General features: G+C 50.0%; 3 protein-coding genes across 5 annotated transcripts; all 3 read right to left on the bottom strand.

The window, feature by feature from the left end:
- Positions 1–12,318: 12,318 nt before the first annotated feature.
- On the bottom strand, positions 12,319–15,304 carry LOC119107241 (MAM and LDL-receptor class A domain-containing protein 1-like). The gene is given in 3 exon segments (XM_037230653.1): positions 12,319–13,652; positions 13,719–13,991; positions 13,993–15,304. Coding segments are annotated over 3 exon segments (2,508 nt in total). The 5' UTR covers position 15,304; the 3' UTR covers positions 12,319–12,728.
- Positions 15,305–16,554: 1,250 nt separating this feature from the next.
- Positions 16,555–72,989, bottom strand: LOC119107710 (anoctamin-5). 3 transcript variants are annotated; one of them, XM_037231248.1, is made up of 22 exons: positions 72,957–72,989; positions 65,010–65,133; positions 59,320–59,609; positions 58,939–58,986; positions 57,519–57,683; positions 57,201–57,299; positions 56,135–56,161; positions 50,712–50,845; positions 50,051–50,276; positions 48,582–48,790; positions 46,730–46,884; positions 36,244–36,353; positions 35,843–35,950; positions 34,325–34,489; positions 29,158–29,301; positions 24,796–24,965; positions 22,473–22,612; positions 21,784–21,989; positions 21,170–21,275; positions 20,231–20,412; positions 19,639–19,766; positions 16,555–17,618 (listed from the first exon to the last, which is right to left on the bottom strand). In XM_037231248.1, exons 2-22 carry the CDS (start codon positions 65,065–65,067, stop codon positions 17,477–17,479), a joined length of 3,012 nt encoding a protein of 1,003 aa, XP_037087143.1. In that variant the 5' UTR covers positions 65,068–65,133; positions 72,957–72,989; the 3' UTR covers positions 16,555–17,476. The 3 variants fall into 3 exon arrangements, with proteins under 3 accessions (XP_037087143.1, XP_037087144.1, XP_037087145.1); XM_037231249.1 differs by lacking the exon at positions 56,135–56,161; XM_037231250.1 differs by lacking the exon at positions 58,939–58,986.
- A 207-nt stretch (positions 72,990–73,196) lies between these two features.
- Positions 73,197–102,911, bottom strand: LOC119107236 (uncharacterized). Its single transcript, XM_037230651.1, has 7 exons — positions 102,824–102,911; positions 102,044–102,189; positions 94,907–95,550; positions 91,090–91,217; positions 90,518–90,706; positions 79,020–79,936; positions 73,197–73,304 (listed from the first exon to the last, which is right to left on the bottom strand). Exons 1-7 carry the CDS (start codon positions 102,840–102,842, stop codon positions 73,197–73,199), a joined length of 2,151 nt encoding a protein of 716 aa, XP_037086546.1. The 5' UTR covers positions 102,843–102,911.
- Between the last annotated feature and the right edge of the window lie 1,669 nt (positions 102,912–104,580).

Below are 104,580 nucleotides of genomic sequence, written 5' to 3'. Positions count from 1 at the left end.
GAGCGGGGAGTCGTGCGCCAGGCCTCGCTGCAAGTGAACAGCAGTGCACCATTCTGTGTGAGCTGTTGCGTCACCCGCTGGCGGGAACTGTCAGAGGCGGTGAAGACGGAACTGTCTATCAGAGGCGGTGAAGACGGCGCCATGCTGGTAACAGTCAATGTTTCAAGCTGTACTCATGATTATGAGAGGGAAGTCTGGGCGAGGTTAAGCAAAACATGACGCTTAAAGACAAATACATGTGGATCCCGAAAATGTCCCAGACCTGTGCAGACAGTGCAACTGAAAAAAATAACCTAAAAATAAATAAAGTAAATAAAAGATGTCACCTGAGCTCCCACATTCCGATCCCCGAAGTACGGTTATGCACAAGGGATGCACAAAATGGAGATGCAGCTAAGCAGGAAGGTTACGATGACTCACACTGGATATTAGATTAAAATTTACTCCCTGGGACCTTCAGGCACCACGAAAATGGGCAGAACTTCATGCATCCCGGGAATTCAAGCTCTCACAGCCAGCGCCCCTAATACACAGTATTGCCAAGGGCTCCTCGAAACACACGTGGCTGAGCTTAAAGATTTTGATGACCCGTACCGAGCGCCAGCATGGAAAGGCCACGATCGGGCGTCGATCTTCATCACAACGAATACAGAGCAATTTCTAAACGTGCATAACCCAAACAATTCTGCTGAAACTTTGTCCCACGATGGCGTTGATGCGCATCTTCGTACCAAAATTATTACTGTGCAGCTATTCTAAGAAATTCAAGTACGTGTTGTCTTAAGGTGTTGCTAAAATTTACATTTTTAAGTTGGCTCATGTGCTCTGCTCAAATGATGCGTGCCGCTCTATCATACATTCCTCCAGTGGCGTGAACACTCCACAAACGTGCGTCTCCCTGCTACGCTCTGTTTGTCCTACATAAATATCCCTGGGCAGAGTTACAAGCCTTCTGCATGTCTTACTGCCTTCTGCATGCATTTTCCTTTCAGTCTACAAACATATGCATGACAAATCTTGCTCACGACCGCACACGTTGTGGTCTCTAGTGCTGATCGCATCAGCATGGACTTTAACTCAAACTGGGACCACTGGTCCAGGCCACCTTAAGGTCGTGCAGACCACAGGATGGTAAATAGGCATTGACCTGTTTGAACACCTCATAATCTAAAGAAGAGAGGTGCATATACGCTTTATTAGTTTGCTTTCTCTTACTACAGCTTCTTTGCAAACCTGTTCTAGCGAAGAATAGTTGAGAAGTATGACACCTTAATTGAGGAAGTGCGGCACAAGCGCCAAACCTCACTCGGGGTCTGAGTATCATACACCTAAGCATTGTGGGTATCCAGGTACAAAAGGAGCCTGCCGGATTACTTGGGGCAACCACACAGCGCGCGCACGCTGTTGGCGCCATTGAAGGCCAAGATCGACGTAGGTAATGGGCGTCCATAGCGTGAACAAGTAACAGATAGGCAAAACAATTCGAAAAGATAAGGATTTAAGTTTTGATATTTCCCGACTCCAGTGCAATACTTTTGGACGCCTACACTCCAGAGCTCCCAGACAAGGTGCCGCATTTTGGACCGAACCCCAAGGCTGCTCCCGTCATATTGCATTATGATACGCCACATTCCACGGCTACTCAACATGCGGTTATCACAAGTCCGGCGAGCGATACGTGTATCTTTTGATCCCAATCTGTGAGTGTAGCCCAACTAAAATTTGTCCTTTTTCCGTGAGAATGGATGCCGCGAACGTCGAGTGAGGTCTGTGGCTTGTGCCATGCATTCTCGATCTAACGCTGCATCATGTTTACGAAAAAGTTGCAACAAGCAAGGCAAACAAATCATGCGTATTTAAAACTATATTTTATAGACGAGCTGTTCAAGCAGGTCGATACAACCGTGTTATCGAGTGGTCTGCATGGCCTTGCCAGGGTTGTATGGACCTGTGGTTCTCGTTGAAAGTCGTCCATGGTAGTGCAAATAGCGCACTACATGTCTTGCTGGGAGGATTGGTCATACATATGTAAGTAAACAGAAAGGAAAATGCACATGAAAGCGCATAGCATATCATGTATCTTGTTAGGCTCTGTCCAATAACATTGTATGCAGGAGAAACAAAGCGTGGCATTCGCGACCGGTTTAATGAACACCTTGGAGACGAACGTTTGCGGAGAGCGTTCACTCCCCTGGAGGAGTACATAAATTAGCGCAGGCAGGGGCGGGGGGGGGGGCACCGGGGGCTCGTGCCCCCTCAGATTCCGAGGGGCCCGAAGGGCAACTCGGAACCTACAATCAAGGGCCCGATTCGAGGGCCCAAAGGGCACGAAAAGCCAGCCAGAGGTCTCATTCAGTGGCCCCGGCCCGCAAGGCCGGGCACTCCAACGCCAGCCAGGGGGCCCCACGCACTGATCAGGGACCCGCTGAGTCGATACGGGCCTATTTTTCGGTCAAACGCAACCAGTAACGCACTGCTGGCTCTGTGGCGGCATGGGCCTAAGAGCCCCTGTCCCAAGCAGGGACAAAGCTGGCGATTTACATTAATCGGGGCCCCACAGTGCCTAACAGGGGCCCTGTGCTGTCAAGGGGCCCCGAGTTGGCCGGAGACACTGTTCGGGGAGGCCCGAAGAGCCTAGAAGGGCCTCGCGGTCCGACGATCAAGGACCCGATTGGAGGGTCTAAGGGCAAAAGGGCTGGTCGGACTCTTATTCAGGAACCCCGACCTGCGAAGACTGACCCTCAAATCACGATCAGAGGGCCCTTCGCACCGATCGGGACCCCTGAGTCGACGTGTCCCAATATGTCGGTCAGGTACCACAGTACCACAAAGTCGATTCCGTGTCGGTATGGGCGTGAGGACCAATCACGTATAAAGCCGGCGCCAGTGATTTATACTGGCCGGGGGCCTTGTATCTGTTAGGGAACCACAGCATCTAGCACATGGCCCTGTACTCGCAGGGGCCCCGAGCCGACCAGGGGAAGTGCTTGATGAGGCCCGAAGGGGGGTCCGGGCGGCCCGCCGGAATTGACAAGCGAAGGCTCGGTTCAAGGGCATAGGGGCACGAAGGACTGACTGTACATCACATAAAGAATTGCGGATCGTAGGGTCGTGATCAGGACTATCAGTCAGAGATTTTCTTGCAATCTTTTAAGAACTCATGAAACAATAAATATGGAGACTAAGTTGGTCACAGACCACGAATACCGAACAGTCGGCTCCATATCCGTCTAAGCCCTTGGGACATATTTCCCAAGCAGAAACAAGGTCGGGGTCCGCGATTTGCAATGTTTCGGGTCCCTGACACAATGAGGGGATCCTGTGTCGGTTAGGAGCTACAGTGCCGAACAGGGGTCCTGTGGCGACAAGTGACCCCGAGTCGGAGCGATGTTTAAGGGGCCCGAAGAGGGGCAGAAGGGTCTCTCGAGACCGAAGATCAGGGATCCGATGTGGTGGCTGAAGGGTCCGAAGGGCTGGCTTTAGGTCACATTAAAGACCCCCGCCCGTAGGGTCGTGATCTCAAATGTCAGAAAGATTATTTGTTGCACCGATAGGGAACCCTGAGACAGAGTGTTCCTCTATTTCGGCCATAGATCACGAACAACGTGCCCAGTCAGCTCCGTGTTGGTCTGAGCTCTTGGGGGGCCTATTTCCCACGCAGGGTCAAGGCCAGACCTGCAATTTACATCGGTCGGGCTCCTGTATTTAGGGGCCCACAGTGCCTGTCAGTACATTCTGTGTCAACAAAAGGCATCGAACCGGTCCGGGAAAGATTTGTTCAACGGGGACGGAGACGGGAGCCTGAATGGCAGGTCTCTTGCGTTGGTCTTGGCTCTTGCGGTGCCTTCTGATATTGGAGGAAACAATGACTTGAGATGATTGCTCACATTCAGTTAAATTCACCAGAGTCCTGTGCCAATCAGGGCCCCATTTTTGAACGGTGCCCCCTCTCCCCCATCCCTGTTCCAGCATCGCCACGTTAAGCCCAACTGGAGTCTATGTGTCAATTATTTGACCAGCTGCGGTGAGCCAAGATGTTTTTTGCGTTAATGACGGTTCATGCGTCGATCCGAGGTCAACTGCGCGGGTCAGAGTGCCTCCCATGTCAGGGAACGGACCAACATGATATGATATATCCCTCTAAGGGCCTCCGGATCGGCCAGGGGATGCCGCCCCGTGTCGCCAGAATGACGGTCGGAAAACACCTGTGGGACATAATGGCCCTTTAGTATTTGGTCGGAAACAATAATGAGCCCCGTGGCGTTGTACTCAAGGAGGCCGGGCCCCCTTTACGGGAAATGAGGGTCTCATAAGTCCTGAACGGAATGGGTCAAAATGAGTTCAAAACGCACAAGGCTCCCTGTGATTACAATGTACAATTACAATGTGATGAGTACAAGGCATCCTGTGGTTTCGTGAGAACATTCATTATTTTGCAGAATCGACTAGTGAAACAAACGCCATCAAAGTGTTTGAGCCTGCACGCCGGGTGCCGATAGCGTAGTTGTTCACGCCCCTGCGTTCACCGCTGCGCGTCTGGGAAACCACGGATACGGGATTCGATTTCCCGGCGCTTGCCCTTCCCGCCAGGGCGGGAGGCTGGCGGCACAATATAGCCCCAGTAGCTGAGTACGTCATAAAGCCCAAATGACACGGCCGTAATCTCGGGGAGCAGGAATAGAGATTGCTTGAGTCGCAGTTTTCGTAAAAACCGAACGGCGTACGCCACTGCAAGTAACGCCGGGGGTAGGTGTCGAGCGCGCAACAATGACTTTGCTATGACAATGTTCCTGAGTGTCTCAAAATTAAGTCGTACTTTTCAATGATAACGTTGGGTCAACCTTTTTTTACAACTTTGGGGATGTCCTCTGGACAGGTTAACAGTCACAGCAGCACGGTAAATAGAAATTTTACCTCTGCTTTTCAAGGTACACAACTAGATTCCAGCACTACTTCGCGGTGCTATAAAGACCGACAGGTTACTGTTATCAACCTAAAAACCGCACAGGTGAAATACACGCCCGGAATCTCTCTGATGTATGATTTGGTGTCCAAAAGCATTCAAAGATATTTCATTCAGATGTACCACTATTTTCGTCCACCTGTTGACTATGAACTAGTGTTAAGCCGTGGGGCGACGCCGCGCAGCCTAGGGAGACTGCAACGCCCGGTGTCGAGTTTTTTGTTTCAAAGATATGCAAGCGCGCATGCTCAGTACTACGCTACATAATTCTTACCACTTATTAATTCTGACTGAATGGTGGAGTTATCCAGATAAACATGGCCTGGCCATGTCAATACAAATTGCTGACCCACTCTGATCTTCAATCCGGATTCGCGGAACCTTTGCTATTTCTGTACGACCCAAGATAAAAGTTCTAACAAAGTTTCTGAGTTATATCGGTTTTTAAACAGTCCATTCGACAGTATAGCAAAGAGTGCCGGCGATTTATTTCATGCAGTCATATAACGCGTGATTTTGTCAATGTAGTAACAATAAACTTGAGGTAAAATTGATCTCGCGGTGGCGTCCAACCTATTTAGTTACAAAATGTAGCAATGTGTAGTACTTACATAAAATACATATGCAATCATATATACATACATACACACACACACATATATATATATATATATATATATATATATATATCGTGTGTAATAAATGTGTAATGCTTACATCTATATGTTCGTATGTATAAACATGTCCATAGTGACAAATGGGTCATATCCGGCGATTTTTTTTGGAGGGGGTTCAACTATCAGGGGGCACCTATCAACCCTGTGCCCACTGCTTGTCAAGGCTGTGGCTGCGCCCCTGCGTACATGGTGGATCGACACGCAACAATGGAGCATCCTGCGACAAAGGCCAACCACATTTTCTGAAAATAAAGTTCCCACGGTACAGCGACCCAGGGGTGAAAAAGTGCCTTCTCTGTCACCGAAGAAATTTGAAACCATCCGAACTGTCACCTGGGGACGAATCTTTCAGAAACCGCTGCAACATATATCTAAATGCAATAAACCACAAAAAGCGAAGACAAATTACATGCACTACGGCATACCCATCAAACATGTTCGTTTCGGGGGTTCAATTACACTTAAGTGTCATATGCTGGCCATCGAGCACTATATGAAGGTTGAGACAAACTCAACAGAATTATCAGGTAAATACGTACTTAGCATAGTCAGCCTAAGGACATGTAATTTCCTATGCAGTTGTAGGGGGGGGGGGGGGGGTGCGGGATTGCGCCTCTTAACCCGGGGTGCAGTTACCTATTTAAGCTATCATTTTTATTCTACATTATATTTATCATAATTTGAGGGTTCAGCCCACAAAAACTGATTTTGAGGAACCACACCCCTGCTGCCATCTGCGAAAAATTGCGTCAAATCTGGGGCGAAAACTGTTTTAAGTGCATTTCGGAGGCAGGCTCAACCATTTTTCTTCCCGCACCCTCCACCCCCCTTCCCTTCTATTCCTCACCCATACACATTTTGCAAAACTGCATCCCTGTGGCCCTATATTTATCGATAACATGGTTCTACAAGCAACTGAAACATCACTTGTTTTCGTGACGTCATTGTACAGTGAGCTGAAAGCGTTGACGGCCTTCATTATCTTGGCACAATTATTGTCGGAGCTGTTCTCGCGGTTCCTCACATGGTCCAAAAAGCGACCTCGACAAAACCGGCGAACGGCCGTTTGAAACCATTATCATATCTTGGCAACCGCGTGTCGGAGCGACGCGAAATCAACACCATTCGACAGAACATTCAACAGGGAATCGCATAATGTTGCGCGTGACGCAGCACGGGTCACGTGCCACGTGCACAGCTGCGGCAAAGACGGATTTCACGTTTTCGACCGATTTTTACGCTTTACGCCACCGTTCGAAAGTCGGAGCCGGCGGAGACGTGAATCCAGTTTCAAGGCGTCGACCTGTGTACAGGGCGACGTTGCGCGTGGCGCAGCACGGGTTACGTGCCACGTGCACAGCTACGGCAAAGACGGATTTCACGTTTTCGACCGTTTTTTTACGCCTTACGCCACCGCTCGAAAGTCGGAGCCGGTGGAGACGTGAATCCAGTTTCAAGGCGTCGACCTGTGTACAGGGTACATTTCACGTGGACAACACGAGAGAGTGCGACGCAACGTTGCTCCGGAATTCGTTGTGTCGGACATGTCTGGGTTTGGAAAAACGCGGCCAAATACAACACGCTGTCGTTGAAACCGTTGCCACGATCGCAGCGAAATTTAAATCACCGCGCGCGCGAATTCATTGGCTCCAATTAGCACCCATGTTTTAATCACCACATGCACCTTTTCGCATGAATATCAACTTTACCTAAAGGGCTGCAATATCGCCCTTTTCCCGGCGCCGAAATGCCACCAATCGATCGCCTGGTCGTCGCCGAGTAATTAAAGTAAAACGCAGGTAAACGCACGTGCTAACTCGCCCGCCGTTCACTCACTTGGCGCGGGCGGAAGACTGGAAACTGTCGCGCTGCGATCGCCGACGGTCAGCGGTATTCCATCCATTTCCCATTCGTTCTTTCGCTGCGGGCAGCAGGGTCGCAAGAGGATCTGGAGTGGGGGTCGCCCCGCAGATGGAGGACGGCACAGGCAGAGGGTCAGGAGGAGGAGACACACCGCGGCTAGATGACAGATCAGAAAAAAGAGCAGCAGTGGCGAGAGACGACGTGCTATGGCGGGTTTTGTGCCGGCGGGGGCAGCGGGTGGCGCGTGCAGGGGAGAAGTCAGCCAAAGCGTGTCTCAGGTCGTTGGCCAAAGGCCGACAGGTAGGAAGAGGGACAGGAAGAGGAGCCGCTCCGCAGCTCCATGACAGATCAGGAGAAAGAGCAGCAGTGGCGAGAGACGACGTGCCATGACCGGTTTCGTGCCGGCGGGGTCAGCAGGTGGCAGGTGTAGAGGAGCAAGCTGACTAAATAGTGTCTCGAGTCGTTGGCCAAAGACTGACAGGTCCTACTTGTCTACAATACTATTTGTGCAGGGTGCGTCTATCTGTCTGTTTGTCTGTGGGTCGTCTTTTGACGTTGACTCGGGTGGAGGTCAAACGGTGGGTCGATTCAACGTGAAATTTTGACACGATGCACATGCGCAAGTGACGACCTGTTGAGGAGAGTTTCGTAGCGGTCAGGTCGACGGGTCGCGCGTGGCGCGTGTTGCAAAGGGCTTTTTTGGCCCACTTGTTACGTGGGCGGCTCGAAAAAGCGACCTCGATAAAAACCGACGATCGGCCGTTCGAAACCGCGGCGGCATCTCGGCAACCGCCGGTCGGGGCGACGGGAAATCAACACCACTCGACAGACAATTGAACAAGGAATGGCGTGATATGGCGTGTGACGCTGCGCGTGCCACGTGTCACGTGTGCAACTGCGGTAAAGACGGATTTTCCCGTTTTCGACCCTTTTTCACGTTTAACGCCACATCTCGGCAACCAGAGCGGGCGGGGGCGTAAGTCCAGTTTCAAAGCGTTGATACGCGTACCAGCTTCATTTTACGTGCCCAACACAAGAGTGTGCGACGCACTGTTTCGCCGGAATTCATCGCGCGAGCCGGACATGTCGGGATTTGGAAAAACGCGGCCAAATACGACACGCTGTCGTCGAAACCGTCGCCACGATCGCAGCGAAATTTACATCACCGCATGCGCGGGTTCACTGGCTCCAAATACCACCCTTTTTTAATCGCGTTATGCACTTTTTTGCTTGAATATGAAGTTTACCTTAAGGGCCACAATATCGCATTTTTCGCGGCGCCGAAATGCCACCGATCGATCGTCTGGTCGTTGTCGCCGAGTAATCAAGTAAAACGCAGGTAAACGCCCGTGTTAATTGACCTGCCGTTCATTCACTTGGCGCGGGTGGAAGACTGGAAATTGTCGCGCTGCGATCGCCGACGGTCAGTGGTATTCTAGTCATTTTCCGTTCGCTCTTTCGGTGCCGGCGACAGAGTCGGAAGAGGATCTGGAGTGGAGGTCGCCCCGCAGATGGAGGACGACACAGGCAGCAGGGACAGTAGAGGGAGCCGCACCGCAGCTCCATGGCAGATCAGGAGAAAGAGCAGCAGTGGCGAGAGACGACGTGCCATGACCGGTTTCGTGCCGGCGGGGTCAGCAGGTGGCGCGTGTAGAGGAGCAAGCTGGCCAAAGGGTGCCTGGGGTCGTTGGCCAAAGGCCGACAAGTCTTGTTTGTTTTATACTGCTTGGTATGTAAAGTGAATTTCGACTGAAAAATATGTGAAAAGCGCTGATCTGAGGGGCGATGGAAAAGCGCTGTCACCACTGATCCGTGACGTCAGCGCTGATATAAGATAATTTGTAGCGTGCTTCTGGCACTTGCTAAATGCTATTGTGCTTAAAGCTAAAATGTTTGACAGCATTTTATGGCTCAGTCTACTCCTACAGCCAAGCGTTAACATTTCGACATGTGCCTACGCTGCAAGCATTACCGAGTACAGACCATTACTATGCTTTGAGTTTCGTCGAGCGGGGATAATCTGTCGTAAGGTCTTGTCTGTTGAAATTTGTTTTCCTTTTTCAATAGTGTCGCCAATTAGTTTACAAAAGTGCCAGTTTTTGTCACCGACCAAATCCGGTAAATTAGAGTATTTTTCCACCCCTGCGGCGACGACACAGAAGATCGGTAGCGCTGACACGGATCGCGGATGATACTGTGCCAAGGCAAGGTTAGCCAGGACACCAGGTTTGCTCAAAACATGAACAGCCAACAAAACTTTGTTGGCTGAAACGGAACAACCTATCAAATAAAGGCGTGCACTAGGCACCGATCTAACTCAGCGCATCCTTTGGTGCCTGGAATTGGCGGAAATATGATCGGTACTCATGTTTAAAATGCTGTCGTTCTTCGTCATGGTTTTATGTTTTTGCGAGAAAGCATCTATTTAGACTTAGGCGTTAAGTTTGGCCTCCTCTTTAAAACATCTTGACGCACAAGCTCTTCAACTATATTCAGGACATGATACACATCTGCGCAAATAATTCTTTCGGTAAAGATTAAAATACGAGAAATATTATTCACATGGATTCAGGAAACACGAGGAGCATTGTTGACATGTTAATGAAGAGCATTATTCACATGGATAAGACAGTAGTATTAGTCTTATTCCTCGGAGAAGAACTGGGAGAATGGATATATATCTGGGTTGATATTTCGGCAGCATGCCTTTATCGAATAAATACCAGAAGTGAATTAAAAACTTGCCTGACGATGATCCTACTCGATTTTTCATATTTTTCTTTTGAAACAGCAGTTCGCAGTTTTTACATGACACCCACACTCAGGTTATTAAACAAAGAGCGATTGTCAGCCACGAATCGCTCTTTCTTTGATCCCCTGAGTGTTGATGTCCTGTAAAAGCTGTGCCTTGCTGCTTCAAAAAGAGTCTGAAAAATCGAGTAGAATAAACGGCAGGCAATTTCGAGTTCACTTCTGGTATTGCTCCGATAAAGGCATGATGTCGAAATATCAACCCAACTATATCTCCATTCCCTGATTTTTCTCCGAGGAATAAGGTTAATACTACCGTCTTATCTATACAAATAATCCAGCGTGGTTTGACAGCTTCCGTCGGAACATGCGCACAAAGGTCCTGCTGTTCTATTGCCCTAAGTTTGGTCAGGACGGAAGAGCGGTGCCCATGTATGCATTAAACTATGATAATTATTCAGGTCGTCAAGGTCAATGACGCTGCTTCGTGCTTTGTTGAAAATACGTCACCGCGCTGGCCACATTTTTTACTTCTCCAACCGCCAAAGGATAAAATCATTTTGTAGCGACCACTCATTAGCTGCAACGTGTTTGTCTTTACCTTTCAAAAGTGCTAAAAAAAAATGTACTGTACAATCGTGATCACTTCGGTGCTTGTCCTTATGTTTCAGACACGGATGTCGATTTGTATTCTTTTGTAAGGGCCCTGGCCTTCCCGGTGCTGAGTTGCTCCCCCCCCCCCCCCCAATGTTGGTTCGCCCCCCCCCCCCGAATGTTTTTGGCTGGAATACTCCAAAAACGTGGGTAAAAGATGATTATTACACACATGCTATCTTCTTTGATCTTTCTGCGTAGTGGCGTCCGCACCACTCTCATAACGAGAAATCATGGCTGCTCTCACGACGGGATACAAATTGTAACAGCTGAGCATACACGATGCAGAACACGCGATGCAAACGGCATAACCGTTATTACTGTATAATATTGTATAGCAAAACTTAACATAACTGCTAGCGCTATGTTAATGCACGATGCAAACAGCATAGCAGCATACACGATGCAATAGACTTCACGTGCCTAGCGCCAATAAGGCACGCAGTGGTTTGTGAGGTTAGCGTGAAAAGCTTTGGAGTGTGGGGATGACCTAAATTCTTCATGGTTAACCATGTCCCCGTCTCCCACAACAAAAATGCGTGCCGCCTCTCATGACGGTCATAGAAGAGCGCCATCAGCGCCCTAAGGTGGCCTGTAAAGGAGCGCCTTCACGTGCCGATCAGAAGAGACGCGGGCGTCCAGTGTCTGCTCCCTGGATCCAACCCTCCATGACTTCTATACCGCTTAGGCTAAATATTTATAATTCATACAAATGTTGAAAACACGTCTTGCACTTAATTAAAATTGAAGTGGGCTAGGTCCGTTAAGAACAAAAGTGTAGATAAGAACAAAAGTGTAAAAATGCAAATACTTGGGTTGTTGGGCCTTCGGCTCGTCCCCCCCCCCCCCCGCCCCCGGATAATTTAAGAAAATTGACACCCCTGGTTTCAGAAGTAAACCTAAAGTTGTGTCCGATATCGGAAAGGTGTTAAACCACTGTAACATGTATCAGCGTTTTAAGTGACATTGGCGTCGCAGATTACGCCAGTGAGGCTGGTAACATCAGTGCGCTCCTCTCGTAAATCAAATGATTAACCTACTGCGCACGTTTTGGCTACAGAAATAGGGTCTGGTACCACGTTAAGTGATTTATGAAGGCGGATCACACATCACCAGGTTGTGATCGCTGACCATCCAGCTCGTCACGCAGGTAGCAGCCACGTACCACAGCATCGTGATCGCATGGATCGTTGCTGCAAAGCAGCTGTTCTATTCCGTTCACGGATTGAAAAGACTTTCTGGTTTTTTAAAATTTCTTTTACGTCGGAAGCGGGCAGGTACAACGGAAGTGGGCGTCCAGACAACAGTAAGTGCAGCCTCGGCGTGCTATCGGCAATGCTGTGGAGCTTGTGACAATGGCCGTGCGTGACACCGATCCCAAAGCGATGAACCTGACGACAAAACGCACACTTCAAGTCTCGACGCTTTTCAAAGCCGTGCATATATTTTGTAAAACACAATGCTATGTACAAGTGTCGCAGCGTCCGAAGCTATACCTTGCAACAGGTTAATGTCAATGGCCCGTCGCGAGGAAGTTTACCGGGAAGTGATATGTAGGCTGTAAGCCAGGGCATAGTTAACACGCTTCTCAGTAAAATGCACCAAAAATGTAAACGCTGTAAGTCAGGGCATAGGTAACACGCTTCTCAAAAATGCTCAGAAAATATAAGTGTGCACTCACTTTAAGACATTTAACGGACGCCTGGAAAATATGTAAAAGTAGCGTCCTGAACCACTGCATTGCATCGCGATGCGCATGCATGCGTTTGGCAATCACATACTACAGCAGCGCCTCTTCCGACCGTTGTGGTAACCATCAGTTACGGTGGTGGCGCTGGGCGCGCCCAGTCGGGCCGCACGCTGCAGGGAGCCTCGCCGGTCACAGTTCTGACGTCGTCGATGGCGAAGCCGGCCTGCATGCCAATCGCCTGGATCTCGAGCCGCGCCGCGCGCTCCGCGGCCTGCACGGCGACCTGGCCGTAGTGCCAGGTGTAGCGGCGCCCGGTGTGGCCGCTCCGGCCCTGCGTCACCTGCCAGAGCACCTCCGCCGTGCCGTTGTCGCCGCCCTGCCGGCGCACCGAGAGCGACGCGTCGTCCTGCACGCCGCCGATGCAGGTGTACCAGAGGCTGAGACAGAGCCGCTGGCCGGCCGGCACCTCGGCCGACACCAGGCGCGCCGTCGCGCGCTGGTTGAACGGGTCGAAGTACTCGTAGCCGGTCTCGACGCGATGGGTGTGGTCGAGCAGCTGCGGCACGCCGTAGCCGGTGGCGGCGGCGCGCCAACTCTCGCCCTCAGCCGCCGCCACCGTCCAGCCGCACTCGTCGACGTCGAACCAGCAGTCGAGCGGCGAGACGGCGGCGGCAGCCGGCAGCGTGGCGCAGTCGCCGTCGTGTATCACCACGTCGTCGACGCCGAGCACGCCGCTCACGCCTGAGCCACGCACGGCCTCCAGCGCCAGCCGGACCGGCGCCGACGCCGAGAACGCCGCCTGCGCGCGCACCCAGCCGTGCCTCAGGTGGTTGTCCACCCGCCAGAGTGGCGCGCTGGCGTTGTTGGAGGCGTTGACGAGAATCACCTGCAGGCTGCCCAGGCGCGGCATGGTGGCGATGTGCGACGCCAGGTGCACCCAGAAACTGAAGCACACGCGCGGTCGGTCGCGAACCTCCGGCGAGAGCACGCGGTCGCGCGCGCCCGCCTGGTGCTCGTAGCCGGACACGGCAAAGCTGAGGAAGTGGTCGGGCGGCTGGAGGGCGGGAGAGCCCAGCGTCGTATGGCCGCCGGCGGCGCGTGTCCACAGCCGCGGCCGGGCGCCGCCCAGCGTCCACCCGCACGTGTCGTCGCGGAAGGCACAGCTGGCGTCGCCGTCGCCGCCGGCCGACGCCGGCAGCGTCGGGCACGCCCCCGCCTCCACGCGGAGCGAGTCGACGGCGATGTCGCCGGCGCCCGGCTCGCCGACGGTCGCCTCCAGCTGCACCTTGAAGCGGTCCGGCGAGGCGAGCGTGACGTGGCCCAGCTCCCAGCTGAGCTGCGAGCCCGATCCGCCGTCCACTTGCCAGAGGGTGCGCGTGCGAGGCGTGCCGCCGCCCGACACCTGCCGCACGGCCAGTCGGCCCACGCCGGCGCCGAACATATTGGTGTAAGAAGCCGAGGCAGAGCGGCTCCACCGTTTCGAACACCGCGCTCTCGAGCCGCGCCTGGTCGCCCGGCCGGCGCGGGTGCGACGAGTCAGCGAACGTGTAGCCGCCAATGCGGCTGTAGGAGCGTGAGCTGCTCTGGTCGCGGATCGGACCTGTCACCTTCTTGCGACTGCCTCGGCCCAGCAGCCAGTCGAAGTCGTCGTCGGCGGCGTTGCTCCAGCGGCAGAGGTCATCCTCGAAGCCGCAGTCGTCGTCGCAGGCACCCTCCGCCAGCGAAACGTCGTCGACGGCGACGTACCCGCGACCGGCCTGCGCCGCCAGCTGCGGCACCACCTCGAACACCAGCCGGTGCTCGTAGCCCGTGTTGTAAGTCACCTTACCCTCGCGCCACGCGCCGTCCGTCGCGTCGCGGGCCTCCCACAACGTCTCCGTCACGTTTTGCTGCCGCATAATGTAGGCGCGGCCCGTGGCGTTGGCGACGGTCGTTTCCGACGCGTTCCGCGCCTCCGCGTACAGCGGCGGCGGCGGCGCCTCGTCGTCGCGCGGCCAGCGGGTGCGGTTCAGGTAGACTGTCGGCACGTGGTCGATGCGCAGCACACGCATGCTGTGTACGCTGGCGCCGGCCGTGTTGTACATGAAGCGGAGGCAGCGGCCGGCCGGGCCGGGCGGCGGCCGCGTCGGCGATGTCAGCCACGCGCTCAGATAAAAGTCGGGAATGTTCACGTCACGGAAGACGGACGCGTCGACGAAGGCGTAGCCGGCGTCGGCGCCCTGCTCGCCGGCGGCGTCGGCGTCCGGACCACCCAAGTAGAAGGCCGTCTGGGGCGAGCCCCGTCGCCAGCTGTAGTGACGGTACGGCGCGCCGTCCGGCCGCCACCAGCACGTCGATTCGGAGAAGTCGCAGTCGGACGACTCGCCGTCCCCCGTCTCGAGCTGCTCGGCCGCCGGCGGTATGGTCCGTCCCTCTGCGGTCGGGGCAGCCGTCGGCTCCGGCGGAGTTGGATCCCCCAGCTGCTGCGCTTCGGTTGTGCTCCCAGCCGTCACCTCCGTGGTCGTCTGCTCACCTCCGGCTTGCACCTCTTCTGACGGAGCATCACCTGTGGTCGGCGCCGGCGGCGGCGGCCCCTCCGTGACCGCGGCGGTCGTCAGGTCGGTGCGGACCTGACCCCCTCCGATCTCCTCCGCCGGCGTCTCCTGTGCCGCCGCCACGCAGGCGCACACGCAGACCACGGCCGCGAGTAGCGCGAGCGCGCGCATGTTGGCGCACCTCTGGTTGGCGGGCCACTGCTGGCCCGTCAGCACGGTGTGGCGCCAGCCGCAGCAGGGGCGGTCTTCGGATACGACGCGGTGGGGTGGCACGCCCAGAGGGAGGTGTGCCCAACTTCCCCCCGCTAACCCGCCCTACCGGAACTCCATCCGCCACTCGCTGCCAATGGCCTGACTTTCCGGACGCCTCACACCCACAGACAAGTCTACGCGGCCCCGAAGCTCTGGTCCTCCGCGGTCTTTCGCCGCCCGTGCCGGCTAAAAAGCCTGCCGCACTAGCCCCGGCTGATTGGCGCGCTATTGGTATGGAAATTCTGGCCGGCACGCGCCGCCCGGCCCGGCCGGAGGGCGCGGTCGACCCGGGCGTCACCAGACCGTTGGCGCTGGGGGAAGGGAGCGGCCGCCACCCCGCCCAGCTAGCACGCGCCGCTGCTGCCGGCAAACCCCATTCACAGGACGAAAATGATCACGTTGATGATGGGTGCCGACTCTGGTTCAGCGATGGGTATTTAGAACGTCCACCGAGCGACGCATGACGTTTTTTCGCAACTGATTCAGCGCCTACAAAAAACAAAAACAGGCTGAATGCCAGCATCGCTCAAGAGCTTCAGTACGCGTGTGTGGGGTGAGAGAGTCACAGCGCCGATAGGTGAGCCGCAGTGCCGAGATAATTGCATCAAAAGCCACATCTTTGGCACGGGCATTTGTCACGTTTATACGCGCAGCGTGCACAAAGCTACCGCACTTTAAAATCTTGCGAGCTGCTGATGGCGCCAAAACGATGAAGCATTCTGCGACGCTGCAAAACAACGCATGTGCAGAGACCGACTATAGAGATAGATGACGTCATGCAAACTCAAGCAATGTTAGAGAGAGTAAGCTTGTAAAATGATCTGCTGGCAACTGTCACGTGGTGAACGCTCTCCTGAGCAGAAGCGACTTAACAGCCAACAAGAGCCGATGTCAGTACCGTCTATTTTGGAAGTAAGTTTGTGCCCACTCTTCTGTTGGAATCATGGCCGTCCATTTCTAGGGTGAGTTGCTGCCCACTCCTTTGTCGGTACCACGACGCTCTATTGCGTTTTCTCGTGTTTCTCCCCACTCCTCTGTTAGTCTATAGCATTGCTCACAGGAGCTCACAGTATCGCTATTCCCGCACCTCGACGCCACCGACTTATAGGTTAGGGGCGCTGTGCTTAGACTCCATTACCGGGCTTATCACGTTTATGAAACAGAGTGGCAGGGTGGTGCATTATGTATTATAAATGTTTGGCTTTGAAGACGTCTACACGTGTACCACGAGTATCATTGGAACAATAATGTTTGCACGCATTTGAACGTCTGTTCTCCACGAGGCATGGGGGTCATTATTCGCGCTCGACAGCAATTGGGTGTATGCTATGTAATCATACCACTCTGCTTCGGTGCAGCCGCATCCACCAACACCGCAGCAAGGCAGCACAGCGAGCCGGTGGCGCTTGCGTGAGAGTTTAGATAACAGACAATCCGCTATAATAAGATACCTGACATGGACGACATGGTTGATAAAAGTTTCGCAACAACATCGCAGGCTTAACAGTACTTACAGCTCATTGGACCGCGTGTCTGTGGAGAAGCTTAAGCGCGGTTGACTAGGTTCCCAGTGGAACTTCCCTACTACGACAGCGTGCTTTTGGCCCGATATGTAATCCATCAAAAATATATACTACTGGGACGTGCGTGATCGGTGCTGGCAGCGACGCACGGACGCTGAGGGTGTGCTGTCGGCACACAGCACCAGGCGATACCAGTAGATAATGCATAAATGCCGCTGGTTGGAAAACATGCCAGCACGACCGTCATGAAAAGTACCACACATGTAAGGCTATTGCTTCGTCCTGCGATGCTGGTTGGCGGCTACGCTTCCGCCCCGGGTTCACCCCAGATCCCCCTAATCCGTGCCCAGCCCGCTCTGGGGCTGTTCCCATACCATTCCCGCGCTGTCTTTTTGCCGTCCCAAGGCAGTCCTCAGACCTTCCAGCGCTGTCCCCAGGCGAACACCAGGCTGCCACCAGCTGGTCACTGGCCTCAACAGGCCGTCGCCGGGCTGACCACGGGCTGACCCCGGATTGTCTTGCTCGCTGACCTCCCCGGCGGATTGGCCGGGTGGCCGTGGGCGGTCACCTCAGCTGGCGAAGTCGCCGTAGGCTCGTGAGTCACGCCGGCTGCAGGGCGCCGAGATTCTCCAGGAGGCACGGGAGTCGGTCTCGCGGCTCGAGGAGCGGCGGCTGGCCGGCGGCTGCGTCAGCTCACGCTCCTTCTTCAGCCTGCGGACACATACGGCCAGCGGAGACCGATAAACAACCCGCCAAAGCCGGCCGAGAGATACGCTGACTTACTGCAGATCATGTCTCAATAGCATACATGGTGCCTACTTGGACAAGCTATCATAGCCTACGCAAACGGAGATACAGCAGACTTCAATGTTGGCAGATTTAGTCTGTTCAGTCGTCCAATAGATTATGCAAGCTGAACAACAGTGGTGCCGACACTCCTCCAGTCCTAAACCCCTCACGTCAGCCTACGACGGGGCGATGTCAACAGGCGCAGGTGGGCCTGCGACGCACCTGGACAAAACCCTTTCACCTGCGACGCACCTGGACAAAACCCTTTCACCTGCGACGCACCTGGACAAAACCCTTTCACCTGCCGAGACCGATCACAAACAACAAAGGGGTTTCTGACCTCCGGGACTTCCGGGAGAGCTGCCGAAGCATCGCTGCCGCAAATTTGGAAATGTGCTCGATGCCAAGTCAAACACCACACCTTTGCTGAATGTTAATACTTAATCAAGAATCATTGAAAGTAATATTTCGGCATGCCTTTTGCAAGGTGTTTATATTACGGTAGCGTGACTACGTTTTGTCTTCGTCATGCTCATTTCGATTAATACTTGGCAAAGTCAGATTGGAGCACCGCACTAAAACTTACCCTTGAAGGCTAGGGCAATAATATACTTTATCAAATCATTTCTAAGACGAATTTTAATGCATATTTTACGAGAGATTCAAAAGTTTGGTGTTATTTTACGACCATCCGCGGCTGCAGCACTTCTCCAGCCGCTCGCGCTGCCCAGCCATGTACCTCGTTGTTCCGTACAGCCGCTGATACTCACCAGCATCGTCCGCGCACATCTATGTACATCATCTACCCCTTCCTGGTCCACGTTAGCTTACTCATACCTTAAAAATCTCGGGTTTGCACATCCATCGCGTGAGCTGATTACTGGGCTTCCTTTACACCTGTTTCTAACACATACGTACGCCTCGATTATTGTCCTTAAATGCACATCCCGACCTCAGATGCAAACATGTCTCGCCCACACATGACCGTCTGGTATGCACATGATTGCCTCACCTGGACATTCCAGTATAACTTGCACATCTTGACTTATTTGTGCATACATCTCTAGCTCTCATCCGCACATCCGGGATATCTTGTACATCCCTGCCTCGCCTGTATATCTCGGCCTAACCTGCACATTTCGGTATAACCCGTACATCTGTGCCTAACCTGTGCATTTTAGCCTTATCTCTACAATTTTGTATAACCTGTACTCCTCTGTCTCACCTTTACACTTAGGTCTAATCCGTACATCGCGGTATAACCGTGCACCCCGGTCTGACCTGCACACCCCAGTCTGACCTGCACACCCCGGTCTGACCTGCACACCCCGGTCTGACCTGCACACCCCGGTCTGACCTGCACACCCCGGTCTGACCTGCACACCGCGGTCTGACCTGCACACCCCCGTCTGACCTGCACACCCCGTCTGACCTGCACACCCCGGTCTGACCTGCACACCCCGGTCTGACCTGCACACCCCGAGTCTGACCTGCACACCCCGGTCTGACCTGCACACCCCCGGTCTGACCTGCACACCCCGGTTGACCTGCACACCCCGTCTGTACCTGCACACCGCGGTCTGACCCTGCAACACAGCGGTCTGACCTGCACACCCCGTCTGACCTGCACACCCCGGTCTGACCTGCACACCCCGGTCTGACCTGCACACCGCGGTCTGAACCGCACACCCCGGTCTGACCTGCACACCGCGGTCTGACCTGCACACCCCGGTCTGACCTGCACACCCCGGTCTGACCTGCACACCCCTGGTCTGACCTGCACACCCCGGTCTGACCTGCACACCCCGGTCTGACCTGCACACCCCGGTCTGACCTGCACACCCGGTCTGGCCTGCACACCCCGGTCTGACCCGCACATACCGCCCTATGTCATGCACATGTGCATGCCATATGTGCATGTAAATGCATATTTCAGCCTCACCTGTACATCTCGGCCTCGAACTGCGCTTCTCGGGCGAGCATCCTCTCCCGGTTGATCTGCACCTTGACGTTCCCAGGGATGTCGGGGATGGCGTACGCCATGACGCCCGTCAGGCCGATCACCACGTGCTGCCGACCGGACAGACAACAGCGGTGAAGTCGCCACAGTCAGTGCGTGTGGCGGTGTACGGTGCGAAGGCGAACATCGCTGTTCTCTGCTGGCCGCAGCTCCTTTCCGGCCACAGCTCCTGGCAGTTGCAGCGCTTATTCCGGGAAGGCTTGATGCTGACGACGGGCTGAGCAGATTCATTAAACACTGGGTTCACCTGCAAGGTGGACTCTGAGCATCTCAGCTCAAGCATTCAGACTGCATGCACTAACTCTGAGCTTCAAGTAAAACGCCGGAACCGCTTAAATTAGCCATGCTTTGATGGCTCATGCATTGTTGTATGTGGTGGTGTTCGCTGGATGCTCAGGCTCGACGACATCGTACCAGTGACGTTCATTTCGCCACCAATCATTCGCGACCGAAGCTGTCTACTGCACAGCTGCGCAAAAGCACAGCATGACCTTGCGAGGCACCAAACACCCACCTCGAAGATGGCGACGAAGGCGAGCCGCGCGCCGAACACGTGCCAGTACATCATGTTGGTCTCGTACGGATGCTCCGAGTCAGGCGGCGTGCGGAAGCCCCGGTACCGGCACGTCTCGAACTTGCGGTCGTCAATCTGAGGGTCCGGTGCGTAGCCCGGCGGGAAGTCGGACGTGTTGAACACTGCAGAGCGAGGGACGGCCGGTCAGACATGCGCGGGGGTGGGGCGGGCTGAACACCGGCAGGGGAGGGACGGCTAATGAGGCATGCGCGGGGATGTGGCGGGCTGAACACCGGCAGGGAAGGACGGCTGGTCAGACATGCGCGGGGGTGGGGCGGGCTGAACACCGGCAGGGGAGGGACGGCTGGTGAGACATGCGTGGGGATGTGGCGGGCTGAACACCGGCAGGGGAGGGACGGCTGGTGAGACATGCGCGGGGTTGTGGCGGGCTGGACACCGGCAGGGGAGTGACGGCTGGTGAGGCATGCGCGGGGATGTGGCGGGCTAAACACCGGCAGGGGAGGGACGGCTAGTGAAGCATGCGCGGGGATGTTGCGGGCTGAACACCGGCAGGGAAGGACGGCTGGTCAGACATGCGCGGGGGTGTGGCGGGCTGAACACCGGCAGGGGAGGGACGGCTGGTGAGGCCCCATGTGCGGCGGCGGCGGTGGTGGTTCAGGGTAAGACAGCGCGGTCTGTGGTCCTTGCCGTGTGGTGATCAGCCCCGTGACGGCTGGGAGACCCATGTGCGGCGGAGGTGAGGTGCGCGCCGGTGGTGAGGCTCGTGAGAGTCTGACACAGAGCACTGACACCGAAACAGACGGAACAGACTCAAGTGGGCGACGGCGTCCTTGGATGGGTCACTCAGCCACTGAAAAGCCTGCCATGGGGACGGGCCGATCCATGTCTCCGAGCTCATGGGCTCTGGGATGCACTGACCGGACAGCGTGCCGTTGATGTAGCCGTCCAGGGTGCCCGACTCGCTGTACTTGTACCAGTACACTAGACGTGGTATGAAGTCGCTCGTGAACGCGATCACCAACGCCTGCCGACCAACGAGGTTTTCCACAACCGATTGTGACGTCACGGAAGTACGGAAACGCTGAAAACTCAGCGCAATTCACGGCAACTAATACGACGCAGTGCAATCACCGTCCATGGCATATCCATTAAGCTAAATACAATGTATGGGCGGTCCACTGAATGCTTTGTACATGTTTTAAGTAAATATTTATGCTTCATATTTTAACCGTTCTCACAAGAATAATAGAGTAATAGCATATGCAAAAATCCTACGTTTCTTGCAAAATCATGCACGACACTTTATATTTGTTGCCGTTTGCTTATATTTTAGGTAGCCTTCGCAGCCCACTTCCTGTCTCCAACCACTTAACTAATACAGAGGATCGTTTTGCTACGCTTACAAAGATACCAGTTCGTGAAGCTGTTAGTGTGAGGCTCATTGCATGCTTTTTGTTTTAATTTTCGTTTATGTTTTAGTTTTAGTCTTTGATTCAGTTCTAATTCCCCCTAAGTCTTGGCGGATGGCTTACGTTGAAGGTGACGGCCAGGTAGGTGATGCCTCGGAGGATGCCGTACCAGGCGCCGATGTCCTGCACACGCTGGGCCAACGGTCGTCGCACCTGCGTCACGTACTTGTAGGCGTCCAGCCGGATCTCCCCGATGTTGTTGATCAGCGCAAAGAACGGCGCCAGTGGGAACGCAGCCACGAACAGCGTCACGAAACCGTACTGGATGACTGAAATAGAGGCGAGTCAGCGACAGGTCACTGGAAAATGAGACACGCATACAAGTCGGTTGCCAGGAAAAACGAGGCACACATACGTAAATGACTCAAGAATCTGCAATGGATAAGTAGCAATACTGCACTAGGGACTCCCACGGAATCGCTGGTAGCATTTTGGCAAAAACAAATCAGAAAGCATTGTCAGAGTCATTAACACACCAAACAGCCCGGTTCAGAACGCACGCATCTTTGAAAACAGCGTCAGAGGCAACATTCAATGACCGCCTCTGATAGCTCGACGAATCTACAGGTTCCCCATTCTTGACTCGGCTATGCCCACGTCGAATGACCATATTCCACTGGCACTCGGACTTATGTGGAATGAGTGGATATTTCACACTAACACATTACTTTACTACACATTAATTACATTACTACACATTACATTACTACACATTAATCCCGGTGGGCCTGGTACTATCAGTGGAAGCTCACCCATCTCGAGGTATTCCTCAAACAGGGAGAGGGTGTCCAGACCCTGCAGGTCATGGTCCTGTTCCCAGCGTGTGTAGAGCTCTTTAGTATCCTCCACTTTGTTCAAGGACGCTCTCGCGCGCCACCAGTTCATTATTTTCCTGCAGTGCGAAAAACAGCACGGTCTTTAATACCACGCTGTGTGTCAGACCGTGCTAGGCAGTAGTTCAACCTAACCGTTCCGTACTCGGTGGCGTGTCCACGTTCTTCACATGGCCATTCGCCGCCTGATCATTCCCCAGGGCATTCATAATCCTGGGCATCAAATCATAATAAAAATCAATCCATAATCATCATCCCCTACATAGCCACGCTCACGGCATACCTGTTGGAAATGTATCACATGGTATATATATATATATATATATATATATATATAACAAATATTTCTGCGTATCGGTTCAAGTGGGTGCGCAATTATATTTATCAAAACACTTCATGAAGACCTGATATGCGTAATGGATGTTGTTGTTGGTTGGAGTTTTAGGGCGCGCCTATGCATAATGGATGATAAAACATTTAATGAGTACCTGCAATACCTGGGGACTACTGGAAACATTTGAGTTCGGAGCGGTTTACACCACACGTGCATTCGTAGCATATGCACTAGCTCCCGATTAGCGCAAATAATACCCACTACACACGACAATATAGTCCAGGCGGCAACGTCTTCTGTAAACCCCACAAACCGAGGAAATGGTCGGCTATTCCGCTGTTATGGAGAGGCGTATCATATAATCACCATGCCAATGGCAATGCATAACGGGGGAGCGCATCAGCCGCCGCTCTGGTGCCATTAGCAAATGGCGTGCCGGGCCATAGTGGACAGCACGGAGCGGGCGGACCGCCGGCCGGCCGACCACAGGACCCAATGAGGACGCCATCACTCACCGCGCCTGACCGGGCGAGCGCCACAATCAGACTGGTCCTAGTGGAGGACGGGGCAATGGCCTGTGCAGCCAGGTGAGCACGCGCCGAGAGGCCTCCGCCCGATCAATAGACCGCGCGTCCCCTTTGGGGGCCAGGTGATGGGACAGGGTGGGAGTGCTGAGTTCGGATGTGATGTCTGACCAGGTACACGCTATAATGGGAGAGGGTGGGAGTGCTGAGTTCGTATGGGATATCTGACCAGGTAAACGCTATGATGGGAGAGGATGGGAGTGCTGAGTTCAGATGGGATATCTAACCAGGTAAACGCTATGATAGGAGAGGATGGGAGTACTGAGTTCGGATGGGATATCTGACCAGGTACACGCTATGATGGGAGAGGATGGGAGTGCTGAGTTTGGATGGGACATCTGACCATGTACACGCTATGATGGGAGAGGGTGGGAGTGCTGAGTTTGGATGGGACATCTGACCAGATGCACGCTATGATGAGAGGGGGTGGGAGTGCTGAGTTCGTATGGAATATCTGACCAGGTACACGCTATGATGAGAGGGGGTGGGAGTGCTGAGTTCGGGTGGGATATCTGACCATGTACACGCTATGATGGAAGGGGTGGGAGTGCTGAGTTTGGATGGGACATCTGACCAGATGCACGCTATGATGAGAGGGGGTGGGAGTGCTGAGTTCGGGTGGGATATCTGACCATGTACACGCTATGATGGAAGGGGTGGGAGTGCTGAGTTCAGATGGGATATCTGACCAGGTAGACGCTATGATGGGAGAGGATGGGAGTGCTGAGTTCGGACGGAATATCTGACCATGTGCACGCTATGATGGAAGGGGTGGGAGTGCTGAGTTCAGATGGGTTATCTGACCAGGTAGACGCTATGATGGAAGAGGAGGGGATAGCTGAGTTCGGACGGGATATCTGACCATGTACACGCTATGATGGAAGGGGTGGGAGTGCTGAGTTCAGATGGGATATCTGACCAGGTACACGCTATGATGGGACAGGGTGGGAGTGCTGAGCTTGGATGGGATATCTGACCAGGCATACGACATAGAGTAGCTGCTATGATGGACAGCGGAAAACGTCGTCAGCCTGCATAGGACGAACGAGGCGCTTAGCAGGATACGAGGTACTGCACTACAATTATGCCACCTTATGCTGGAGCCAGAAGATAGATAAGTCCCACACCACACACTCTCAACACACCGTCTTCGATTCATCACCATTAACAAAAGCTTACATGACCCAATATACCCGTCACCAAACCGTGCAAGCCCTCCACAGATCGCCCTTTCAAAAGCACCCTGATGTCACAGGTATCTTCCTCGAATATTCCACCGCATGGTTCTCGCTCCGCCTGGCGGGGGTGGCGGGCCCACACTCACGGGAACAGGATCTCGATGAAGTTGCTGAGGACCTGCTTGCCAACCATGATGATGGCCAGCTGGATGCACAGCTCGAAGAGGCAGCCGGCCGGGTCGCACACGTCCGCCTGCGTCTGCACCAGCACGTTTTTGGTGTCGCCCGCCTGGCCGGGGTGCGTGTAGAACCGGTTCTGTTGGGGCGAACACGGTCGAGTGAAGCGTCAGTTGGGGCACGCACGACGTTGATACATGTAAGACGTTGCTTCTATGTGTGAGCCGACGGATCACGGCGGGCTTTCAGGAAACTGCGTCGTCGGGAAAGATATAAAAATGTCACTGGTGGAGAAAATCTGCAGCAAAGCTACCAAGTGAGGGAAGTTTCTCTCGCTCGGCTGCTAGGTCCGCGAAATACCAAACGTTAACGTCATACGTCCGTCACAGGTACGCGACGGCGTGGCAGCGAAGGACCTACAGTAACGGCGCAACAGCGCAGTAGCAGCAGAGTCGATAGATCACTTGCATACGACTCGAGGGCAGCGAAGCTGGGCCAGGTAAGCGAAGTTGCAGCATTGTCAGACTTCGAGCGTTTTCAAGCGTGTGGCTCTGGTCAGAATGCCAACGCCGAATACCCTCGAACTATGTGGTTGGATTTTAGCTCAACAGGCGCTCTTGCCTACGGCGGCTTAAAATGGGAAGGAACAGTGATGAGGGTAGAGACAAAATAGCACGGGAGTGACTCCTAAATGGCTCATCAAAAACAAGCCTGCACAGACTATGTCGGTGTAGCTGAAAAAAGTTGGTTGGTAGAGGTGAGCTGAACAGTGGGAAAACACCCAGTGATCATCAAATTACATCCAAGTAGGATTTCTCCACGGATTTAGCACCTTCGCTTCTCAAAGTTAGGTGTGGGAGAGCAAACCTCGCGCTTGAGACATCTGCACTTGTGTATGAGCGTGTCAAGTACGCACCACTAGACGTCGCAGCATTCGCGATGCTACTCGACGCAGGTAACGTGACAGGGGAGTGTCTCACAAAACAAGTTGGCTGGGGGAGATAGCAGTTAACATTTATGAAACTCACCTCAAAAGTGCGCCACCAAACGTGTCTTTCGGTGGATTTGCCCACTGTCTCCGCAAAGTTTGGAGGCTAGAGTCCAAGTGTGTGTGTGGGGCACTACTGAATAGAAAACTAGGCATCTGCAACGGAGCACTACTGAATAGAAAACTAGGCATCTGCAACGGAGCACTACTGAATAGAAAACTAGGCATCTGCAACCTGAGGCCGATGGCCGGCGACTTAAAACAGGGAACACAAGTGATTCATAGCCCTCGCCCTGATTCGCCGTTTTTCGTAAGTTGGACTGATAGCGGGTGGTCGATGCGACAACACCCGCCCGCAGCCTTTTCCAAACTAAGAAAGATAAAATCTGGAAAAAACACCAGTGGATTATTTTCAATGAGATTTCGCGATTGGCGATAGTTGTGTTGTTGTTAACTTGATATTTGATCGCATTATGTCAAGTCAAAAGTCAAATTTTCCTACGCATGGAATCTGGTCAGCTGTAAATGCTGATGTTCACGAGATCATACCCTGTAGTGGCACGAAACTAACACAGGTGTTTTTTGTGTCATTCGTAGTGTGATGTTGTGCAGTTGTGTGTGTTTTTAGCGTATAGCTATGATGTATGACTCAGTTGATGTAACACTGAAGCCCCGCCGCATGCGACCCGCGGAGTCGACTGCCGCCCACCGCCCGCGGAATCGCCGACTGCCGCCCACTGCCCGCGGAATCGTCGACCGCCGCCCACCGCCCGCGCCAGGCTATAGATCGCCTGTGAAATGTTTCACATTCTAGAGCACGAAAGCACGTCTTCGTTCTACATTGCACATTTGGAAAGCCAGAGCTCCGGATTCGCTTCACCGCGGTGCCCGCCCTTCTTGCCAGGCTGAGAGGGAGGCGACGCCATATAGCCTCAGCATCCTGCCACGGACGCTAAACTGTCCCGCCCTTCCCGCCAGGCTGAGAGGGAGACGACGCCATATAGCCTCAGCATCCTGCACCGGACGCTAGCCTGTCTAGTTCTGTCATGTTGCTGCCTATCCTCCATCACCTATCGTCTGGCTGTCGTTTCATGCGCAGTGATGGCGGAGCCTTTATGGACATTGGGGGACGGAAAATATGAGTTTTGCCCCGTTCTTTGCATATGCTTTATGTCCATTTGTCAGATCCCCCGACCATTTTGTCCACAGAATGATTGCTTTTTTAATCCTTCACCTCAAAATGTCCTTTCCAGTTCAGGTCGTCTGCATTCCAGCTTCAACCCCCCCCCCCCCTCCTCAATCCTGATCGTCCCCACGATCCAAGAGTCGTGATTACGTCCATGCCCAAGAAAACCTAAAGGTATCCCAGTCCCCACGATCCAAGAGTCGTGATTACGTCCATGCCCAAGAAAACCTAAAGGCATCCCAAAGTACGTTAACTTAAACATATGTTTCAATGCCTGTTAACTTTTTCATTCTTTCGGCTTCCTGACTCATTCTTGCCCTGTAACGTTCTGCTTACATGACGTCAGTACCCACTTCTTTATGCATGCCACTCCTGTGTTCAATGCGGTAGTTGATTAGGAGTACAGTAAGAAAACATTTCCAAGATACCAGTTATGCGGTAAATTTTTGTCACGTGTGGCGTTCTCATGTGGTCCGGAGTAAACACGCGGGCAGGAGCCATGAATAAAACAGAAGAACCATGATTTTAGAGAATCTGTGTCCTGTTGTGGCTGAAAAGCCTACATAGCTTTTGGTCAATTGGTTTATGTGTATAACTTTTGACAGTTACCTTTTGTAATAAGCGTGTTCTTGTTTGCTACAAAATCATAGACGTTTGGTTGATAGAGAAAACCCAGGCATCATGAAAATCCGTACTACCAATCCGTACAATCCGCACCATCCGTAAATCAACGAAAAAAGACGCTCAAGACCCGTTAACTGGTCCCATGATGAGCGTGCATAGTTACGCTAAATCAATTCGGTGGGATGAGCATACATATGGCAAGCCCGCTGCTCACGCTGGGTTTATTCATGGCGTGGTCCTTGCTTGTGTTATATAAAACGTTAGAAGGGCAAGCCGAAACCTGCAGAACGGGCCTAGACAAGGAGTAAGGGGACGGACTGCAGTCCACCAGCTCTGTGTAGGAAACCTGCAGAACGGGCCTAGACAAGGAGTAAGGGGACGGACTGCAGTCCACCAGCTCTGTGTAGGAAACCTGCAGAACGGGCCTAGACAAGGAGTAAGGGACGGACTGCAGTCCACCAGCTCTGTGTAGGAAACCTGCAGAACGGGCCTAGACAAGGAGTAAGGGGACGGACTGCGGTCCACCAGCTCTGTGTAGGAAACCTGCAGAACGGGCCTAGACAAGGAGTAAGGGGACGGACTGCGGTCCACCAGCTCTGTGTAGGAAACCTGCAGAACGGGCCTAGACGAGGAGTAAGGGGACGGACTGCGGTCCACCAGCTCTGTGTTACGGAATTACGAAATACGAAAAAAAACTGCTACGGAATTCGATGCCGATTATCCCTTTACAGATAAAACGGGGCATTCAAACTCAGCCAGCGCAGCATGGTTTTGCGGGCTCGGTTACACGGCCATTAAATAGCTCAGGTTTGTGTTGCAAACCTGGAGCTAAAACAAGAATGTACCTACTCAAAGGGCCAACCAGAATTTTGGTAGGATGAGGGGGGGCACAGGGTTGCCAAGGATTGTGCACACTCCTGATGGTGAAAGGTCTCAAAAACAACAAAAAACGTAATCGCCGGAGATAGGCCTCTTCATTTGATCGGCGCCATTATTTTCATTGTTTCATTTTCAGCTCCAAATGACAGTACAAAGTAATCTATAGGCTATTCCTTAAACAGGGATTCAGTGAACTCTTTCTAGGCTGATTGAATTCAAAGGTTCTGCCAGAATTTGTATGGGTACTACAAGAATGATGAGGGTCCAGAAAACGTAAATCAAAGATCTAAATCTGGTCACAAAGTTTAGTTAACAAGGCACATGGATATATATATATATATATGCGTATATAAACATGAAATTTGATATATCCAGAGCACACAAGTCAAAAAGAATTGGGTACCTAGTACAATATGTCGGTTGCCAGTGTCTACTAGTCAGTGTAAAAGGGCGAATCGAGTTAGCTTAGACCTCAACATCGCAGCAGTGGGCCTCAGTGGTTGTTTAGGGCGGTGATGTAGAGGACGGTGAAATTAGTTTATGTTTCAGGTTTTCCAATGCTTGTTATTCTGAATGCGTAGTCCGAGAGTTTTATTTAAGCGTAGGAGGTTTTACTTTGACCGCCAATTTAGCACAAATTCCGGGGTCACGTACCTTGAAGAACGCGATGTATACGAGAGAGGAGTAGTAGTTGACAAATTGGAAAAAGAACATCTTGAATGTGAAGCTGTCTTCGTACTCCGTTTGGGTGCGAGGGTTTTCCAGGTTTGTCAGCCACACTGCCACCTTCCTGTACAGCTGTGAAACGAAGCCAGACACCATGTTAATTGTCAAATGAGGCCTCGCCTGGTGTATAGCACCGAAACAATGCCGCATGTGAATTGACCGTGATAAGATCTCAATGAAAGCCGAACAGCCGGCGACAGGCACTGCCGATTCTATAATGTCTTTTCATGTGCTCGTCGCATTAAATTGTGCCTGGAATCGCATGCGACTGGCCATTTCGAGCCCGGCCTGTAGATTATTCAGGTTACGGACATTGTACCCAGGGGAATCCCAGGGAAGTAGTATTCAGCCTCTATAGCCTGGCATGAGCGGACGAGAAAACAGCTCAAAGTAAGAAGACATCTTCAGCGCGGTCCAGAGCATAATGCATGCGCGGCTCAGTACACGACACACGCACGACCACAAACACAGCTGAACCACGAGCCCTTCAGGTTACGACTCACAATTCTGCACCTATGCCACGCAGCGGCCTGTGCGTGCGGGTGCGCGGCATCATTTACGCACTCGTGCACCCTCCAGGCCCGTATCACACCCCTGCACACAACCGCCGCCCGGAACCCTGTCACGAGTCAGCGCGTCAGGCGAGCGTCCTGCCGCCGTCCCCTCCCCTCCCCCTCCCCGGTAACTGGGCGCCGTTCGACAGCGAAGGAGCGGTCACGAGACGGCACCGGTGCCGTGAGCACGCACGCGGCCTTACACCGCGTCGGCACTGGTATTGATCGCCGTACACGCCTGGGTGGTGACGCGGGCGCGGCCGATGGAGTGCACAGCCGCAGCTGATCACCACAGGCTCACCAGCACCGGGCGAGCGGAGGTGTTAGCGGCCCGGCAGCGCTGCTAGCGTTGCAGTCCTCATGGCTACGTGCCGGAAGGGAAGCTGGGATTTTATGTTTTTTTTAAATGAGACATACTTGGTGGCAACTGAGAGGCCCCAGCTGCGTTTTTTTAATTGCTGCAAAGTTGGTGCTTATCCTCATTTGCTGTGATTTCATGTGATTGCTTTGCTTTTTTCAAAGGAAAGCAAAACAATCATTTCAGCCAGTCCTAAAAACACCACGCTGCTAGGAAGCCCTGGCGATAAGTTAGGGATAATTGGGGAGCTCCAGCCGACAACAATGTGCAATTGCTTCAGTCGATAGAGTAAGAATGTCACGCAGAAAGTGAGCGGACTCAGTTCGAAAAAAATAAAGCTATCTGCAGCAGCCACAGTTTGCACATATTTTGGCAGCTTCCTATCCCGGCATGCAACAATCACCTTGTCTGATTTCCTCAGCATCTCCATGGCTCTCAAGACATTTCAACCTCAGTGTCCCTTTTTACAGGACATTTTGACTCGCTTGATGAGATTGGTCGGAGTGGGCAAAACTGTAATGCTATGCTGGATTCCAGGCCATGTAGGGATAGCGGGCAACGAATTTGCCGCCGCCGCTGCAAAGCAGGCCACTCGTGTGCTTGGCACTCGTCCTCTTTCGCTTCTAGCTAGGAATTTTTACCCAATCATCACAGCTTATTTAAAAAGAAAATGACAACCTTGCTGGAACGACGAACGGGGTCGCGGAGATCTCAAGGTCCTCGTGCACGTGACGCAAAGGAGAGGTACTTCGGTCCGGAGCGGCACCACAGTCCGGGGTCGCGGAGGCCGCAAAGTGCGCGTGTGCGTGACTTGCTGGAGAGTCATCCCGGTCCGGAGAGGCACGACAGTCCGGGGTCGCGGAGGTCACAAACTGCGCGTGCGCGAGACTCCCTGGAGAGTCATCCCGGTCCGGAGAAGACCACAGTCCGGGGTCGAGGAGGTCACAAAGTGCGCGTGCGCGAGACTCCCTGGAGAGTCATCCCGGTCCGGAGAAGACCACAGTCCGGGGTCGAGGAGGTCACAAAGTACGCATGCGCGAGACTCCCTGGAGAGTCATCCCGGTCCGGAGCGGCACCACAGTCTGGGGTCGAGGAGGTCACAAAGTGCACGTGCGCGGGACCCCCTGGAGAGGTATCGCGAGGCTTGAATTGGCCATCAGCGAGCATATCGCAGTGGATGGAGAGCAACTGGTGTACATAAACTAATTGATTACTGTCAACTTTGTAGTTATCCCTGTCAGCTCTATCAGCTTGGTTGGCCCTGTGGACGCCGCCGACGTGTCAACGTCTGGCTGCCTGTCTTTCGTGTGACAGATTACCGGGAACCCTCGAACACCATACACTGTAACGCACGTTGGACTTGAGTGATTTTAAGTGCTGTGGGCTAGGCTTATCGCCTTATCGTCAAGTCGATTTGTAGAGCCCCGCGCTCTTATCACGCTCGCTCACATCGCAAATGTATTCCAGCTGTGGCTTCGCGCTTAATGCAAAGCAGCACCTGTTACTAGGCATGGTGAACTCATGCCCCCCACGATATCGATTTCAGGGTGCTGGCGAAAAATGACCATTCTGTTTCAATGGAGCCATGCTGTAGTTAAAAGGATGGTTACCATGCTGCTGCGATGCTGCAGCCTGATGTTTTATCAATGCTGACCGATGAAAAGGCTACAAACGATTTGAGAGCAGCACGTTCGTTCCGCGGTCTTCATACTGGCTGCATCCCTATTCCGCAAATGATTAGGTATATGAACAACCGCTGCCGCTGCCGACAACCTCAGTCCAGGTCAATTCACTGATTGCTGTCGGGTGTCGTTTGACCTTGAAAAGGAAACCTTTATGTATATATCTTGCTGAACGGTATTAACCACCTCAGTTCGCCAGTCACTGCCTGGCGGTTTAAAGCGCATGTTTTTATGCATATGTCAGCGGTTACCTGCGAACATATTGCATTGCAAACGCATATAGATACAAGACACATGTCGGCCATTTGAGGGCCATGACAATTCGGTAGTTCATTCTTCTCTCCAAACCAAAATGTCGTTCTAGAGTTTCTCGTCGATGACATGCAACATGCATGGTTATCATGCAGAGCATCACCAGGCATAGCATCATCCATGCTTTGTCTATGGGGTCCCTGATGGTGGTAACATCTGGTAACTCGATCAGCAATGTTGATGATGCGACATTAAGTCACATTTGTTACTCTATTTTCCTCACTAATGTATTTATTGTGACCTACGACAACGGCATCTGCGGAAACGCCCGTTCGAAAGTAGGTCAACGTGACTTGATGGGATCATAGCCCGGAGATTCCCAGAAATGAAACGTAAAGACGCTCTCATTACCGTCATGGACCGCATGCTAAATGGTTATTGAAATCTTGAACTTAATGGGTTTCGAAATAGGTCTTTGGAGCATGCATGTATGCATACATACATGCAAATATATATATATATATATATATATATATATATATATATATATATATATATATATATATATATATATATATATATATATATATATATACTCGCACATATATAAAGTCAATGAGGGGGTCAGAAGGATGTGAAAACACGGTCAGATGGTTCGAGGCAGTCAAAAGGCACCAGGTAGACTCCATGAAGTTGACTACCAGATCGGTACACGAACACCATCGTCCACCAGCTACGGAACGGTAAATGCCAGTCGAAACGTGCAAGTCATGCCAAAAATTAAAGCGGTCGTTAGGATGGAGCCTACCCACGATATATCTGGTGACACAAACATGTCTTCAAGCAGCTCAAAAAGGCAGACAATGTTTTTTTTAATCAATGAGAAGTTGAGTTTTGAGACTGTGGAGGACTCTAGGTGTCCAGATGCCGCTTGATACTTGTAAAAATCCGGAGAAGAAGGCCGAGCAAAGTTCGGAGATAGGAGTTCAGAAAACTCGCAGTCCATCCGGGACTAACAAAGCAAACATTTACGGGGAAGTATAGAATACTGAAAGTAATAGCATCGATCTGCTGAGTAGCGTGGGATCGGAGTGGTCGGAACCTCTGGTTTTGCAGTAGCAGTTATCGGGAGGTCAGGCTTCATTATTCATTCACCCTGCTGATTTGCAGGAGCTCAAGGGACTACCGTGGCGTTCAGACCTAAGCCGTGAGCCTCGCTCTCCTGATGGCCCTGACCATGACGGGTTAGCATGACGGGCATGTAGAGTTGGCTCTCCTGATGGCCCTGACCATGACGGGTTAGCATGACGGGCATGTAGAGTTGGCTCTCCTGATGGCCCTGACCATGACGGGTTAGCATGACAGGCATGTAGAGTTGGCTCTCCTGATGGCCCTGACCATGACGGGTTAGCATGACGGGCATGTAGAGTTGGCTCTCCTGACGGTCCTGACCATGACGGGTTAGCATGACGGGCATGTAGAGTTGGCTCTCCTGATGGTCCTGACCATGACGGGTTAGCATGACGGGCATGTAGAGTTGGCTCTCCTGATGGTCCTGACCATGACGGGTTAGCATGACGGGCATGTAGAGTTGGCTCTCCTGATGGTCCTGACCATGACGGGTTAGCATGACGGGCATGTAGAGTTGGCTCTCCTGATGGTCCTGACCATGACGGGTTAGCATGATGGGCATGTAGAGTTGGCTCTCCTGATGGTCCTGACCATGACGGGTTAGCATGACGGGCATGTAGAGTTGGGCATGTATAGCATGACCCTTATGAAGTGTCACTCGAAAGGTGACGGACGCTGATACATGGAATACAGCCTTTTCATCTCGAGCTTGGGCCACAACTACTTTAAATAAGTCATATTAAGCCCCGAGAACGTGACCCGCCTAAAGCCCTTTTAAAAAGTTCTCCTGTTGGAAAGGTGCAGTTATGGATTGCACATTTTTAAACAACACAGCTTGCAGGTGATTCTTTGCTCGTAGAGACAGCAAGAAATCCAGCACCTGTACCGTACCTGGTTCATGATGACATTGCTGGTGAGGGTAAACTGTGTGTACATCGTTCATGATGATAATTCTGATAAGATTAGGCTGTGCGTACCTGCTCACGATGATAATGATGAGTTTAGAGGATGTGCGTGTACGATTCACGATGATAGTGATGAGTTTAAGCTGGGCACATCTGCTTCATTAGGACCATGTGAGCATGATGACGATGATGATGAGGCTGAGCTGTGCGTACCTGGTTCATGATGACAATGATGATGAGGTTAAGCGTAGCGGCCGTCATAGACGTGACGATTTTGGAGCGCTTCAGCCAGAACACGTCCCTGGTCTGCTGGAACATGGTGGTGACGGCCAGCCGATAGACAATGACGCCGAACACTGCCGCCACCACCAGCATCAGCTGCAACAGCGAAGGCAAACGGGGCACCGTTAGCCGTTTTTCGGGGTGTCGTTAGCCGTCTCTCGGGGCGCCGTTAGTCGTCTCTCGGGGCGCCGTTAGCCGTCTCTCGGAGCACTGTTAGCTGTCTCTCGGGGCGCCTTTAGCCGTCTCTCGGGGCGCCGTTAGCCGTCTTTCGCGGCGCCGTTAGCTGTCTCTCGGGGCGCCGTTAGCCGTCTCTCGGGTCGCCGTTAGCCGTCTCTCGGGGCGCCGTTAGCCGTCTCTCCGGGCGCCAACGATCCAGAGACGGGACAGGCCAGCGCCACCAGATACCAAGTCACATGTGAAACGAGTCATCGCCATCCACAAAGGGTAGACGGCCTGGAGATTACGCTGCAAAAATCGACGTCATCCATCGTTCAGTTTGGCTGCCTACCAGTCAGAATCAGTCAGAATATACGAGGTCTTGCCACGTCTCCTTTATGTCGCGCTTGGCTATGGTGAATGGGTCGTCGACAACCTAGCACATGTCAAAACCAATTATTTATGTTCGTTATGTGAGCTGAAAGAAAAGCTGATCATGTCCGAATCAGACGGCTTGACTTTGACCTGACGTGACCACGTCCTGAACCGACTATAGCTCTTAGCCTTTGTTAGCACTGTAATAATTGTGAGATAAACATAATAAATGCTCTTTCGTTTGGTGCTAGTTATAAAGTGGACCGAAACCAACATTCCGACCTGTATTACATCTGCAATGCTATCGCAATACTATACCGGTGCGGAATAATTCGGAATGATTCGGAACGCTAGATTCAGAATGCTACCTCCTGTAAGCTTTAATCGGAATGCTATGTTGGGAACGCTATATCCGGAATGCTATATTCGGAACGCTATACTCGGAATGCTTTATCCGGAATGTTATATTGGCAAGGCTATATTCGGAGTGCTATGTTCGGAACGCAATACTGGGGACACTTTGTTCGGAATCTAATATTGGAACGCGATATTCGGAATGCTAGAGAGTCCTCAAATCGTTCCAAGATTTTGACAATTTTCCAATCATTTTGTGCTATGTGTGATGTCATTAGTCATTTGCCGGATGACAATCCAACGATCGATAGAGAGATTGACTGAGGCTGTCGCCCGCTAACGGCGTAGTTGTTTTTGGGTCCGATATTAGAACCTAAGATACCAGCGGTGGCTTCTTTCTCTGCAGGCAGCCGCGAGTGCCGTCATTAGTACACCATGCGATAACAAGCTTTCAAATGACAGACACACCGCAGCAGCTACGCAAACCATTCGCGAAGCTTGTACATGAGACGGAGAGGTAAGTCGTCGATGCTGTTGAGCTCCGTGTGATTCTGGTGTGCGTACCATGAAGATGATTATGGTTCCGGACGCCAACGTGCGCCAAACTTTGCTGGATGCGGTCATGTAGGGCTCTTCCTCCTTCGAGACCGGGTTGATGCGGAACGAGGTGGCCTGTGGAAGCAAGAGCACAAACAGCAACAGCGTCATCGACCGGCTCAACCTACAGAACGATTCGATCATTAATAATCCGGTCATCAATAGCAGCCTGCATTGCCGTATTGGGATTGTGTGGCACACCGTCATACCTGGCCAAAGGCCTGCTAATAATGAGTGCCAGCGCGGCGACCAGTTCGATTTTGCTCAGCTCATTCAAGGCCATCAAGCATTGGCTCTATCGATTGGTATTACTGCTGCCGCGCGGGCAGGCAGGGCAGCGAGGAAGGAGGCCGGGGGCTCAGGCTCACCTTGACCTCAAACTCGGGTCGCGCGTCCTCCTCGTCCTCGTAGTTGGCCAGGTCCCACTCCCACGCTATCACCGCCTGTCTGCGCTTCCAAAACTCCAGGAACATCGTTGCTGGAAACGGCGATAGCGCTGCAGTTTGTCGCCATCCTGGCACTTCAGACGTCAAGTGAACCCCATGATGTGCCGATGGTACAAACTGGTGGTCTCCACGACGCGGAGCTGTGGTGAATGATGCGCGCAAGACCTGATGTCATTTACAAATATTTTTGACTTTATAGCGGTAAGGACCAGGAAGCAAATGCTCAGCATCTAGGAAGAAAGTTTTGATTTGCTCTATGATTATGAGTGTCTTACACTTCGCGAGTTTGGTGCGCATAACATGCGATAGTCGATCCACCACTATCGACAGACCAACTTCTAAGACTTCGACAGACTATCTAATCCAAACCGTCGTCATTAAAATTCATACTGAGGGTCTCATACCAAGGACAAAACTACACTATTTCGATTCCAGGATCAATCATGATACTTTCCCTTCTAAAACGTCGCCTTTAAAATTCACGCTGGGGTTTTCCACAGACAGTCGTCCTCTCTGAGGGCTAAACGATGTGGTTATGAATGCAGGAGGATATGATGTGCCGAACAGACCTTATGCAAATGGATTTTTTATCAGTTAAATTAGTAGAACTGAGACGGTAAAGAGGACTCTTGGTAGACGTAGAAGCAGTAAAAATAACCATAAATTCATTAGCTGCACATATGCCAAAAGAAAATGCTCCTATTAAACTTGATATACTCCTGCGTTCTGCATACTCAGCGTAAGACGCTCAGCGTCGAATTGCAGTGCCGTCCGGCTGACACGTGAACATGCTGTTGATCTAACCTTCCATAAAACTGCTGGCTTGCGTCCAGTCTGGAATGCGACTTTTCTGTTTGCTCCTGAAGTGACATTTGCCAGGCAAACAGCGCTGCGGCCCATGCTCCCGGCAGGACAGCACACGGACGCGTCAAACCAGCTCCGCAGTCAATACAGGTGCCCCAAGGTCAACAGGGACGGCCCGCCGCGCGCCCGCCTCGACAGGCTCCCATTATCCGCGACGGGCCATTGTCAACGCACATTGATTTCCCATGAGTGCGCCAGACAGCGTTGCAACGTCGTGATGACGTCGGTCCAGACAAAGGCCCCCTCGCTGGGGTGCCGGCCCCCAAAGGAGTCGGCTGGGTGGGGGAGGGGGCGGAGGTGGCGCTGCGGGATACTCCAGTGTATTGGTCGGATCGACCGCCGTCGGCCGCCGACCGCCGGCAGCGTGGGCAGACGACTCGGGCCCAGGATCCCGGCCACAGAAGGACGATGCCAGTGCTGGTGACAGACACTCCTCGCCGGCTGTAGAGACCGGCACCCATGCCTGTACACGGGCCGGCGTCAGAGCACACACCAGCGCCGCCATCCACGCCATGTATTTTGAATTCGTACATGAAGAAGTGAATACATCTGTTATACGCCCAAGGACGGTTCCACTGAATCAAACATGCAGGGTTCACGGTACTGGTCCTGCCCCCACCCCCGTCATCAGCCCTCTGCCCGGGCCCCGAGATCAGCCCTCTGCCCGGGCCGCAGGGTCAGCCCACCGCCCGGGCCCCTGGGTCAGCCCTCTGCCTGGGCCCCGGGGTCAGCCCTCTGTCCGTGCTCCGTGATCAGCCCTCCGCCCTGGCCCTGGGGTCAGCCCTCTGCCCTGGCCCCGGGGTCAGCCCTCTGCCCTGGCCCCGGGGTCAGCCCTCTGCCCTAGCACCGGGATCAGCCCTCTGCCTGGGCCCCGAGGTCAGCCCTCTGCCCCGGCCGCGGGATCAGCCCTCCACCCGGGCCCCTGGGTCGGCCCTCTGCCCGGGTCCGGGGTCAGCCCTCTGCCCGGGCCCCAGGGTCAGCCGTCCGCTCCAGCCCCGGGGTCAGCCCTCTGCCTCGAGCCCGGGATCAGCCCTGCGCCCCGTTTCCGCAGCTCTGGTGTGGGCTCCCAGCGTGAGCAGCCACCAGCTAAAGCCCGCTCCAACAAGCTCATGCGGTTGGCTGGGGGCTCACCGAACATCGCGCGGCAAGGAGCAGGCTCCGTGCGCTTGGAAACCGCCGTCATAGCAGAGCGATTTCAACCTGACGGGTAATTTTACACCGACATTTTGGTACCTGCGCGTCGTGAAATGTCACGACATGTCGAACTGCGCCATGGAATCGTTGCGACACGGACTCACTTTGCCATAATCCTACGGCACTGCCGTCGCGTGTTATGCAACACCGAGCAACGGACGCTTTGAGAAGTGTAGTGCTGCGGCAGAGAAACTGCGTGCTGTAGGACACTGCGCCGCTGCTGGTCCGCGCGGAACCGCGCCACGAGAGGGTTGCTACCTGCCGTGTGACGCTACGTCACACGGCTGTTCCGTGCCGCGCACTGGCGCGATAGGGCCGCTCTGTGACAGGATGGCCTTGCATCGTTAATTGCCAGGTAACTTGCTGAACGAGTGCATGGAATTAAAGTGAAGGCCGATGGACACGCAGCCTATCTTGTCGATAAGGCCCAGTGTTGTAGTTGCCGGCGACCTTGACCTTCCCCGAAAGGCTGAAGGCCGGCTCGACCACCGGTCCTACTTTACTGGCGCTGCGAGGTCGTGTGATGAACTGCCGGCGTCACCACGCGGTGCGTGCACAGGGGTCATCATCGCGGGTCACTTGAACGCCAGGCGGCCAGGACGGCTTCACAGTTTACGGTGGATCGCTTTGATAACCAGACACACAGTTCACAGTGCTGATACTGGCTGTTGGTGCCCGTGAAGTATGCTAGCGGTGTCGGTACACATACAGTAGGTGAAGTATGCCAGCGGTGTCAGTACACGAGCAGTGCGTGAAGTATACCAGCGGTGTCAGTACACGAGCATAATGTGAAGTATGCCAGCGGTGTCGGTACATATACAGTACGTGAAGTATGCCGGCCATGTCAGTACACGAGCAGTACGTGAAGTATGCCGGCCGTGTCGGCACATGTGCCGTGCGTGGCTCGATACTTAAAGAAAAATTGGGCCCTATTGCTGCTGTTATAGGCCTTGATAATCCCGATTTGGTCGATACTTGCTACATATGGGCAGCAATAATGCAATCATAGTCACAAAGATGTATGACTGCCTGTTGGTCATGAAATATGCATGTTAATATCACGAGTATGTGTACCGAAATGGTCAACGAATGCTGGATAAAACGCAGTGAAGCACATCCAGTAACAGCTAAACAGAGACATTCCCAAATGTTCCTCAATCCATATCATATCAATGCCGTGAAGAGTTCTGTTTTCTTTGCGGAAACCGTTCGCTTCCCGATCCAATGGAAGTAATGTGTAATGACGAGTTCAATTGCAAAAGCGGTTGGCAAAGCTCTTACGAAATCTCATGGGAATGTGTGCTTTAGAAAGGGAGCCGCTCTGACCCTGACTAAGCGTTCTTGGCGAGCTAACAGCTATGCATCCCGCATGCATCTTGGATACAGAATGGTCTCATCTTTTAATAAATGTGCCGTACCCTATACGTGGATGGTTTGTAATAGATAACTAATAATACCAAAAAACCTGCAACCGAAAGCATGTCTTGTTCATATTAAGTACAACAAGTCAGCTAACTGTACCTGCTGCGTGAATGCATTTAAAGCCAGCCCGGCAGCATATCAACTATCCTCATTTTCAGCTGGCCACATATCTGGTGACATCAGCTTACGGTGAAACCATGTCCCGCTTGGGTGCGACGCAATGGTCACAGAGCGTGGAACTGTGCCAGACGTAGGTGTCCGGTACGCCTATCTCGCCAAAATGTGTCCACCCACATAACGCCAGTCAGCATGAAACAGTGTATCAAATATGGCGGACTCGGATCAGTCCGTCATCGGCTCAGTCCACTCAGTGCGTGAGGGGATGGAACGGCTCAGTCCACTTATTGCGTGAGGGGAGGGGACATGTTTACGCGTGCCGGTACCGGCGTCAATACGGGCAGTATTCCGACGAAGCACGCATGTTATTGGTGTTCGAATCGTTTAGAGGTCCACCACACACGCACATTCACAGAGGAGGAGTACGTGTCGCGGTCACTGAGGACTGGGGTTTTACGAAGCACCCAACTGCAGAGGCTATACCGCACTGTATGCTCTCACCCTGGCGGGAAAGGCGGGCGCCGGGAGGGATCGAACCTGTATTCCTGGTATAGAGGAGCAGTTCTGAACATGAAGAGTGCGCCACAAGTCACCGGCCGCATCTAAGTTACGAGAAGGTGTAATCTCGCAAAGTCATTGTGTAACTAAGCAATTATGTTAATATGTGAGGCGCCCGGTTCGTTGGGCCAAGTCTCCCCAACGGGGTATTTTCCGTTGGATGGTAGTTGTGTAGAGTGACACATTCTCACGCACGCCGCACGAGCCGCCCAGCGCACATGTTGCGCGAATGGGTATATGCTCGGACAGCCGCTGCAAATATCAAATCACTCAGTATGTAGGAAGGTGGATTTACGCGTGCACTTCCTAACCCTGATCCCGAGAGAGCCGAAATGAGGCACGTCTGTAGGCGAGATTCAAATCCTCTAAGGCCTCAGAGTGTCAAGCGTTTTGCGCTGGACGCTGCCCCTTCACCAGCGATGATGTGGGGAACGAGCAGAGGCGTATTCAGGGGACGGGCGGGGTAAAAGTTCCTCGTTGTCAAATTTGGGCATATATAAATATGCCTGAGTAGAAATGTTGACATTCTCAAAATAGAGACAAGCACATCAAAATAAGTAGATTAAAAACACGTGATGTTACACATCATACCAAAAATTTCACGTGGCATTTCACTGTGTTTATGCCTCCGGGCCATTTTCCCCGTGACCTGGCCGAGGTCGCGTGTGCGGACCGGAGCAGCCGCAGACTAGAGGTAGGGACGGCCGGTTGAGGTCGGGGGTTAAATCTGTCCTGCGCAAGTGCTGGGTGTTGTTGCGTATTTAGTATCCGAATCGTGATTCAAATACAAGCTATTTCGGCATTATGGTGACGGGTGTTCCGGACCCGTCTGTGCAAGTCCCGTGATGACCAGCAGGGTGACGCCGACAATTAGTCTACAAACGACTACTTCTACCCCGACGCTGGCTGCCGCCGCTCACCAGCCGGCAGCCGCCGCATCGATATTCGATGCTCGTCTCATCCCGGAGTACGACGGGACCGGTAATGTCGTGAGCTGGATGATGCGTGCATAGGTGCAGTGCCAGCCGAAGGGGGTGGCCGTCGAGTCGGTCATACCTCTGCGCCTCGCCGGCGGCGCGTTCCACGTCTGGTCGCAGTTGGAGGTGACCAACCGCTTTTCCCTGGAGGCTGTGCGGGGCGCACTTAACTCCGCGTTTGCCCTCGATCAGTACGCCGCCTACGAGATGTTCGCCACTCGCCGGATGATGCCGGGTGAGACGGCTGACGTGTTTCTGGCCGACGTCCGACGGCTGGCGGTCCTGTTTGGTGGACTGCCGGGGCGCGCGGGTCTGCGCGTTGGTCGCGGGGCTGCCGGACGCCGGACACCAGACCATCCGCGCCGGCTCCAAGGCTGAACGATTGGACCTGACCACCGTCCTGGCTCGCACTCGTGCCGTTCTCAGTGATGAACGGGTATCGGCGGCGGCGGTGCTGCGACGGGCCGCGGCGCCGTCCCCCGACCAGCACCGCCGTCGCCGCACGGTCAACGGCCACGCGTCCCGCGTCACCTGCGCTGCTGGGCTTGCGGAAAGCTCGGTCACACCGCGGCGAGGTGCCAGCAGCGACCGGGAAACGGATCCGGAGGGGACGGGTTAGCACCGCCGCCCTCTCCTGCGCAGCACTGAGCGGCGGGTGCGCTGCCCGTCACGCGGTTGAGGGTGGATGGCCAGGAGTGCAACACCCTGATTGACACCGGCAGCACAGAAAACATCATCTACGCTCCCTTCTGCGCGCGGTGGACGTCACGGCAGGTGCGAGTGACTACCATCAGTGGAAGTAAGCTGAGGTGCTGCGGGGTCGGCAGTGTGATTGTGGATGTGCCGAAGGGCCGTCGCGCCTCGCTCGAGACGGTGGTGGTGGGGAAGCGGCCGCTGGGGGTGGACATAGTCCTCGGGGTGGCAGGCGTCTCGGCGCTGGGGTGTGTGCCGTACTGTCCCCATCTGAGGTTCGCTTTTGTGGGGCCGCGTGTCGTGTGCCGCTGAGCCTGGATGCCTCGGATTTCAGTGTGCTCTTCGACGCGGCGGAGCGGAGGTGGACCGTTACTTGGAAATGGTCAGACGGCGAGGAACCGGAGTGTCTGACGAACACTGTCGCCCAGTATGCTGTGCCGCCGGCCGCTCGTCGCGAGTATGACGCCGAGTTGGACGCGTGGGTCGCACAGGGTTGGCTGGTGCCGTATGATGGGGGTCGCCATGGGACGGCGCGGGGCTGGTACCGTTGATGGCCGTGCAGCAGTGCAGCGAATCCAAGGTGCGCCGGTGATGGACTACTGCGAGCTGAACGGTTTTGTGACGGCCCACACAGCCGACACTGACGTGTGTGCTGCTCAGCTCCGGAGATGGCACCGCCGAGGTGCTAACGTGGCGGTGGTAGATCTCAAGCGTGCGTACCTGCAGGTGCATGTAGAGGAGCGGCTCTGGCCGTTCCAGACTGTGGTGATTCGGGGCCAGCAGTTTTGTTTGACGCGCTTGGGTTTCGGCCTGAACATCGCCCCTCTGGTGATGAAGGCCGTTGTGCGGTCAGTGCTGGAGCAGGACCCAGACGTACAGCGTTCTGTCCTTCCATGCGTGGATGATCTCCTCGTAAATGAGGATGTGCTCAGTACAGAGCGCGTGGTGGCCCACTTCGCGGAGTTTGGGCTAGACTGTAAGCCTCCGGAGCGAGCGGCCAGCGGGGCGCGGCTGTTGGGCCTGCGCGTCCAGGCAGAGGGCAGAGAGCTGCGATGGATGCGGGACAACCCGGTGGGCGCGCCGTCGGCTCGCGTGACGTCTCGCGCCGTGTTTGCGTGGTGTGGGCGACTGGTCGCCCACCTGCCCGTGTGCGGATGGCTTAGGCCTGCAGCGGTCTGGCTCAAACGGCGTGTGAACCAACTGACGCGGACGTGGGATGACGCCACCGATGATGCAGCGCTGCGCGCTCAGATGGACTACGTCGCAGGACGTAGTCCATCCAGGCCTGAATGGTGACAACCCGGCCCGCGGCGCGCGGTGCGTGGAGGGTGAAGACATGGTCATCTGGACGGACGCGAGTTCTCTGGCCACGGGGTTCGTGGAAGAGTCGGCGGCCGGTGACGTCACCGAGGACACGTGCTGGCTGAGACGGGATGAAGCCACGCACATCAACATGGCCGAGCTGGACGCGGCCACCCGAGGCGTCGACCTGGCCGTCGCCTGGGGAGCACGGACAATCGGCCTCCGCACCGACTCGGCTACCGTTCATCGCTGGCTTGATGACGCCATCAGTGGTCGCGCGCGCCTCCGCACCAAGGCACACGGCGAGCTGCTGATCCGGCGGCGCGTCGAAATTGTCTGTCAGCTGGTCAGTGAGTTGCGGCTGCGGTTGTCGGTGGCGCTCGTGCGATCGGTGGAGAACCGAACTGACACGCTGACGCGCGTGCCCAAGGAGTGGCTCCGCGATGCGAGCGCAACTCCTGTGGGCGAGCCACCGCCACCGGGCGTCAGCACGGCGACCGTGGGCGAGCTGCCGCCGCCCGGTGATAACGCGGCGCATGCCGGCGGTGGCGCAGGGAACGTGCTTGGTGCGTCGGTCCGAGAGTCGCACGAGCGGGCGGGTCGCCCAGGAGTTCGTCTAACTCTGTACTTCGCACGCCGTGACATGTCGCGTGACGTCACGCGAGCCGTAGCACGTGCGGTGGTGGAGAACTGCGTGATGCGTGCAGCTCGATCGACTCGGCGCCGGTGCGGTGGCGGCACGGCTCGCTCGGCGTGGCTGCCACGTGGCAGCGCATCGCGATAGACGTCCCCCACCACAACGCACAGAGCTGCCTCACCATCATCGACTGCGGACCATCCTGCTTCTCCGTGTGGCACCCCCTGCCGCGCCGCGCCGGTGCAGCCGAGACGGCGGAGTCCGCGCCAGCGTCGGGAGTATATCGGTACTCTGCACGGGATTGTGTCCGGCCGGTGCCGGCGGGCGCCGCTGAGGCTGGAGAATCACGCCCACCCGTGTCTGACGGTGCGCATCTCAGAGTTGGGGACCGAGTGTGGATGTGTCGCCGAAGCACGCGCTGCACGGAAACGTCGCGTCGCGGGACAGTGACGGGCGTGGTGTCGCGGCAGGCGGTAGAGGTCAACGGTGTGCCGTGGCATGTGAGAGTCATTCGACCTCTGTGCGGAGGGGGCGAAGACGGCGACGGGACGGGGGCAGTGACAGTGCTGACGATGGGCTGCCGATGTACGTGTCAGCTGATGTCGTGATGAGCTGCCGATGTACGTGTCAGCTGATGTAGTGATGAGCTGCCGATGTACGTGTCAGCTGATGTCGTGATGAGCTGCCGATGTACGTGTCAGCTGATGTCGTGATGAGTTGCCGATGTACGTGTCAGCTGATGTCGTGATGAGCTGCCGATGTACGTGTCAGCTGATGTCGTGAGGAGCTGCCGATGTACGTGTCAGCTGATGTCGTGATGAGCTGCCGATGTACGTGTCAGCTGATGTCGTGATGAGCTGCCGATGTACGTGTCGTGTATGGACTGTGCGCCGGAAGCGGAGGACGGTGCTGGCGCGGCTGTGGACGCGCCTGAGCCGGCAGACCGTGCGGTTGGGCCGGTCAGGGACGACCGGGTGCCACTACGCCGGAGCGCCCGCCTGCGGAGGGCGCCGCAGCGCTACTGTTGTAATGATCCGTAATGCGCTGTTGTGATCCATGAGAATAAGGGGAGGGGGTTGTCATGCGGCCGCGCGGGCCGGCTGTGTTTATGCCTCCGGGCCATTATCCACGTGGCCTGGCCGAGGTCGCGTGTGCGGACCGGAGCGGCCGCAGACTAGAGGTAGGGACGGCCGGTTGAGGTCGGGGGCTAAACCTGTCCTGAGCAAGTGCTGGGCGTTGTTCCGTAATTAATATCCGAATCGTGATTTACATACAAACACCCCGGACATGAATTACCGGCGCATGCGGCATATGCGCATCGGCTCCCTGCACATGATGAAGCCTGCTTGGATATGATACCCTACCAATATGATGTCCTGCAGCAAAGAGCACATGTCCAGCGCTGCTCGGGTGCGAGACATATACCACCTAAATAATGCGGGTGTAAGATGTGCGCGAGCGCCTCTCGCGTCCGCCAAGTCTGACCAGTTCACTATTAACGAGACAGCGTTCCCCAATGGTAACCTTCCCATGCGCCAAATTTGACGTTTGCAGTTCGACGTATTGACGCAGCGGATGTGCTCATTCTGAGACGGAGCTCGGGCCTGACGGATATGTCGGACACCACGCGCCACCTTTGAAACAACGGCAATGGAGTACGGATCACGCCGGGCAGTTCAGTGTGGTGTACAGTGGAATATAGTTAAGTGTACTAGGGAAGAGTAAATTGCTTGAGTGAGCTTGTACTTGGCTTACAGGTTACTTTTACCGCTCTGCCCATTCTAGAAAGAAATTGCACATCAGTGAAATCGGCTTTTGTAAAAAGCTATTTTTCCTACCCCAGTTTTGTGAAGGGAGGCCACTTTGCAGCTCCGCGATATTTTTCGCCAGATGGGTCCACTGTCTCGTGAATAATGTCGCTAAGAAGCAAAGGGGACAGACGATTCTGACCCCCAAAGCTGTGGTAAAGGAAACCTTGCACAAAAATTAACACATCCAGCTCCAAAAGACCTTAAGATTAACACGACCATACGTACAAGCGCGTTGCAAGCTCAACAGTGCGGCCAGCACAGTTTTCACAGCTTGATGGGCCTGGCGAGCCGCTCAGCGTGCCACAGAATCTATTGCTCTCTTCGCTGCCGCTGCCCAAGAGGCACGGAGGATGCAGATACGCTATCGTGTCCGGCTCGCGATAGCCGTGTGATTGCACGCTGCGGGAGTTAGTGCAGCTGGCCACGCCTTACGAGATGGCTGACAACCCAGACGTCCCGGCAAATGTCTGGTAGCAGGTATCCGCTACAGGTGTTGTATTAGACTGGTATTCTGTTAGTGTGTAGTAGGTAGACACTGCATGCCTTCCAGGGCGTAAACATTATCCAGATGGTCCGGCGAAGAGGTGTAACCATTGAAGGGGGGGGGGGATTTAAGCGCTCCTTTGGTTCGTCATGTCCCCACCCTTGTGTTGCGGCAACGGCGATCCTATTGTTGCAACGCCTCCTCTGTCACCAGTTTGCCCCTTAGATCCCCGACCGTAATGACACTGTTATTGTGTAATCCTATGACGCCTCATGCTGACGCCACAAATGACGTCATGGTTTGAGATTAGACCTGCACACCAATTTGCGAGCATCGCCCGCCTGCTCACCCCAGAACGCCATGAAGATGGAGAAGAAGACGGTGGCCGGATTGTCGAAGAGGTAGGTGATTTGCGAGAAGAAGCAGGACGCCTTCAGGTCCCAGTACTCACACGCTTTGTTACACAGTGGGCACATAGTCACGTTGCTGTGGCAGATTTCGATGCTGAAAAATAATAGCATGTTGTTAACAGTCTTATGTGCTGCATATGCATCAAATTAGACTGCGGCATCATTCCAAATTTCATGTTCAAGATCGCTTGAGGCTAGGCATCAATTTCCACCGTCGTTTTCAATCTAAAACATTATTTTCATATCTTGCGAACGGGTAAAACACTGTGTGCCTCAAAATACTGGACAATTAGTAGTTCAACGAGTTTTTTAACCCGCGCCCGGGTGGCCGCCTAGATACCCCGCGCTCGGGCGGGGGGGGGGGTTCGATTTGACCCCCTAAAATCTCGGGAACTAAGAAAGCTAGACACCAAATATACAGGGTGTGTCGACCTGCACGTGAACTCACTCGGGTCAAAATTTTAGGTTCCTAGGTCATGACTTTCGTGTCAAAAAAATGTCAAACAAGGTCAAATTCCAGGTTGGTCACTTACGTATCCCCAGAACCTAGATAACCGTTTCTAAGCAAAAGGTCGCGTTCTCATTCAAGGTCAGTGGCCTTGTTTGACCTTTTGAAGGTCAAGGTTACCAAAATCATACAAGATTGCGTTGAGTTTTGCATTTGACTGAGCGACAAAGATAACGCTGGGCAGTATGTTCCTAAAACAAAATGTTGACCCAAATCATTTTAGGTCAATGACCTGTTCTGACCTCTAAGAAGTCCATGGAAGATGTATAATGCGATTCCTGCTATCAACAAACTCGAAATGAGCACCAGAAACTATCCCATGCAGCAAGCCCTGGAGTAACAAAATAGGTTTGTTTTGACCTTGGTGCGACCTTCATACCTGACCTTAGGTCAATGCACTTTACTCATTCAATTGTTGTGCTGCCTAAGAAAGCATCTCGGAGATGTATGGCTTCGTTTAACACTCCGATGTTGGATCAGATTGGAGGATTCCCTAGAAATTGCCTTCGCTGGAACCATGGTCCGGCTTTGACCTGCCATAGGTCAGCGACCTTACAAGGTGCATCTAATTTTTTTCAAATCAAACGATCCGATATTCAATTCCCTACAGCGATGGAAAATTTGGCGCGGCTTCGCCGCGCCGTTCGGAAGCCATTCTGGAAAACCTTCGGGGGGTCAGTTTGACCCCCACCCGAGCGCGTGTTAAAGGGGTGCAACTTTTCCAAACAAACAAGTGGGAGCAATTTGGAGTTCGTTTTTTTACCACAATGCCCATGTCGGCATCATGCCAAGGCTCAGAAACCCGGGGGAAGGAGCCTGCAGCTCTATGCCTAGCCCGGTAGTCTGACGGGCGGCATTCCTATACGTTTCGAGAGGAAGGGGCCTCCCAAATATACAGAAAATTGAAGAAAAAAATACACTATCTAGTCTCATACCTGACAACAGCTGAAAGTTTGGACTGACAAAGGATTAACTGCATTCAGCTGTGGCAGAGTTCAATAGTTGTCAGCGACTTAATCGCAATGTGCCCGTTTAGAGTCCAACGTGGTTGCGACGAGAAAGGTGCCACGGGCAAGCAAACTCTACCAAAATTGGAAATCATACACCAATAACTGGCGCGTGTCGCACCAAAACATGTCCGCCTTTGCGTATGTATGGACTTAAGGCATGCTTTCATCAGTCGTGCCAATGCGCAGGGAGCCACCAACCCATTGTTAATGCCGACACATGCAGAGAATATAGACTGCGAATCAAGGCAACTTGTTCCTTCTTTGCCAATTTACCTGGGGTTGTACAAGTTATCATTGTTGACCATGAAGAGGCCGATTATGAAGACTAGGACGCCAACGATGGCAGCCGGCACCAACATGGCCGTGTAGAAGCCAAGCCAGGCGAAGTAGAGGCCGATCTTGTCGCCGAAATACTTCCTCACCAACCAGAGCGGCTGTTTCTTGTGAATGCAGGCAGGCCGCGCCCACTCCAGGTACAGAAGCTGCCGCCGAGGCACAGCTTAAATAGCGCGCCGCCGTTATCGTGGTAGGCAGAATGCCGTTTGTCGACATGACCTCAGCGTAAGCAGGTTCACGATATGGGATGCCGCGCAGGTTGTTGCCACAGTGTTCCATGGATGAGGGCTTCCCAAAGACGTATTTCTAATGCTTCAAAGTAATGTCCAAGCTCATGTAAGATCAAAACACTAGGTCAAGACAGGCCAGGCCAGGTTAATTTAATTGTAATTATGCTGCCTTACACATAAAGCGCAGAAAAGCCTGGTAAACAACGAAAGCAGCGAGTTTTGAGGCTTGCGTGCGTACGTGTCTGTTTCACATAACAGGACACGTATTTACATTTTGGCGTCGGCTTACATCCGTCCATTCGCGAAATTAAACTGAACGACGTCGAACGCAGTTGCCATGAGGTACTGGGCGGCCGACGCACGCAAGCACTTTGTCACTCGCGTCTTTTAAGTGCAAACTGTACAACCATTTAGCTAAAACTTGATGAATATATGTATGTGTGTATGTGTGAGTGTGCCTGAGGCTTGTGTTGCATATGTGCTGTGATGTATTCCTGTGTGGTTGTTGCTACGAGAGTCCATTTGACATACCTCCCCACTTAAACCTTATCAACTTGACACTCGGAAAAGACCTTTATGTCGGAGAGTATTTCAGACGCCAATGCATACATACAAACATACAAGCAGCCACCACGGCTGGTAAGTTAGGCATTTACGCGTTTGTCAGCGTCGCATTCATATTGGCAAGACTTTACGGCTTTAGCGTCATTGCTTGGATGTCATTGCCATTGCTTGGATTTAATCAGGTGAAACAAAGGGGTAAAGCTTTCCCAATCATCGCAGGTGCAGCTTTTATGCAGCTTTCCCAATTACTACATTGGCATGCTTCTACAGCCATGTTCTCTGATCGTCGAATGAAGAACATGCATCAAAGTGTCTTTACTCTTCTGGACACCTAGCAAATCGCAATCGACAGCGTCTGCAAAAGTGAGCGCTAGGGGAGCTGCTCACTTTTGCCTGGAGCTGAGGAGCTGTCATAATTTTTCAGCCTTCCAAAGTTTCTGCGTCGGAATTAGAAAACAAAAGAGGTCGTGGCGTTCGTGAGGGGTTCGCCATGCCGGGGCTTCAGCATTATGAAGACCATGACGCTACGTCAGAGCATAGGCATCGGTGCAGTCCTTGTCACACTCGCCGCCTGTGCGTCACGCCATGGCCGCGCACGGGCCGCACTCTCACCCGTCTGTCGTTGGGCGTGCCACTGCCGTCGTCCTCCTTGTAGCTGCCGTCGTGCAGGGGGAAGGCCGCCACGAACGCGCCGTTGTTGAGGAGGCGGTTGATGCCGACCTTGGAGCGGTCGTTGACGTGCGCTGAGTCCGTGTATTTGGTGCGCATCAGGATCTGCCACACGATCTGCGACCGTTGCGCCGAGGTGAAGAACGTCTCGCGGCTCTTGATGACGAACCTGGCCAGGGACAGACTCAGTGTCGCGAGGGCAGGAGCGAGAGGCGCGAGCAGCACCGCGACTCTTGGCACTACGGTGCAAACGCTGCCCAGCCGCCCACGTTTTGCCACTTGGTCGGTTATGACGTGATCAATACCGCTACTGGCACCGCACAGAGCACATATACTGCATAATTTGCGCGCAGCGTTCACGCATGAGAAGGCCACAACAGGCCACACGAGCTGGTCATTCTTCAAGGAGAAACACACACAAAAAGACGCTCAGAATATAGCCGTTGCGCAAGACGTTTGATAGACTGGCTATGGGATGTCTATCACTCATTCCGATCGGACAACATGGGACCGCCACTGCTGCCGACTCTCCCATGACCCGCCGCGGTGCCGGAAGACCTCCTCTCGACGAGTCGATGCCCGCAGTGAACCGCACATGACCTACTGGTGCTCTCTGTGTCGGTTGAACCCGGCCGTGAAGTACTCCGGCTCCGGGGGAATCAAGTTGGTGTCGTAGCTGAAGGGGTTCTTCATGCCCGGACAGCAGGGCGGCCCGTCGTCCTCGTCCGGCTCGTCTTCCTACGGAACACCGATGATGCCGAGTGAGGCCCACTGGCGACCGACAGCCTCCCTGGGATGCGTCTGACCGACAGTTGGACGGGAATGGCTGCGTTCTGGGAGCTGCGGCAGCGGTCCCGGCGCTCGGGGCAGACAATCGACGTGGCCCGATTCGGGGAAGCACCAGACCATCCTCATCATGAACGGTGCCTGGTTCCTGCTAGGAAGAGAACGTAGTGAATACAGCGTTACATGCAACTGTGACCCGTTCTAGCCCTCACCGGCTAAGGGGGCTGATGTTGTCCCCAAGCAGCATTTCTAAGATTACGAGAAAAAGAGAACGATTACCAGCTGTGCCGTGCAAAATGGCGAAGCTGACCATGCATTCAATGTGCGCCGCTTGCGAAGCGAAAATGGCCCCACGTCGTGGCAAATCCCAGAACTATATCTTAGTCTATGAGACCTGCGCAGCGCTGATTTACGACAAATCGCTTCTTTGCTGCCTGATGACAATGTTTGCATCGTTGATGCTTAGTGGCAACAAGACACGAATGACGTTTTACTCCTTCATGGCAATGAATGGTACTTCTGGGCACGACACCTGATGCAATGATAGACTAGCAGCGCGCAGGTCGTTTTCTACTTGTTGACAACTATTCAAGACCAAACGAGGCCAATACACTTCCGTGACCTTCCTTAAACTTGGGCGGTCCTATATCACCTTATTTGCAACAGAGACTGATTCAGAATGTACTTCCAACCCACCTGGCTAAAAGGTTTGAAAATTTGCGCCTAAGTCCATATTTGTTCTTGGCTTTTGGCTCTCAGTCATTAAGGGGGCCTGACCTAGATGGATCCCAGCTGCCCCAGTGTGCCACATTGGAAATCGCCGGGCTTCCTTCACACGAGGATGTTCGTTGTTTTTTGCACGAGTCGAACTCGATTCAGGACTTCCTGACTAGAGATACCAATCCTTCGCTTCCCCATCGCTGCTCGCAGGCCAGTGAAGCGATTAAGCATAGGTCCTGCATGATAAGGGCTAAATAATATGCATAGTAGGCTCACGTGCATAGCCAATTGGTCTCAACACAATATAATGTGCGTCATTTTAGCGCTATATTCCTACTCCAATTCATTGTCGGGTTGTGATTTCCAACAGTAATATGTCGAGATCAAGCGTATTGATCTTTTCACGAATCTCAAATCTTCTTTTGTCTATGCCACTTAGTTTAACCTCTATAGGTCAATGAAGGGTCAAAATTTAGGATCCTGGCATTCCTTCATTTTTTTTCAAAAAATCCAATTAAGTGGGTATCATTGTAATCCTCGTGATGCCACTTCCGTCACAACTACAAAACTGTATTATCAAGGTCAAAGGTCAAGTCCAGATGCAATGAAATACCCTGGCATTTCTTCGCCTAAATAGAACTTGCAACGAAAAGGGCGTCATAGTGATGCCCGTCGTGCCCTCTTTCATCATGTGCAAAAACTAACCTTCAACATTAAAGATAGATGTCACATAATTCGCGATACCCTGGCATTGGTTCTTTAACATTAAAATGCAACAAAGTTGTGTCAAAGTGATGCTCGCGGTGTTCGCATTCGTCCCACCTGCTAAAACTAATTAATAAGGCCAAAAGTCAAGGTCATACAAAACGAGGTACATCGACATTTATTTCTTAACCAAAGAATTGAACAAAATGGGTATCATAGTGATGCTCGTGTTTTCTACTTCCGTCACACCAGAAAGTGGGTCAAAGGTGAAGGTCACATAAAAAGCAGATCCTTGGACTTAATTTGTTCACTCAAGGAACAAAAAAAGCGGACATCATATTGAGGCTTGTAATATCTGTTTTCCTCATACAGAAAGAGCTCAAGAGCTTTTCCTAGCTCAAAGGTCAGTGTCACACAAAACGCTGTACTCTTGCATTCACAAGTTCACTTAAGCCGTGCGATATAATGGGCATCATCAAGGTCGTCGTGATGTCCACTTTCGACACATCTAGAAAAGTTGCTTTCAAGATTAAAGTTCATGGTCACAAAACGCGACATCCTAGCTTTTTTACGAAAGAAATGCAACATAAATCGGGCCGCACTACACACACGCGCCCGGGTGGCTGGTCAAATACCCTTCGCTCGGGTAAAAGGGGTTAATTTGACCCCCCCCTGATATCTCAGGAACTGAGAGAGCTAGAGTCACCAAATTCAGTGCATCTTGACCTGTACGTGAACTCATTTACGTCAAAGTTTGAGATCCTAGAACATGATCTTCGGATCGCATATGGTCAAACAAGGTCAAATTACAGGTTGGTTTCCAAAGAAACCTTTAAACCTACATGACTGCTCTAAGTCAATGGTCACCTGCTCATTTAAGCTCAGTGATCTTGCTTGACTTTTTTAAGGTGACCAAAATTATACAAGACAGCATTGAGTTTTGGATGTATATAAGCGGCAAATATTAGGCTGAGCAGCATGTACCTAAAGACAATGTGTTGACCTTGGTCATTTTAGGTCAGTGACCTACATGGACCTTTAAGAAGTCCGTGAAAGGTGCATGATACGGCTCCCGTTATCAATAAATCTGAAATGAGCACCAGAAGCTACCCCATACAGCAAACCCCAGAGTAATAAAACAGGTCGGTCTTGACCTTGAACTGACATTTACACCTGACTCTAGGTCAATACAATTTGCTCATCCAAGTATTGTGTTGCCTTAGAAAGTATCTCAGAAATGTACGGCTTCGTCGAACACTCCGTCGTTGGATCAGATTGAACGATTCCCCAAAATTGCCTTCGCTGTAACCATGGTCTGGCTTTGACCTACCATAGGTCAGTGACGTTACAAATTAAATCTAATTTTTTGTGCCAAACAATCCACTATTTAACTGGCCACAGCTACACAAAATTTGGCTCGGCTGCGCCGCACCGTTCGGAAATCATTCCGGAAATACCTTCGGGAGGTCAAATTGATCCCCACCCGAGCGCGTGTTAACGCTCGTGACGAGCATTTTTGTCACACTTGGGAAAGTAAACTCTTCACTGCAAAACGGGAATCATATCAATGCCTAGAATGTTTGCTTTCGTGGCATTTTGAAAAACGAACTCTCAAGTTCAATGATCAAGGTGGCGCACAGCGCACTGCCTTAACATTTATTCGTACACTTAAAAAGCAAAACAAAACAAGTTGTGTCGTAGTGTTGCTCGTGATGTCACCTTTCAGAGAGAGAGAGAGAGAGAGAGAGAGAGAGAGAGAGAGAGAGAGAGAGAGAGAGAGAGAGAGAGAGAGAGAGAGAGAGAGAGAGAGAGAGAGAGAGAGAGGGAGAGAGAGAGAGAGAGAGAGAGAGAGAGTGAGAGGGAAAGAGAGAGAGAAAGAGATTATATATATGTATATATATATATGCATATATATATATATATATATATATATATATATATATATATATATATATATATATATATATTTGTACCGGCATTCTCCTTGATAAATAAATCAATCGTATGCTACCGAGCCTTTTGTGACCTTAACCTTTGACCTCTAAACAAACTTTCAATAGGCGTAATGAAAGTGGACATCATAAAAGCTGCTAGGATGGACTATATGTCTATAATTGGCTTCAGCGAATACTCGACAGGATACTGCGTTTTGTGGCCTTTACCTTTGACCTTAAAATAAATTAACGAAACTGTGTGGCGAAGCTGTGCGACGAAAGTGGATAACCACTATAATGCCCATCTAGTTGCATTTTTCATAAACGAATTAAGGTCAGGGTACCGTATGTTGTGTGACCTTGACCTATGACCGTGCGACATAGGCTTTCCATGTTTGACGAAAGCGAACATCACAAACATCGACAAAACACGACTTGCGTTGCAATTTGTTTGACAAATAGATAAATCTCGCATTTTTATGTAATTGGCCTTTGACCTTGAATTAAACTTGTTCTAGATGTGACGAAAATAAACATCACATCTTCCACTATGATAACCGGCTTGTTGCAACTCTTAAGTAAGCGAATAAATGCCAGAATGCCACGTTTTGTGTGATCGTGACCTTTGACTTTCTTTTTAGTTTTTGCAGGTGTCACGAAAGCGGTCATCTGGAGCATCACTTTCACGGTTATTTTATTGCATTTTGTTGATAAAGAAATAAATGCTAAGATACTGTGCTTTGTTGGACCTTACCCTTTGGGCTTGAAAGTTGGTTTTTTTGCAGATGTGATGAAACAGGTCATCAATACATCAATATGGCACCCTTTTAGTTGCACTTTCCTCATCACTAAAAAATGTTCGGGTATCCCATTCTATGTGACCTTGACGTTCGGCTTTGAGAGTGAGCTTTGTTGTTTTGACGAAAGTGGGAATCACGACTATCGATACAAAACATTTTGTAATGTCCCATGTTTCAGAACGCTTGCAAAATGTTCTCAGTCATCGTACCTAAACTTGGCAATGGCACTTCAAATCTCCTCATAAGGTCGAGGCAATTCGCTTATAGGCGTAGACCCGAAAGCCCAGTGATGCAGCTACGGCCTTCAAAACGGCAAGCAGTAGTCACTGCGGGGTTCAGACCCATCAATAATGAAAAAGTCGTTTTCCGCGGATGGCCTTGTCATGTGGTCTTACTTGGCGTAGTTGATAAAATGATCAGGTGTGGTCTCAAACAAGTCCTGGGTCATGTGCCATCATGCAAGAATGACGAGACCAGTTTCAAAGGCCAACGGTCTTTACTCGCTGGAGCCACTTCTACATTGGTCAGCACGAACCCATTCAAACACGAAAACGCCACGCATTAAACACACTGTCACATCTACGGTACATCAATTTCAGCAAGTGGGCATGTCTGGAGTGAAAATGCTCTTGCGGGGAGGTGTGTGGCTTGAAGTCACATGTGTGCTTCGATCACACCACCAGCAAGCACAAACTCCCTGACTCAAAGAATGGCTGCACGAGAAGACGTGACCGGTGGAGATACAACAGCCAGTACGCCGCTTTGCAGAGCCTGTCGGGGTGAACGGTGATCGACCATTCATGCAGGATCAGTCCACTTTGAATGGGAAGGTTATACACGAAGCAGCTGGCAACAGGTAGTCCGCAGGTGCATATGTGTACCTTGAGAGAAAACAAAGAATGCTGCAGGTGTGAAACAATGATTGAATCGCTGTAAATCAGGGTATGAAAATAACACTGCGTGAGCGCATGGGTAGAACATCTGGCAGGGAGGTGATAGGGCAAGCGAATAAAGATGATCCCTTCGCTGAAACGTACAACCGGGCACCCGAACAACAGCTTTACAACATCTACGGGACTTACCCAAGCATGGTTCACCACCACAAACTTCTGCAATGATACAGCGATGATAGTAAAGTCGGTATAGGGATGAATATACACCAGAATGGCAGGCATCATTGAAGCAAACTAACCTATTGGCGCACGCAAGCGTACACAAAAGCAAACACGCTGCTAAAATTCCAACATAGTAAAATGCATATCAAGCTAAGAACCAAATGCATCCAACTCTCACTACGGTTAAATGGCAAATCTCGGGTGAATGAAGCAAGTCTGTCCTTGTCATGATGCAAGGCATTTTTCACTTAGGTTTACAGCATGCATCGGCAACAGCACTATTGACTGAATGCACAACCCAGGTAGTGACCATTACACGAATCGCGATTTCTTTCTTCAGAAAGCGCGGTAACATCAGTGGCCGTTACAGCCAAGCGAGATGGCAAACATTACCGGGATGTTGGGAATAAAATGCAAATGTCATTAAATGATCATTCGCGTGATAAAAGACAGTGCAACTTTTTTGCAGTCGAGTAAACATTAAGATATAAAATGATTGATTTGATGTTGTGTATTGATAGTACAACGATACTAGAAAAGCCCAACAAACCGATGCTTAACACTGCTATGGCAAAAAGTTCACGGGAAACACATTGCCAAACTTGAAATGACCAAGCGAAATTTCGCCCTCTAAACGAATTTGGTTACTTAGAGAGACAGAAGGTATATGTTCAGAACAACGTCCATACATTTTGCGTTCGAACCAGACCATCCATTGTGTCATCATTACCATCCATTGTGTCATCATCACCAACCACGGTGTCATGAGCATTTATCAATCATATAATGTCTTTATGCTTCTTACTTAAGCCTGGGACAGCAAAGATAAATGAATATCAAACCATCTGATTCAACGCTCGACAAGATCAGAAGGAAGCCTTGTTAGTCTAAATGTGAATTAAATCGTGCGATGTTTTTTAAGGACTGCATGGATCAGTTCGTGCTGCATCCACCCAGTAAATGTGTGGCGAAAAAACCACTCCGTGCAACACGGCAAATGGAGAGTTATAACCACGGTAGTTACGTTGCTTACCTTGATCGGCATTTTAAGATTCATAATCTCGGCGTATCTTGTCAAGACATCCCAGGGCGAGTGGACCTTGAGATAGTATGTCTTTCCGTCGCTGGAGTGCTGCGGACGACACCCAAACGTCAGGTGTCACGGCAGCTTGACTCTTGCCGCAGCGTGAATGGGCGGCAAAGAGGGATGGAAGGGCAGAAAGCGCCGAAAAGAAGACAGGGAGAAGAAAAGACGACGCTAAATTAAGCATATTCTTCCTCTGTCGCAAACGTGTGCTTAAAAGTCGAAGGCCGCCCACTGAGTGGATGCAGCGCAACAAGAATCCCCCACCTTTTTGTCCTCGAGCTCGAGTTCGAGTCCCTCGCTGATGAGGTTGGCCTGGAATGTTTTGCGCTTGTGGATCCTGTTCACATCGTCGTCCTCCCGGTAGGCGAGCACCATGTCGATCTTCCGCTTGTTGTCCCAGAAGAACTGCGTATCGATGCGACGCCGAACCTGCGCATGCCAGTGCACTTATAAAGCATTCAGGTCTCATATTTAGGCAGTGATGCATTGAGCTCCTGTTTTTTCACCCTTACTTTGAAGTTTTTCTGCAGAGTAAGTGACCTTCAGTATAACAGGACGTGCTGGTTAAACGCCATTATAGTGCCAAATGATTATCAAATTAGGCACCGACAGTTTAACCATTGTTTGGCACTATGACGTCGTTTAACCAATGCGTCCTGGCATACTGAAGGTCGTTAACTCAGCATTTCAAACTCGTGATGCATTTGGACTTCAGTAACACGCGCATGCGCAATAGCGTTTGCTTGCTGAGCCTGCCGTCTTAAGCCTCAAGGCAGTGTGTTTAAAGCCCAGAGCGTTTTTTTTGTGGCAGAGGCGTTCATTATAGACAAATTCCACGCTAAAATATGTGATGTGTGTCGTAACGTGTCCCATGACAAGGGTCGGTTGGACCAAAGCTGATTCTGCAATTGCAATAGATCGCGCATAGTTGGAGCTGGAGACGCAGCGGGTGTGCATCTGTGACACAGATTCATTGGTATGAAATGACATAATTAGTCAGCGATATGGTTGCGGGAAGACGTTCCTATTGGGTGGTGTCAGATTGTTTAATTAGCTGAGGCAACGAAAACAACCGTAAAATATCCCACTAAAACTAATAACTGACAAATACTTTTAATTCAAGAATAAAGCGAAACTTTTACGAAATGCGCCAGCGAGCACGCGCACCGTGAAATGTATCTATCGACTGCCATTTTCATAATGACAGCTCTTTTGAGTCGCCAAAAGCACATATGAGAACAGATCATCATCATAGTGCGCCCCCTATCTCGAGGCTCACGGCAAATATGCAAACCGTTGTTATCAGGGACGGATATTGCTAGTGAACAAGAGCAAACCATTCAGGTCTGGGGCCCGACAACCGCTAACTAGGACAGCAGTCTACAGGTCTGGCTATCAGCTGACCGTTGTTCAGAAAGACGCTTCGCCCGCCTCCCTATGCCTGCGCTAATCGCTCCTGGTGCGTCAAAATTTGTCGTGGGGGCTGATGGTATGCGAGGGTGGGATGGATACCCGAGCCAACAGACATTGAGCACATCCTGCGTATCCACAGCTGACAGCGTACTTAGCTTGACTCAACGACCCGCGACCTGTATGTACCAAGCTCACTTGGTTGTCTCGCTTTGCGCCTCAACTAGAGCAGAGTGTTCGGTAATAGAGGAGAGCGGGTCAGATGCGTGCTTACCTCGTGGTCCATTTCTATGGACTGCCCGAGCATGGCGTCCACGGATGCCTGCGGACCGCGGCCAAACCAAACAAGCGAGCGTTAGACAGATGACATGCGGATTTGGGGTCCACTTAGAGCGTGCGTGCGTCACGCGCAGGACGGGGCGTGAACTCCGACGGTTTCAAACGAGCCGCCAGAGCGTGCTTTAAAGGAAAATCGTGCAAAAATAATATTGGAACTGACACGAGGAGCAAATGATAAGATAGCTGCTTTGCGTGACCAGAACGGAATCACAGAACGTGCTAGATCACACAGATCACACAGAACGTGTTAGAGCGGAATCACAGCCAAAACCAGTGCGCGAGTTTTTCTTTAAAGACCAAGCGGGCGCGCACTCACGTGCAGCACATCTGTAGCCTTCCGCAGCACGTGCATCTCAGCCGGCTTGCTGTGCTGCTCCTGCTGTTCATCGGCCATGAAGCCGGGCAGCGAGGCGGCCTCCTCTTCCATGACGGCCGCCTCGGGGTCCAGGTTGCCGGCGCGTGCCGTCGATGCGCCTGACGACGAGCGACTGGACGCGCCGGAGGCGGCCGCTCCGCTGGCCAAGACGAGTCCGGCGATGTCCGCCTCCGTCAGCGAGACGGCGATCTCGCCGTTGGATGTGATCTCGTCCAGCAGCGCCTGGCGGTCTGAGGTTGCAGGGAGCGTCGGTCAGAGCTCAACCTGATTATCTGGGTTTGCAAGGAGCAGAGAGATGGCTGCCGGGTCTGAATATGTGGTATCACAGGGAGTGGGGGAGGTCAGTGTCGGGTCTGAACACCCACTGTTACAGGGGGCTGAAGGACAGTGCAGGGCCTGTAGATCTCACGACACTGTAGCGAGTTAACAGCAAATGTGTGAGGACAGAGGGAACTGCATAGGACAGCATCGACTGGAATATAGCAACAGCATTGACTGAAATACAGCAGCAGCATCGACTGGAATACAGCAGCAGCATCAACTGGAATACAGCAGCAGCATCGACTGCAATGCAGCAGAGGCCTCGACTGCAGTGCTCCGTGCCGGACAGGGTATCAAACGTCGAATGTAGCACTAGAAAAGCGTGGATAATCCGAAACAGAGTACCAAGGGCTACCTTAAGGTAGTGCGGAGCAGACAAGAAAGCAGAATTCCTTATGCAATGAACCGAAGAGGTTCTACGGAGTTGCCAAGATCTGCAGGACAAAAGAAAATACAGACTGGATGAAACCAAAATATTTATTACAGCCATTCGTACGAGGTGTGAGGGACACACTGACCCAGGGAGGGCGGAAGGAAGGAAGGTATATAGGGAGAGTCAGGGACCCAAAGACGGAAAGAAATAGACCGGGAGAAATAAAGATAACCACATTGATAGCAATCGAGATAGGAGAAGATATAGATATGCAGGGAAAGGGGAATGGAGAGGGAAAGAGTGCATGGGAAAGTGTGTGTGACATCGAGCTAAAGACGAGCACGCTCGCCAGTTGACCCCCCAGAACAGTACAAGCGCCACACAGGGGGCGGCGCTGCACCCCACGGTGCGGCGTCTGTACCGGGGACGTGACCGGCCGCTGTCCAGCACCCCGACCCGGACGGGCCCCAGCCTGGTCCAGGCGTCGCGTCCCGTCCTGCCCGGCCACACACACTCCACGCCGCGCCTCGGGCCTCTGACCAGCGCCGATCGTCGGGCCCGACTAACCCCGACGGTGCGTCGATTCCGGCGGTCGACGTCGGGGTGGGCGCGCGACCCCGACAGCCGACGACACTGCGCGCACGCACCCGGCGGCCCGGGACTCGACGGCATGCGGGTGACAGGTGACATGCGACTCTCGTGGTGTATCAGGCAGTGCCCGCTACAGATGATTCTCAGATGCTCGCTCGCACCGGGCCCACACTCGTCTTCAGCAGGCGCTGCCTTAAGCCACAACTAAACCAGAAGCAGCGACGAATGCCAGGTGTTTATTGAGTAAGTACTGGTGCCTGACTTCAGAAGCGCATTTCATCAGTGCCCGTAGTCAGTCCAGCCAAGAATAGGGATGGTAATGGGAATAGGTGTGGGTAATGAGTATTTTGCGCAAAAAGTAGTACAAAGTTCTTCTTCTTTATTGATTTGAAACATGTGGTAAGAAAACGAGAACACAACTAGTGACAAAGGCAAATGCCGATCAATTTCGCATGGGGCGCATGAACCAGCGCTATGTCATCGAGGTCTTTGCCGACCTTAACCCTTGCCTTGACAGGAGTTGCTTGATGAGCCCCCCTCCCCCCCCCCCATAAGCTTTTTTGGGGATATCCCTACGGTATGTTGTACGAGCGCACCAAACTTTTCGGTGACCTATGGGGCATTCATTGCATATGTTTTGACGCTACACACATGTCTCTAGCACTTTTGGCACCCGAGCAAAGACGTTTATTTAGGTGCCGACCTGCCGATCGCGCGCGGTGGACCAACACTGCGACACTAACGCCGCAGCGAGGCATAAATTTGCTCAAATAAGGAGCATGCTTGCGTACGGTTCATGTCGCGGTGTAACACGTTTTCTCGCAAATAGCGGCATGTGAAATTGAGAAATCTGAAATTTTGGAATATGGAGGTAAACTGACCTTTGATCTGGTATCATGGGGCCAATAATTGATTAAGCAGCATCCAATTTATTGTTAATCACGAGACCTGGATGAATCAAACCACAGGTTAATTTTCCCAAGCTCTACCTCTCTTAGTTTGGAAGCGGCAGGGGTAACATCGACACCCCCCTCCCCCCCCGCCCATTCGGTCTGTTTCCGGAACGGTAAGAGAGCGGAGGACGCGCTGTCAAGAAAGTTTGTCACACGGCGCCGCAGACAGTAAATGTAAGCTGATCAGCAATTATGATACAACCACATACTCGTTGCAGGAGTTGCGCGCGCACGTCACACGCATGGCGTGCCCCATGTCACGTAAACACTTTGACCTGACCAGAATATGGTTCAGCTGACGAACTTAAGCGTGCAATTTTTCTCGCGAGAATTATTCGCTCTCAATATTCATTTGCCAGAAAATCGAGTAGACTCATTGCTTGCAATGCAGTAACAATATTTTCCAGCATTTCAACCGATTGATAGCATGTATGTTGCTCATGAGAATAACACTGTTCTCAGCCAGCACATTCCCCAAATCATTTGTGGAGGAGGCTTACCCTGCATGTCATTTCAAATGTGCTTTCACATTCCATTCTTTGTTAGCATGCTCAACATCTTAATCCACCGCAGTGCAGTTCAGTTGTGTGCCCAGCTTACCATTCAAGACAGTGACAATGAACAGCACGTTACCAAGGCGACGGAAAACACAGCGAACGGTCACAGGCAAGACCGAGGCGAGACCGCTCAATACCGGTCCATTTTGCCAAGCCTCAGTCGCCATTGCCAGGACAACACTAGCGTCTGCCTGCACACGCCACGACGAAAAATGACGTCCGCGTTTGTCACGCCCGCCAGCCCAGATGACTAATTGCCACCACGTGAAACATGGCGCCGAGGGTCGAAGTGTTCGATAACGCCCAAATGTCTTGCCACGAACCTGTGAGCTTAGCTATCTACAGTCTATAATCCTCTACAATTTTATCACCTCGCTGGAAAACTTCAAAGGCCATCTGCGTTGGAATTTAGCGCCATGCCGTGTAAATATTTGTAAAGGAGAGAGACGCGCTGCTGCTTGCCCAGCGCCAAACCCTCGTTAACGTTTTGCTCGTGCATTTACTTTGAATCCGTCAAACGGCTTTTCTAATTTAGTAGGTATGACGGTAACGAGACACAAAAGACATGGGGCAAGGCTTTGGCGGTGAAAGGGTTCAAACTCCCACGGCGTCTCAATGACTTTCCAGCTCTAGGATAGTAGCCATCTGCCGCTGGCGTTTAACGGTTGCGAGCCTAAGCTAGAGGGAATTCCCTTTCACGATATCGTTACCATAGGACTTACAGCGTTGGCAATGTTCAAAGGCCACCGATAAAAACCCGTAATCATTTCCACAAGCCTGTCAAGATGCACACGATTGTAATTTCGGAATACCATATACACACACACACACACATATATATATATATATATATATATATATATATATATATATATATTGGCTTCAAAAACTGGCCGATGCCGGTTTTTCGTTCAAGACGTACGCCCATTTCCAGGAGGGATTACTAACCTGATCTAACATCGATAGAGCAATGAATAGTCCGCCTGATGCATGCTGTGGACATATCCGTTTTGCTTCACTTGAATATGTGGCGTTCCGTTCCGAGGTCATAATAAGGACCTTAAGTGGTCATGTCGTAATTGAAAAAAAATGTTGTCAACGATGGAGTTTGCAAGCTAAGGAGCACGTTTGTAAATGCAGACGTGCCAGCGTATTTTCCGCTGTCTGTTTATTCCAAACTTGTGTGGGCTTTTAGGTCTGGACGGACGGTTGGTCTCTTAGATCAAGGAAACATCACAACATTTGTAAGCTTGCATCAAGGGGTATGATATAGTCCACTCACCGCTGGCTGTCACTCTGAACAACGAAGGGTAACGAGGAAAAGCTTGATGCATTGATCATCCTTAAATCGACGCTGTTTCAGTTGGAAGTAGGTTGAACTGTATGCATTTGACATGTGATAGGTGAGTCTTCCTTATCGGGCAAAGTATTTCTTCGGTCTGTGGCATCATAGCTGCTTATGTTGCAACCCAATAAACCTCCTTGGCTTCAATGCGACGAGCTGTTCCAGCTACTTATTCTTCTAAAAAGCATTTGGCATACCTTCACCAGGTCAACGAACGTCATACACGTCTTATAATGCATTGCAATAATAATCATGACGCAGATGTTATGCAACAAAGAGCAAGGCTGATGCAGTGCACTCCAGCTGTACTCGATACAAAATGAAGCCATGATCACAGGCGGTGGCAGGGCAGCTCTTATGATCCATGCAGCAGCGAACAATTCAAGATCGTGACTCCGTTTAACCTTTGGAAGCTTGGTGTCATTTGCATGCCAGTACCCATAAGCAAAGAAAGTTGAAAATGAACAATCCAAATGCAGCACGTCTGCCATTAACTATGGCGCATACCATACTTACGCCTACTCGGTGCTTACTTGCTTTATATTTACCTGTCCAGTATAACCTTCACCGAAGAAATTTGCTTAAATTATTTTCACAATCTTCGTCAAAAGTATGTCGATGTGTTGCATCGCAATAACACATCCTTGCAAGAGTAATTGTCAGAAGTATCGCATAAAAATGTGATGCTTGACAGCTCGACCTCTGGTGACCTCAATCCTTTACCCTCAGAGGAAGCAGGACTAACATCACTGACATCAACATGGATGGTTTCAGAAAGGAACCAAGTATCATGGCTCAAATGTCAACGACTGAACTGTATTAACTCCCCTAACTGCATACAATTTGACCGCATATAATGCCCCAAAGGTGGCACGATCTCCTGTTAAGCCTATTGTTTGACATAAGCCGTGACAGCTTTCAAGCTTTTGTAGCATTAATCACGTGAGCATTTCGACAAATAAGTGCGCTGTTAAAATTACAGAACATACACGTTCATAAGAGGAAGGCAAGTGAAGTGCGGGACTTTCATAACGGTGAGCCGGGAGTCAGTAGAGATTTCTTCCGCAGAAGCGGCCACTTCAAGCTGAAACTCTGAGCTATTCAGAAGGGTTTCGAGAAAACCGGAAAACTAATCACACTGCAGCAGACAAGGCCTGACGCCTTGTCCAGTCCTTCGGTTCTTCGATTGAATGGCAGAGGACCGGGGCGAACGCCATCTGTACGACGGCTCGGGACATGCAGTGTGCCCGCCAGGTTTGATGAGACGCGCGGCCTATGGACACGCACGAGCGCGTTGTGGAGCGGCAATTATTTTAACGTTGACAATGGAACCATTAGATTATTGCTTTGTTACCATGCCAACTTACGTTCGTAGATGCACTTTCCAGGAAATGGAGGATGAGCCTGACCACACGTGTCCCGTGCTTACGCATCTGAACACCAAGCGTGCAACGAAAGTGCTAAAAGAGCATGCGAACATTCCCACGTACCGATCTCCTGATCCGCCGATTTGAAGCCCAACAGTTGAATCGGGGGTAGCTCCCGCATGTTTGGGCAGATCACACCACCCAGTCTGGCCCAGTGGCGGGGCGGCCTGCCCAAGACAAGACAAATCTGGAATCATCAGAAGCCTGACATGCAACGAAACCACAGAAAAGGTGACAGGCGGAAATCCATCGACCCCATGTTAGAGGACAGTGCTTTCTCTGATGAAAGGTCGGAGAAAATGGACGTTGGTGACACTCATTTGGTACAGGGTCATGAGAAGCGCCGGGGCTAGGGTGGCGACAGCCTCGGAAGCCTGGTGTCGATCGGATGTTGGGCGCCATAGATGACAACACTTTTCTGATCGGAATCCTATGAATTCTCACGCAGGGACCCGCCGCACAACGGAACGCGTCTCATCGTAAAGCGCATTCAACTTGTGGTTCGCACCAAATTTATCCGGGACAGAACAAAATACAGAGAGCTGAGAGTCAGCAGCCACGGGAAGAGAAGAAAGTGGAGAGCGGTAAGGCACAGCGACGCTATTGGTTGCTTAAGTGTACAAGTTTTTCATTAACTGGCTGCATTCAAGAGTTTTACTAAAACCGTCTCATTTCCACCAATTTGCGTCGTAACGCTTCTTTTATTTCTGCACATATTTCAAAATTGTATTTTCCATGATGATTGTGAAGAGGCGTCTCGCTCACACACCGAGATCAAATGCGTCGGCTGAACACCTCACTGATGCTAACCAATCACGCAATGGGCCAAACTAAGTAAAAGGATGCTCATCATCAGTACACCTTTTGGAACTGACACAAACAAACATGTCAGCGAGCAAAAGTAAAGGTCGATGTTTTGGTAATTCTCTCTACGAGACGTACCATTCAATGTGCATTAGGCAAAACACTCTCTTTCAGGACGCAGTTGCTACATGGACATTAAACTGGCATTACATGTTTGTGAACGCTTTGTCATTGTGTTATAGCACAAGTTAACGTCGAAAAACACCTGAAAAATCATATTTGCCTCTGTGCGATCGCGCTGCGCACAAGTATCGATCGTGTCCTTTCGTGCTTTTGTGTCCTGGTCCTCGCAACCTCGGGTGTTCTTTTGAGTGGCCATTGTCCGCCTCCCTGCCTGTTGACTTGGCACCCAACGGTAAGCTTGCCTCCCTCTCACCCCACTCAAACTTCTGGATTCTAAGTACAAGCATAGCACTGAAATAGGAGCTTAAAATCATATTGGTTTTAAAAAGAGCTTCTAGGGAATATGTCACAGCTAAGAGAAACGAAGAGTCAGAAAACTGCAATGTCGTGTCCAATTGCGTGTAGATGATTGAGCTCGTCTCATTTTAGGCCTCCGCGTTTTTCTCGTATTTTCTTCCTTTTGATGCAAGCATTCGGTTGGCGAGACTCCATGCCCCCACCCCAAGCTTTGAGAGGGAAGTGGGTCAGTTAAAGGGAAAACCTGTTTTTATGCGTGTTTGGATAGGCTTAGCTACTCTTCCCTGATCATCACCTACACTATTTTGCAGATATTCACAAATGTGATGGAGTTTTAAACATCATGACGCGGCGGAAATACCATCACGATAATACAGCATGAAGCCCACAGCACAGTTCCCAAAACAGAAAGCGTCTGGGTCAAGACTTAAACTGATAGAACTCGCTGTCAGGTTATCGGTATCTTACACCAGCCACATAGCAGCGTCATCTGCTTTTTTATGGATTCCAGCCACATTGAAAAAATTCCGCCGAAGTACGTTCTCGCGGTGGACAATGCACAAACGTAAGATGTGAACGAAACTAAACACGAAACAAAATGTCATCTAATCACCAGAACCTGGGTCATAGGCGCAATAATGCCATACACGATATCACACGTTGAAAGTGAGTATCCTCATCCAGTGAGAGCAATGTGGTGACGCAGCTGGTCACGCGTGTGTCAACTTCGGTGAGAGGTGTTTGGTTCGGGTCTGACTTCGGCAGGCTCAGGCTCGACCTAGACAGGCTCCCTCGCAGGAGATGGCAGCAACTGGGGAGTGGTCGCCGTGTCCCGGGGTCGACGTACGCTAGCGATGGTCGGCAGCGGTGGAGTCGCGGGCATGGCCGACTTTTCAACAGATGCTGCGGTCCGATCACCCGCCCCGAGAACATGGTCCCGCTCTGAGCCGTCCGAGCTGTCATCTGACCTGCCGGCTCCATACGTCGCCACAGGCCTCTGCATGCCTGCGTACTCTGGCGGTCATTCTGACAGCAAGCACGTGGCCAAGACCGTCTCGCAAAGGTGCCGGCAATGGAACCTCTGTCATGGGCGTGCACAGTGTCTGAGGTCGGCCTCGGTCATGGGTGGCTTGACCCGAAGTTTGCTGCACGAGGACGAGCCTGGCATGACGTGCGCCGACCATGCCAGGTGTTGAGCCCTTTTTTCGCTCACCCAGACTGTGCGCGTGGCCACTTTCCACTTAGAAAGCGGATACGACTCATCGCTGGTCGTCGTTATCACCGACGCTCCGAACCAGATCCAACACATGGATGTCGCACGCGGCTAGTGCAGTGACTATGATTCCAGATTCGCGACCCGACCGCTCTCCATCTGTCGGATGCGATTAAGGAGGATGAAGGATGAGAAGGATTAAGGAGATAAGGAGGATGCGATTAAGGAGCTCGTGACGCAGCGCTGTGCCTTTTGTCACACCAACTCTATGGAGAGGCAACTGAATGTTGGGAGCGTGCAGCCAGCCGATGCAACCGCTGCCAATATGTCCAGCGACGAGTCGAGGCGGCGAGGCCGGGAGGCCCGCGCCGCATTACCTGCAACATCTTCAGTAGGAAGGAGCCGTTGTCAACGGAGCTCCCAGGAAAGCTGGCAGGTCAGGTCAACGAAGCATTCGCTAACATCGAAAGGAAGACCTCCGACGATGTCCTGGCAGCGACCCGGCGGGCAGAAAAAAAAACTGTTGTTGCACGAGTGTGCGCAGGTTACTTTGCTTACGGCCGGTTACCGAACATGCACTGGAATCCGCTATGTCATCAATGAACACCAGCGGTGCTTATGGTTGTGATGATATTAAACTCCATATTGCTAATGTTTTTCTTCTTGTTCTTATTCCGGCGTTACTGCGCATTATCAACAGCAGTTTTGCCTCAGGGATACTACCATGTAAGTGGAAGATATCTCCTTGTGGATCAATTTGTAGATCTGACCATGTCAGGAAGCTGTAAACCAGCCTCGCTCATTCCTGCAGTGTCTAAAATGGAAGAGAAGCTAGTGTGCGAGCGGCTTATGACGCATTTTGCATCGCATTCCATGCCATAATATCTCGAGCAAACATGGGGTTTATGGGAGTAAGATGTTTTGTTTTTACATTTTTAAAGGTCCGTTCTGATGGACTGTTATCGTGATGGTCAAATATACTGTGAAAAATCCGTGATTTTTGGCAACTTTCACGACTATGCTCCGCCTTCCCACTCCCCCAATTATTTTAAGAAATCGTCACACGCGGTACTGCAATCCACGGTTTTGCAGGAACCACCTTGACATTTAACAGGGGAGTTCCACGTGTTTTGACATCTTTAATTTTTGGGCGAAGTGTCACCAATTCAGACCATTGACCAACGTGCCACCAACTCAGACCATTGACCGAGTTGCCACCAATTCGGCCAATTGACCAACGTGCCACAAATTCAGACAATTGACCAACGTGGCCTTCCATCAATGAAATGCGTTTCACACGAAATCCTAGCATCGTTTGTTTTGACAGCTTAGGTCACCACATTTCTGTATGTGGCGAGTAAAAGCTATTCTCATTCAAAAGATGGCGCCCCATGCTTTTCAAAATGCCCCCTTCAGCGCCCTGTGACCACTCAGTCGTGAGTTATTTTATTTGCAAATTAGCATCGACCGCATCGATGTGTCACACCCTCGGGCGTAAGCAAATATTACAGGTTGCAACGTTCCGAAACGAGTTCTACGGAGTCTAATCCGCTTTGATGGTGTTAATAGCGACACAAAAGCTATCTGCCCAAAGTAACTGCTGGGTTTGGAGCTCATCGGCCCCAGTGCTGGTCACGCCGATGGAGCTCGCGTCACGTGACCAAACAGGGACATAGCCGCTTCACGGGTGATCACACGTTTCCCCGGAGCCGTGAATTAGTTATCGACTCGGGCCGCTCATGAAAGCAATCAAATCTACTGACGTCAGCGTACCTGTCATTCTGCCGCAACGCACATCGACCCGGTATGGTGCTGTCGAACGCGCTCGCACAGGTAGGCCGCGGATCTCGCAAGGCACCGCCGCCTGGCACGGCAGTTCACCCCAGCGGGGTACACTGATCTGCCGTACCAAATATTATCAACTGCTGTTAGCAGCAAGGGTTCATACACTGACGCGAAACGAATAACACTAAGGCTATCATGATGTGTACTTCTGCGCCCGAGACACTTGTATGTCACGAGCGTGTAGCTCTTACACTGTCAGTGACCGGCCTTCATTGTGCCAGGAGATGCTGGTTAAATGACGCTCTCAAGCAAACATTGCTGGCATTGCCAACGCGTAACGCTTCAAGATGTGTTGGTGGTCACGAGCACAGAACAGTTTGAAGCGTCGGGTATTGGCAAGGGGTAGCATAACCGATGCCTGCTTGATGACGCTGTTTTGTCATTACCTCCTGGCTCCTGGTGCATTAGAGGTCGATAAGTGTCAGTTTAATATCTCAGAACTCATAATGCTGAAAAACCAGGAATAGAAGACCTTGCCACCAGCCTTGAGCCTTGAACCAGGACTGTTGAGATTTAATCCAAGGTTTTGCTTACGCCGAGCAAGATGAGCGTATTTCTATTATATAACTACAACGTCCATTCAATCATCTATTTTGGGTTACATCTCATTACTTATCTATTGAGAATGCACTATCTAAGTTAGATATCTTGGTGGCCAGCTGCCACTAGTACCCATATGCAATCGGTAACAGGTGAGGTTCGAGGGTACAGTTGGTAGGTATGGCAGTGGCCACGACATCCGACATTGAAATTTTCAAAATTTTAGCATTTTGTCATTATGCTTGTTGCGGCAACTCAGCGCCCTGCCAGCATTTTGAATTCTTTGCCGGAAGTAACTAACTGGATTGAGCAGGGGCCTTAGACAAATCGTTGGTGTAAGCACGAATACAAGCTCACATAGGCTCATCAGGCATGTGGGATATTCACCCGACATGTTTTTCATCGGCCTTTTATCTTGAAGCTCCGAGAAGTTTCACAACACGCTGCTGGCTGGGCACTCCCGTTATAATTGTCTGCCTTCATGTGACTGTAGCATTAACCCTTACGTGAGAAGTAAACCAATGTGTAGCGAATATCGTCACAAAAATTTTAACACCCGCCTGGGTGGCGGGGTCAAATTGAGCCCCCTCCTCAACCCCCCCCCCCTCCCGACGGTTTTTTCCAGAATGGCCTCTGAACGGCGCGGCGTAGCCTCACCAAACATTGCATACCTGCAGACAATTAAGTAGAAAATCGTGTGGTACCAAAAAATGGATGTACCTTGTAAGGTCGCTGAACTACAGCAGGTTAAAGTCAGGCCATGGATTCAGCGATGGCAATTTCTGGTGGATCGTTCGACCTGACGGATCAACGGACTGTTAAGCGAGACCACAAATATCTGAGATGCTTTCTTAAGCAACACAGCAATAGAACGACCAAAGTTCATTGACTGAGGGTCAGGTATGAAGGTCAGACCAAGATCAAAACTAACTTGTTTTATAATTCTAGGGTTTGCTTTGTGGGGTAGTTTATGGTGCTCATTTATAAGTTGTTGATAACAGGAACAGCATCAGACATCTTCCATGAACTTTTTAGAGGTCAGAATAGGTCACTGACCTAAAATGACCCAATTTAACACGCCTCAAATGCAAAAATCAACGCAGTCTTCTACGATTTCGGTCACCATGACCCTCAAAAGGTCAAACAAGGCCACTGACCTTAAATGAGCACGTGACATTCCGATAAAAAGCGGTATCTAGGTTCTGGCAACACCTTGAAGACCAATTTAGAGCTTAACCTTGTTTGACCTTATTTTACCCAATGGTCATGGCCTAAGAGCTTCAAACTTTGACCTACGTGAGTTCACATAAAGGCCAATACACCCTGCGAGTTTGGCGCTGCCAGCCCTTTTAGTTCCTGAGATCCCAGCGGGGGTCAGGAATTTTAAGAAAATACTAGGCATGGCAATCAGCAATTGCATCGGCCCAGGGCGCTGGAGGCCGGCTATCCTTGTGCTGCTTACATCGGTGGCGTGTGGAACGACGGGGCTTTGAGGATCACTTCATTCAAAGGTCATTCACCGTGCGTCATGTTAAAGCATGTAAACTCAGTGGACTCTGCAAGTACTGTAAGCAGGCTCTGTGAGTCCGATAAGCAAGTTTTTTTTTAAATGTTTGGTATGAGGAGATTTGGTATTATGCCTGCTTCTAAAAGCATTATCTTGCTCGCAGCCATCTAACAGATTTTTTTGACCAAATTATACATATTTACAAACATGTTTTTTAAGACTCTGCGAAACGTCCCTTGCCGAAAATCGCTGATAAAAAGCGTGTGGTTTAAACATGCGCTGAAAAATGGTTTAAAGCGTTTTTTACCGCAATCCTTTGTGAAAACGGCTTTTTAACTTCACACAACGTTGCGTAGCAAAGGGGATTTTCACATAAGAGTGTTTGCCATTGTCGACAAGCATAGGAGCATACCTGGTCCAAACTCTGGCCATTTTTTCGTCCACCAAAGCCGAATCATAATGGCATGTTGCTTAAAAACTATCTTTGCGAACACAGTCAGTTTGGGGGTCTAGCACGGCAACGACGGCATTTATGACGTTACCAGGATTTTCAAAAATATGACGTTGCAAAACACAGACGATGCAGGCACACTGCTCACAAGGACCAGGTGCAATCGGGGAGGGGGGGGGGGGGGTAGCATTGCCAAATGTGTGATGACACATACAGTCACCTGAAATACCCCAGGTAAGAGCGTTCATCTCCATAACGGCTGCTGTGAATTGACCTTCGGCTTCAGCCCAGATGAACCCTGGCGGTTGGCTGACGTGGGCCGTACGATAAGCATATCAGTGTTCTGACGCAATGCCGGCGGTTGTTTCCATTGAGGCTGTATTTGTAGTTGTCTGCACTGAAAATGACTTCAATTGAAGGGGTGAAAAGTTATTATTGTCCGTAATGCATCCCGCAGTAAACTCTGATTCGCAAAAAAAACTGTGGAAGATTCATGATTGTCACAATTGTCATGCAGTCTTATGTACCACTATTCGTCATGTACTGTGTTGTAATCATCAATGATGTCCGCAGACTACGTTGTAACATTTATCCCCACTGCCTCTTCAGAAAATGAAAAGCATGAAAAGCCTTTCATTAGCGTGAAACGTCGGCGACTTTATCCCTGGGTTCAGCTAGGCTAATACCTTCAAGACGCGTGACTGGCCAGAACGGGCGTCGCCAGGATCTGAGAAGCGAAGGTGCTAGCCGATAATGTGGAGGCCGAAACGCTATCGAGAAAAATCGTCGAGGCGGAGAAAAACTGACGTTTTGAAGATTCACACGTCAACACAACAGGACCGTGCGAGCCACTAGGGGTGTGGATGGGGGAGAGTGTCATTGGGACTTTATGACGCACTCAGCTGCGGAGGCTATATGACCTCGCCTACCTCCCACGCTGGCAGGAAGGGCGGGCACCACAGGGAATCGAACCCGTACCTCTGGTCTCCCAGACGCGCAGTGGTCAATGCAGAAACATTAACCACTACATTACCGGCGCCCTCAGGGGGAATGGGAGAGGCACGTAGGCCTCCAGGATCTAGGATTGTTGGCAACACCCAACTGCCTCCTCCTTGTCGCTGGGCCCCCCGAAGTCCCTGTGGAAGTGCCGCGAGTCGGCGGTCCACTCACCTGTTCGCCTCGCGCCGAGCACCGCCTCCGACCCGCGGCCCGGCGGCGGCGACCGACTGCCGGCCTGGCCTGTCCTACCGCCTCTCACGTCACCAATCTGGCTCGCAGCTCCCGATAGCTGTGTTTGCCGGCGGCGAGGAGCGTTCGCCCGGCGCGCGCGCTGACCGTGCTCGACGGCTCCCGGCACGCCCGGCACGCGCCCGGCATCGACGGCCGACGACGCGCCGCCGCTGACCACGATCAGTCGATTGTTGACGCGTCCGACGGCAGCGTTACTTGGAGACCGAGCGGCTCGAGGTCACGGCGGCCTCGGCCACGCGAGCCCCGCTCGTTTGATCGCGTGCTGTTCTGTCAGACACGGTATGATCTGGGTGACCGGCCCTCGCGGTCAAAGGGGACTGGTCAGCGAGCAAAGGAGGAGCGCTGTTGTGACGTCACTTGGCGCAGAGCTGGTCTACAACACTGGGCTCTACCTTCCTATACCTACTAAGCCTGTTTGCAGCCGTCTTCGATCGACTGACACAATCGGCACTCAGTGCGCGAAAGAACGGCGTCTCGTTCCACCGAATCAAGACAACTATTCATATGCGTGGAAAATCGCTCACAGATCGTGACCGTGCGCCATTGGCTGAGCTTTCAGTACGCTCCCAAGACGAGCAACAACATGCAAAACAAAGAGAAAAATCTCGAACCGGCTCTGCATCGAGATTAAATGGCTGATGTTCCTTGTGTTCAGTGCATCCCTGTACTTATGACTTTGACATTGTACAAAACTTAAAGCAGGTAACTGTCATTATGGCTGGTTAACGAACAAGTTTAGATGGAAACTAAAATTGAGGCTAAGACACTAGCACGCGCATTCGGAGCTCTCTGAATCATCGTGAGCACCAATTCCACCTTGATGGTTTATATAAGCGATCCCAGTTGCCCCGACCTCACCAATTTTGACGATATCTAATTGAGAAGCAGCGCTAATATTTTTTAGGTCAATTTGTATATTGCCTTAACACGCACCCGGGTGGCCAGTTGGATGCCCTTCGCTTGGATGGGGGTCAATTTGACCGCTCTGAGATCTCAGGTACTAAGAGAGCTAGCCACCAAATTTACAGGGTGTGTTGACTTGTACGTGAACTCACTTCCGTCAAAGTTTGAGATTCCTACGGTATGATCTTAGGGTCAAATAATGTCAAACAAGGTCAAACTCCAGGCCGGTCTCTAAGTGCCCGCGGACCTAGATATATGTTCTAAGCAAAAGGTCACATGCTCATTTAAGGCCAGCAACCTTGTTTGACTTTTCGAGGACATGGTGACTAAAATCATGCGAGACTGCTTTAAGTTTTACAGTTGAGTAAGCAACAACGATTACGCTAGACAAACTACTTTTAAGTACTTGATGTTAACTGGAGTCTTTTGAGGTCAGTGACCTATTCTGACCTTAAGTAAGTCCACGGAAAATGTCTTATGTGGTTCGTGTTATCGATAAATTCTAAATGAGCACCAAAACCTACCCCATACAGCAAACCACTGAGTGACAAAACAGTTTGGTCTGGGCCTTGACATTCTGTTGTTGCATCAGAATGAGCGATTCCAAGAAACTGACTTCGCTGAATCCATGGCCTGACTTTGACCTGCCGTAGGTCAGCGACCTTACCAGATGCGTCAAAATTCTTTGGTACAAACAAACCGCTATTTAATTGTTTATAGCTGTGCAGAATTCAGCGCAACTACGCCGCGCTGTTCGGAAACGATGCTGGCAAAGCCTTCGGGGGTTAATGTGACCCACACCTGGGCGCGTTGAAGGCAAATTGTTATATACATGTATATGCATATATATATATATATATATATATATATATATATATATATATATATATAGCCATCACCTGCTTGATGGAGTAAAATCTATATTCAGAGGGTACCAATATGCTGACAAACCCAAGAGAAAACGCTGGCAAGCTTAGAATCAATTTTTTGTGGCACAGTTACACAAATTGTACTATTGGATGCGGCGTAGTGACTTACCGAAAGCGAACAAGCATGAAAGATATGAACCATGAGCATCATCATTCGCGGGTCAACAAAGCTCACAATTTCCCATCGTCGCCTGCTGACCCGCAAAACAGGTTTGTCAGCTTGCGATGCAAGGCATACTCGTCGATGCCGGCAGTCAAGGTACCGAAGGCAGATAAGCGAAGCACACATGATGCTGATGCGCTATGTCCCAGTGGTTAGCACAGGTAAAGCAATTTACTTTGTTGGCCGCTGTCACACAATTAAAAGAAATATGTAACGTAACCATCCTTCATCTAGATATCTGTTGCAAAAAATATGTCACTCGCTTTCATTGCATGCCAGTAACCTTATTTGAATTTTCATGCAATCCAAATAAAGTGTCCGTGGGCACAAATATTATCAAGAAATTCGCACTGACCGTCAATGACCCCATAAATCAACTTCTCCAGGAACGAACGGTTTTTGGTCTTAGCCTCGGTCCGACCTTCAAACCAGACCCGAAGTCAAAGGGGGTTACTAAATCTCATTTCGAGGTCTGTCTGGTCCGTCTGTCTAGTCTCTGTCAGAGTGCCGTCATAGGGTTGTATGGGTCGCACGTTACATATTTTCTTCCTCACTCGAAATGCTGCTCTTAACAATTACTTTTTAAAAAATTCAGCTAGCAATATGTCGGGCCACCATTTTTGCTGCACCAATATTCGTGAAATCCGCTATCTCGGCAATTAGTAGCGTCAGGGCGTGGGCAGTTTTTAATATGTGGCAAGGAAAAGGAGCGCGTGGTCAAGACTGTTGATTACCAATACGGTATAAGCCATTTGAGTTTGACATCATTTTAAGAGCCAATTACTTGTCTGAAGTGATCAACATTCGGGCTTTATGGCATTATATCTTAGTCATATGACATAAAAACTCTTCTTTTTAAATGACGGGTGCTATATTCGTTCTGGCATCCGATGGACAGATAGCATTGCGCAAGTTTGTTCGGTAGAAGGTATGCGTTTTAGGACGCAATTTCATGTGAATGAAGCCCATTCCAGGAAAACGCTGTCACTATTGCATTTTCACCATGTCGATCTGCGTGTTGTTTCTGGAACTAACTCACTTTGCAAGGAAAATCTGCAATTTGTTTGATATGCATCATGTTAGCAAAATGTGTGTGAGGTAAGGATTGCACCTAAACATACCTGTTCCTGCGCAATCAATTGCGCAATTGTAACTAAATAAGCGTATTTTTTAGTCACTAGCTAAGCATTACTTTTGTAATTAGCCATGCCCACTCATTCGTTCTTACTTTTCTCATTGTGCTGCACTTGCAAAACAAAAATGCCAGTATTTTTGTCAGGATAGTAATCCAGCGGCATCCAATTTTAGGGTACTGGGTCCACATGTGACGGTCCAGGCTACCTCACCGACTGGTGAGCTACCCAATTTTCGCATAAGGACTCACACTTGGACGTGTGACAGGGACAGCCTTGGCGAGAAAAAGCTGTATTTTGCGCCAGTCTAGCGTAGCATTCATAATTTTGAACCCTGATATTGGAATTGGTCAAGGTTTTTAAATCATGGCTTCTCACGAGACAAAAAAAAAATATTATGATGCCCGATCGCAAAAGACAGTGCACTATTGGACGAGGCGTAGTCGATTTACCGGGTCAAAAATTGTGGCCCTTTCGTGTCCAGAGTATCATGGCCCGTGAGTCAACAAAGCGAAATATTTCAACACTTGGTGCCTGGCACACCAAAAAAAAACATCCCAACTTGCTTGAATCACAACGTAATATATACAAATCGATCCGCCGTGGTCCATATCCGTGAGAAAAAATGTGTTGTATATGTGGGTCAGAATATCATAAGCCAGCGAACAGATGTTAACCCTAGGAGACAGGAGACATGCCATCTCCTTAACTTCCCCAAATATTATTCTAAATTGCTATTTTTCCGCACAACACACGTTTTACGGTTATCAATTCGCGCGCATAAATTACAGGTCAGGCCTTCCACCCAAATTCCAATTTGAACACGCATTTCGAATTTGTTCCCCGAAGTCAGAGATGTTCTGAAGTCATGAACGTCCTAGCCCACCGGTCAAAAAGTCCAAGAATTATCCAAACTGTGTGAAAGACATCTTTCACGCATCAACAATAAAAAAACACAATTTCAAACAAGGTTGACCGGTGGTTTGCGACGTTAATGGCCATGCGCAATACGCGCACGTGTTTCTCATAGAAATGGACCACACTACGTTTAATGGTGTGCTCATTTACAAACATATCACTGACATCTGGTTTTTGAGCGAGTCAGCTTGCAAGTATCCCCCTTTCACCTGGGCTGAATGGCGTGTCCGCCGGAGTTTGGGATTTTTTTGTTTTTGCTACCGCAGCAATTCACAAAATTGAACCAGTCGTAATGGAATACACCTGAACCGCCACAATCATGATAGATAATGGTGTTTTTATTCCTTGTCTTAATACGATTATCGAAATTCAAATATTTGCATGGAACTATCAACATTGATGGCATTCAGTATTCACAGCTTTTAAATGATTGCATTGTTGTTTACGCTGTTCTTTACACCTTGGTCACTGTTGTTTACACCTTTGCCTTTGCCGGTGACACAATATTATGAGTTCAAAAGCGTACCAAAAACGACTTGTCCTATATTCGTTCTTAAACTGTTATTGTGAAATCTGCTGCCTTGTTCTGATACCGCTCATAAAGTCCTCACTTTGTTTCAGAATTCAGTCAGCTCGGAACGAACTTACCCGTCATCTGGCGTAACGATGGCTAGCATCGTTTATGGGACTGTTTGGTATACCCACTTGAGAAGTGACGGTGTATGTCAAGAACTTAAGTACGTGATTATGTTTTCTAACCACCGATTGAAAATTTGCATATCTGCTAACCACAGCTTGAGAGCGTATTTCGCGATTGCGCCGGTGGCACGTATCGAGTTAGTCCGTGGTGACAACATGGACAACAACTCAACGCCTGCCATCTCAGCAAATGTCAGTCCAAGCACCCGTCATAGCGAGCGTGGGATAGCAGGAACGGCTCATTTTACTAACAATGAGCACCTAATTAGTTTTGCGATCATGTAGTTAGAATCTGGCTACTGCACTGGAACGTATACAAAATTAAACAGCCAACACGTCACTTCGTCTTCGTTACTCCAATCAGCACGTGAGGTTGTGCCACCAATCATCTGAGCAGTCCATCAAGCCGTAAAAGGGTCCATACATACCATTGACTTTGACATGTCGGCAATATTATTCAAGGATGAGCCAAGGAAATCAGTGAACGTTATTCACTAACGGTATGCAGAAGTTAGGTCACAGTGTATAGTCTCAGTAGCCAGGAGTGCACGACGTTTGTTGGTGCTACAGATGCTCGATATAACCACAAAGTTCCGGATTCCTTCTGCGACGAGAACACAAATTTTAGATGGCTGGCGACCGCTCCAATCTGCCTAGAATACAATAAACATACAAAGACAGCTATATACCTTCCCGGCACATTATCATTAGTTCACAGTCACGCGTGCCGGCACAGCGCTCATGAGAAGCCGGAGCTGGACTCGAGCTTGACACGTACCAACACTAGCACAAATGGGCTATATCATTACATGCGTTGTCCCTCACACCGAGTAGCAATAATGGACAGGGCTCAATAGCAGCTTGGTGATGTTTCAAGCATACAGAATCAGCATCACAACAGTCTTGCTACATGAATACCACACATGTGCCCATCAAATCAGTGCCTTAAACGGCTTGCTTACACTGCCCCCTCATCACTGTCCGTATGCTCTTCAATAAGCGGAACACTGGGAGCGACTGTCTGCGTCATTCGCCGTGGTCTCGAACGGTACAGAGACGAGCGTCTCCTGTCGCGTTTCGGAGACGACCCGCTGGCTGCTTGCGCTGCCGCCAGCTGTATCTTTATGTCCGACGTCGCCTGAGATGGCCGCCGCTCACTGCCGATGCTGGGCAGCAGATTTGAGTCAGGTGTCGGTGCTGCGACCGGCCCATCGTCTGCTGTAGATATGGTTATTACTGGACCAGTCCACTTCGCCGGCATTCCGTGGTAGCTCATAAGCATTTTAAGGGGCTTCCTGGACGGGAAGCGACCATGGAGAGACTTTGAAGTCAGTGGATAGGAAGACCTTTTATGAATGTTCCTCGTTTCAAAGGTAGGAATTTCACGTTTAGGGAAGGCTTTCATCTCGGTGCTGAACTGATGATGAAGGAACTCCTCATCACTCTGCTTATGTGTTGCTGCAACCAATGCTTGCGTCATCACAACCAAACTAGATTTCCTCTGGTTAAGCCGCGGGAACTTTGTACTTGCTGAACGGCGAACGGTCGATGCTGAGGGTAGTACTCTCTTTGAAGCTCGCCCATCGACCGGAGATGTGTCAACTATGTTGTATTTTGAGCGCAGGACTGGGTATTCAAGCAGTGCCTTACTCATGAAGGTAGAGCGTGTTGCTTGAGGCATGATTGGACTGTGGTAGTAAGGTTCTTCAGACGAAGGTACTTGGACTAGAGGCATCGGTCTTCCTAAAAACTCCCACCTTAGGCTGTAGTAGACTTCGAGAGGGTAAATATCTTCGTTTATCAATGGTGGCATTGAAGGAATGTAAGGTAGTTTACCACACATCCACAATAATATTGCGACCAACCAATCAATAAGCGCCACAAGAGCAATGCCCAACATGAAACTAAGCGTTCCAAGCACCTCGGAAATGAATTGTCCCGAGTCGTAGGATTCCGTAACCTTGAATTGGTCCAAAAGGTTGGATACAACTATTGTCAAAGTGTGTGTAAGCTGAGCCGACGGAACATGGTTTACGACACCCATCACTTTCATCAAAATGGTGTGCTGTTCGCATTGCGCAAGACATGCGTGACGGCATTTCGATGTGTTTCCATAGAGTACTTGCTTGGTAATATTGACCGATTTCTGGACATCTGAAAAAAGAATTTGTTGTTAGATAGTTGAACACCGGTGCATATCGACAAAACAGCTCAGCAGTGGAATGTAAAAAATCACTGACAACTCACACTGGATAGATGCATCCGTGCCCACACCACGGAATGCAGTCCAAAAAGCAAATGTTGCAGTCGTAGAATATTTTTTGTTAAGCATCATTGGTAAATAAAAATATATCCTGTCAATCTGACGAACCTGCCAGGTGTCACCGCAATCATGGCAGGTTATGACCATTTGCTAGTGTACTGGAACACAGTGAACCGCATCAATACGAGAGGGTCAGTGCATATCCTCCGAGCTTTTTACGTCTTCCCAGCCATGAATTAAACTATATCAAATGGTTGGCCGCCTAAATTTGCAATCTTTTCACACATGAGCCGCAAGTTTTATGTTTCTCCCCTGTGAGGTCACCGACGTAAAACCTCGTTATCACATTATACGCGTATGAGATATTGAAACCACCATTTCCAGACTGTGCTTAACTCTGTGTCCACAAAATCCTCTTGTCAAGTGTCTTTGGAGGTTTGAAATCATAACAAGGACATCAGTTTTTGCGATCTTCTGTAAAACTGTCTGCAGTCAAGCTTACATCAGGTAAATGTTACATGCAACACTCCTGGTTATTTATGGTCCAGGTCATGTCAGGGCAAGTGCTCAGAACCATAAAAAATATTCGAGACATTTCCCACTGCACGCCACGATATTCATGAAGATCAAAAATACAAGGTGGACATGGGATCTGGTAGATCCATCCCTCCAAAAATTGTCTTGAATAACTTAGTAATTATTAACTAAATACCGGTATTTCATTCTAACAAATTTTATGCCCTTTAAACCCATTCTGACAATTTTTCAGCAACCTTTCCGAATTTGTCGTGACGTATGTGTTAAGGTGGGGCTCACATTTTGTTTCTTGTTATATGATTGCGTGCCAAGGCACAGAAAAGATATCCTGGTCCAAAATACCTGTGCGTATATATATATATATATATATATATATATATATATCCCACCTCCCTAAAACACCCACAGAGAAGTTAGCCAACTGTCAGAAATCAAGCCCAGACGCCAGGGACCACACAGGTTAGACAGGCGGCCGCTGAGGAGGAAAAACGAAAACAGGACAATCACCGGCGCATGGGGATGGAGAACATGGCGCCAGCTGTCGGCACCACAGCAATATGCAGTGGCTGACGAAAGAAACGCCATAAATTATCTTAGCACTATAAAGCCAATGGGAGAAGGATGGGAGCGACTTCGGCGAGGCGACCGGCCGTCGGCGCAGTCGAGAAGCGGGTCGCTAAGAGAGGAAGAACGGCGGGACCATAGCGTGTCGGGGAGAAGAGTTCGACGAAGAAATCAGCTCGACGAAGAGAGCACCTCGACACATGCCTCTGACCAGCGCACTACTGTTGGCTTCCGGCAGCGCCCGACCCTCTAAAGTCGACAAAACAATCAAATTTAAGTCGAAGAACAGAAACTTTGAACATCAAATCTCCTCTCCTGTGTCCGCATCCTGTTACCGCGCGTCCCCCGCCCCCCCCCCCCCCCCCCTCCCTCCGACGCCGTACACCTCTTCTTCTGTGGCGCATTCTTTAGTATTATGAGCCCGGCGCGCGGCGCTATGTAAATTTCTCGTTAATAAACCATTTTTTTAATAAACCATTTCGGGCGCGGGATGTGTGCGTGTTAGAGGGCCGGGGTCGGCAGGGTATAGCAGGATTTAGCAGTGGTAGGAAACCGGTGGCGGGTCGCGTTACCTGAGGTTATGTCATTAGAGCTATCGCGGACAGGAGGTGTACTGCATGCAGGTAGACGAGCACCGTGTGCATAGACGTGAATGGGGATTAGGTTTTAATGCGGCTGTTGAGAAAGTGATAGTTTTAAGAAAGCAAGCGAGTGATGGACGTGGCGTAAACGAACTGTAATCAAATCGCGTATCTGGATCTAGATAAGATGCGTCAGTAAATTTGTAGCTTCCGCGAGTATTCACGCAGTATTAGATTGGAAGATGGACTGCTGGTCGGACAAAGTACGTTAATTGCAGCGCACGAAGTTCTTGACATAAATCTGCTGTAAAACGTATACTCCGATTCGCCAGTGATGGATGACTGGCCAAAGGCTCGCGGAAAACCAGGGTTAGGAATGACGGACTTGTCTTGCTTGTCACGAACCTGATTACTTGCCATGCGCTTGGCTTTTGATGTAGCTTGGTGAGACAAATGACGCAAATTGCACACCATTTTTTGCATCATTGGTCAGTAATTTCGGCAATAGCATGCATCTTTATAAATGATTGGAGCAGTAAATTTTGAAAAAATGCAGTTGCTTGATTGCAATGTGCGCTATTGCATGTCTGTATAGATTTGGTTAAAAATAGCGTGTACCGCAACGCATTTCATGTCACCGGTCAGATCATTAAGGAATTAGCATGAGCCCCCACGGAAAACTGAGATCAGACAGGACTGACTGTGGCGTAACACCTAACTGTTGTTTGGGACGCACTTGGTTCTAACTGCAATTTTGGAACAACTAACTTGCGTTGAAGTTCATTCTATCTCAACGGCTTTGCATCATGCATCACATTGAAGTAAACCAAAGCCCGCTCGAAAGCCCGGTGAGTGGGACAATGCATTTGCATTCATCATCATGCATTCATTGCATTTGCTTTCATGCTCAGCAAGACCTCAATAAATAATTCGGAGCATGATCTTTGTAAACGTCTGCAGGATTTGTCAGCAAGGGAATGAATAGGAAAGGGAAATTAGTTCAGGGCATATGAAAGCAGCCTCCAAGTGCAATATTTTCTCCATGACCTCTAAACAATAAGGAAGAATCAAGATGAACATGCCTACAAGCACCATGCGCCGCGCCCCAAATTTAAGGATCGTGCGTTCGAAACCTGATCGGACCGGAAATTGCTTTGCCTGGCCTATTTGAGTTACTTTGCACTAATTGTCAATGGCCTGTTCACGCTATCTGTGAAATACGGTATTAAATTCCTTGATAGTTTTTGCGTAGAAATTGCGGGCATGTCATCGTTTCAACGTGACATACATAATATGGCGTGACACACACGTCAGTGGGCGTGTAAGTCATGGCAATGACACTGGAAATTATTAATCGGGCTTTTTTAGCCGGGCATTATTATTCTATATGTCGCTCTGTCGCATATGTCGCTAAGCCGTTATGACTTGGATTCATATGCAATGTATTGATCATGATCTTCGGAAGTGATTGTAGAATAGGGAGCATGTTGGAGAAACGTCACAAATTATTTAACTTTAACGTCAATGTGTCGTGGCCATTCTGGCTTTTAAAGCAGCTCATTTTGAAGGAAATAAGCATCCCTCGGTACTGTCAGGCTACCGCAGATAAGCTAAAGATGCAATCTGGACACACTTCTAACAACCTAGCGGGCGCATGGGGCCAAGGACGACTTTGCATGCAGGACCTTCATGCCCAGGATGTTTGCCGACATTGATGATTTTACGGATAAAGGAGGTAGGACTTCGCACTTTCAGAGCAAGGGTGATCACGTCGCAAGGCTGACCTCATTCAAAAGGGAGGGGACGCCACTCTCATTATACAGAGACGGTGCCCATAAGACTTCATGGAAGATGCGAGTCATGGTGGTCACAGGTTTCATGCAAAGACGTTTGCCAAAGCTGCCGTACTCGGTAAAGACAGCACGGATGTCGATCTCCATTCTTCTGTGAGGGTCCTCCCCCCCCATATTGAGTTGGACCCCCTCCCCAATATCAGGTTGCCCCCCCAAAATGCTTTTGGTTGGAATGCTACAAAAAACGTGGGTAAGAGATGATCAAAACAGCAAAACCATCTTCTTTGACCTTTCTGCGTAGTGGCGTCTCGCACATCTCTCATATCAAAAAGTCATGGCGGCTCTCACCACAAGATACAGATCGTAACAGCTGAGCAGATAAACGATGCAACAAACTTCACATGCCTAGCGCCATAAGACACGCGATAGTTTGTGAGGCCAAAGTGAAAAATTATGGCATATGGGGATGACCGAAATACTCCATGCTAACCCCCTTCCCGCCCCCTACAACCAAAATGCGTGCCGTGTCCCATCATCGCCATCGAAGAGCGCCATCGGCGCCCTAAGGCGGCTTCTAAAGGGGCACCTTCACGTGCCGAACAGTAGAGACGCGTGCGTCCAGTGCCTGCTCCGTGGATCCAACCCTGCATAACTTCTATACTGCTTAAATTGAAAACTTTTTATAAATTGTACAAAGATAAGGCATATATTGCTTTTAATCACAATAGAGTGGGCAAAATCCGGTGAGAAAGAAGTAGAGGGGTCGTTTGCCGGGCCTTGGGTTCAATTCCCCTAATAATTCACAAAAATTGACACACCTGGAAGACGACATAAAATCCCCGCTAGTGAGCCGTTCTTTGTTGGCATTGGGGGAAGGCGGACTATCCTTAGGGCCAGGACGCTACCTGGTCGATACTCAGGATGGAAAGCCACTACGGGCTTCAGGACAGCGTATTGGCTGTACGCTGACGTCATGCTCTTTGCCAGCCGAGACTGGCATAAACGGTCCGGATGGTTCTCATAAGACAGGGCTGGTGACCACTAATATTTGTAGAAGGTGCGACCCGGCGTAGTGCTCACATGGTTCTCGTAGACACGGTTACGAAAAACGTGCTCGGCGAAGACGGCATAAGATCTCAGTCAGGTAATACCCGTGTGAAGGGCAGGCCTTTTTTTAAGGGCAAGGACGGTGCTTGGACGACACTAAGGGCGAGGGCCTCGTGTATGGGCGGAAAAGACGTCTAGTTATACGCTTTTGCCCCTCACACGAATGAGCCCGATCGCCCCGCGTGAAAGAGCCCGAGGTGCCAAGACGAGGAGAAATGAGAATTATAAACGCGTGTTCAAGATACCTATAACATTAAATTTGGCAGTATACTAGGTGACAGTACTCCGCCCTGACCCTGTATGCTAGTGGGGAGGACCGTTGGGGCAAAACTGTGGGGCCAAAGTTGGTTAGCGATGCAACGAATGAATGCAGCGTATGATGATAGTGGGGAGGGGGGAGGGCAAATGTGTGAACTTGCGTACATGTTGATAGATCATAAGGATCAGTGGAAGCGATGGTAGCTCAGCATAGGGCAGGAATGGACAAATTGAAATGGCATTTAAAGCCAGCTTATGTTGCAAACCGAAGACATACGGGGGAGTACGCGAGATGCTCGACAGGGCGTTCGTGGCCCAAGTCGTGTCAAACAGGTGTAGCGCGGAAGAACTATTCCACGGATTCCGCGCGATATCATTATGTTGCTAACTCAGCCTCGCCCTCAATCCCGAGCAGTGAAGTACCTATGTATCTCACCTGAAATTGGCCAGCCTCACGTTTGTATATAGTCTAAACATGTGAGGACATTCTTAGCACCAAATAAAAAAGTAGTGTACTCAAACTGCTTCCAGTAGTCTTCCAAGACCCCAGAACTCTTGCAAAAAATTGAAACATGTTGCAAAAGCTGCAAGATGTTTCCAAATTGTTGTAAAATGTTGCGGAAAGTTACGAGAGTGATGTATGACAAAACGAGGCGTCATAGAGACTCAGGACCACTCCCATTCTCCTCGCAAAGCTCGAAAGCCGAACAGTACTCTTCGAAAATATTGCAAGCTTGTACACACATTGCAATTGCAAATACGGTGTGCACCCTGCTGCAGCGCTACATGTGACCCATTTGCGAAGAAAATGTCAGCTGGGTTTGTAGTCAATTCAGCAATGTATTTCACTTGATTGTAATTATGGGTGGCTACTTATTTTTGTTATGCTAAGTATAATTGGTTTCACGCCAAGAATGCCAGACCTGATTTGGTCCGAGGGCCAGGGATCAGATCATTAAAGGTCAATCTACGTCAAACACGTTTGCTATTTTATGGCGCATTTGTGACACTTTTTAAATAAAGTTTGATTTTGCTGTGTCAAATTAAAGTTATTTTGACTAACATCGCTTGATCCAATGCATTGGATTCATTGGCTGCGGGCAGGGCTGGGCCAGAGAAAGGCGTTTAAAACAAATAAGTACCGACAGGCATCACATGGTTAATGCCGGAGCTGGCATTGACGGATCATATCAGCGAATGCTCGTTGTTTAACATATTCTGCTGTTGGGTGCAAGCGACTCTGGCTAAAAAAAATGGCAAGCCATTTTAAGGTCATGACCATCCATTAAAAGTGGCTTCATGCAACGTCTGATGTGGCCTGCTATCACCTGTGATTGCAGTGCAATGCACATCTACTACAGCGTTATACATTTGTTCAGCCCTGCTCTTCCTTGCGTAATGTCTGGATATGATTATCAAGGCAATGCCTTGTAAATGTCTGTTTTGTTTTTACTTGTCACTGGTCTTTCAAAATTCACATGATTTTCAAATGATTTGCTGTACTCGCTAACGCTTGCAGTATGAACACATGTCGAAGCATTGACGTTTCGCTGTATGCGCAAATTGACACATAGGATGCTGCCAAATGTAGTAGTTTTAATCGGGATGGTTTTTAGCAGGTGCCAGGAATATATCAAAAACTTTACTATACCAGTGTTTACGTCACATATCAGCGGTGACACCGTGCTTTTACAATGCCCTCGGATCAGTGATATTCACAGATTTTTCAGCCAAGGTCCATTTTTCATGCTAAGTAGTATAAAATACCAAATAACTGGGCCTATTACTAGTCGTAAGGACCGTGGCGGGCCGCAGCATCTTGCAACGAGCGTGATCAGTTTGCTACGCAACATACTGATCGTTGGACAGCCGAGAGACAAACCTCTTTTTATTTTCACATATGGCATATAAAGCTGAATGAAGGTAGAAGAGATGCTCAAAAATGTTGTCTGCATCGGCCAGGGGCCCGATAAACCAAATTGGAGTCATCTGCCTGCTGCATCATTGGACCCCTGTATCGTTAATCCTTTTGATCCTTTGAATCGATTAACCATACATGGGTTAAGCGATCTTTGGCGTCAGTGAGGTTTCCCTGCGTCAATCCGGAATCAACTGCTTCGGCCTGAGGGCCTTCCGCGTCAGGAAGGGGACCTATGCATGATGCATCCCTCCCATCTCTTGAACAACTATGGGGGCCCCGACCATCGGTCTCCACAATAGTAGCCATTAACCCTTGACCGGGAAAGGCAGTGGGGCCCCCTGGTGTTACACTCACGGGGCTCTCTGCCCGCGGAAGGTAAAGGGGTCTCTTTCAGACCGGAAAAGGGCCTGTCCCGTACCTGAAACTGTTGTAGGGGTTACCTGTTTTAACATTGATTCTTTACGGACCGGAGATGCGCTCTTTATGCTTACATGGATCACACAAAATCAACGAATTTCTTCCACAAATTCGCTAGGGACCCTATTTGGGTACCTGAAATATGAAAGATAAGATAGTTTTGGCTCCTCCCCTCCCTCCCCCCCCCCCCCCCCTACACCGTGAAACAGTTTGCCCTGCAAATACACCGCCACTGGCGTTCTGAGCCTAAGATGGACCCGCTCCAGACCAAAGATTGGCCCTTCCCAGGCCCATAAAGGGAAATGTTGGGCCTGGGGAAGTGCCTTTCCGAGAAGCGCCAAAAAGGTTTTTCCGAGCCTAAAGCTCTCCGTTTCTCAGCCTATACTGGATCCCTACCTGACTTGAGACGAGCCGTTTCTAAATTCATGATGGCCGCTTCCAGCCTTGAGAGGGCGAATTACATCTAGAAAGCCGTATTTTCAACCTCATTTTTATCCACCCTACTTACTGTTGAGAAGATTCCTCACATTCTCCTGGCAAGGGCCCCGTGGGTTGTACAATTAGGGGCACATTGTTTTTTTCTGTCAGGGGCTTGAAAGGCCATTGCGTCTCAGCGCGGGTTACCTACCGGCTACCAATTTGGCTGCACAGCAAATCTGGCCTGGTCATCCGGATGCCTTCAGAGGGATATATTATACAGTGGTTCCCTCTGTGACGCGGGAGGACCTCTGAGCCGGGAACTTGGTCCGGAGCGATGCGGTAGTCTTCATTGCCGCATAAAGATCCCCTATCGCCACAGATAGCCCAATAACTGGCAAAGAGTCTACAGTTCGGCTTAACGGACCCCTCGCTGAAATGGCGCGGAGGACCCGTTCGGTACTGGCTCCAGACTGACACAGGGCTCTTTCATTGTCTCATTATGGACTACCATTGCGAGGTCTCATAGCTCCTTATCTAGATTTGTGAAATGGGCCCACAGCGCTCAGACCGATACGAAACCGACTGCTCGGTGCCGCTGATGCCTGACCGATGAAGAGGCCCTCATTGAGTCAGAGGGCCCCAGGTCGGCGCAAAGGGCGCTCTAACTGACATCTGAGGATCCAGCACTACGCGCCAGCCCTTTAATACAACTTCCAGTCAGTCCTCTGGACCTCTTCGAACACTGCTTCCGGCCAACTCGGGGCCCTAATCGTCCGTCCAGAGGGGTCCTTCGGAGCCCTCGTTGGGTAACATCGATAATTCCCTTGGCAGAGTTGGGTCCAATTTCCAGCACAAGATCCTCTACTAGGCACTCTGCGCACTTGACCGACAAAGGGGCCCCTCATTAAGTCAGGGCCCGACCAGCGTAAAGTGGCCAGGAATTCGCCCGGTCGGGGAGTTTCTGGCCACCATGGGCACTCTGGTTCTTAATGGCCCTTGTATCTACTTGGAGCACCGCGACCTTTTAAGCTCCCTGCTGGATGCTAAGAAGACTTCAGAAGTACTCGAGAACTTTTCGGCTGCTTAGGGGGTCACATTGACTGCCCAGGTCACGGGGGCTCACGGGCTTATCAGATGGGGCTTTCTGGGCAGCCGCAGGCTGTTGTGGTACTGTCTGAACTTCTGTTCGGCAAATATTTCCGTTGGCTCTTCTCATACGTATGACCATTTATCTGTCCGCACCGCGCGGGCCGAAAAGAGCCCCGTCATAGGATTCGAGGCCGCTCACCATCCCCCTCCCCCCCTTTCCCATCCAAACCCCAATAGAGCCTTCAGCCAAGACTAGATGGTGCAATGTATTTTCCATTGGAGGCTGAAGTGTCTTTCCGTCCCATTTCGGGCTGCCGACCGGCTACCATTCTGGTGATATGATGACCGGAGCGCTCAGATCCGGATCCCTAATTGATCCGGAGGCCTTCAGAGGGATACGCGACACACTGGTCTCCTCCTATGACCGGGACGGTTGACCCTGGATCGACGCCACTTCCCCACGGAACCCAGTCCGTCGTGCTTGGGCGCTGGATAAAACGGGCGGTGAGCCGCTGTTCGATGCTGGTCCCCTGGCTAACACGGGGTACTTCCGCTGCCTTACTGTAGCTCCCTGCATATCTCCTTTTGTTGTCGGAGAGCGCCGACTAACACAAAATGCCCTCTGCTATTCAGGGTTCCGTCCCTATCTCCCCAAGCAGTCACAGGAGGATGCAACTGGTCAGGGACTTCCTAAAAGCTCGAATAGTCCCTCAGTAGCCCGGCAGGCCATGGACAATTAAAACAGCCGATCAGCGGCCAGAGGGGCCGTTAGCATACAGAACTCTGAGCAGGCAATACGACCGCTGGGCAGCCAAAAAGGTCTTTTGGCTCCGAGGTCTCCTCGGTGTTCTGAAGGGATTGTTTTTTCATTCAATACGTTCAGTTTTCTTCCACCTACGTGAGTCGAATAGGATGCTCACAAAGTGGCTCTTAGACTCGCTTAACCCCACTCCAGATTTTTGGCTTTCCGGGGTTCGGAGGGGGCCCGGATGTCTCGACCTCCACATGATCTCCAGTCGTGTGTATGAAATTGTAAAACTGAAAAGTGCGATGTTCGGAAAAATGTGAACTTTGACTTGCCATAATCGGATCATATGTTGACCTAGCAACATTAAAACTTACTACCAGTCGTGAGGTCCCTTTGAGACCAATCCATCGGTGTCTTCCGCTAAGCTATATGTCTCAGTTTGGAAACGGCAGGGATGGCCAATCAGCAAACCACGGCGAGAGTTGAAATACTGCATCGAATCTTACAGGCATGTCTCCGTACCATTTATGTATCAACTTTGTAATAGAAGTGTCTATAAGTATGCATCCGGTCCTGCTGAGTGAATATTAGGACAATGTCTCTGTTTCCATTTCTGCGCCAGGTTTGTAGCGGAAGTGCCTATAAGCATGTATCTGGTCCTTACGAATGGGGATTAGGACAATGCCTCGTGGCCACTCAAAGTAATGTAAAGATATCGACATTTGAAAGGCTAGAAGTATGGAAGAAGCAAAGCCATTCACTTGAAACATGCTAGGTGTGCATTCTTTGCCTATTATCGTCTTCTTATGATACATTGTAATCAGTCCGTGTGGAGAAGTTTACAGCTCCTACAGATTGCTTTACTAAAGCTGTGATGCTGAAACCGTATCTGCATCAAATTTCTCTTTTACAGATGCTGGCATCCTCAGCCCCAGCAATGCAATCCTTGATACTGCAATACACTTCATCACGAAAACATGAAAACGCGAAATGAGAGCCTAATTGAGAAAATACAGTGCACTTTTTAATCCACTTACTTTCAAGGGAATCGCATAATTTCTTCTTTCGTATATCCTCGTAAACGCCATCCCTCTTCATCCAGGGCACCACACAGACCGAATCTTCATGGTTGACCATCTCCTTCAAAAGGCATAATTCTACGCATTTAGCCCTAGATTCGTTACGTCCATATGATCTACATTCCCCATCTTGTGTTGTCTTCTCAACTGGAAACAAACGTAGCAACATAAATACATCTGGGGAGGTGTTGATGTTAAAGATGGTATTAAACTGCTCATGCTGTGTCCACGAAATCCTAATTTGCGAATATAGTGGTGATTCTCGGATAAATTATTCATCGTAGGAATCGATATATGACTTTCATATGGCATGGAAGACTCGGAGATATCTGTAATTAGCATATCCCTGGCATCGGTGGCAGCACTGATTTGTTTTTTGCCAAGATGCGCACGTTGTAAATCGATACGTCATATTGGCTTCCTGAAATGAAGAAAATGCAGTGTTTGAGATCAGACAATCATGCTGTCGTAGGATTTAAGCACTGTTTGTAACTGGAATTATCAGGTGGTGAATAAAGAAAAGGACTTACTTCTGCGAATGTGGAGAACAGTGTCTTTGTCCATTGGAATCCGATAAGGGCGTAATATGGAAGCAACCGGCAGATCACTAAATTCTTGAAACGTATTGATGAACACCAACAAGTAGCTCTCTGTTGTCCTGAAACAAGATCATGTTGCGTTAACTGTTAAGATGATCAAAATTATTATCATACACATGAGTGACTGATTCTCCTCACCTCAACAAATGCTCAGAGAGTGTAGCGGACTGTAGGGTGTGTGTGTGGGGGGGGGGGGGGCGGATGATCCCGCCCCCTGGCCATCTCAAGAACCGCAAAAGGTTAAGTGAAGAAACTCCCAAGATAGATGGGTGCTGTAACGAGCTATGTTGTGTGAAACATTCATTATCCTACATCAATATATTGAAGGCCATATGAGGTGACACATGTCAAACTTAGAACGTTTTTTTTGTTATTCGGACTGTCATTCTTGTCAATCGCTGCAATGCGTTTACGTGTGCTGTGATGGAACTCTCCCGCATTTTTGTCATGGTGTACGATGTGATACAGATGCTATGTACACTATGCAGTAATATGAAGCTTATGTATTAACAAGTTATGCCGCATTGCATGTCGTTGGTCGGCCAATTGGCTGCCCAGCCGGGTGGCCATACAGCCAAGCGTAATGACCTTTGAAAATAATTATATAGCAGCTGAAGTGTGCAAATTGTAGTGAATGAAACGCAAACACCATTTGCTACATGAGAGAAGAAAGCACGTTTTCTGAATGTTTAGCGGACAACTTACCAAAATCACATGATTCGCATCGTAGTATTTGTGCTTGTGGCCATCATCAGGTTAGCGTAGATTATCCAACTGGCATTGACCTGTTAGGAAATCGACCTGAGCTAACCTCGCTGGTCCAGTATAGCCTTTGTAATTATTGGCCAAGCACTTTAAAACCTATTACTAATCGTGAGACCTCTTTGAGACCAATCTACCGTTTTTGCTTCTAAGTTCTATCTCTCTTAGTTTGGAAATGACAGGTGATCCTATCGACCCGCCTCCCCCCCCCCCCCCCCACCCTCTACCAGACCGCGTTATGAAAAACGGTGTGTCAGCGCGAGGCTTAAACAACGCGTTTGGGGTTTAAATTACTTGTCGGCAAACCATTGTGAGAGTCTGCTGGTTCACTCCGGAGATCTTAACAAACAAGTGGAGTGGGTAGAGTGAGTCCCACTCCCATACCTCGCCCCACAATGTGCGTGCTAGGATAGGTAAATTTACCTCTATTTTAAGACAAAGTTCAATCGCTCTTATTGATAGGACTCTCATTTAATTCGGAACACCTTTTTGCATCCCAAAGTTGGTTCTTCAGCATTTTAATATTGATAACGCACGCTTAGAAGAAAACCTTGCGGAAAAATATTATATTATTTGAGCTTATATAAAGGTGTCTACTATAACCACACACATCACATTGCAATCCATATACATATACATGCTACGATTTTGAATAAGGCATTTCTCGCTGCTGAGAGCCGAACAGTCTGAAGTTGCAATGAGGAATGGAGTCTTCACAGCTCCGAAGGCGAGATAAGTAAATATTTCCCCGCGTGTGACCGAAAAACCAAGCGGCGAAAAAGCGAGATTTGAGCAGAACACACAAAAACAACATTTCATTTTCTTTCATGATTGGCACAATGACTTATGAAAATGAAATGCAAAGATGTCATACCCCGTCGCAAGCGAACAGGTAGCTATGTTTTACCACGTTTGGTGTGCTCTTCCACTCAGCACAGCACCACCATGGTAATTCGACACGCTCATGCCTCACATTGTGTTGAGAATTAGCGCTTGGTTTTAACTGATGTGGAGAAATCACCTGGCGCAATCTTAGGTCCCTCGGACGTATGGATAATGAGCTATCACCCGAGGCTTTTTCATAAATGGAGTTGGCAGTGATGTGTTCCTAACATTTTAGCACCCATGGTCATGCACAAAATGATATCAACGTATCTATTTTTGCGATCGCAAAGAGTTGATTAATGACTAAGAGTTAATTAATGATAACATCAAAGGTCATCGGTCCAATATCGCATATAATCAGTTCTTAACATTGTATTCTGGAGATACCAGTTTTCGTACGTTGCCTTTCCGAAATAGAAACGAAATCCGAGAGCACGATTGTCTGAACTAACTTTTCATGACTCAAAGCATGGTCCTTTTCACTCATTTTAGCATTCGGCCGTCTCCGAAATGGGACATTCGTCTGCTATCATACGGCCCCAATGCACTGATAACCGTTTAGATTGCTTCGCTAGTCGGTGCCAAGGGTACGTTAGTGCCTGCAATCCCCTTAGCACCGTATCAACCTAGGCGGTTCTCTCATGTGTACCAATTCTAAATGTCATCCTGTCCAGTAGGAACAATGTCTTAAGCGTGCAAGCTGACACGCTCAGGACGTCTGACAATGCGCTTCTGCGGCGGGGAACCTCTGTACTACATGCGACACGAACATGACGGGATATTTACAGGACAGCAGCTGAAGGACAACACTGATACCCTTCAGACATGCAATGACAGATCTAAACTTGGAGACGTGTAAGTATCGATGAATTATCCCGATCTCTAAGCAAACAAATTATCGTACAGCTCTTGAGTTACTGGGTGAAGACGTAACACATCGTTGATATCATTGGGATTACGTGTCTCGGTAGTGTGTTGTGCCATTGCTGATGTATTTCACACACGTTTAAACAACGGCCTCATGGCGATAAAAATGATTAACCCCTCCCCTTATTCTGGGGTCACATGTCTTCGCCGCTCGCTCAAAATACCTCATAAAGATGCAGTGGAAAAACTCAAGCTCTCAACTTAACCCATGTGCTATTTGTGTGTCTTCGAAGATGCCATATGACCTTGCAACGTTTAAAGATATGATACTGTTGAACATATCAGTGATATTGAATACACCATTTTTGATTCTATCAATACTACAAAGACAAACCACAAAGTTTTTAACCATGCCTAAAGCAACCATAAAGGATATCGAACATATATAGGATAACTGGTACATAATTTTCTCAGGATGCACCGATCGTGTCCCATGTGTATGTTCATAGCATGCCACAAAATACAATATCCACATGAGTGCCTAGGAAATCAGGTTAGGGTGGATATACTTCCACCGTCAAAGCTTATACCAATATATGATCCAACGATCCTCCGAGGCCAAAAATTCGTTTGATTACTTGTGTGTTAGTAAACAGCTGAGGCTGATAACAGTCGGTTTCGACATGGAGCAGCCGTCTTTGTATTTAGCCGAAAAGGGAACTTTTGTGAGCCCAATCCCCAAGGTAGTTTGCTGGCGGCAATCGATCGTCGATGCCCTCCTTTGGAATGCACTGCTGAAAGTGTAACAATTTGTTGTTGCCCAGGCGATATTCCGAACGTCTCTGTGATGGGGCCTTACGATTTATGGTATTTTTGTGGGCAAAGTACGCATAGCTCCTACATGGCGCAAGCGAGTGAAATGATCTTGATATCCACAACACAACAAATCACGACACTCGTTAGGAAGCGGATACGTGTAAAAGCTTACACTTATAATCCTAACGTTGTTAACGTGATGAAATGAGCGACACTGGTAGCCTAACTTGTGCACATAAAGGACTGGAAGCCGGGAACTTCTGCAAACATATCGCGCGGATGAAGCAAGCCATCCGCGTTAGCAAAACGACGTATTTATTGCAAGAAGCATATTTGATTTATTACAGCAATCGAGTAATGTGTTGATGGCAACGGCACTATTGAAATACTAAGTTGCGATTGATTGCGTACGACTTACCTTCTCAAAATAAGCTTCAGTTGGTACCGTTGATGCAGTATTTTATGACTCTTGGATTGGATATATCTTCGGCAGTTTGGTCCAAAACTTAAGACTTTACTTTGCACTGTAATTTTTTGTGACGGGCTGCTGAAATTACCTTGATTATTTTGTCCAAAATCCGATATCATCAGCTTGTGTAGGTCTTGAGCCGAAAACTCCAAGAGCTCTTGTACGGTGGTATTGTCATATCGCAATAGGTCAATATGTCTGTAAACTGCATCGAATTCGTCTATTTGCATTTCTTCCGAGAGACCGAAAAATGAGAATCCGTTAAATGTTTTCCTAAATGTGTATCCTTCAATAGCTTTATCCGGCGCGATATGTGAGCACGTCGTGTTATTCCAATTGTTCCGGAGAAATTCCATTTTATGCAAGAATGTATCTTTCTCATGCACAAAGTGATTCTTTTCAAGGCATGAAACTGCGAGCTTTAAATCATCGCCAGAAAGTGAATTTTCCATATCAAATGTGTTAAAATCGACATTGGTAGCGATCTTGTAATAGCGACCAAAATTCAATATCTTCGATGGTTCAATTGCTGGGAATGGGCAGACGGTGATTTCAAGTCTTGTTTTATCAACTGTTTCTGTTGCAGTGTACACCTGTAAAAAGGCAGAAATCACGGTTGTGGTTAGCTGCAACAAGGCATATTTTTCTGCTGCTGACACAACAAAACGTGCCTGACAGAAGGCTTCAGGACAGATCTCAGCACATTGCTGTTAGCTATCAGTTTACATTACTAGCTGTCAGTATTGCGAATGCTATAAACCTCGCTGCACGCACGCTACTGTGTAGCGAGGATGGAGAGGCAATCTTTTTCAGCATCAGCGAAGGGATTTTGCCACGACCAAACCATTCGAGATCCAACATAAGCCATAAGCAATGTAAGCCAGTCAATTCTCATTCTCTTTAAACCAGGACTTACACTACCTCGTGCAATATCATGTAGGGTTAGTTTGGACATTTGAATGGCCTGTATCGTGACATACAAGCCTGGCACTAATGGTCTGTTCACACGAACTTTTTCAGTGCATCGGATGCACGTCGAAAGCAGGCAACGTTGTGCTAAAAAAGTGAGGCGTCTAATGTATACCCACGACGTGCTTAAATTGAGATAAAATAGAGCGAGCTCGTCGCATTGCAGGGGCGGCGAATCATGGGGAGGGGGGGGGGGGGAGCTGGCAGCGTGATAGAAGTGTCCCCGATCTTTTGAGGTGTGGCAAAACTAACTTTTGCCCCCCCCCCCCATCATTTCAGGTGGTCTAGACGGAGTCCACGAGTATGTGATAGTACTGGCTTACTGTATCCCCAAACCAAACTTGAAGGACCCATGTCTGGGCCCGAAAGGGCTATCTTGAACCCAGAAGGGAATCGTTTCGAGTCCGCGAAGGGCCTATCTTAGGCTGGAAACGTTATATTTCGAGGCCAGAAAAATATTCATGTCACTTCTGACGTGGTAGGGGCCCTCTCTGGTCTAGAAAGGCTCTCGTAAGGTCAAAAAGGGTCCGTCTCAGGTCATGAAAAACGCCCACCGCAGGCTGAGAGAGGGCCCTCTCAGGTCTGAAAAGGATACATCATAAATTTAGAAACGACTCGTCCCAAGTCAGGTAGGGACCCAGCAAGGCTGATAAATGGGGAACTTAATTTCAAAAAGACTTATCTCATTGTTGGGATCTGGAAAGGGCCCAGCTCTGGTCCGGAATGGACTCATTGTAGGATCAGAAAGCCAGTGGTGGCATCCGCTGGGCAAACTGCCCTCGATGCATGAGGTAAAGGCCAACACAATATTTTGCCCCAGATTTCAGGTGGCCTAAATAGGTGGTCGGATTTGTGAAAGAGATTTGGCTATTATGTGTAATCACGGAAGGTATAGAGAGCCCATCTTGAAGGGAGTGCTCCACATTTGTCTGTGGGTTTCGAACTGAAATAGTAATCTTGAAGATCACTTGGTGCAGCTTACAGCCCTGCCCTCCTTAAGGCTTAAACCGGTCCATTTTCTGAGCTAAAATCAAGCGAGGACTTGCGGGCTATTTCGGGGAAGAGTATTTCAAGGTCACCCAGGCGGCCATAACGCCGTAACAACACCATTCAGATTCTGCAATTCCGATAGCTATGAAGCGACCAGGGCCAAGAACAATGTAATCGTCGATTCGTTCATACGCGACGGTCGTGGGCACGATCTCCAGGTATAACTGACTCTCTGTCCAGATATAACTGTCAATTGCCTCTCTATCAATTGTGTGCAAAGTACGTTAACGGAATCAAACGCTAGCGTATTGAGGAGCATATTTACTCAATAGAAATATTGTGATGTCTAGAGCTTTCCGATCAGACTGAAAAGGCCCAATGTGGGCTCAAAAAGACCCGTTTCTGAACAGGGAATGCCCTTCATAAGCTCAGAAACGTCCGTGTCAGGCCTGGGTGGAGTTTATCGTGAACATAGAAAGGGCTCTCTCACGTCTGGAAAAGGCCTTTGGTAAGCCCAATTAGGACCCTTATTAAATTACAAAATGACACATTTCAGGCTGAAAAGTGAGCATGGATAACAGGAATCGCATTTCAGCCTTCCACGGGCTTCTTAAAGGTCTGAATAGGTCACTGACCTAACACAACCCAGGTGATCATTTCGTTTAGGATCATACTGTCTAGCGTAATATTTGACGTTCACTGAAGTGCAAAAATCAAAGCGTTCTTGTATGATTTTGATCGCCATGACTTGTGAAAGGTCAAACAAGGTCACTTACCTTAACTGAGCACCAGTGACCTTTTCCTTAGAATACCTATCTAGGTTTTGAGTCACTTTGACACCAATTTGGAGCTTGACCTTATCTTAAGTATTTGATCTTATTTGACCCAAAGGTCTTGACCTAGGAACCTCAAACTTTGTCAAAGTAAGTTCACTTGCAGGTCAACACACCCTGTGAAATTATTGTCTTAACTGTTTTGTATGCTAACAAGTGCCGTTAATCATGTTCAACAGCACAACTTTAACACACGCCTCTTGCTTTTATCGCGTACACCTGGCTGATAAGATGGAAGAGAAATTTTTGGCGCTCACCTTGTACTTTGCGCCATATGCTCCCAGAATGTTAGGATTAAGAACATTTTTTTTTGTGCTTCGGGTGTGGAAAATCCTCGGCATTAGCTGGCATAATGAATCCCAAACTACCGTCATTCTGGATTCTCCGAACTATTATGACACATTAATATGATTTTGTATTCGTATAGCACATTTTTCACTCTCGAGGCCCTAGTTTTCCGTTAAGATCCATGGGGATTATACAAAGATCACCTGCTCTCACAAAGAATCTTCACTTCCAGGTTTCGATACAAAAGAGCGTGCGGACAACCACGAATTCTTCGGTAAGTGGAAGAGGAGATTCACAGCATATCAGTCCATGGCAGTTGAGCTCACTTTATGATGAGAATGGGTCAGAAATGTATATTTTCATTTTATCAAACAAATACCTCCAGTCTGGTCGCCACGACAGCGTGTTCTTCTCGTCTCCGTACGTTGTCATTGAGGTGGGCCAAGGCGCTGTTATACTGCGTCATGCTGATTTTCCACTAACAGAGCCTCCAGAAAGCTACATTTGGCGCCGTATGCGGAAAACGTTCGAATGCAAGATATCGGATTAAATGAATGCAACTAAAACAGCGCATGAACCCCGTGAATTTTCAGGATAAAAAAGCGAAAACTGACAACGTGTTAGCACAGTGCTGATTAGTATTTCAACTGTAAAATTGTGTCAGAACTTGGAAGTTTTCATTCCCAGGAACGTCTTAGGTTCAATAAGAGCGCCAGAGCGGCGATTCACACCATGCGTCTTACGGTGACATTATGGGGACTTGGGCGCCATCCTGATGACTGCTCGCCTTCAGCGCATTCAAAAAGTCAGGGGCTGGTGTTGCATATGAAAAATTGTGAATGCTGCTCCCATACATTCTTTTTAATACCTTCCAAAAATCCTAGATTCAGACGTTTTTCAGATGTATTCTCTCTTCACATTCCATGTACAGGTGTTCTTTCAGATATATTCGTTTTGAGTATTCTGATCGTTGTAGATGTTCGTCAATTCTAGATTTTAGAAATAAGAACTGTCTTTAAAAGCAAGAATGCAACACCGTTTAAGCCACCCTTGTTTCACATTTGCTGCCGTGATATTATTTTAAACAGGGGTGTAGCTTTCTATTCAGTTGGCGGGAGACTGAAGCCCCCCCCCCCCCCTCTCCTCCCAACATGGGTTGCCGTCCCCCAGCTTTGGGAAGAAGGTGGGCAAAATGCGGGGTCCTCCTGAAATTCTTTAATCCAAAAGAGGCCTCACATGGGTCCAAAGAGGCCCTGCTTGCGAAATTTTTGGCCTGCAAAACACGGCCCCTCGCAGAGTTTTGAACTTCAATGAAGACCGTCTCGGGCCCGAGGGGCCACGCTTCTTTAGTGGCGTATTCAGGCTTTGTCCAGGACGGCACCAATCGAGCCATGTGGGTCCTTCCAGTCAAAGGGCTCCTTTTGCCGTTGTTTTTCGTTTTGGTAAGTGTCTTTTTCTGAGAGTCTTGAAATCCGAGCAGCCCTCGCTTAAGATTCAAGTGTATTAAGACGATCTCCAGTGGAGCAAATACATAATAGAAATAGGGCTATAATTTTATAATTAGAGATACGTTGCTCGGCTTGGGATCCTGTTTTGATGGCTCAGGGGGCCGTTTTTATGCTTAAGAAACCCTACGGGTGTCTTAAACTGGTAGAATTAGCGGGGAGGCACTCGCGATCTCCAGAAGCGGGGAATGGCTCTAAAGCCCCTTCAAAGCTCCCAATGACCACCCCACTGCGCCTCTTTAACTTTAGAGCACAAAAATCACATGCAGGCTTCTCCGGGATCCATGCGAGCATGGGCAGCAGCGGACGGTAAAAAGGGGTCGTCACAGGAAGCTCAGTCTCATGAGACAGGACCGTCGAAGGCATCCGGCTCTCTCTTAAGATTACTTTTAGGCTGCGCGCCTGCTCAGACCATGAGAAACTTGATTTATTACTTTTCATGGCTTGCCTATGTATCACAAATCTGGAAAGGCGATGCCAAAAGGTCGTGAGGCCATCTGGCAGCATTGTATTTCAATAAATCCTATTACGAGAACAATGACCTGCCCTTTGTCAGAGTACGTTGAAATACCTTGCCACATACAGCTTCACAACCAGGTGCCAAAGCTTTCAGGACCCTTTAAATTAACCTTACAGTGCCGTTGCGCCATGTGAGGATTTTCCATGTTTCGGTAGATGTCCATCTATGGTGCCAAAAATACCAAGTACGCCATGTCTCTGGCGATGAGACTTTTTTCTTGAAACGAAGAAAAGAAAAAGACTTTTGAAAAAAACTTTTTCTTTTCTGAAGCTTGCAGACTTAGGTGGCGCTTGTATCTCAAATAAATGAACATGACAGCAATTCTATATATGTGTCTCAACAAATCCATGCATACCGCTTGCAAGAATATATCGCCTTCATTTAAGGGAGTGCAAATTGCCGGAGTCAAGCTTACTGTCTGGGGATCCAAAGTCCTATTCCTTTAGTTTCTTTCCGCTCCGTTGAACTCTTTTGTCGCCCGAAGGTGGGAATACCCCGTCACAGACAGTGTAAGGTATGACGACGCAATCAAACAATGACGTATTCAAGGACATAATTACTAAACAGATAAATTGTGTTGTCCGAAGCCGTCTTTTTCACTTAAAAGTACACCAATGCTTATAAGTGAGGTTATTTCATCATAGCTCATGCTTGCTTCAGTATCTTAAAAATGTGGAATATTTTCTTTAAAGGGGTAGGGCACACTGGTTTTCGCCTGGTCGGCATTCAACCTTCCACATCTGTAAGGGCCCACCTCAAAGAGGGCTGTCCTGAGTGAGGCTTTGGGGAGCAGAGCAGGAGGGGCCAGGTGGCTAGGTCTCTTTGGTACAAAGATATTCCTCCTGAGGGGGGGGGGGGGAGGAATCTCGGGTCCCCTGGTATTGGTTTGGGAGTAGTGGTAAGCGGGCACCTGAGTAGAAACATACCCATGAGCCAACCTACCTCTAACAGGGGTCCACTTCAAACGGGCCAGTCCTTGAAGCCAATCAGAACCTCTTCCAGACCCCATGCTGACGTAAGCTGATCAAACGAAGAGCGATTGGCTGACTTGCCTCATTCAGATCTGAGGGGGACCATATGGGACTTTCTCGAGCACCCGAATGGTCCTTTTCCATGGAAAGGCCTCTTGGGCAGAAAATGTGGCCTGAGAAGGGCAGTGAAGACTCAAACTGACTGCTTTGACCAGGGATTCCAATATAGCTTGTAGGAATAATTTCCCAGGAAAGGCCCGCAAAACGTCTTCTGAGAACCAACCCTACCCTAGAGTTGATCACTCGTGCTCGTCGCGATCCTATCTCTATTCCTGCCAGGTGACCACCAGAAGCTTTTCCGCTAAGGTTCTTAGAACATTCAGAATGGAAACAGTATGCCCTGGGCTCCTTGGACATGGGCTCAAATGTGCCAATGGAGCGAAGGATGGATGGCGAACGGAGCGAGGGGAAGGATGTGGTGGCGATTGCCTCGTTGTTCATGAGATATTCCTTTTTGTACTCTCTCTTCTTTTCGGCCTTCGCTGGCTCTGTCATGAGATCAGTGCAGATCCTAGGCTCACTACCGTGATTTCGTCGAGGGGAGCACGCAACATTGTATGCGTGTCTGTAATTTGGGACCCCTCCGGTTGTCTCTTTCAGATCTGAGTGACATCTCGGAGGACTTTTTCGGCTATCCGAATGGTCTTTTTTCACGGAAAAGTCTCTTGGGAAGAAAATATTGCATCACATTGATCACTGCTCTCTGGAGCAGCCACGTGTTGCGAAGTTTCCTGTCCAAATTCCATAAAACCAAAATACCACAACCATGCCATGACCACAATTTGCGGTTTCCATGAAGGATTCTTGTAGCTTTTCCATGACCACAACTTGATTCGGAACCATTACCGATTAATTCATTCAACCTATTCACGGTAATACAGAAAAAAGAAACCAGAAACTGAAGTCTACATCAACCTAGAGAGATTCACATGATGGCAGATCATATTTACCTGGGCATCATCGTGCTCTTCATATCTCCGTTCGGAATTTTGCAAAATAGTGCATAGTAAACCAATGCACAACGCAATGACGCAGAAGCGTGCACTTAAGTGGATGACTTTGATGGTCCTCTCTCGCACAGTGGGTCGGCGTAGCACTGAAAAGTACGTAAATTTATTATCAGACGGTTCGAAAGCATTTTGCTCTTTACCATTGCGTCAACGCAGGATCGTTTATATCTTGTCACCTTTAGTCGCATGTGAGGTCCGCTTGCTGTGTCTGGACGTGACAAGTAAGCATACATAGCGTTCGTGTGTAACTATTCTAGACACGCAAGGTGTTGCATTAACCATTTCAGACAAGTGTATAGCCTTCATTCGTGTTTAAACCAGTAAACAATGTTGTCGCAAAGATGTGCAAACAGAGGGTGGTCGTTAACGGCATATCAGGAAAGCAATTCGGATATTCGATTCCAGTGAAACTGCTAAAAATCACAGAGCTGACAACATACGTAAATGGAAACACAGACTGACCACACTAAAAAGGCATGTCAAATGAACTACGGTATTTACCATTCGTTACAGATGCATTACATATTTTTTCAAGCTGCTAGCTTGTTTTGTGCATGCTCTGACATCAAAAGCAATGATTGTCGCAAATACAACTTTACAAAAAGCAGCATATATATTGATTGGCCGACTTGTTTGAATGAAAAGATACGAATGTGCATGACGCAAATGTGTAAAAACATATACCCCAGATTCTAGAACCAAGCCGGTTCTTCAGCTTACCGTATTCGGGCTCCATCATCAAGTGTCAGTGAATGACTCCTCTTGATGCAGTGATGTAAATAAAATGCGATATCATTTCAGGCATGATAAGGTCCCCAAAAACTGCATCTGTGCCTTTCACGCATGATACTTGGGAGGCATAGTGTCATCGGGACAGACCATGGCATACGCTCGTAAATTTACCGCTAATTGGCATTTCATTGACGCTGGGATCTGTTACATTCTGATGGAGTTAAAGGCAGAGAAACGGAGCGACTCTGTGCCAGTTTCGTCATAAGTGTGATCAATGTGATGTGCGCGCCAGGTTCGTTGAATTTCGTAGTAAAGACGCATTATCTAACACAACGTATTCTCATGCCTTTTTGTGCTACGAACCTCCCACTTAATTACTGTGGTGGGATTTTTCGGCTTCCACGAAGAGCGCAGTATACGTGTGTCTCCAATAGTATTTTCCAATTAGGTAACTAATAACTGATTATGTTAAACTTGAAATGATGATGACTAGCTGATCGCGGATTTTCCACCCAACTGAACTCAGCTTCTTAGGTTCAGCTTCGGAGTTGTCAACACTCCAAAATGCCTCTCTTGGTATGATTGAAATGTGCAAAAACCTGAACCCGCTTACAACTTTTTGCAGATGCCGAGGCCTGCTGTTCGTTCGAGTTTAGTTGGGTTCGAAGGCCTGGTCGTTCATCATAGGCTTTCACTTTAAAGTTCAATTACCGCATGGTGCTATAAGTTTGCATTTCAAACTTTTATAGGGTGGTGTTGCGTCCACGGCTGGTAAGGCATCTGTTTGCTCCAAAGACGAGATATATGAACTAACTGCAACTCTTTCCGACATGCATAAAAATCAGGGTCCTTGCAACCGTGAGGGTAACAACAAGAATAACTATGACACTCTTATTTAAGAGCGTCCTTTGGTTGAAGAATGACATATTTTATGTCTTTTATACACTAAAGCCGCCTTCAAATTTTAAGTGTTCATATATCCGAGACTAGTTGGCATGTGAAAGCTTTTATGATAATTGTGGTTATCTTGCTGCAATTAGCACTTAGACGTGGTGGCGACTTTCTCCTATTTATGTGCCTTTTAGCATTCGTACTTAGAGCATGGCAATCAAAGTTCGAGCGCAGCTAACTGAATCAACAGAGTATGCTGAACGCGGCTGTACTTCTTACGTCCGAAATATGTTGGACGTAGGATGCAGCAGAAAAGCTCATCGCTTACAACCTTTCGGCGTGAGCGAAATGATTTGCGTGTTTGCGGCTGTTTCAGCATCGCTGAGGCACAATGCTGTTGGTGCTACGGCACGGTAATGTGAGCCGTTTTTATGAACCCAATATTCCTTGAGGAGGGGTCTTGAATTTATTCCTTTCTTGAGTCGTCCTTATCTTATGATGACCTCATGTAGGGATGAGAACAACAGCTGCTACAGTAGGGGGAGAGAGAGAGAGAGAGAGAGAGAGAAGAGAGGGGGGGGGGGGGAGGGAGGAGAGAAGAGAGTCCTAAGAGCAGGGCCTACGCCAAAGAAGTGGTTGTTCTGGAGCCCACCCCTCACGGGTGTTGATTTGCATTATTTTGTGAGGGCCTCTCCCCCCCCCCCCCAATGTTTGCTTGGCCCCACTAATATTTTTGGCTGGAATGCTAAAAAGAGGGTAAAAGATGACCATAACACAAATACTATCTTCTTTGATCTGTCTGTGTAGTGGCGTCTCGTGCCACTCTTGTAACAAAAGTCATGGTTACTATCACC

Source organism: Pollicipes pollicipes, unplaced genomic scaffold (assembly GCF_011947565.3).
Source record: "Pollicipes pollicipes isolate AB1234 unplaced genomic scaffold, Ppol_2.1 Scaffold_6686;HRSCAF=7923_pilon_pilon_pilon, whole genome shotgun sequence".
NCBI lineage: Eukaryota > Metazoa > Arthropoda > Thecostraca > Pollicipedomorpha > Pollicipedidae > Pollicipes > Pollicipes pollicipes.
The sequence above is the reverse complement of the archived record's forward strand: the minus strand, read 5'-3'. Positions and strand labels throughout refer to the sequence as shown.

Bases quoted from the DNA above. Each gene is read 5' to 3' on its own strand.
- LOC119107710 (XM_037231248.1), bottom strand. From the start codon at position 65,067: ATGCGGGAGCTACCCCCGATTCAACTGTTGGGCTTCAAATCGGCGGAT. The intron at 48,791-50,050 runs GTGAGAGTGCGG...CCTCGGCGGCAG, and splicing joins GCACGCCCAACGACAGACGG to CTTCTGTACCTGGAGTGGGC. The intron at 29,302-34,324 runs GTACGCACAGCT...TTCGTTTCACAG, and splicing joins TCATTGTCATCATGAACCAG to CTGTACAGGAAGGTGGCAGT.
- LOC119107236 (XM_037230651.1), bottom strand. The intron at 95,551-102,043 runs GTAAATATGATC...GCCTTTTTACAG, and splicing joins AAGAGCACGATGATGCCCAG to GTGTACACTGCAACAGAAAC. The intron at 91,218-94,906 runs GTAAGTCGTACG...ATCTTGTTTCAG, and splicing joins CTGAAGCTTATTTTGAGAAG to GACAACAGAGAGCTACTTGT.